The sequence below is a fragment of the Panthera uncia genome, chromosome F2 (assembly GCF_023721935.1).
Source record: "Panthera uncia isolate 11264 chromosome F2, Puncia_PCG_1.0, whole genome shotgun sequence".
NCBI classification, from domain to species: Eukaryota; Metazoa; Chordata; class Mammalia; order Carnivora; family Felidae; genus Panthera; species Panthera uncia.
The window spans coordinates 40,081,945-40,226,123 of NC_064812.1; the positions used below are offsets into that span (position 1 = coordinate 40,081,945).

Genomic DNA, 144,179 nt, shown 5'->3' on the forward strand with positions numbered 1-144,179 from the left:
ACTCAGGACCGAGGCTGTGGCCAGCAGGTGACTGCCAGAACACACCTTTGTCGTAGTGCCAAAACATATCGTGTCCGCTTAAAGGAGCCACACACAGCTAAACACCAGTCAGCCACCCATGGCCAAGCTTCTTACCTATTGCTTCTCCACTCACTTCCCCTGAGTCTGTTCTGCCTCCTTGTGTTTTCTGTTCAGCTAATGGCATCACCATCTACTTAAGAATCATCCTGGGCACCTCCAATATCATCTCCCAAATTTTAATCACCAAATCAGAAAACTTCTCCCAACTTGACTCCATCCCCAACTGCCTTGGTTCCAGCCCTCATCATCTCTCTGTGGGACCACTGATGCAGCCCACACAGCAAGAGGCTCCTTGCTGGTCTTCCTGCTCACAGTATCCCCCTCTCCACTCCTGCCTCTCTCCAGTGCACATTAAAGCCCTTTAGAGGCTCCGCATTGACCTTACTAGACCAAATTCCAGTGCATGGTGTATTAGCGTGGTTTTGTCACAAGTGACAGGAACTTAAGTAGGACTATATTGGGTGAAAAGGGGAAATTTATTTGCTTACATTGCTGAATTATAGGAAATACAAGGGTTGTGCCCCAGAAATTCGAATCAAGGGCTCAAATGCCATTGGGATTTTTTCTCTTTTTCTGTGTATAGTCAAAAACTATCTTTTCGCCCTTCTCCACAAGTCTGGACCATGACCCATGGTCACTTGGAGCTCTTATCTACTTAGTTGCACCACTGGAGTAGGACAGGCTCCTTTTTTTTTTTTTTCAATTCCAGTTAAAATTCCTTGGGAAGACCTCCTATTGGCCTGGCTGGAATAATGAGCCCATCCCTGGTCTAATGAATATGGCTGGGATAGAGAAGGGAAAATATGATTACTGTATATGCCCCTGATCAGAGGCCAAGAGCATGATGCACCATCCATATGGACAAAAATGGCTGTCCTTTGGTAATCTAGCCAAGTTTTTTTTTTTTAATGCTTATTTATTTTTGAGAGTGTGTGTGTGCACACAGGCGGGGGAAGGGCAGAGAGAGAGGGAGATAGAAGATCTGAAGTGGGCTCTGTGCTGAAGGCAGAGAGCCCAAAGTGGAGCTCGAATTCATGAACCATGAGATCATGACCTGAGCTGAAGCTGGATGCTTAACTGACTGAACCATGCAGGTGCTCCAATCTAGCCAAGTTCTGGCCATGAGAACATGGCCCAGATAATTCCCTCTCTAGCCAGCTAACCCCTAGCAACATGACACAGGAGTTAAGCCCTTGGGCTTTGGAGCCAGAGAGATGTAGGTTCAAATCCTGGCTCTCCCGATTACATTAGCTATGTAGCCTTGGGCAATGGGCATAACACAGTGAGCCTCAGTTTCCACATCTGTAAAACAGGGAGGGAAGTTAAATAATACCGATGTGAAAATTTAAGGAGACAGGCTTCAAGAGTACTTAGAACCAAGCCTGGCCCATGGTGTGCGCTCAGTCAGCTCTTCCTGTTCCCAGTACCCCTGGCATAAGTGGACAGCCTTTGGAAGGCAGCAGGGCCTCAGGCCACACTGCCTGCTGCCAACAGAATGAGATCAGGGTTAATAGAGGAACAGAATGACCTGATTCACAGCACTCCAGTGAAGTGACCCATCTGACACCCCAGAGAAGACCGTGCCAGGAAGATGAGTTGCTTGGCAAATGATATTCTCCAAAAGCAATGATGAGGGGTCCTTTCAAAGCACTTTGTCTCCCTGCTGGAGGAGGACAGCATCTGGGAGAAGGTGCTTCTCCAGCTCTAAGGTTATAATGCTGCCAGCCTTGTGGGTCACAACCTGGAATCATCTCTCTATTAAATAATAATTAAGAAGCCCCTGTAAAGGGAATCTGGGTATAATTACCTGACTCATGAAGCTGCCCAGGTAAAACTGGGAGGATGTTTTACTCCTGTGTCCACACTCTTAAGCAGTTTTCATGGTTCTGAAAGCAGCAAGTGGGGTCTCACTTTTGTGGGGAGCTCAGACTCAAAGTCGTGTGTTTAAGTATACACACTCCTCAGGAAGCCTCTAGCCAAGACTCTGATTCAAATGGTGAGTCCTCCCCTTTCCTGCCCAGCAAGATTGGGCTTGGACTGTTCCAAGGAAAGGCTGAGGGACCAGCTGGGCAAGGAGTCAGCTCGTTAGTAGCCTCCACGGAGGTATTGAAATGAAGCAAGTTAAAAGCATATTAGTTTAAATGAGATTTTTCATCAGTGAGGGGTGGTGTTTAGATAGGAAGCAAATGCAATCATTTTTTGATGGTACATAATTTAATAATTAATGGGAAAGTTGTCGGCATAATCCTGACGGGAGTCCCAGGAAATGAAGAAATCTGTCTTTATTAAGGAGAACTCAGGAGAATGTTATTGGAATGCAGATAACTAACGAGCAAGGTCCTAGTAGCAAGTCCTTGTTAGATGCATGAATTGAGACAGTCTTTCTGTCCTGTCTGTGTTTCATCTTGATTTGCCCAGACCCACTACCTCTTTGAATGGAAATACAGAGAACAGAGGACATTGCAGGGGGTTGTGAATCGAGCAGGGGTTTTCTTTCTGCTTCTCAGAAGGGCTGGCCAGTGCCTCTGCCAGGCTGCTCAGGAACAGCAGGGAAAGACAAGCCTAACTGGCTCCCTGATGGCTCACTCATGTCTCTGTTGCCCTAAGACCCGCCAGGGCTGTGCAGACTCCCAGTGGGCCAGAAAAGGAATCCTTGGGAAAAATCCTACAAAGGCACCCATAGCACAGTGGTTAAGGCAGGGCTCTGGAGCCAGAACACCCGGGTTCAGCTTTCCACTTGGAGACCCACTGGTGTGTGACCTCAGGCAAGCTACTCAAGCTTTCTGACCTTCAGTTGTCTCCTGTGTAACAGGGACAATAGTTGTGCCAATCTCACTGGGCCATTAGGAGGATTAAATGAGTCATTCTATGTGAAGGATTCACAGTAGCGATAGGCACTTAAAGTCAGCTCAACCAGTATTCCATTATTATTATTCTATTATCTAGAACTTGGCTGTCCAGTACAGTAACCACCAAGCACATGTGGCTATGGAGAACTAGAAACGTGTCCAGTCTGGGTTGATAGGTGCTATAGGTATTAAATACATAGATTTCAAGGACTTTGTGCAAGAAAAAGAATATACAATATCTCATTGATAGTTGTTGCGTTGATTATATGTTGCAGTGATAGCATTTTAGATATGTTAGGTTAAATAAATATGTAGTATTAAAACTCATTTCACCTGTCCCTTTTTTTTTTTTAATTTCTAAAAAACACATAACACAAATTTCTCACTTTAACCATGTTTAAGTGTATGGTTCAGTACTGTTAAGTATATTCAATTTGTGTGATACAGATCTCAAGAACTTTCCATCTTACAAATCTGCAACTTTGGACCCATTAAATAACAACTCCCGTTCTCCTCCTCCCCCCAAATGCTGGGCAATGACCATTCTATTTTCTGTTTTTAAGAATTTGACTACTTTAGCTATTTCATATAATTGGAATCATGCAGTATTAGTCTTTTTGTGTCTGGCTTATTTTACTTAGCATAATGTCCTCAAGGTTCATCCATGCTGTAGCATGTGACAGGATTCTTTTCCTTTTTAAGACTGCATGATAATACTCTATCCTTTTAATTTTTCTAAGGTGGCTATTAGAAGCCTGGAAGTTTTATTTGTAGCTTGCATTATATTTCTATAGGATGGTGCTAGTCTAGAATCAGTGGTTCTCAACTCCATTAGTCTCAACCCTCCCTTATAACAATCAACTTGTAACACCTCCTTCACTCTCCTGAAATGAAAGTTACATATAATTCACCTACATGCATAATTAAAAAAATCGATATAATGGCCTAACTATAATATGAAGGATAAATGAAAGAAAAGGAATCCATAGGAGAAAATGTATTTCAGCTGATGGTTAGGCATGAGTACTTGAAGACAAAATAATCACAGTTGCGCACATACGCAGAATCATCATTAGTGGGAGAGCTATTTATGAAGAGTAATAATTCAAATTCTAGGAATGACATTGCCATCAGAGGCATGATTTTCTGAAATGTAACAGCTCAAATTCCAACAAATCGAAGTACAGTTTTTTATTTTTATGATTACATCCTTACAAAACAGAGTATAAATTTAAGTGAAGCAAGATATATATGTATACATGGAAATTTCGATTTTAGGCCCAGAGACTTATAAATAGAGCTTTCACCTAAGTGAATGTCCAATGGGATATTTAGAAATCAAGAGGATCCCAGAGTGATTCTGCGTTGGGCAGAGCTGTCCCGTGCATCATGGGACATCTTGTATCCCTGTATACCCTGTAGGTCTGTTGAAGACCAAGGGCATCCAATCACTGGGACAACCAAAAGCAAGCCCTCCATTTCCCAGGGTTCCACACCAGAGGCAGCAGAGTCTCCTCTGAGAAACAGAGATACTGTATCATGAGAATCACAGTATGGTGGTCCCAAAGGTTCAGTGTTCAGTGAGCTGCTCTGTTTCCTTGTCTGGTGTCCCATTAGTGTCCTCTGGTCCAGCACTGACTGCTCTCCAGCACAGACCAGAAACCTACACTGAAGTTCTTCCAGAACCTCAAATACAACAGATTCAGCATCTTTCTCTTCAAACCCATGCCCTCCCTTGACACCCAGGTTCCAATGTTTTCTCAGTCACCAATGTTACCAATGTTTTCTCATGACCAGAAACTGCTTTTCCTCTCCCTCCAAACCCACTCCCGACCCTCAAATGTGGTAGTCACTAATATGCCCTGTTTCTAGCTCACTGCTACTTCCTTTTATCCCTGGGTTTCTCAATGGCTCCTCATTGCGCTTCCTAACTTTGATCTTCACCCAACCGCCCCTCTCCCCTGTGGCGAATCTATCCTAACCCTACATTGGGTTTGTATCCAAGCTTCACTTATTAGCTGCCCATGGGCAAGTGTGTTAGCCTCTACGTGTCTCCTTCTTCATCTGTCAAATGGGATCACAACGCCTGCCTTGTAGTGCTGTTATAGAGAACGAACAATAACATGCTTGTATGACATCAAGCACTAGGCTGGAACATAGGAGAAAATAAACGATGCTGGTTCCTTAGACCTTATTTTCTCTTATTCATTTTTATTCCTTGTCTCTATGCACTGAGCCAAATATTTGCCCATTTTTCACATCTTCCCAAGTAGGCAGTTGTCCAAGAATAGTCCATAAGGGTTTAGACCATAAGGGTGCTAAAGCATCATTAGAAATGGTACAAGGTGAAGAAATCTGTATTTACTAGAACAAAGGGAGAGCACTTTCAATGGGCTCTAAGATTCCTTACGGGCATGAAAAGTCACAACTGATGGTCACCGAATAGGCCAGTTGCTGACTGCCTGGCTTGGGTTTGCTGGGTGGGGTGGACGGGTTTGGGTAGAGTGGAATTGTAGAGGTGATAGAGACCGTGAGTCCTGCCACCTTCAGTCCTGCGTGCCTTACACATTCAGTCCTCAGTTTCTCTTCTGGCAAATATCAAGCAAATATTTTTAGCACATCAATTTGAAGGAGTGTCCAAATGATGCCAGCCCAGGGTGCTTTCATCTTCATCTGGATACAGTCAGATCAATACTCAGGCTGTTATTCCCAGACCCCAGGGTCCATGTGCCCTGGGAAGCTTTTTATGCTCTGTCTGTCCTTGACCGTCCTTCCCTTCTTGGAAGTCCTGGAATATCCACCAAGTACACGCCTGATAAACTCACTTGGATTACTTTGTGTCCTAGTGAAATGATGAGCCTCTCAGGGGTAGGGATAGTGCCTTCTACTTCTTTCCTTCCCTCACAGCCCCAGGACAGCTATGCTAAGAGATGCACAATAAAATTTGACATGAATGAAGCATAAAGATAAGTGTTAGCAAAGTAAGAAAAAATGTCAGAGTGGGAGAAGAGAGAGGTTATGAGTTCATACTCTCTGAGATGGCTTGGGCATGATCCCGATCGAAGGGGAAGGGAGGTGGTCCTGCCCTATGGTTTCATGGCACCTCTTTTATCCCAGAGCTTTGTTCTTTCTAACACACATCTTGGGAATCTCGAAGGATGCATCTTGCATTGGGCAGATTTTGCCACAAATTATCAGATAGAGATCAAAATTAGGTGTGGTTTCTTCTAACTAAAAAGTTGAAGACCACCTAGGGTTGCCTTAATGAGATGGACTTTATCTATCTAATGGTGCCTACCAACAACAGCTGAAGAGCAAATTGTTTTGGCCTGAAAATCCAAGCACCCATCTGGAGGCCCCTCCTAAAAAGAATTTAAAAGGAAAAGAGCTCATTCCTAAAGTGGTTTCTTCTGAATATAGAACCTCCTTGAAACAAAGTTTAACCTTTCTGGCGTTCAAGTTCATTTACTCTTTCCATATAACAATTTCAGCAGCTTCTTTATTTCCAAGAACAAAGCCTTGTTAAAAAGAAAAAAAAAAGTCTCTAAAGTCTCCTTGGACATCAAATAGCTCTTCAGAGGAAGTGCTTTGATGAGTTAAGTGTAAATGAGTAAGAAACATATGGATTAGATTTCTCATATAATACACATGGATTTAAGAATTAACAGGGAAAATCTTTTTGGAAAATATGGTTTGGATTTGGGTTCTGCCTACTCCACAAACACTGATTAAGTTAAAGAATATGGATTTTCCTCGTGGCTCGCTCTGCACCTTCAGCCTCGGGCATTTGCCATCATTCTTTCCAAAGAGCAATGTCAGATCAGGAAGGCCAGGGAGGATTTTTAAACAGAGAATTTACAGATTGCTAATGTTCAAGATCCAAATAGTTTTTGTAACAGATTTCTCTCCCCATCAGACTGGTTTTAAAGCATTTTTTAGAAACATCTCTCTGTTGGCCAATGCGACTAACCAGAAGGAACGCTGAGCCCTGTGTTTTGGTGAACTGAAAACACTATTCTCTGGAAAGCACACTCTGTGGCTGGTAATCCCATTTCAAGGAGGCCTCCTCCTACCCTGGGGTAGAAGAGTTTACCAGTTGTGGCCTTGACGTGACATTATGCATACACCACAAGTTGAACCCAACTGAGACAGTTTCTTTGAGTCAGCACATGCTTTCATACAGTGTCGATAAAGGATTATACGGGATTAGGGATGTGAGAGCAGTTGACACTGTATGTGGCACATGAAAGGTGCTCATTATATGTTGGTTCTGTTAGAAAACTCTGAAAATAGACTGCTATTACTTCTGAGGATGGGGACTGCTCATCCCACACAGACCTACTAAGGGGCGGCCTGGTTAGGCAAACATGTCTCCATCCAGGGGGCTTGAAACTGGTCTACAGAGATTTCTTTTCTTTTCTTCTCTTTTTTTTTTTTAAGTTTATTTATTTATTTTGAGAGAGAGAAAGCACATGTGAGATTGTAAGTGGGGAGGGGGTTGAGAAAAAGAGGGAGAGAGAATCCTCAGCAGGCTCTGTGCTGTCAGCGCAGAGCCCAATGTGGGGCTTGAACTCATGAACAGTGAGATCGTGATCTGAGCTGAAATCAAGAGTCAGATGCTTAACAGACTGAGCCACCCAGGTACCGCTACAGAGATTTCTATCGTACGAGCAGGAGCACGGGGGCTGGATGCAGTGTAGAGTAGATCCTAGGACAGCCTCTTTTCTCCTGTGCACAGAGAAAGCCCAGCCACAGAGCGGAAGGGGAATGAAACGGAAGCACAGAGAGGGAAGAGACGACAGGTACACACTCCTCCTCCAAACCAACAGCTTGTCCTGTCAGTCCTGCTCCAGGTGTGGTCTTTTTTTCAACAGTGTTACTGAGAAATAATTCACATACCATACAATTCACCCATTTGAAGTATACCATCCAATGGTTTCAGTATATTCACCAGTATGGGCAACCATCATCCCAGCCAATTTTGATTTTCATCACCTCAAAAATAAATCCCCCTACCCTTTAGCTGTCATCTTCCCTCCCACCAGTCCCACCCCTTTGTCCTAGGCAACCACTAATCTACCTTCTGTCTCTTATGATTTCTCTCTTCTGGACTTCCAGAAGAATGAGATTAAAAAAAAAATATGAGGCTTGAGTGACTGGCTTGTTTCGATTAGCACAATTTTTAAAGGCTTATCCACAATGGACCATGTATCAGTCCTTCATTCCTTTTTATGGGTGAATACTATTCTACTGTATGGATATACCACAATTTGTTTATCCACTCATCTGTTGATAAGCATGTGCGGTTTTCACTTTTTGCCTATCATGAATAAAGCTGCTAGGAACACTGAGGTACCCCCAAGTATGTTCTGACTATTCCCCCTTCTCTCCACCTCCCTGGTGGAGGCCTAAGCCACTGTCTATGACATTCCCACTCCTGCTCCCTCTCTCGCCCTTTCCCCTTCTCAATCCACTCTCCACCTGACTTCCAAAAGGATCTTCTAGAGACAGAAATCAGATATTGTTACTCCTCAGGTTATAACTTGTCAATGGATTTCCATTGCACTAGAAAAGAAATTCATTCCATAGTCAACAAGGCTCTGAATGATCTGGTGTCTGCCATTACACTCCTTTCCTTTCCATCTGCTATACCATGCCTCGCCCACCTTGCTCCAGGCTCATGGCTTTCTCTCACTTCCTTAATGTAACATCTCCTCTGCCTGGCATATGGCTTTCACCTCCTCATCCTTGCGCTTGAAGCCTCAGTGTATCTCCTCAGAGCAGCAATCAATGATCTGCTAGGTCCCTCTGCCACCTTCACCTCCCTGATATTCTTTCTCACAGCTTTTCTCTTCATTCAATTTACAGAATTTGGAATTTCTTGTTTATTTAGTTGCTTATTACTCACCTTCCAAGGGTAAAGTCGGTTTTATTTACAGTTGCATCCTCAAAGCCTAGAACAGCAATGTCTGCAATTGAAAGAACAAAGGTAGGTTCTATAAGATGAAGAGAGGAACTTGGTTTTAAACTCAAGTTTCTGGATCCAGTCCTTCCCTCGCCCCACTTTGGGTGCCGTGAGACACCCCTGTGTTCAGATAAGCACTTCTCTTGAGCTAGTATGAGCGGGTTCTGTTCCTTACAACTCAATAATCCATGACTAATGACTTTTTTTGGCCAACTGTTCACTGGTATTCTTTCAAAATTGCCATTTTGGGCATGGATTGCTTTTCTGAGTTTTTTCTTTGTCTCTACAAATTTGTTTCCCTAAATCTCCCCTCCCACTTTTCCAAAATCTTAACTTCTCTATATCTTTAAAAGCATTTCTAGGGACACCTGGAGGGCTCAGTCGGTTGGGCATCTGACTTTAGCTCAGGTCATGATCTCACAGTTTGTGAGTTCAAGCCCTGCATCGGGTTTGCTGCTGCTTTCAGTGCAGAGCCCACTTCAGATCCTCTGTCCAGCTCTCTCTCTGCCCCTCCTCACTTGTGCTCTCTCTCTCTCTCAAAAATAAATAAACATTTTTTAAAAAGCATTTCTTTTTTTAATGTATATTTTTTTTAATGTTTGTTTATTTTCAGGAGAGAGACACACACACACAAAAAGCAAGCAGGGGAGGGGCAGAGAGAGGGAGATACAGAATTGGAAGAAGGCTCCAGGCTCTGAGCTGTCAGCACAGAGCCCAATGCAGGGCTCAAACTCAGGAGCTACAAGATCATGACCTGAACCTAAGTCGGATGCTTAACCGACTGAGCCACCTATGTGCCCCCCACCCCAAAAGCACTTCTGTATTTGCACAGCTATGCTCATGGCATTATTCACAATAGCCAAGAGGTGGAAGCCATCCAAGTGATCAATGGATGAATGGATAGATGAAATGTGATCTATCTATCTATCATCTATCTATCTCTATATCTTCAATGGAGTATTATTTACCCTTAAAAAGGAAGGAAGTCCTGTCACATGGACTTCCATGGATGAACTTTGAGGACATTATGCTAATTGAAACAAGCCAGTCACAAAAAGACAAATAATAGGTCCATTTACACAAGGTATCTAAAGTAGTTAAATTAACAGAAACAGAAAATAGAGTGGTGGTTGCCAGGAGGTGGAGGGAGGGGTAAATGGAGAATTGTTTAATGAACGTTTTAGTTTTACAAGATGAAAAAGTTTTAGAGACCTGTTGCACAGCAATGTGAATATACTTAACATTACAAAATTATACATTTAAAAATGGTCAGGATGGTAAATTTTATATGTTTTTTTAATTGCAATCATTTTTTAAAAAGGATCTCTCCTTCATTCTCCTTCCCTTCCTTCCTCCTTCCTCCCTGTCTCCCTTCCTGGTCAAATATCTCTAGGTCTAGGCCATGGCCCACGCTGGACTAGGCACTAACCAAGGTACAGACTCTGTCAGCAGATGCTCACAGGCCCCCCCAGCACATGCCCACAAACAATCCCCCTTCTGCAGAGGACAACAACAAAAGGCAGGGCCACAGCTAAGGCTAGCTTAGTCTCCAGCATGGACTGACTGCATGCCGGGTGTTCCCCCAAGACGATGTTTCAGACCAGCTCTGGCCTTGTCATCGATTTTCTGGCCAAGGCTAAATTGTCCCCACTTCAGTGTTTCCACTTTTGCTTTTTTTCCAGTTGATACGTCTTTGTCCCCATCGTTAATGCTATGGGAACCAGGGTAATAGACTTAAGTAGGCTTTGGGGCATGATAACCGAGAACACTCTTTAGGACAAAATATTAGGTACTGGGGAGATGGTACAGGAAGAACCAATTCATCCCTAAGACTCTTACTGTGCAGTCAGAAAACTTATACATAAGTAGTAAACAGATTTAAGTTCACTGACAACAACTACAAAGATAATAATATCTAACATTGATTGTAAACTTACTATTTTTCTAAGGACTTAAATATTCTATTCATTTTATCTCATAAAGCTGTTATTGCTATCTCTATCTTACAGATGGGGAAATGGAAGCCCAGAGAGCAATTTGCCAAAGGTCACATGGCCAAGATGTAGAGTCAAGATTTGAACACATGAACATTTATTAAGTGCCCATTGAGAACAAATCCCTGAACTAGGCTGTAATGGAGTGCCGAAATAGGAGAGAAAGCCCCCATTTACATAGGAAATGGCCCAAGAACAATTTGAAGTATGCCTAAGTATCTCTTCAATATATATGAATGTGGAGGTTGAATATATATGAGTTGACCACATATGGAAGAGAACGATACAGTCTAGCTTTATCTATGAATCATGGAATCTCAGAATTGGAAGAGATCTGGGAGTCATCTAATCGCACCTCTTACTAAAGCAGGGATCTCTTCTAACAATCTGCAGAAGTTCCACTGTCAACTTAAAGGCAACTAAGTCAGTTCCTTTGTTTTCCAGGTTTTAGTTACTACAAAGTTCCTATTTTTCATCAGCCAAATGTACCTCCCTTAGAGGAATTCTCCTACTGGTCCCAGTTTCCCCCCTTGGATCTACATCAAATGAATCACCTTTCTGATTGCTATGACTGCCCTTTGTATGGACAAAGGAAAGAGAAGCTCATTTTGACCACCTATTCTGCTTCAGGACATCGCAATAACCCCACTAAATAGGGATGATGACTTCTTATCTAAGGGCTTAGAAGATAAGAGATGTTAAGAAACCTGTCCAAGAACACACAGCCTAGAAGTACTAGAGCAGAGATTGGAGCACAAACTCACTTCATTTCTACTCGACTACACTGCCCCCCAAAGTCAGTTATCAACATGTTCCTTAATCTCTCTTCTACAGACCACCTAAATGTCCCTGGTTTCTTCACTTTCCTCCTTACAGCACATGTTCTCCAGAACTTTCCTGATGGTGGCCATTCTTTAGACATGTTCCAATTTGTCAATGTCACTCTCAAAATGCAACATAAGACTGGAATACCATCCCTAGAGTGGCCAGACCATCTTGCCTCCCGTGCTTGCCTTGCGAGCCATTTTACCTGCCAGGATGGCTTCACTGATGTCAGAAGCATGGTAGCCCTATCACACATTGGCCTGATACAGCTACAACCCCATGTCTTTTTCATATGAGCTAGTTCAAAGTCAGAGGTAATCTATCCTTTACTTTCACTATTGATTCGAACAAATTTTTAATGGAACTCTGTTGGATTCCTCTCTTGGTTTGAGACAGTATTTCAATGTGTTATATAGCATATTAGCTTCTCACACTTTAGGACACCTGAAAATTTTTAAATTAGGTTTGGTTTTCAATGTTGTGAGACAAGTCACTGTAAGAATGCTGAACATGCCAGGACCAAGGGCAAAGCCTCAAGACATACTATTAGAGACCTCCCACAGAGCAGCTACTAATGACTAATCAATGTTTTTAGTACAGTTGTCTATCCAGTTGTGATTCCAATGGGCTATTTTAACCCCTTTATTTTTTCATTTCCTTCACAGTTTATACAATAAAAGACTGAAAAACTCCTCGCTGAAATTTTCCCAATCCATCCTTTCTCCAAGGGTGTTCTGTGGAACCTTTGCTCAGCTGAATAATATTAAACAGGTTTCTTTGATGCTGGACTTCTCAGAACCTTTAATGTGCTATATGCACTGTGACTCTCTAGGAGGAGGTATAATAGCATACTGGATTTCTCAAAGTTGAGATGGGTTTTTTTTTTTAATATTTTAAAATTATTTTTTAGCTTAGATGGGATTTGTACTCTGAGATTTGAGATTTGATCTCCCAGTCTGGTAATCCTATGAAAAAAGGACACATTAGCTTTGCATGGTTTGTTCTTAGTGAACCTCTGCTAATGCTCAGTGATTAATGCTTTCTTCTGTAAGGATGGTCACAGACCACTTTTTGTAACTGGTTCTAGAATTTTACTGTGAATTAATATCAAGCTTGTTGATCTGTAGTTTTCAAAATCTACCTCTTTCCTCCTCTGTTCTAATGACACTTTCTTGTGTCTCAGGGTTTAACCAACAACAGCTCTAAAATTCAGCACTATGTTTATATAATATTTACCTGGAGCTGACATTTTTAACACAGGTACTATCTTGGATTCCAATTCTCTTCTACGAAATGCATGTTCTGCCTTTTTCTGGGTTGTATCATACTGTTACATCATACTTTAATCATACTGTTGATGGGGAACACATAAAGGAAATCAAAATAACTCACTCATGGTCAAGGCAGAGTCCATGAGGACTGGACTCTGCCTCAGACTTCCTTGCTTCTCCCACTGCTCCCCATGGACTTCCTGCCTCCTCTTTGCTAATTCATATTCATCTCCTTCTAGAACCAGCTGGATGATCTCTCACTTCATTTAAGTCTTTCCTGACTAATCACATCTCTCCCTTCCTATATTCCTTTGTCATGCATGTATTGTTTCCTTTGCTCTATCAACTATTCATTCAAGAATTCATTCACCCAACAAATGTTTACTAAGTACTTATTGTGTTGGGTGTTGGGTATCTGAGAGCCCACAAGCCAAAAACAGTCTTAGAGTTAATAATCTGGCAGGAAAGACAGGTGTTGTACAGGAACTAAGAGTTACAAGAGGAGAAGGATGGTACTCTGGGGGTGGTAAGCTAGTATGGGCCTCGAGGAGGGTCTTCCTACAAAAGCAATGTTCTGACTGAGAATGAAAGGATATGGATGAGTTAACTAGGGAGATGGTGGGTGGGGGGCAGGATGTGATGGGAAAGACGCTAGTCAGTATTCAATAAAAACAGGCCAGAATGGCTGGAGCACAAAGAGTGGGAGATGGAACACAGAGGGGCCAGAACTTGACTTAACAAGCCATAGTAAGGAGCAAAGAGAAATCACAGAAGATCTGCAGCATGGAAATAACAAATAATAAAACATAATAAGATTGAACTGTTTCTTGTTTTTTTCAAATAGGGGACACCAATCTTTTGTTTTGCTTTCTTGTCCTATAGGTGACTTTCAAAATCTCTCCCTACCTCCTTTTAAAAAATTATCCTTAGCACTTTCCAAATAGCTCAGATCAACCCAGGCTTTGGCCACTTATGTTACTCTTTTACACAGGTTTGTCCTTTTATAAGCAAGATGGGCTATGAGCACTATGGTTTTATATATGCCTTTTAAAATTCTGAACTTGTTAGTGATAGAAGGCTTCTGAGGCTGGAGCAGGCTCTGGATATGACAAATACACGGTTATAGGAAAGGAAAAAAGAAATTTGGTTGAAAGGACAAATACCTTAAACACATGCACCCTCCGTGGCTGCTTAACCAACACACAGCTCATTGGCGTCCATAACTTGCAGGAGGTTGCGGCAGGCGTGCGCGGGAGGTCGTGGTGGGCGAGGGCGGGACGACGTGGCGGACGTGGGCGGGAGGACGTGGTGGGTGTGGGTGGGAGGTCCTGTTGGGCGGGCGTGGGCGGGAGGACAGGGCGGGCGAGGGCGGGAACGCTGGTGCATAGATCCGGGGGCAACCAAAAGCCTAGCCCTGGGGTAGCCAGCTGTGTGACTCTGGGCCAAGTTACTTGACTACTCTGGGCCTTTGTGTCTTTTTTTTCTTCCAATTTTTTTGTAATTGTAAAATACACATAAAAACTTGCCATTTTAACCATTTTAAGTGTACCATTAAGTGGTTTTAAATATACTCATAATGTGCTACCATCATCACCATCCATTTCCAGGACTCTTTTCACCTTATAAAACCGAAACTCTGTACCCATTAAATGACAACTGTTCATTTCTACCCTCCCCTCAGCCTCTGGCCACCACCATTACACTTTCCATCTTTGTGATTCTGACCACTCTGAGAGCCTCATATCCGTGGAATCTCACAGAATTCGTCCTTCCTTGACTGGCATATTTCACTCAGCATAATGTCCTCAAGGTTCTTCCATATTGCAGCATACTGCAGAATTTCCTTCCTGCTCCATTCGTCTATCAATAGACACTTGGGTAGTTTCCACATTTCAGCTATTGGGAATAAGGCTGCCGTGAACATGGGTGTGCAAATCTCTCTTCAACACTCTGCTTTTAATTCTTTTGGACATATACTCAGAAGTAGAATTGCTGGATCATATGGTAGCTCTATTTTTAACTTTTTGAAGAACCACCATACTTGTTCTCCATATACGTTACACCATTTTACATTCCCACCAGCGTGGCACAAAGGTTCCAATTTCTCCACATCCTCACCAACACTTGCTCTTTTGTTCGTTGTTTTGGAAAGCAGCCATCCCAGTGGGTGTGAGGGGCATCTTGATGTTTTGACCTGTGAACTGTAGGGGTTTAGCCACAGGCTGAGCCTGAGCCCCTTCCTCCCAATGTCTCCTGGTTTCCACCATCTGCATGTGTGCGTGTTACAACATGAAGGTTAGGTCACGCAGGCTCTTTGCCATCCACAACCTCCTTCTTGAACAGTTTGCGAGTCAGAAGTTGGACTGCAGAAACAGCATCTGGGAGCAACTCTCTTTGCTTTGGAAAAGAGGTGAAAATGTGCTATTCTGTGTCATTTCCTCAGCTATCTTTTAATACAGCCCAGTCTTCTGGCTTCAATCAGCAGAAGGGATCGGTAGGCTGATTACGGATTGTAATCTTGCAGAATGGCAGGTCAGCCTCTCCTTGCAGCCAAGGGAGTGATTTATTTTTGGCTCAGTTAACCCCAGAGAGAAGTCAGATTCACACAGACACTTGCTCGGAAGGGGGGGGATGTTGCACATGGCTTTCTTGAGGAAACACATAAGTGCTTTATCCAGGGGATATAACATTTTACTCGATGGTCTGTCATTGCCTGTTTGGAAAGCTGGTGGTGAGCAGATGCGAGAGGAAAGAACATTTGCCTTCAAAAGCAAAAATAATTCCCCGAACCAAACCGGTCACAGCAGGATAAAGTTAGCAGGATGAAAGATAATTATTTCAGTTTGGGGAGAACCACCAATAAGAAGTGCCTTTTCTTTGGGACCCTTTTCTCACTGAAGCAGTAATCAGGCCTTACAAGGTATGGAACGAACATCTTCCCTAGACGCCCAGCAGACACAGCCCCTGGCAGCCCAGCCCCTGTGGCTCCGTAAAGAACCCTCAAGAACACTGCTGTCACCACCTGAAAAACGGAAGGGCTGTGGGTCTCGTCAGGAAGGAAACAGCTTACATAGGAGCAGGAGCTCCTCGGTCAGGTCCGATGAAACAGACCCAGCCAGCTCCTCACAGGGGAACAACCATAACACTGCGAAACAGAACTTTTTAGTTTGTAACCTGGCACCCACTTGCTGTATGCACCACAAGCAAGCTGTTCCAGGCTTGCGGAGAGAACAGAGCTGCCAAGAGGCCAAAGGGCACGAGAGGAGCTGAGAACTTAACTCTCCCCTTTTGGGGTGGTGCTTATGGGAATCTCCTGGATGGATTAGCTGGTCCCAGGCAGCGATGGATACTGAGGCCCCAAAGGAAGACTGACCCTGAAGGAAGGCGGCACCTGGCTGGTGAACCGGGCTCCAATTCGACTTTCTCATTTCCTTTCATAAGTTTAACTTACAAACCTCAGTCTAAACACAAGGCTGACTGTATTAAAGGCTGTCCAGAGAAACAGAACCAAATAGGAGATATGTATATAAATATCCTACATACGAATTGGCTCAGGAGGGTATGGAGGCCGAGGAGTCCCATGACCTGCTGTCCACAAGCTAGAGAACCAGGAAAGCTGGTGGATGGTGTAACCCAGTCTGAGTCTAAAGGCCTGAGAATTATGCATGTGGTGTGGGGGAGTGGCTAAGCCATGGTCTGAGTTTGAAAGCCCAAGAACCAGGAGCAATAATGTCCGAGAAGAAGATGGATGTCTCAGCTCAAGCAGGGAGAGCAAATTCACCCTTCCTTCACCTTTTTGTTCTATTTAGGCCTTCATGGATTGGAGGATGCCCACCCACGTTAGTGAGGGCCATCTGCTTTACTCAGTGTACTGATTCAAATGCTAATCTCTTCCACAGACCCCCTCACTGCCACACCCAGAAAGAACGTTTTACTAGCTGTCTGGTGCCTCCCTCAGCCCAGTCAGGTCGACACGTAAAATTAACCACCCTTCCGACAGACATTTTCTTTGCCCGCCACTGCTCGGTTTATCTTCACTTTCTGCTGAAATCACTCAGATGCACATGAACAGAAATTTCTGGCAGAGACACAATACGGAGGCCTGCAGCGGAGGTTACCTTGGGGACCAAAATGTGCATTTCCGCGTGGACGTCTTTGAGAACCTTGGCCCTCTCCTCCAGATCCTATGCCCTATGTGTGGTCTGGCTCGTCCCACACTCGAGCTGAGCCTGGCAATTTGTGAATCAGATGTGGTCCAAAGAAAATGACAGGAAGACATGAAGGGCCAGTGTGGGGGTGAACAGGTGCTTGTGAGGTTACGTGTCTCTGTGGGTGGAAATGACTGTGATTATAAGCGCCATATTCTCACACTCACGGCTCTGCTGTCAGCACACTTACTGACCGCACACAGACCACAATCCTATCGACTTTTGGGCTGTTAGAACAATGGCTTGGGAACTCTGCGGCTCTGGGTGTTTTTTCAGCTTTTGCCCCTCCTTGTGAACTGGGATGAGGTCGGGTTTAAGGGGAAAAGTGCTCAACGCCGGCACAGCAATCCCAGGCGTTGTGTTCTGCAGTGTGAGACCCACAACAGAAACTCACACGGTGACCAGGTGGTTCCTTCTTGCCTCAGCAGAGCCGGGGTGGGGGGTGGGGGGGTGGTGCTTCTTCTGCCCAGCTTGTGAAATCTAAGCTGGAGGTGACCCCACCCCTGGAATGAAAATTCCAACCCACTGCCACTGTGTGGTCTTCAGTATGACTTTGTCACTGTCCTCACTGCTCGTGACAGCAGTTAAGAAGTTACCTGTTGGGATGAGCACTGGGTGTTGTATGGAAACCAATTTGACAATAAATTATATATATAATTAATTAATTAATTAATTAATTAAAAAAAAAAAGTCTGTTCCCGGTTAGAGCGCAGAACCTTGACTGATAAGACGGGAAGAGAATTTCACAAATCTCACAGGAAAACCTCCTCCTAGAGAGTTAAAATTGGGGTGGGAGGGGGCTTGCTAAGTGAGAACACCGGGGGTTGGTCTGGAGTGGCACCAGGTCAGTGGGAAGAGTGTGGCTATGTGACAGTCACCTATTACCCTATGCTGTGAAGGGTAGCTTCCAAAGTATTTGGCTGGTGAGTCATCAGAAAAATGTTATCTCTTTATTCAAATCTCAGCAAGATATTTTACTGCTATCTGTTCTCCCTGGAAATATGGTGGTGGTTGGGGGAGTGGGGAACCCAGCCCCTTAGAAATTAAAGCCATATGCATACCATATCAAAAAAAAGAAAATAACCCAACCCAGGCCATTCCATTATTGCTGACCATAGGAATTCAGTATTTATAATTTACATTCTTTCCCATACTTCGCTGTTTTTCAGAAGTGAAGAGCAGAGGTTTATGGCCTCACCAGATCATAAATCAGATTCCTGAAGGTAGAGGGAGCTGCCGTCGGCTGAGGAACTGCCTTCTGACAGTTTGCAGAATGCGTCAAAACATCAGGAAAAGTACCCAAATGGAGACGGGACCTGCTTCAAGGAATGACAGCTTGACTCATTTGAAGCCACAGAAACAGGACTGATGAGGCCACAGTCCATGCACTCATAAACACTAGTTATTGTTCCATCCAGCACACGACCAGCCAAAATCACATGGGGAGCCAATGTCTGGGGAGAGGCTTGGAGGTTTGGCCTTCCCTCACAAAGTGAGCACCTGAGAGCTGACTCACACCAAGCCTCCTTCCAGGGGGAGGAGGGGAGACAAAGGCCTGGGCGCCTCTATCGGAACAGGCTTCTCACTGTCCACGTGTCGGCCACTGATGCTGGCTGGAAGCAAGGTGGGGGCGGGTACATGAAGGCTCTAGTTTGGCAATGAGGCATAAGATCTGTGTACAAGAATCAAGTCAAGGAGCCTCAAGTGGAAGAAAGAGCATTAGGCTCTGGTTGATACGACAGCCTCTAATGGCTATGTGCTCTTGGGTCAAGGACTTCTCCTCCCTAAGCTTCATGACCCCGGAAAATGGGGATCACACCACCAAACTCACAGGATTCAAAAAGCACACACACACACACACACACACACACACAGTGCTGGACCCATGGAGCAGGGGAAGGGTGGTTTCAGGGACACCCTTTTCCCCTGGAACTGAAAATGCCATCCTGGTTCTTGGCTCACTAGCAAAACCAGCTGAGTGTTACTGTCACCCTGGGAAGATTCATGGGAGCAAGGGGGTCCCCAGAGCCCCACCCAGAGGTCTTTCCAAGGTTCTAAGTCCTCTGAAAGCCTGTCTGGAAGATAGGTTAGCAGTGGCCCATTAAACACATGCCCCCGCTCCTGGTCTGGATTTTGTCCACTCCAAGAGAAGGCATAGGATTCTAAACATTTTGAAAGCTGGAGATCTTTCTTAAGTCTTTTCTGGGTTGCACCCGTAAAATACCTAATCAGTCCATGACGTCTGCAGTCAGACTGATGAGAACGAGCCAAAGCAGCACTTTGTCAGGCAAGAGGGAATAGTTAAGGTTTACAGTCAAGATTTTCCAGTATGGATTATTACATAAACCCTGCCTGCAATTTGACACCATAATTAAGGCTATTGTATGTATACTTCAGACATGAAAATGCAGGATTTTGGTTCTTTAGTCTCAGATTTTTCTACTTTTCTTTTAAAAGCAACCAGTTCTTATTTCCTGTGGTTTGTAAAACCACAGTTAGTTACCTTTTCTGAGCATCCAGAACGGGAACACAGCCTGTGTAGAAACACCAGTATCTGAGGCCCTGGGGAGACTGTGTGGGGAGTGGGGGGCAGGAGGCCAGGCAGATGGAAGAAAACCTTCAAGACATTGTGGGACATTATCGGCACCCACAACTTGCAGGCCCTTGGAGCATGTTTCCAGAGCCTTCCAATAACAAAGAAAATATAATTAATACCCGGGGCACAAGAGGTTCAAGTGTGAGCCCAGAATGGCTAAGGAGGCTGGTGGCTGGCTGCATCAGCTGTGAAAGCAAACCTCTTGGACAAATTCTCTTTTCTGAATGATGTTCTTGTCCTCACTGGGTTTATAATGGATTTGCCAATACGCTTCTCCTTGCTCCAACAGGACAGGAAGGCTGGGGACCAGGAGTCCCTTTTGCCAGCACTGCAGGCAGGAAGCTTGCCTGTCACCCACCCCTCTGGCCAGCCATGTGTGCTGTCTTCAGTCAGAGTATCATGATGTATAATAAAAACCGAGCTTCGCCATGGGAGACCTTGGAGCTACTTGGACCTATTACAAATCCTTACCAGTGTGAAACAACAAATATTTTCTTATCGGGCAGATAGCTTCAAAATCTACCCAAAAAAGCTGCAAGAAAGGGAATGTCAAGATAGACAAAGTCACAGATGAATTTCTGAAATGGATTAAAGGTACTCTTTAGTAAACATAGGAGACAAGGAAGATTTTTACAATTCGGCATTCCAACAAACTAAAAAACCAAAAAATCAACGTGCAACTATTTTTCCCATTCTTTGGTAGACATTAATAAAATAATTCCTCTAAATTCATAGAAGATAGCAAAAGTTAAAAAAAAAAAAGCTGTTAAGTATTTATTGCATCAAAGATAAAAAAAAGTTCCAATTAAAAATTTTTGTGACTTTCGCTTATGATAGTCTATGCATCAGGTTTAGAATAAAATGTGATCAAGGGAAATGTAAAAATCGAATTATGGGCTAGCAGTGAGACTCTACAGCCCATCGGTCTTAGCCGGTACTAATGCTGACCCTTGCAAAGAACCAAATCTCAAAATATAACCCTTGCAAAAGCACACACATGTATGAAGGAGAGATGCCTCTATGATGAAACACTGATGGACAGAAGTCTTGGCTCTCCTTACGTCTTGAATTCAATCCTGTAAGTGGGAATATATTGAGGATCACAACAGCTTGACTGTGGGATTTCTAGTTTCTCTAACAACAAGTAACCTGGTGAACACTGTGGCGGGCCCAGGAATTCTGCAGGAGTCGCTGAGCATAATTCAGAGCATGTAAGTCAAATCCCCTGTGTTTAAAGTGCTCACTTCAGTCTGGTTTTCAATGGGTAACAGGTAGTTCTGTTCCACCCTGCATTTAGCCTCCCCCCCACCCCATAAGGGCCTGACCAAGTGCACGCTTATAGACGAATGAAACAATCCAGTATCCAAAGAGAGCTCTGACAAAAAGAGATGCCACTTAGAGATGCAGCTTCATGGGGAAGACCAACAGGGCTGAACCTGATGTGTTTGGTAAAGAATTTTATTTTATTTCTCCTGGGTGAGTACTTTATACACAAGTTCACTATAGAAGTTCTAGTGAAAATAAGGCTGGCATTTATGGGATATCTTTTATCATCAAAATGCTTAACGGGTCAATGAAATGTCCTAGCATTGCTGTGGGAGCAGTTTGGTCAAGTCTTTTACAAATGGTTAAAACAGACACAAGAAAAGTGGGGAAGGGCCATGGAAAGCCCAAGAATGACAAAAAGGGAAAAGTAGCTAATACTCAGTACAATGTTACTTATGGAGAAAAACACATAAGACATTCTTTGAGCATTATGTCCAAAAACAATGGTGGCTTTTAAGAGGGCAGTTTGCAAATCGCCAACGTGAGATGATTTGCAAGAGAATCATTTCTGATATTAAATGATGCCTCTGATCTATTTCCATCAACGTGAGGTCCATTTCCATAGAAACGAGTGAAAAAGTAGGCCAAACCCAGCAGTATGGTGTCCAGGAGGAATGGCAGCCGAGGTTCTGGCCGGTCACAGAAAGCATTGGTTTTGTACCTACTGTGCCCAGAACTTTTACTGAAAGGGAAAAGAGAAAGTGTAAACTCAAAGAACAGGCACAGACAGCATCGGAGGGCTTTGTTGGGATTTCACACAAAGCCGTGGAGGAAAAATGGTCTCGTGTGCACTTTGCTTTTCAAATATCCCACAGGAAAGTCAGCCACCGGGTGCTAAACAGGTACCTCCCTCTGTGCCGGCCTCGGAGAAAGGAAACACGTTGCATCAGTCTGACCCGACGAGGAGTTAGAGGAGCGTTCAAGTGCCAGACCAGGCTCTCCCGGATAACAAACTTGGAAACGCTCAGTGACGTGGGCCAGGTACAGGAAGGAGAGTTGAGGCGGACCATGTATATGATATTATGGTGTACTCAGGAGCTCAGTGCTCAGGAAAGCAGAATGCATGAGGAAACAAGATGAACCCGCCTACTTGCAAAGAGAGTTTATGGTGTACCGATGTTTTAAAAAGGCCCTTAGATGGGCTACGGAAGTGTAAGTGGGTTTATGAAAGGGGACCTCGGCTCTCTCAGTCCTTGCTGGGAAGGACGGGGCTGCAGTTTGGACCGCACGTGAAGGCGCACAGCCGCGGCCCCTCACAGCCAGCTCCCCACCCCGGCCACCGTGCCAGCTGAACGAATACAGGCAGTCCTCCACTGGCAAGACGCCTGGCTGCCACGGCAAGTCTGTGTGAGGCTCTCGACCAAGTGATCACCAGAGGCCCGGAGCACAGGATGTGACCCCGGCTTTGCATGATTCATTTAACCCCTTCACCCCAGAATTCCTTTGCAGAAAAAGAAAAACATGACACTTCTGTGGTGAAAGATTTCCTTAAAGGGGGAGAAGACATGAAAAACTCTGCTCTGTAAATGAGGAACAGAACGATTTCCCTGGGCAAGTTTAGATCTATAAGCCAATCGGCTGAGCGCCGATCACTTGGTAGAGAGAAAAATCCAACTTGGTTGATGTAACCATTGCCATGTGAAAACACAATGACTATCTTGTTCATTTCCCATTGATTACTTTGGGAGCTTAGGAAATGTAACATGTATCTGTAAGTCCTCTACAATACATATTTTTCTTCTTTTTTCTTCTCACTATATAAAAACACACATACACATTCATATTATCCTTAAAGTCACTTGAAAAACACAGCAATTGCTTACAAGTGGTGAAAAATACCAATAGGATGCAAAGAAACGAGCATTTTTAGAGACTAATCTTTGATGGGCTTTAACGTGTATTATTTTATTTAAAACAGAGATCCATCAGAGGTGGTGAACTACCAGGGTAAATGTTCTAGAGCATGGCACACAGATGAAAGGTAATACTCACCAGCACCTCACATGGGACTAAAAGACAAGGTCAGCAACACACCATGGAAGGAAAACAAATAAAATGTAAAAGGCACCTGGCTGGGAGAGAAGCTGCGATGTGCACCGCCTCTCAAGCAGGCTCACTTCTGTGCACTGTGGATAACTCTGGACAAATGACATTCAGAACAAACAAAAAAGGTTCTGATCTGAAGCCCAGGATCCTATGTAGGTAGCCAGTCTTTCCTCAGACTGGTTTACACCACTGTGTGGTTTCAGGTCCTAAAAGGGGGATGAGTTTGCCAGACAGTAACACAAATGCTCTCCCCATTTTCTTCTTTAGGAGAGAGAAGAGCTTTCCCCCAACTCAATTTCAGCAGTGGCTTCTGAAGGCTTTTAAGCATCCTAACTTAACAACAAATAAGATACCAACAATAAAAGACAGAAGAGTGGCCTGAACTTAAACCAATCAGTCAAATGGGAAAGGCAGATTTATAAAAATAAAAACTGGTCACCAGTGTTAACGTACCGTTAATGCCCTGTCTGAATGAAGGTGTTTCAACTAACTGCAACCACAGTACACACAAGCGGTGCTGCTCCGGGCAGCTGTGAGTGAGAGGCCGCCCTTCCTGCAGATGCTCCGTACGGCTACCAGTGACCGCACGCCAAGTGCTGAAGTTGGAGGAGACCCCGAACTGGCGAAGGATCCCAGGCACTGACCTGCCTCGCGTGGCTGGGTCTGTGGGAAACAAGACTCACGCGCTCTCAAATAATGACCCCCAAGTCCCCTCTCCTCGTCCCAATGGCACCGCATGTTTGCCCTCCCGACAGGGAGGTCCAAGCCTTTCTGTCTCCCTCTCGGTTCTAGGCACTCTCTGGGACGTCTGCGATTAACCGGGCTCCTTCATTTCTTTCCAACTCCGTTGGTGACTTTTGACTTGGAATGTCGATTCCTTCTTCTGGAAGAGTGGCTTTCGTTGTTGCCCGGGTGCTTGGGTGGGCTGTCTTCAGAACCTGGCGAAAGGAATGAGAACACGCTGTCACCCTGAGCGTGGCGTTTGCGGGCTCGCTCCTCAGATGGGCAGCTCGTCCCGTTCAGGCCGCCCTCTTCTGATACATGTGCTCCACCTAGTGGCCTCATGGATACACGAAGGCAAGGCCCTGAAACCCCAGCCCGGAGCTAGTGCAGCAGCCGAGCCTGAGTATGCAAGGGGATGGCCCCACAGAGCTGGGGGCGTGGGGAGCAAGGGCATCCCGAAGAGTGTTTACACTCTCACTGTGTAAGGCGGATTATGCTCATGGGAATGGGGTCTAGAAGTGAGCGTAAAAATGAAACCAAAGAACAAGGAGGAACAATTAAACCACATGGGTGTCGGGTCTACCCTCACAACCAAAGGATGCATCCCTTAGGTTTCCGCCCCTTGACCTGTTATACACCGGAGTTTCTACATCCCTAAATGAGAAAGAATTCCTAACTTTATGAAAGTAAAGACATTACGACCTCTCTCATTTGATCCAGAGAACACCTTTAAAACCTAGGCCGCTTCTGCTCATGACGGCTCTGGAGCCTCCCACAGAAGATGGCACACACCCTCAAGACTCTCACAGTTGGCAGTATTTGTCACACCATTATTTGTTTGCGACCTCAGAGAAAAACTTCTGTGTCAACCGGACGCTGAGCCACCAGCAGGCATCAGGCAAGGTGGAGGGTAGAAGTGGGGGAGCAGGGAGAGGGTGGGCCTTCCGGGTAACCGTGTGTAAGGAAGGCCTGGGAGGTGAGCAAAACTTCCTGGCATTGGACTGGCTGTGCCCAAAGACTAAGCGTGTGGCCAACCTCTGGCCCAGCAGTCAAGCCAGAGAGTTCTCTGCTCCAGGGCTCAGATCCAGCCCCAGAGGAAATCTCCATCCAAGACGGCCATTAAAAAAACAAACAAACAAACAAACAAACAGAGAAAAAACTTCTCAGAATTTGGTCTTCATTGCAAAGGCCATTTGGCTTTGTCCAAGAGATTCTTTTACTGCTCTGAAGATTCTCTTTTTTAGTTTACTCTTTGTCTACTTTTCATTTATATCTCTACCACTGCTTGCTTCGTGCAGTCTTTTCAATGGAAAAGGGCCTGCAAGTGCCAAGAACGGATTTGTGAGGGGATGGTTCTGAAGGGCGGAACCCCAGGGAACCCCTCCGTCCACTTCTAGCAGCGTTCCAACATAGGGCGCCTATCGACTCCTTGATTCAGGAGTCTCAAAAAGGGTGACTGGCAACTCAGCAGAGAGCATGCTAGCATTTTCCCCAGAAAGAGCTCGAAAAAGCTCGACCCCAGAAGAGCTCAAGAAAGCAACCGCAACAGTAGTGCTTTCCTCTCCCTGGGCCCACAGTTTCTCCGGGCAATTCTGTGAGCTAAATTTCACCATCTCCAGTGTTCATAACTCTCTCCCCTCAGGCAGCCTTCCAATGGGCTCATGAGCATTGCCCAGAGATTACTGGCCAGTGGAGCCTCCTTGGTATCATTCCACAAGCCTTAATTCTTTAAAATACCCAGGTAGCCCCAAATCTTTCCAAAAGGCTCCTTGGAGAGGCCAACGGGAGATCCCCGGCTATACTACCAGAATTTTATTCTGGCCTGCCTCCTGAATAAATATGATGAAATCAACCCACCTCTTCTGAAAGCTCCTCCTCCCAGTGCACAATTCTTCCTAACCCTTTTCACTCAGGATGAAAGCCAAGAGGAAGAACATTCCCAATAGGGTGCTTGGGACGGTACGGGCCTCGCCTCGTTATGTTTTCCTGTGTCAGAAGAGGCAGAACCACATGGTGCCTCTTCTTTAGAAGCAAGTTTCTTGGGCAGATCCTGACAGCACTTTGCAGTTTTCATTAATAAGTAACAGACGACATGGGATAAGTAGACATGAGACCCTTCAGGGCATACACTTATCACCATTCTGAGGATAAATCTTGATTCCAAATCTGCTCACTGGGCCTTGGGAGGAAGAAAACCCAGGAAAGTTGTTTGTTTAGTGTTTGTTTGTTTTTGAGTGAGTGAGAGAGAGAGAGAGAGAGAGAGAGAGAAAAGAGAGAGCGGGGGAGGAGCAGAGAGACTAAAGCAGGCTCCAGGCTCTGAGCTGTCAGCACAGAGCCCGATGTGGGGCTCGAATCCATGAACCGCAAGTATATGACCTGAGCCGAAGTCAGACACTCAACTGACTGAGCCACCCAGGTGCCCAAGAACCCAGTCAAGTTTTAAGCAGTGAGGAAGAAATACCTTTTGTACCTTTCCCATGAGACCAGGAGATATCTGGACTGTAGGTGCCATCTTCACACTCGGAGTACGTCTAGAGAGAGAAGCAGACTTAGTGATGGAGTTTCAAGGACTCCCTGGGGCTGCAGGACAAGCGAGGGAGGTCACTCCGCCCCTATACCACCGGCAAGTGACAGAACCTCCCCATTCGTAGGTTCCTTGGCTATAAAGCCATGACTGTCTTCCAGGTGGTACAGAATCAACTGTCTAGAAAGAACCTTTAGTTCCTCAGACTTAATACGAATTAAGTATGAATCGAGTATGAAAGCTATTATTTTACTTAAAAAGATATTATACTTTGCAAGACTGCTGTAGCATTTTAAGCTCACTCACATCCATTTTCTGCTTTAATCCTTGTGTCCACTACACGGTGGGCAGGGCGGGCCATTTACAATGGGGGAGAGCCCCAGGCTGGGTCACAAAGAGGCCTACGCAAAGTACAAGAGCCGGGAATAAAACCCAGCCTTTCAAAACCCAGTCCGGGGCTCTCCCCGCAATATTATTTTTAAGCAGACGCATAATTAGGTTTTAAGCCCCTTTATAAAAGGGAGGATAAAAACACTGACCTACTGAACAGGGCGCTCACAAGCAAGGACAGCAACCGATAGGGAACGGGTCCTGAACCGGTTACGTTTCTACAGCAGCAGGACTGAACCTGCGTGCTCACACAGTTGGCTACACCACATTCTCACAGGAATGTGCTTCCCTGCTAAAGCTCCAAGCAGGATGTGATTATTTTACAGAGACCATCTCTGCCCTTCCTTCCATACCTTTTCTCGGTGACCATAGTGCTCTGCGTACCAAACCATGCCGTACAGACACAGGAAGGTGGTGAAGGCCTGGCAGAGAAAACCAAGCATATTTCATAAAACAATGTTGCACCAAAAAAAAAAAAAAAAGAAATCCCATTTCCCAGACTTTCAGGGTCTCAACAGTAATGCACAGAGGACGGCTTGATGTGGTTCTACTGTCTCTCTGAGGACACTGGTTACAAAATGGCAGAGCTAGTAGGGCTGGGGAGAGCGTCCCCCCACAGCTTTTGACAAGAGTGATGACCAGACCGTAGTTACTACTTACGACGCTAATAATCAGAACGCAAGATCATTTTTAGATGTAGGATAAGGTGGGATGTATTTTCTGCACAGTTTTGCAGGTCTTCCTAGAGAGGATACATAGGATTGTATATGCTTTATTTCTGGTTCTCACGGCCCATCCTCTGCCCCCATCACTGGAAAGTTACAAGGACTCTCAGTTTGTGAGCTTCCGTGGGGAAGACGAGTTCTGAATGAAAAAGGAGCTTCATTCAGTCTGGGAGCACAGTGGCGCTGGAGGGCATTTAGGACCGAGGCCCACTGTGTCTGAGTGGGTGGCTCTGCACTGCTCTCTCACTGCTGTTTTGTCTCTGTGGCCCCACCCCAACCCCAGTTCTGGTTGCTTTTGTTTTTCTTCTGTAAGTACATAGGAAGTCAGAGAAAACAAAACCGCTCTGTAAACCCCTGAGTGAAATGAGAGGGGCATGGCCTGTGGGTACCCAGAGGCAGGGATAACCTCTACTTCCCCGAGACTCCCCACCCACCTTGCACCACACCCTAAATTATACTCCAATTTAAGCAAAGAATAGCATCTACAAGAGTCCGAAGTTTTAACATGTGCCAAAACACTGAAAATCCGGGAGAAGTTTCTGGGTGCCTTGCCAGAGCACTAAAGGAGAGAGGGAGGGTGTGCCTCAGCATTGTTAAGGACAGATGAACCTCCGCCAGGCCCTCCGGCCAGGCCTGACTTTCCCAACCATAAATGAATCACCAAAACAAAACAAAATGACTGTCTGTCCCTCCTGTCTTTAGAATTCCTTGCCTTAGGAACTCACTGACACCAAAGCACTCTCCCTATCTGGTCTCTGGTTCTTCTCCTGCATTTCCTGTTGAGGCTGTCACCTTGAACCAACTATGTGAACAGTCGTGAAATCATGGTAGAACCTTCTCTTCTGGAATAATTTTAATTCTCTCCGAGAATCTTAACTTTTTAATTTTTAAAAGTTTGTATTAATTTTGAGAGAGAGAGAGAGAGAGAGAGAGACAGAGAGAGAGAGAGAGAGAGAGAGAGAGAGAGACAGAATATCCCAAGCAGGTTCCATGCTCAGCACAGAACCTGATGTGGGGCTCAATCCACAACCATGAGATCATGACCTGAGCCAAAATCAAGAGTCAGATACTTAACTGACTGAGCCACTCAGGTACCCCAAAACTAATTCCAGATCCAAAAGATATCATTCATTTCAACTCCTCTCATTTCACAGAAGGGGAATGAATGTTTGGAGAGGTGTCTATTCAAAGGCACACATTTAGTATGTGGCAAAACTGGAGCCTGAACACAGGTCTCTTGATTTTCCTGGATCCAAGTTTTAGGGATGGCTGTAGAGATAAACAAATACTGGTTTTATGTCTACACATCTTTATATCTCTTTCCATCCATCCATCCATCCATCCACTCACCCACCTCCGGAGAAAGAAAAGCATGCCGGGAATAGCCAGGACCAGCAGCATCCCTGTGCACAGCCCCCAGATGCAAGGGTGGAGCCGAGACTGCAGGCAAGGCAGGGCTGTGAACTCTCATCACTGCAGCGTGCAGTCTAGCTCTGGCCCCGTTCCTGTCAGTCAACATTTGTTAAGCGTCTGTTGGGTGTGCAGTGTCATCTTAAGTGCAGAAAGACAGGAGTATGAGTGCTCTGGCGGGCCTTCTCCTTCTAGGTCAGTGAAGTGGGAATGCCGGCATGGTGGAGACAGAACATGAAATATAAGGCCCACTGCTTCATTTTATTTTAAATCCATATGCAAGTGGACATACATACGCAGATGAGGGATTTAAAGAAAAGGAAGCTCATATCCTCCCCCATCAAAAAATTAGGCAGCGGTAAAGCATAAGAGACTCTTAAAAACTGAGACCAAACTGAGGGTTGATAGGGGGTGGGAGGGAGGGGAGGGTGGGTGATGGGTATTGAGGAGGGCACCTTTTGGGATGAGCACTGGGTGTTGTATGGAAACCAATTTGACAATAGATTTCATATATTGAAAAAAAAAATTAGGCAGCGGGGCGCCTGGGTGGCTCAGTCGGTTGAGTGTCTGACTTTGGCTCAGGTCATGATCTCACAGTTCATGGGTCCGAGCCCCACATCGAACTCTGTGCTGACAGCTCAGAGCCTGGAGCCTGCTTCGGATTCTGTGCTTCCCTCTCTCTCTGCCCCTCCCCTGCTTGTGCTCTCTCTCTCAAAAGGAAATAAACACTTAAAAAATTTTTTTCTTAATTAGGCAATGAAAGAATACATTAAGATTATAAAGTGAAAGTAACTTCTACCCTTTAACATATTGTAGTACTTGCTCAGATTTCTAACATACACCACCATTAAATGTACCATCTTCATGGCATGGAAAGAGTGGGGAAGACTAGAGCATTTGCAGTGTGTAAGCTTATGTATGTGTTTGCTCCTTTACGAAGGGCAAAACAGACTGTCCTAGGTTTGAGGGAGTGGAGCGTGGGAGGCAGGTCCCATGTCCCCAGACCAGTCATTGCGACCAGTCATCGCGGTGCGATGGAGGTGGGGAGGCTGGCAGGCAGCTGCTACTCCACAGGATGAAGGGGCGGTGAGCGCAGGGCTGCCCGTCATTGCGGATTCTGCCCACTGGAGGGCAGGAGTGCGGAGCTCTGCTTTCTCTAGCCCTGTCTCTGCAAGGACAGAATGGGCTTTGCAGCTTGCAGGCAGGCAAACACTGGCAGGTCAGGAGCGACAGGTGCTTATCATCACAATCGCCACACAAAGGGGCCGCTGTGGTTGCCAAATTTACCACTTCACCTGGGTACTTAGAGGCCCAGGTCACACTTGTCCCAGGAGACAAAAGCTTGTAATTTATGGGTTCGCAAGCACACCTGTGAAAACCTAGGCACACATCCACTTAAAATGTCAGGGCCTGGATTTAAAACAGCAATTGCACAGATTTTGTTTAAAGAAAGAGAAGGAAAAGAAAAGAGAAAGAAGAAAAATATGTGGGATGAGAGCCAAGGCAGCACACGACAGCGTCATGTGTGGTGGCAATGAGGGCAGAAGATCTCCCCTGGCTTCCAGTCAAAGTAATGAGCATGCAAATTGCCGATGACTGATCACACAACCGCTGAGGAGAAACTTAACTAACCGGCATGCGGGAATCTCTGCTTCTGCATTAATCTCGAGGCCTGGAGATATTCTCTTACCAAGCAAGGGAAATAATTAGGGGCTTTGTTTCTCTGAGGAGTAAGGGAGGCATGGTCAAACCTAACTCTCCTACTGAATAATGTTCACCTCACTCCAATCTTGATGTTTAGTAAAGGCCATGAATATGGGCAGTGGAGACATCTAATTATCCCGGCCAATGGTCTCCTTTTGGGCCAGGTCCCCCTCCATGGCACTGATAATGCTCATTAGGGGATTCTGCTTCTTCAAAGGCCTGCTCTCCTGGGTCTGTTTCTCAGGCCTGGCCTCTTAAGTGTGGCTGCTCCACAGACCATCCTCAGCCAGCTTCTCCTGCCCACGAGGTGTTCCCCTACCCGAATCCAGCGGCTCCCACCATGCCCTGTGCACCAGTGGCCCTCAACTCTTTCACCTCTATTGCTGACCAAGTCTTTCCAGTGTTACTGGACAGACTGGCATTTCCCACGATACGGGATACCTTCAGCTATTAGTTCTAAGGGTCCCTCAAATCCCAGCGCTCTAACCCAATTCATCTCCTTTCACTCAACGGGCCTCTGTGATATCCCCCAATCTGTTACTACCACCAACACTGCCACCCAGTGGCACAAACTAGAAACCGTGGAGTCACTCACACTATCACAAGGGGTTGGCGTCCTGTTGAGCTGACCCTCTTGAACAGCTCTCAAATCCAGCCCTCTCTCTGCATCTTCCACGCCACCACCCTTGGGTAAGCCTCAGTTATTTCTTTCTGGGATCCTCAACCCCCTCAGACAGCACCTCTCCTCCCTCGGGACTCTCCCACCCATGCAGCCTTCCTCTGCGAACAGGTGTCTTCCCACTGAATTATTGTCTCTGGATCTCCAACTACAGACACATAGGGTCTTTCCTGAGCAGATGTCCCATGTCCCCTCCCCCCCTCACTCTCCTCACTCTCGTTCCCCAAACAGCTTGCCGTCTTCCTGAGAAGCTGGGCATGGGCACAGCTGCATGTTTTCATACATGCCTGTCTCTCAGCCTGCCTGTACGTCTGTCTCCTGGTCTCTGCCTCTTGAACTCATTCCTTTATTCTCCATGCATTTGCCGAGTGAGTCCTATGCATCAGGGAACGCACTAGAATCAGTGGGGACAAAAAGACAACAAAAACTTAGTCTTTGTGAGCAAGAAGTACAATGCTGGGGAGACAGATGTAAACACTGCAAGTTACATTACACTGAGGTTAGAACTCAATGAAATATGTACCAAGTGTGACTGGTCCCCCAAGGGGAGTTATCCAGGCCGCTTGGCAGATCAGGGTGCACTTCATGGAGGGTGTGAATTTAGTTTGATCTTGGCATAAGAGTCACTAGGTAGAAAAAGAAGGGAAAAGCACTCAGCCCAGGCAAAGAAGATGCCCTGGGTGAGGACAAGAGAAGTCTGGAAGGATGATTTGTTGAGGTGGCTATGTCCAGTTTGGGGTGGCCCAAGAAGAAAGTACAAGAGGGCGGGTATGATGAATGCTCCAGATAATGACCGTCCTAAACACACAAGCAACATATTTCAGCTGGCAGGACGTGTGGTAGGGATCCTTCTTCCTTCTTGATGTTTCTTTCTACACAGAGTTTTGCTGGTATAATACCCCTGCTCCTTTCCACCCCAGGGACAACGAGTTCTCTCTTAACCAACTGACGAATCTGAGATAAGGAAGCTGGACATTTCCTGTCTTCCTTGGGTGCAAGGCCACTTACACAACACAGGGTGGCCTGCTTCCTGGGGTGGGAGAGTGTCTCATTCGAGGGTTCACTGTTCACAAACCCCTTGTTGCCATGCATCTAAAGCTGAGATTGAAAAATGTGTATCCTCAGTGATAAAGATGCTATTCTGATCTCTACATCCTTCTTTCACCCTATCTTTTAACTATTCTGAACTGAAAAGTGTTGTATTATTGACTCCTCTACACCCCCGACGGCAGGGAATGGTTCTGAGCAGGGAAAGAGATTCAGATATGAGTTCTAGAAGACAGCCGGGCAGCAGCGTAGAGAGTGGGTCTGAAGGGCAGAATGGGGAGGAACACGTATGTCCAGACAGTGGGAACGGAGAGGAGGGGACGGAGATGGGCTCCATAGTTGGTTGGGATGGACAGAACCTGGCGACCTGCTGATTTCAAGAGTGACAGAGGAGAGGAAGCAGCCTGTAAGGTTTTCAGCTGGGAGAGCATCCGTGGCAACCCTTCAAAATCCTGCTCACATGTTACATCCAGGGAGCCCTCAGCAGCTCCCCAGCTCGTCTGGTGCTCTCTAGTGCCCGTTTAGCACTACGTTCACACCCTTCACAATGGTTATCACACATGAACATGATGAGATTGCGTGGACAATTCCCGTCTGGACTTGGACAGCCTTGGAAGGGGACACCTTTTGCAGGGGGGTGGGTGGGAGAACACAAACTCTTGTCAGACTATTTGGATGTAGGCCCTGGCTCTGCCACCTACTACCTGTGTGACCTTGAAGCCAGTTAGTGAACCTCTCTTTGCCTTTATTTCATCTATAAAAGAGGGCTAATAAAGTATCTGCCCTCAAAGCAACAATCAAACATGTAATTCATGAGAACTGCTTAGAAGAGAGCCTGGCACGTAGTGACCATTAATAAATCTTATCTTGACCATCATCTATCTGCGTGGGTCCAGCATCAGGTGCAGTTTTGATGAACACTCAGTAAACGTTCTGTGAACAAATGACAGACTTACAGGGACCATGCCAGGGGAAGGAGAGACCAATAAGGAGACAAGAAGTGATTCGTGTCCTCAATGAAGTGACAATTACACAGGCACCAAGGCAAACCAAAAGTCACCAACATAAGGGAGCGTATGCTAAGTGTCAAATAAGTAAAATGGAGAAAAGTCTCGAGAACTGAGAGACTAAAGGAGCCCCTGCAGGGCAGGTGACCAGACAGGGCTTCTTGGACATGGCCTTGAGAAGACCCTTCTGGCCACGGACACCCTAGGGTGGGGTTGTATGCGGGTGTTGTGAGAACAGCTGCTGCCCATGTCCCAGGAGTCCCACCTGCCTCAGCCTCTCTGTGGTCCCCATGGCTCCGGAACCAGGAGAGGGCCACACCCACCTCTACCTGCCCTCCACACTCGGTCACAATACTATTCATACACCTGAGGTGCATGTGCCAGAGAAAAGTGGGAAAGCACACAGTTAAAATCTCCAGGCACATGTAAACACACTCCCCTAACCAATTCTTACATCTAGTTTCACTGGGCTGGAAAAAAAACCACTCGAACGTTAATTCTGGACTGTAGGTACAAAGGAAATCATTATTCCCTTTTGCTGTTCAAGACAAAATGGGACAGAACAGGCTCAAGGTTCTCTGGTGCAGTTAAGATTTCTAACAAGTAACCCTAAAAATAGATGCCGTGAAAGGCAATAAAAAACACCTTAAAAACACAAAGTCTTGCCAAAAAAAAAAGTAGACCTGAATCTGATTAAGCCTCTAGATTCAGCTACTAATTTGCAGAAAATACAAAGGACAAAGAAATCTGTTAAATTACAGTACACTACAAAATCAGTAAAATCCAGACTGTGGGAAAATCTATGGGACAAAGAGCTGGATCCTTCAACAAATAAATCATGAAGGAGAGAGAGCCAGAGACAGAGGGAAAACTATACATTGAGAGACTTAAAGGGCACGCCAACCAATTGCAACAAATGGATGTTGATTCAAATAGACTGTTCAAAAATTACATAATTTTAAAAAATATTAAAAGTCTGAACACTGATTAGATATTTAATAGTATTATGAAATTATTCTCTTTCAGATGTGATAACGGTATGGTGGTTGCATTAAACAAGAAAGCATCCTTACCTTCTTTTAGAGATACATCCTGAAATATTAAAGGTGGATCTGTTCCAAAATAATTCAGCATGGGGATAGAGAGTAGGGAATACAAGGAAACAAGACTGTGCACAAGGTGAGCACTGTTGAAACTGGAGGATGGAGGGGCACCTGGGTGGCTCAGTCAGTTTAGTGTCCGACTTCGGCTCAGGTCATGATCTCGCGGTTTGTGAGTTCAAGCCCCGCGTCGGGCTCTGTGCTGACAGCTCGGAGCCTGGAGCCTGCTTTGGATTCTGTGTCTCCCCCTATCTCTGCCCCTCCCCTGCTCATGCTCTGTCTCTCAATAATAAATAAACATTAAAAAAAAAAAAAGAAACTGGAAGATAGATGGGTACATGAGGGGTCATCTACTCTACTTCCACATATGTTTGAAATTTTCTGTGATTACCAAGAAAACCCAAACTAATTTTCTGGACCAACCAAGTAAAAGTGAAGAATCCTAAGCTTAACATAAGACTTCTGTCCAAAATAATAAAAAAAAATTAAGAAGGGCAGACACAGAATGCTTAAGGTAGGTTAAGATCTTACTTAATTTTATTTTTTTTAAGATTATTTAGTTTAGAGAGAGAAAGGGAGAGAGAGAGAGAGAGAGAGAGAGAGAGAGAGAGAGAGAAGCCCAAGCAGGTTCTGCACTGTCAGTGCAGAGCCTGACTCAGGGCTCTATCTCATGAACCACGAGATCATGACCTGAGCTGAAAACATGAGTCAGACACCCAACCAACTGAGCCAGGATTGAGCCCTACATCGGTGCAGAGCCTAATTGGTATTCTCTGTCTCCCTCTCTCTGCCCCTCCCCTGCTCGTTCTCTCTCTCTCTCTCAAAATAAATAAATAGACATGAAAAAAATAAAGAAAGATGGGGCTCCTGGGTGGCTCAGTCGGTTAAGTGTCCGACTTCAGCTCAGGTCATGATCTCGCAGTCCATGAGTTCGAGCCCCATGTCGGGTTCTGTGCTGACAGCTCAGAGCCTGGAGCCTGTTTCAGATTCTGTGTCTCCCTCTCTCTCTGACCTTCCCCCGTTCATGCTCTGTCTCTCTCTGTCTCAAAAATAAACAAACGTTAAAAAAAATTTTTTTAATTAAAAAAAAAAAAAAAAGAAAGAAAGATTACAGAAAAGTCCCAGGACAGTGGAGCCAGAGGCTCCCAAGGGCTCTTCCCTTCAGACAGGAAGGTCAGCTCATAGGGTTTGGCCCCTTAAGTCAGCCTGTGGGGCAGAAACTGCATGGTCTGATTACCTTCAAGAACATCTCTCAAGACCTATAAACCACAGTCCATCACTTTGTCCATAAACACTTGTACAGCAATATGTAACACTGTAACACCCTTGCTCCTTCATGGAGGCCTGCATGTAGGTGAATTCTCACAAGTGAAATTTATGCATGTATGGTGTACCTGCTGAGGGCATTTGACCAGAACTTACCAAGGTGACCCGCTTTGGATGCTGGGTGGTCCCATGTATTTAATCTTGACCTTCAGACTAGTGGCCAATTTTGGGTGATTACAAGCAGAAGGTCCGGTCTATGAATTTCTAAAAAAACTAGGTGCACAAGAATTTTTGCTGTTGTTGTTGGTTTTTTTAAAGAGACACCATGAGGAGTTTCACTAACACTTTTGGGTAAAAAAGTGATCTTTTTTAAAAAAAAATAAACTTACCACACAAAGAAGCCAAAGCACAACATAGAGTATTTGGGTCTTAGAGAAGAGATCTTGTCCAAATTTTATGCACACGATAGCTTCCAGGAAACCAATGACCCTAGTTAGAACAAGAGGTTAAATATTAATTCGTCTTATCAGAGCATATACATCCTACATAAATATGCCTTATGCCATCATGACACACTGAGAGCGGGTTCCCCACAAAGTGACACTTGTTCTCTTCCATTGCAATTTCTTCAGAAATAACATATATATTTATATTTAGTACTTAGCTTATTTTACTGTTACTCACTTCTTCCCTCTTCCCAGAACAGAACCTCCACTCACACATTTTAATAGCTGCAAGCATCCAGATGAGTGCCTATCACGTTCGAGATGAACTGTCACCATCTCTGCTGGCACCCTCTCAAGTGACAGAGAACCTACTACCTTGGCAGGTGGGCTTATTCCGCCACTCAATCTCTCTAGCTGTGGGGAAGTTCTCCTTGTCTCAGGTTGGTATCTGCCTCCGCCTGCCCATGGGTCCTAACTCTGCCCTCCTGTCCTACAGGGTGAGTCTGAGCCTTCCAAGCCAAGTTTTTCAGTAATTTGAAGGCAGCAGTCACATTCCCTCCCAGACTTCCAAGCATTTCCAGGTTCAATATTCCCCATTCTGGATGACAATAAAGTAAGCCTTTATCCTCTAAAAATAAAAATGTTAAAAAACTACAACAACAACAACAACTTTGCTTTACTTTTTAATTAAAAGAGCAAAGAAAAACACCACTTTTATGTTCTGCACCTTCATTTATGAATATAAAAATCAAACCTTAAAATTAAAAACTCAGAAAACAACAGATGTTGGTGAGAATGTGGAGAAAGAGGAACCCTTTTGCACTGCTGGTGGGAATGCAAACTGGCACAGCTACTCTGGAGAACAGTATGGAGGTTCCTCAAAAAATTAAAAACAGGGGCGCCTGGGTGGCTCCGTCAGTTAAGTGTCCGACTTCAGCTCAGGTCATGATCTCACGGTTTGTGAGTTTGAGCCCCGCGTAGGGCTCTGTGCTGACAGCTCAGAGCCTGGAGCCTGCTTCGGATTCTGTGTCTCCCTCTCTCTCTGCCCCCCACCCCCACTCATGCTCTATCTCTCTCTGTCTCTCAATAATAAATAAATGTTAAAAAAAAATTTTTTTAATTAAAAACAGAGCTACCCTATGACCCAGAAATTGTACTACTAGGTATTTATCCAAAGGATACAAAAATGCTGGTTCAAAGAGGCATGTACACCCCAATGTTTACAGCAGCACTATCAACAATAGCCAAATTATGGAAAGAACCCAAATGTCCATGGATTGATGAATGGATAGATACGATATATATACACACAATGGAATACTACTTGGTAATCAAAAAGAATGAAATCTTGTCATTTGCAACAACATGGATGGAACTAGAATATATTATGCTAAGCAAAGTAAGTCAGTCAGAGAAAGACAAATATGATTTCACTCATATGTAGAATTTAAGAAACAAGACAGGTGAACATAGGAGAAGGGGAGGAAAAATAAGATAAAAACAGAGAGGGAGGCAAACCATGAGAGACTTAAATACAGAGAACAAACTGAGGGCAAATTGCTGGAGGGTAGGTGGGGGGGGGGGGCTAAACGGGGGATGGACATTAAGGAGGTCACTTGTTGGGATGAGCACTGAGTGTTATATGTAAGTGATGAGTCACTAAATTCTACTCCTGAAACCATTATTACATTATATGTTAACTAACTTGGATTTAAATAAAATTTTTAAAAAGTTTAAAAAGATCAGGCCTTTACTAAGGTTCCAAGCTCACAGTTAAGAACGGATGAGGTGAGTATGAGCTGACCACGTGATCCCAAAGATGACCCAAGAATATTGATTTCAGACAACTCCACTTCAGGGGTTCCTTAACTCCAGATGGAATCTGGTCAATCAGGGTTGGTGTAGTCGCACAGATATTCTCTCAAAAGGCAAGAAGGGGCCCAGAAGGTCCTTGGTCCCCCTACCCATGGGAAGACCCAAAGATCACTCCCAGCATCAAATGTACAGATGACTCTAAACAACTGAACACCCCAAATCTGAACCAAAGCAGAAAATCTCCTTAATTTATCTTTCGAGAGTTTGGGACTCTTTTCCCCTAGCCCCAACCAAACAATGTTTAGGAGTGGCTGGCCTGAATCTTTAAAGACCATCCCCAACCCACGCACCGCCCCCCCCGCCCCCCAACAAAGTACATGTGTGAGAAAGCATCATTCTAGCTGCAATACACTACAGGCTTTTAAGTGTAGGGCTGAGTGTCGCTAGAATCCTCAAGTCCGGGCTGTGAGCCCACACTAGATGGCAGCACAGAGCAAAGTGGTGCCTGTGGAGCAGACTCAGAAAGAATATTTAGTTTAACTTTTGGCTGGGACTTCTTGAAGAACAGCAAATGCTCAGCCCAGAAAGTCAGTGTGCTTATCTGCTCTTAAGCCAGACTGAAATGTCACAGAGTTTCCTGTGAGAATTTGGGGTATCCAACTTGATCAACTCACCTTTCAAAAACACAGTAACTAGGGCCATGATTCTCAAACTTTTATGATCTGAGACCCACAGCAAGAAACACATTTTTTGTGAGCTAGTAGACACACACACACACACACACACACACACACACACACCTGAAACAAAAGTTTTGCAAAACAATCTGTTCCTTTACTTTGACATTTTTTTGTATTCTATTTCACGTTAAGAAAATGCTGGCAGGACCTACTCAACTGACTTCACAATGACCTGAAGTTAAAGACCACAGAGCATTTCAGTCAGCAACTTTAGGGTTAGGATTTGCTCATCTGTGCTGAGGAAATCTTACGTAAGCTGCTGTCCATGTGCGTGGACTTCTCAGTGAGAACGTGACCACTGAGCAAAGCAGGGTGGGGGGACGTGAGGGGAAGGGGCATTAGTTGAGTCACAGGGCAACGCAGGTCATGAGGGCCACACTAGGGCTTGGCTTTTAGTCTGAGGGAGGGTTTTGAGCAAAAGGTTTTTTCACATGATTCAATTTACATTTTAATTTGCTCATTCGGGCGGGCGGCAGGAACAGGGAGCCTTCTAATCTAGGGAGGGGACCCAGGGAGTAGCTGCAGAGTTGTGAGAAGCGGTGGGAACTGGGATACATTAAACCCAGCAATCACATGGACCCTTTCGCCACCAGTCATTGCCCCTCCACCATTATCCTTGGCCCCTGGAGGGAATCCCAATAAATAAAGTCCTTAAGGAAGGCTAACATCGCTTTTGTATAAGACCCAATGGCTGCCCCTTTAGGGCTGAGTCCAAAGGCTCAGGAGCACTGGGAGCCCATATTATTGAGCCTGTCACCTGCAAAAGCACAACCTCCTCACCAAGGGGGTGGGGAGTGCAAATTTAAATCTAGTTCAGATCTTTACCAGACTGAACTAGGTGGCCAAACTGTGGTTTGGTGGAATTCAGTCGGGGCTGCTACTTCCTTAGATGCCTCCGCCCATCCTTATCTTTAATTAGCAAGGTTACAAGGCAGACAAGCACGCTGGGGCATCCTGAGGCACTCCTGCCTGGGGACGAGGCTGGTCAGCTGATTGGGACCTTCTCAGCTTCCCAGCCCTGCGGAGCCTGCTCTTTCCAGACATGGTAGAAATAAAGATGACAGGAACGTGGGGTCCAGGGTAAGGAGCTTTTCAGTGAATGGGATAAGAATGTAAGCAGAGTCACTGCAGAAACTTGGGGCACAAAAGCACTAGGCTCCGCATGTATAAACTGGGTGCCCGAGCCAACCCTGACAAGTGGAAAAAGTTTTCAGTTCGCCAACAAGACCTGCTTTTGGATTCTGAGGATGCCACGGCCTCCGTGCACCTTGCATATACTGCATATACTGCCCCATGGCTGTGCCAGAATACACTGCTGGGATGGCTCAGGGGGTGGGTGAGCCGCTCTGTCTGGCCAGCCAGGAGCTGACCCTCCAGCAGTGGAAACCAGACGTGCAAATCTGTGACACACCTACCGCACAGTCACACAGGCAGCCAGGAACTGCTCCTGCGGTTCAGGAGTCAGGCTCCGGTTCAGATTAGGGGGAGTAGACGCACCTTTGTAGAGACAGTCAAAGATGGGCTAGGCTTTACCAGCTAGAAAAAAAAAGGTTCAACCGTGTTCCATGGAACTTTCTGACTTGCCAAGAACCCCAGGGGCAGGGTGGGGTGGGTGGGGACAGGGGCAAAAGGGTCCTCACCTTGACAATTCTGCTCAACTGTTTCTTTTTTTTAAAGTTTATTTATTTATTTTGAGGGGAGGGAGGGGACAGAGAGTGAGAACGTGAGCGAGGGAAGGGGAGAGAGAGAGGGGTGGAGAGAGAATCCCAAGCAGGCTCTGCACCATCAGTGCAGAGAGCCTGAGGTGGGACTCAAACCCACCAACCATGAGATCACGACCTGAGCCGAAATCAACAGTCAGACACTCAACTGACTAAGCCACCCAGGCTTAGTCAATTGTTTTGCTCTCTGTTAGGATTTGGGGCAAGATGTCATTTGGGGAAAGGGATTCAACTGTTAAAAAAAACTTCTGTGCCTACCACCGAGGTTTGGGGCTAAGACTGGAGGGGTTTTTGAGGAAGGAAGCATGGGTGGCGGGATAAAGGAAGGACGGAGTATCGATCGTGAGGAGGACAGGATGAAGGGGAAGACACAGGAAAAGGGAAACTAGAATGCTACCCCAGCAGTGTGAGCACGGAGGGCACGACACAGAGGTGGGCAGATGGGGAGAGAAGGTGAGGAGGGCAGGAGGCTGTGAACAAAGGTCAACAGCAGGAAGGTGAGGGCTGTGCCCTCCTCCTGGAAGGACTCTGCCTCACAGCTGTTGTCTATCCTTCCGGGGGTAGGGGAGCACAGGGGGAAAAGCCTGGAAGAACAAGTACCATTGCAAGAAACTGTGGAAACGAGTGACGTGGAATGGACAGCCCGCAGAGGAAACCGAGAAGGAACAGTTTCAAGATGGCAGATGCCGCGGGGAAGACAGGGGAGATGCGGGTGGAGGAAGGGCCTGCTGACTTGGGACTGACCTTGGCGAGAACAGTGCAGCAGAGCACCGGAGACGTGAGGCTTATCGTCAGAGGGGCACCAGTTGGGTTAGGACAACATGGAGCAAAGGACAGTTCTGAGAGTGAGGCGGACGTGGTCCTGGAGCCCCTGGGGAACAGTGGACTCTTACCCAACCCAGCCCCTGACGGCCCCACCCAAGTACTTCCAGGGGAAGGAAAAGTGATTACTCACTCCTGCTATGGCCAAAGCGTGGACACCTTCCTTCAGGGCCATGCGGTCAAAATCCTTTCTTTATAAATCAGGCTACTTCCCTCTTGTTCAGAAACAGTTATGATGAGGGCAGAGTGGGGAGAAAGACGAAGATAAATATGGTATAAAGTGCTCCCCTGGGGAATCTGTTCATATCGGTCTGGGCCTAACACCCCCACAGAGCTGGAGTAGTGTAATGGGACTTTCTAAAGACAGAAGAGGCCAGCTCTTACACACTACTGCTTTCTCCTTGGTGGGGTTCCCATCCCCTAGCTGGATGGAGTCCCATCTCTCCGCTGGGCACGGCAGGTTTGAGTATAAAAAGCTTAAAAGCTCAGTTTTATGGTACAACTGTGGGAGACCACATTGTGAGTCCGTATTTAGTTACACTGCGAGTAATTAATACAAACCCTTTCAGGGTATAACATTTACAGAAGAGAAAAGTGCTCTCTTCAGGAGAAAAAGATGGAATGGTGGGTCAGACACCTCAGGGGGTCCTGTTTGCCCTTTCCCTTCCCCCGCCCACCTCCGCAAAGGCAAAAATTTGACTGTGGCTATGTGGGGCGCTCCTATTCCCCCCCTCTCCACACCTTGCTAAATGAAGCCTGAAATTACTCTAAAACTAGTGAAAAGGAGCTATAAAACAGCTACTAGGAGATGGGAAAAAGACAAAATGAGGGCAACAGGGACGGGGCAGAAGAGGGAAGGTGGTGGCCTCCAAGGGGCAAACCTGCAGAGAGAAGACAGCTCGGGCCCCGTGTTTCCCTGCCGCTGGCTGACGAGAGGTGGCTCTTGAGTGTGCTCACACCCCCAGGCGGATGGCTGTGTGAGGTTTATGGAGAGGAATGTTCTTTCCGGCATGGCCCGCTAGTTCTCAAGGTGCGTGTCCTGATACCACCATTCTGGGAGCTTGCGATTCTCGGAGAGCATACTCAATAAGCCAAAAGATGCCTCCTTTGCATTTTACTTTACTTGAGCCCTTTTCAACAACGTGTGACTTTCTGCAGCAGCGTTTTGTGCCGCTCCAGCCCCGTTTACCTTTGCCATTTCTCCCACCGCTAGGGATTGTATTTTTCGGCTGCCAGATTAGAAACCAACTTTGCTGCCACACTGCCACTTTCTCTGATCAGCATCTCCTTTTCCTCAACAGGTAAAACAGAGACAAGTCATGTGGAGCATACGTGCACTCACAGCAGAATAAGGCTTTGGCAAGGACTTCTGAGTCTGAAGAGGAAACTAAGTGTGGAAAGAAGGCATAGGCAGTGGAGGAGGGCTCAGACGCTCTGTGGACGAGGTGCGAGAACAACGCTTCCTGTCCTCCTTGGATGGGGCAGTAAGGAGAGCCCGTCTACCTCCTTTTTGTGACTACAACAGTGCGGTCGCATGGCCTTTGCTCTGTATATCGGAAATCTGGTAAACGTGTAAATTCTCTCTCCTGCTAGATTACTAAACAATGGAAAGCCAACCCACGTTATCACCCCATAAGCTACTCTGGGTATGAAAATCAGCTTACATCACAGAATGTATGAGAAATAAGGACAATGGCCCTTTGTGTTTTAGGTGGGAGGGGGAAGCCTGCCTACATCTTTAACTTGAGCAAGCCCTCAGAATCTGAAATGAGAGCTGACACACACCCACACAGGAAAATGTTTAGAAAGAGTAACATAGAAAGGTTAAGGGCAGTGATCCCTGATGGGCTAACTTCTTTGGATGATCTTTAGTTTCTTCTTTTGCCACTTTTTCTAATCTAAACATATGAATTACCTTCTCACTGGGGAAAAAAAAAAAGTTACTCTGCTTAAAAATCTGCTGAAAGTAGTAACTTCTTGCTTACTATGGGTATTCATTTTTATGTTGTCACACTCAATTTAGAACCTAAATTAGGTCTTGAGTCTAAGCTACCTCAGGGACTTAACTTCACACAGATGTGCTACACAACTACAGAACCTCGGCTGCTAAATGGACTGGTAAATTGTTGGCCAAATTTAAGCAAAAGAACCACTTACCTGAGACACTGAAGATGGCCTCACATTTAACACTGCAGGGTTAAACTAGTTAGCCTATGGTCTCTTTCAAATCATTTAAATAATAATACTTTAAGATAGCATTTGTATCTGTAACAAGACAATAAGTTGTGACTGTGTGGCTGTATGTTAGTTCTCCTTGGAACAATAAAATTATACCTTGGTAGGCAGCAAGCAGCTGGTTTGAGCAGGCTTTTTGATGTAAAAGTAACATAAAGCATCACTAAGCCTATCATGAAATGATGTCCCAAATTGTCATCAAATTTAGAGGGAATTCGATCCGTTGTCTATCTAATTTATTTCATAAAATAAGGTCTCTGAGTTCCATGCAGCAAATATCTTTTGATTGCCTTTTTTTGTAAAAAAAAAGCAAAAAAAAGATAAAAAAAGTTTGTATGTCTTCTTTCTATAATTTGCCAATTAACTACAATATTCTAAACTTAAATCAGAAAAGAGAATGTTAAAAATGAAAAGACAGATAACAAAACAATAGCAAGCCTTCATAGGAAGATTGTACTGAAAGGCACTCAATACAGGGTCAAGAAATAACCAAGGAAATTTAGAGGCTTAAGTGGTTTTTAAGCCTCCACAATAATAGGTTACTCACCCAAACACCCAGCACTGTGTTCCTACGCGTTTGCACTGTGTGTCAGTGAGGTAAGCATAGTACTGCCTGAAAGAACAAAGATGGAATTCAATGAAAGCTTCTGGAAGATCAATGGGTCAGCATAAAATTAAATCACTTTGACAGGATAAATATAAAAGATGTTCCGCCTTGTTCTACATACTCCGGCTAAGTGGTCTACTTCTAGTCAAGGGAATGAGAAGCCAGTGGCTGCTGGAACATTCCTATAAAAGGTGAAGAGTTCGGGCTGGGTTGGAGTGGAGAGAGCATGGCTTAAAGAGCTGAGTATTCACAAAGGCAGTTTTGATTCAGGGACAGAATGGGTGCTTCAGTCTCTCTGCAGGGAAGTGATTCCAGAGGGTCACCTACACTGTCATGAATTGTCTCCTCTGGCACTCTCCAGGACAAAGGTTGCCGATTGTAACCGGGCAGGGCAGACACACACTTTTGGCTCTCAGAAACTGGAATGGGATCCCGCATGCGGGTCACCGTTCACTCAATACCAATGACTTTGAATGTTACTGACGAGCTCAGAAAAATGAGGCAATGACATGGAGCTGAAAAGCTTAGAGCAGCACTGTCCTATGTAAATATAATACAAGCCACAAATGCAGTTTCAAATCTTCCGGCCGCCATGTTAAAGCAAAAAGAAACAAGATAATAGATGTTTTAGTAACATGTTATTTAACCCAGTGTATTGAAAACAACTATAATGAAGTATTTTACAAGGTTTCTGCACTAAGTTTTTGCACAAAATCCGGTGTGTATTTTACATGTACAACATTTCAACACAGACTGGCCACACTTCCTGTGCTCAGCCACCACATATGGTAGGGTAAGTGGCTGCTGTTAGGACAGTGCACGTTTAGACCCTCATGACCACCCCCAAAACCCAATTCGTCCCTTCAGAAGTAGCATCTGAAGCAGGAGCTCATCATCTTTTTGGAGGTCACAGACTTTTTTGAGGATTTAATGAAACCTGTAATAAGGGGCACGAACACACAAAATGTTGCATTAAGTTGCAGGGGGCTCATGGATACCTGAAGATCATCCACAAACTATCATCTCTTCACTCCAAAGGCCTGAGTGAAGAATTCTAGTCATGAAGAATTCAGGTCTACCTCTCACTTCACATTTTCATGGCCTAGTATGTTTCTACCACTTCAGCTTCTCTCCCCTCCAACTGTAGCCATCCCTTTACACTGTACTTGATATTATCAGAGTAAGACAAGGTTCAGTCAAACTTCTTCGCAAAGCAGGAGAGTTGAATCAAAAGGGAAGGAAATGGAGATGTGGTCCGTATGATTTATTTATCCGAAAGCCTGTAAGCTTTCTCTCCTTTTAGGGACTGCCATTTGCTACCTGGGGTGGCTGTGTTAGAACCCATTAGAACATTTCCATCTTCCCAAGTAGCTTGCCAAAGCATCTTCTTACATAGGAAATGCCTCAAGTTGGTATGAGAGCACAGAAAAGGGGCTGACTTTTAAACAAAAAAGAAATCATGTAGAAATCCACAGTGTTGGGCAGAAATTTTAAGGAGCTCTCAAAAACTTAAAACACTGGACATGTAGCCTCTGGTTTTTGTTTTGAAATGTTTAGCAATATTGAAATTTCATGATAAATCAGATGTGATTTGTGATTCTGTTTTATATATAAGCGATTTCTTTCCCCACTTACTGACTTTGTTGATCACTCCTAAATTAATGAAAAAGCTGCTGCTAATCTTTCTTGAAAATAACTGTGAGCCTCAAATTAAATTAAATTTTAAATGAGAAAGGGAGGCTCCAATCCACCAAGGGAAAATAGCATTTACGAGAAAACCACTTCAACAGACCATTGGTCTGTAACATGTCAAAACTCTGCCTGCCTACCAACTAGTGGGTCTCCTGTTTGGTCCTTAAAGAAAACAAGAGATGGAATTTTAGGTCTTAACTTCCCAGGACTCAGCTCTATCTTATTGGGTTTGTTCAATCCGGGACCTGCACCACAGGAGGAGGGAGGCAAGGGGAGGAGATATATATAGATACAGATGGTTATCTATATCTATCTGTTTCCTCTTTGTAATAATTAATGAAGACAGAAGAGGTTTGACCAAGGAGAATACCGACTCTTCTTGGCAAGTGAGGCCCTCTGCTTGTGTGGTTTGCATGCACATTGAAACTGATGAATTAAGTTATTCTACAGCTACAGCTTCTGAAGCTAACTCTTGTAGCTGCTTAGTATCTATCTGTATCTTCCTAACTTTGCAGATACCTCTGGTGTTGTTAGTGAATCAATGGCGGTGCTTCACATGAATTGTCAAACCCCAATGCTGTTAGTTCTAGACAGGAGGAATGAAACAAATGACTGTTTGCCTCTGATGTGCACTGGAATCAGTCTGCATGAGCGACAGTCACCAAATCACACCTCACCTCTGGGGCCCTACCCAGGTCAGAAGCATAACAGCATGAATATCTAAGCTTATCTCACTTGTCCTGGAAGATGACAGGAAGGATGCTGATAAAAGGAAAGTAACTGGCTCTAAAATAGCATCATTTATGACTTCAGATCCAACATTAAAACTTTTGTATTTTTCGATCACCTCATTAAAAACAAAAAAAAGTCAGCACCACTGCTACTCATTTTTTTTTTAAAGGATGTTAAAGGGGGGAAAAAGAACAGCAGTGAAAGATTATTAAAAAGGTTTGAAGATAATGGTGTGTGTGGTGTTCTCACTTCATGGTACTGAGGTCTGAGAGCAAAACATTTTCTTCATATTCAGATGTATAATTCTTTAATATTTTCATGGAAAATCTAACATATGTGACTTTCCTTATGCTGAACAGGAGAATGCACAGCAAGTTAATGCGCTCAAATGACAGTCAGGCTTGTATAGAATTACCTCACTGTGGGAGCCGTGATGCCACCAATAAAGAGAATTCTACACCAACTTAATGGATGACTGGCTTGGAACACAAAGATATGTTTCAAGAAGAAGGTATTCAACTCAGTTAGCTGAAAAAGAAGGATGCATTAGTCAACCTGATACTGCATGCTAAGTCATAACAACATATTCCTTGTTATGGACATTCTAAAAAATAATTAGTATGTTTAAAGCATTTTCAGAAAATTTATGGGGTCCTCCAAGTTGCTACTGGAACGGCTGTATTTAAATTAAGTAACAGCCAGTACAATATGGGCACCAACCAGCTGGGGGATCATGGGTGCTGGCGTTGGGAAGGGGTATATGGTGGAATCAGCTATTTGTCAGGCTTCCTGGTGCGTGGCTCTCATTTGGGTCACCCATGTGATCTGCTGGGATAGTTGGGAGACAGATGTTCTGAGAACAGCAGAAATCATGAAAACAAATATACACCATGGAACACCTCTGCAGCCTTACAGAAATCAGGCCAGATCTAAAAGAAGTCTCACTGTAGGAAAGTGAGCTCTTTGATAACCAAAAGAAGCTTGAGATACGTCAACGAGAAATGACTGGGAACCTATCTAGCACATGCCTTGACCAAAGGCAGCTCTTAAAAGTGGGTGCGAAGGGTCAGTTCAAGTTTCACCTATGGCCAGTGGTACTTTCCCTGAGGTTAGCATCCTGGTGCAGCTCATCACACGAAGAACCCGTGGCAGCACAAGAGAGACCAGGCAGGATGTGGTCTGTGCTGAGCCCATCTCCTGCATTTCCCCTCCAGATTCAGCAAGGAGCAGAGATTAGGAAAGGAGAACACACGGACCAGCAGGTTCATTTCAGTGACGTGAGACATGTGTCTTTTCCCACAGCATTGATTTCAAGGATATAAAATTTAAAAAATGGTCCACTAATTAATGCCACACATGGAAAGCTGGTCCCAGCTCAGTGAGTGTGAGAAGGGTGCTCCGTGTAATGCTGCCATTCTAGGAGCACACCCGGTCTCTCCTGGACCAATCCAACCTCCTCCTCAGTTCGCATACTAATGGAACACCTACACCTTCCCAGACATCGCTCTGATAAGGAAAAACTTAGTCCCTACCCATTTAAACTCCCATTTTCATCAGACTGACTTCCCCAAACCATGGTGACTACTTATTCACATCCACTTCTGAATCCGTGAACTCCACCTGCTGAGATGAGCAATATTATTCTCCACATGTGGACAAGGATAATTGTCTTAAAGGTGACTCACGCTCATTTTTTATGTTGGGAGCACTTCGTGCCTGTGTTCAAAATATAATTTCTCATGATTCCGAAACACCCGTCAAGCAAAAGCTGGTCTCCCAAAGTTGTAAAATGATTAACTTGGGCACAGGAGGATCAACACAAAAGGCTATCTCTAGAAAACAGAGATGTTTAGTAATCCTCTTCCAAGGCCCGTGGCTGCCTGAATCACGTAGTGGGCTGCTTGGAAGGAGACCTTCTCTCCACTGACAACACCTTCTTGGAGGACCCAGGGCCCCACACATAGTAGAGCCTTCTTTACTAAGCTCTCTACAAATTACCTGAGATGGTAACAGCTGAGGCCCAATTTTAAAAAGTAAACGTTAAACTTAGAATATAAGAAAAACCCTTGGCATTTGTTCCTTTGGTCCTGAAAATGATCCCTCTGAAAATCTATCCGATGCCTAACAACTTGGGTGACAGATGCTGTGACCAAAAGCTTCTTTTGGGGAACTGTAAGCATTTTCTAACTTCCAACTCCAAGAAAGATATTTGAAAATGTCTTTATGATGAAGCAAGGCCTTGGGCATAATAACACTGCTCTGTTTAATTATTTTTTGTATGTAAGCTGCAGGATTTTCTATCTTCCAAACCACCCAGCTGGTAAGCAGCGTCAACTAATGTTAACTCTAAATTCCTGAATGGTTTTTATTTTGCTTTTGCTTTTCTTTTGTCCCCCCCCACCCCCCACCCCCATTTCTGGGCATCTGAAAAAATACCTGCCAGATGATCATGAAAAGGTATATTCCAGCCACTCTCTGAAATGAAGATTTGGGGTCAAACCATCGAACGTAGGTCCAACTAGCAGGAGTAAACTGGAGCACGGCTCTTTTGATTTTACCAGTGGTGGTGTGGATGTCTCTGTAAGAAGAGAATGGCTCCAGTGAAAATCCAAAGAGATAAGGAAGGGGAAGAAGAAAAACAAACCAAAAAAAACTGCACTGACAATTTTACAACAAATGCTCAAGACAAAAAGATTCCTTTCTGGGTGAACCATCTCCCCAACAATGATCTCTCTATTTATATGAAGTGCGGAGAGCTGTATCCTCAATAGGAAATTTCAGTGATGACAGGCACAGGGCAGGGGTCAGGTCACTAAAGAGCCAGGAGAGGCCTTAACTTGTGAACAGGTGACAAAAGAAGCTGAGGCATAATAACAGCCCCCTGGAACCAGGCCAGTGAGAATGAGGACGCCCACAAGGACATGATCCCACCCACTCTGTATTTCCCAAGGCAGGGCATTTTTTTGTTTTGTTTTGTTTTTTTAACGTTTATTTATTTTTTGAGAGAGAGAGAGAGAGAGAGAGAGAGAGAGAGACAGAGCACAAACAGGAGAGGAGCAGAAGGAGAGGGAGACACAGAGGGAGGCTCCAGGCTCTGAGCTATCAGCACAGAGACCAACACAGGGCTTGAACCCATGAACTGTGAGCTGAAGTCGGATGCTTTACAGACTGAGCCACCCAGGGACCCTCCCAAGCCAGGGCATTTTAGTTAAACAGAGAGGTCACCCACACCATTTCTTCATCCTATTTCTTCCTAAGATAAATGAACAGTTTGGGATGACAAACAGCAATTTCTAAGCCTCCTTCATTTTAATCCCACAAAATCACTCAGTTAAAAACTTCACACTCCCATGACAGGAACGAAGATTCCTACGTGTTACACGTAAGAACAGTCAGGCTCAGGGCACCTGCCAGAGGAAAGCTCCCGTCATGAGCACCACAGTTGGCTGTGTATTCTAGCTTCTCCTGCTAGACCAGGAGCCGAAATCCAAGGTAAATAGCATTTAGTAACTGGTAAAGATTCTTTATTTCGACAAAGATTTTTATCAAGTGCCTTTAGGTCTTGGACATTGTGCTAAGTGCTGAAGGCACAAGAGCGAACAAGTCAGGTCTTTTATTTTTGCGGCAGAGGAGGATCCACTCGCCTACCCATCAACAGGCACGTACTGAGAAAATCTTGCAGCAAAAAGACATGAGGCACAAGAGCAACAAAAAATAGAGATTCTCCAAAAATAAACAAGAACTATGAAGGACCTGTATTTAAAAGAAAACAATAGCAAACTATATGGTAAGAGGTAGAGGAATATGGGAATAAATAGGAGGACAGAGCGTGATCAAGTATTGGCATACTTACTACAGATCTCCGTTACCTTGTGATGGGTTTCGCCCGGACAAGCCCATCATAAATTGGAAATATCATAAGATGAAAATGTATTTAATACACCTAACCTACCAAACACTATAGCTTAGTGTAGCCCACCTTACGCTTGTTCTGAACACTTACCTTTGTCTACAGGTGGGCAAAATCCTCTAACACACAGCCTATTTTATAATAGAGTGTTGACTACCTCATGTAATTTGTGGAATACAGTACTGAAAGTGAAAAACAGTGGGTGTCTGGGTGCAGAATGGCTGTGAGTGCATCAGTGGTTGACCCTCACCATCGCCTGGCTGACTGGGAGCCGCGGCTGTCCCCTGCCCAGCATCACAAGAGAGGATCCTACCCTACACACGTCACCAGCCCAAGAAAAGATCCAAATTCAAGACCCAAAGTATGATTTCTGATGAATGTGTACCACTTTCATACCATTGTAAAGTCAAAAAATCATTAAGTCAAACCACTGTAAGTCAGAATTGTCTGTACAGCCAACAGGTTAATTCAGCTTTATATTCATTTGTATATTTGACGTCACTTAAAAGAAAAAAGCACCAATGGGATTTCTGCTTTTTAGTTGGGCTTGTGTGTTGGGAACCTGACAAAACAACTCTCAAGTTGAGTCTAAAGCATAAATGTATGAAAATAGGGAAGCATTATGGCAGTGTGTAAAGAGCCAGACAACCAGAGATAAATTCACACTCAGCAGCTTGCTAGCTGTGTGTCCTTAGGCAAGTACTGAACCTAGTTCTTACTGTCACCATCCCTAGAATGAAGAGAAAAGGAGTGTCAACCCCTAGGACTGATGTAAGGCTCAAATGAGATACTGCTTATAAAGTTGACTTACAGCAACATCTAGCACAGCTCCAGTTTTTGTTCCATTATCTACTGTCTTAAATATATTAAAAGTGTGCTTTCAAGTCAGCACCCAGAGAAAGGATGATTTAAAGAGGAATAGGGAACATGGCTTAATCAATTGCAAGAAACATTTTGAAATCTCTCCCTCATACCATCTAGCACATTAAATGTGAGATAGACTAAATAAGTTACTCATAATAAAAGACCAAACCATTGAAGAACCGGAAGAAAATACAGGTTAACATTTACCTACACAAAAAGATGAAAAGCTTTTAAAGTTTAAATGGAGTACCTACCATAAAGAAAATTACAAGTGGATGACAAAACAGAAAATAAAGTCACATTTATGACAAAGTGTTAATGTCCTTAACCTATAAAAAGCACTAATAAGAAGAGGGAAAATATAATAGAAATGGACTAGAAATTCAGTATCACATAATTATATGTGATAACATTAAAAAAGGCTTAAAAGTAAAATTCAAAGAAATAGTGAAATAAACACATATATACATTAGTGAATGAGGGTGAGAATATAAATTAGAGTACTACACTTTTAGGAATTTATTTATAGGGGCACCCTGGTGGTTCAGTGGGTTAAACATCCAACTCTTGATTTCAGCTCCGGTCTCAGGTCATGATCTGATGGTTTGTGAGATTGAGCCTCAGCTCTGCGCTGAGACATTTTCTTTGTGACTTATACTCATTTTCCCTTATTTGTTTTTTTTAAATTTTTTAATGTTTACTTATTTTTGAGAGGGGGGGGGAAGGAGGGAGAGCATGAGACGGGGTGGGCAGAGAGAGAGGGAGACAGAATCCGAAGCAGGCTCCAGGCTCTGAGCTGTCAGCACAGAGCCCAACATGGGGCTCTAACTCACCAACTGTTGAGATCATGACCTGAGCTTAAGTTAGATGCTTAACCAACTGAGCCACCCAAGTGCCCCTCATTTAACAAAAAAAAGTTATTTATAGAGAAAAAAAAGATCTACAAAGATACATGTTCAAGAATGTTCACTCTAGCTTCCTTCATAAAACTGAAAACTCTGAAACACATCTAAATGACCACAAAAGGGAGTTGGTTAAATACCTCATGATTTATCCATATGTTGGGATATAAAGAAGCCCTTTGAAATCATGTTTTAGAATATTTAATGATGTGGGAAAATGTTCATATTTTGTTTGATAAATAAATGAAGGTGTAAACACAATAAAGACAGCTACTTTCATAATCCCACTGCTGTTCTTTTCCTCCTTTTCAATGGCACAGTTCCTGTGACAGTCAAATTGAGGAGAGCTCAGGGAGGCAGGACAAGGAATGACAGAAGTGGGTGCTGTCCCCCCTGGAGGCACAGAGGAGGGACGCGCAACTTGCATCAGAAAGTCAGAGACAGCTACCTGAAGAGGTGTCAAGGTAGTCGAGGTAGGAAAGGAGAGGACCTGTCAGCCTGGCACACGGGGACATGGGTCAAACCCAGGTATAGAGGAGCATATGCTCAGAACCTTGGGAGCCCCAAGGGGCATGGAGGGAATGACTGGACCTGCCCAGCCCACAATGTGCACTTTGTCCCAAAGACCAGGAGGAGCCATCACAGGGGAATGACATGATGAATCTGACATGCTTAAAAAGATCCCTCAAGCAGTGGGGTGAGATGGTTTGCAGGGGGTAACCAGGGAACAGGGGACTAACTAATCCAGTGAGGGCAGTATAAATGCAGGCTGAGGCAGGAGAATGAAAACAAAATGGATGTGAGAGAAATGAAATCATAAATGGTTTAGCATCATCTGGGTGAATGCCTGCAACACGGTCTATAATCATTCCTGCAACACGGTCTATAATCATTCATGCGTTTCAACTACTAATGTGTCATTTACTTCTTATCGTCAAAGACCATACTGAAGGTGCTTGCTACTAAAGCAGCTCAGTCCTCGTTGTGCGAGGCTGTGACTAATGTCCAGAGGGGAGGCGACTCACTTGAAGCTGGCCCAGTGGTAGGTCCTCATCTCTAAAAAGCGGCAAACGACCATGCCCAACCAGATGCCACCGCCGTTGCACAGCAGGATGTCCAGGATGACTTGGTCCCACCAGCACTCAGCGAAATTGGGCAGAAGGTGCATGAAGAAGAGCTGAGACACATGAGACCACGGTTTTAAAAACAAAACTGCAGAAAGATATACTTCCTTTTAATACATTCTTTTAGGAGAAGTCGTTGACGTTACAGGTTTTCCCAATGTATGAAACACATAAATCAAAACAAGGCCTGTAATCGGGTTTGTTTTTTATGCTGTGGGTAAGTTTACACATTTTATGAATCCAAACAGCTCTTTTCCTGACATACGGCTTTAAAGACAAGGTAACCCCTCCTGAAAAATACTGCTGATGAATTACCTTGGCTAACGACAGCGAGACAAGGATCTAAGAAAGGAAAGGGAGAAAAGTCTTCATACCTGCCAACAGATCACTGGCATAGTCCTCAAAATTAGCAGCTTGAGAGTTCAAGCTGTGTGTTTTAGAACTATCCCACAGATATCTAGGTAAAACAGCAAGGAAGCTGCAAAGGAGAAAGGTTAGGTTTTGATGACATGAGGTGGGAAACAGATAGCTTAACAGGAAACCCTATGACAACTGGTTCACAATCGTCATCTTATTAAGTGCTTATGATGTGCAAGGGGTGAGGCAAAATAAAGTCACGGTTCTCGATCCCAAGGGCAGGACGGAGTCAGATGTTTATGCAGAACCACAAAATAAGGTAGGCTGTGGCAAATGTTACCATGGCGACATAAATGGAGCACGGTGAGGACAAAAGAGAGATTCATTCTGACAGACGGCAACTGGGGCAAGACCTATTGGGACAGAGGTCGTTAAGGACAGGGATGACTGGTTTCAAGACGGAGATGAAGACTGAGGGCATTCCAGAAACAGCAGGATCAAGGGTGGAATAAAAATCTCATGGAAATCCTTTCGTCCAAAACAAACAGCCTATCAGCTGTCTCCAGAGCAGCACATGTTGCTGTGTGAAGGCCCATTTCTAGAAGGTCTGAAATGACAAAGACGGTACCTGGAAATCCTTTGGAAGGAGGCAACCCCATAATCACAAACCTGTGAAGTAACACAATAAATACTACAAAATAAAACTGTTCACAAAAGCATTTTGTAGACTGTAAGACAAGGCACATATATGGAGTTGGCCTTCTTAATGTGCCTGCTGCCAAGAAGACCCAGCACAGCTACTGCATGTGAAGGCTTGCAGTTGCGTTCCTCCCTCAGGTGAGCCAGGTGCGACCCGACCCCTGAAGTGTATTCTCTGGTCCCCAGCCGTGAGATGCGGCATTAACTGTGGTGTGCACAAGGGGAAGAGAGAAACTTCAACAGAAGTTGATAACACATATTTGCTGAAACAAGACTATACAGGGAGGTGGGGTGTGGAGGACATGAAGAGCTTTCCTGGAAAGGACCAGATTCTGGGGGTGAGATGGGCCGTCCAGATGAATGCCTGGAACTCACAGAGGGGAACGTGGTAGGGCAGCAAGAACATGGGCTGCACATCTTAGCAGGAGCACATCTGGAACCCAATCCTGGCTCACCTAACGAAGCAAGGTGCTGGGCTCCGGTTCCCTCATCTGTCCAGAACTGAGCAGGAGGAACTGGAGAGGGCTGGACTCATTCACTCATGAGTAATTTGGGGAGAACCTACCACTTGTGGGGCAGAGTATCTGGGACTATGCAGATATGGGCCCTGCCCTCTTGAGGCTGAACACTTAGCAGAAAAGAGACACTATAAGTACCTATAATATGATGGGCATTTCAAAGGAGAAGGCCCAGGTACTCTCTTTCCAGGTGTACAAACATGGAGCACAGCGGGAGGAGGGAGAAAAGGGACTAGCCTGCCGGTGGGCTCTGGGATAGAAAAGACACGGGCTCTTTGACAAGAAGAAAGCAAAGATGGCTGGAGCAAGATGGCAGGGTGGAGAGGGTCGCAAGCAGGTGGGCTGGGGCCAGTTAACATCACGCCTCAAAGGCTGGTCTAGAAGTTTGGATTTTGTCTTAAAAGCAATGGACAAAACTATAGTTTTAAGCTGGGGAAGGACACAACTGGATCGAGGTGTGAAAAAGATCACTTTGGCAAAAGACAGTGAAGGGAGGAAGCGAGTAGTTCACACAAGAGAGGACAGGAGGTTAGATGTGAGCAGAGCAGGGTTGTGAAAGACTTAGACGGAGCAGAGGTGCTTGCAAGAGTCTAGAGGACACAGAGGAACAGGGAAGGAAGGCCCAGAGGCCATCTGTAGTATGAGGGGAGAGAAGCAGGCAGGCTGAGAAAAGCCCAGGGCCTTGCACAGGGTCACACGGCAGTACAGTCAGGAAGATGCCTGGAACTCGGAGGAACGTGGAATGAGAGCAGGAACGTGGGCTGTGCACCTGGAGTCCAGCACATGTGGAATCCTACTGGCTCACCTCAGGAGGCAAGACTCTAGGCTCTGGTCCCTTCATCTGTCCACCGGGAATATGTTTATGGTGAGGATTTAGGAGACAATACATGTACAGTGTTGGGTACCACTGTGGGTTGAATCATGTCCCCTCAAAATCCTCCTGCCGAACCCCTAACATCCAGTTCCTCATGACATGAACTTATTTGGAAAGAGAGTTGTTGCAGATGTAATTAGTAAAGATGAGGTCATCCTGGAATAGTGTGGGCCTCTAATCCAGTGTGACTGGTGTCCTTATAAAAAGAACACCACATGAATGCACACAAGGAGAACCCGGCTCGAAGACGAAGGCAGAAATTGGGGTGATGCATCTACAAGCCAAGAAACACCAATGATGGCCAGCAACCCATAAGAAGCTAAGAGACGCCTATGCCAGATTCTCCCTCGCAGCCCTCAAAGGGCACCAATCAACATCTTGAACTGAGACTTCTGGCCTCCTGGGCTGTGAGAGGCACATTAACGGAAGCTAGATCTGGCTGGCGTGGTTCCCTAAGTTGGGGTCAAGACAATAGTTGGCATCAAGAAATATACTGCACACATGGCCAAATTTTGTTCCCTGGGACTGAGGAAGAATGATATCATAACTGAACAATAAATAAGTTCCCCCAAAATCATTTTCCTAATAGTTTTAAAAGACTATATCTCTTTCATTCATGAAATGAGACAAACTTGACTCCTGAGACAACAGAGCTATATCAGGAATCCATTTTTCACCTACAAAATATCCTGGGTGCCCTTGTAATTCATAAACACAATTCTATTTGTCCCAAACCAGAAACTAGCTAGAGGGTAACCCACCTATTTACCCCTAAGCAGATGTCCTCAATACTATGTACCTATCTCAGTCTCACTGAGGATTTTATTATCATTCTTTTTTGTTTCATTTCATTGGTTTCTCTTTAAGACTTGTGAGACAAGAGACACATTTTAAGTTAATAAGGAATCACACCCCACCCCCAACTGCCACAAAGGCATCAAATATTTCTAGGGGATGGTTTAAACATAGTTTGTACCACAGGGGCTGGAGAATGGATTAACTGACTGTTAATGGACAGACAACCTTCCTCCTACATGTAAACTATCTGATCGCTGCCCATGGCCCCTTCTTACCTCAGTTAGCTCCCAGGTAATACTGATTGTCCAGCAGAGGCCATAACTACGGATCAACAAGGCTTTCATAGCCCAGCCCCAGAAATGTCCAAATGCAAATATATCAAAATGGCTGATAATCCTCTCCCAGGTGATAACATGGCAGTTCACAGCATACTCCTATTCAAAGTAAACAGGGAAATAATTAATGGATATTCTCAAAATCAACTTACTTCTAGGATGCTGACAACAAATGAAAAGAACGACCTTGATATGACAACTGACACCTGTCCTGCCCACCTGCCCCCGAAAGTTTTAATAATTGAAGATCCTTTAGGAAAAACAGACAAATATTAAAGTTGGTGACTCAGAATTGCTTTGCTCTGAATTGCAAAAGTTTGATTAAAATAGGAAGCAGGACGCCTGGGTGGCTCAGTTGGTTAAGCATCCCACTTCAGCTCAGGTCATGATCTCGCGGTTTGTGAGTTTGATCCAGCCCCTCTGGGGTTTCCAGCACCAGAGAAACCAACATCAGACTCTGTGCTGACAGCTAGGAGCCTGGAGCCTGCTTCAGACTCTGTGTCTCCCTCTCTTTGTCTGCCCCTCCCCAACCCGCGCTCTGTCTCTCTCTCTCTCTCAAAAATAAACATTAAAACAATTTTTTTTAAATGGGAAGCAAAATAATTTTACACAAGTTGAGCATGTCTTAAAGAAGTGGAATCACACAGCTCAGGTCACCTGACCACAGGACAACTATGTTAAAGCCAGCGATAAAAACATAAATAGAATCTCAATTAACAAAAAAATAAGTAGAATCCCAATAGGTTTGGAAATTTGAAAACACATCTAAATATCATGGTGTAAAAAAGGAATCACAATAGAAATGTAAACTATATTCAGTATTAATGGTAATGAAAACACTGTGTGTCAGAATGATGGGATGAAGGTAAGTAGAATTTACAGAGATCCAAAGCCTGAAAAATTTGTTAGCAGAGAGGAAAAGCTGAAGCATCCAATTTCAGAAATTAGAAGGAAACGGAATCAACCTCCCATCCCAAAGTTAACATTTTCAGATGCTACGTAATTTAAGTATTTAAAAATTACAAAGCTTTGGAGACTTTTGGTTTTGTTTCTACTATCTTTTTGTTTTCATTAGGACATATGAGTTTGCCTTTTTTAAAATTTATTTATTTAATTTTGAGAGAGGCAGAGCATGAGTGGGGGAAGGGCAGAGAGAGAGGGAGACACGGAATCCAAAACAGGCTCCAGGCTCGAGCTGTCAGCACAGAGCCCAACATGGGGCTCAAACTCCCTAACAGTGAGATCATGACCTGAGCTGAAGCTGGGCACTTAACCGACTGAGCCACCCAGGTGCCCCTAACTGGCACATTTTAAAGATATTTTAAGTCAACATCCTTCTGTTTCTGTATATATTAGTAAAGTAGTTATCATATAACAATATAAGATTTCTCAGGAATTTCTACATTTGAATTCTTCCTTCCCAAAAGTAATCTGATAGGATGAAATAAGATTCAGAAAATAGCCACCTATTAACAGCCAGCTGAAGAAATTCCTGGAACAAGGTATTAATATTTTCAAATTCTAGAAATGATGCCTCCTAAGGGAGCAAAAGAACAATTTGATTCTCCTCTATCTCTTCCAAACCCCACCACATCAGATTCCTCAAGCCTTTCTCAGATCTATTCAGTGCATTTCAATTTGCAAAGCTGATTTTTTTAAAAAAACTGCATTTTGGGGCACCTGGGTGACTCAGTCGGTTAAGTGTCTGACTCTTGGTTTCAGCTCAGGTCATGATCTCACGGTTTCAGGAGTTTGAGCGCCAACTTGGGCTCTCTGCTGTCAGTGCAGAGCCTGCTTTGAATCCTCTCTCTGCCCCTCTCCCCGCAAAATAAGTAAACATTTTAAAATATTGCATTTTTCCAGAAACATTGTGATGTGATATTACAATGTATAAGTGGGAAATCTGGAGAAAACAGGGAAAGATTCAATAGGGAGAAGTCAAAACAAGACTTAAAAAACAACAACACCAACCAACGGCAGTAAGATGAAAATTCTCATCCTGATTCTGGAACAACATGTGCCTGTCACAGGAATCACAGACTGGTGGAGAGAAATACCCTGGAGCCAGAGCAGGTCCCGGTTGGGTTAAGGAGAGCTGCAAAGCCCCGTCAGCCCCAAATTCCTCCACCACCCCCTCCTCTTATTTACCCTGGACACACTGCATAGGGTGATGTAAGAGAGGGCCAAGTTCTGTTCCCAGAAGGCTACTCTTCAAGTGATCATGGGTTAAAGATGACTTTGGAGGCCTTTTTACTCTCCGTGAGGATATTTTTGTGCTTCAACAGATGGAAAGTCACTTTGAAAATCATAAAGAGCCAAATGTAACTATTAGCATTATAGTTACTGGTTTTTTTCTTAAGATTTTTTTATTTGTAAGTAATCTCTACACCCAATGTGGGGCTTGAACTCACAACCCCAAGACCAAGAGTCCCATGCTCCACCGACTGAGCCAGCCAGGCGCCCCTAGCATTGTAATTATTAATGAGCAGATTTGCCAATGATCACATCAGGAAGATCTTGAGGTCCTGGTTGTGGGAGGGATGCAGGACATGATGCTTAAGGGCTGCCAGGGAGCCAGATGCAGCACAACCCTGGGAAGCAGGGGGAAGAGGCATTAAATGAGGACATCCCGGAGCCAGGGAGTCCAGAAAGGGGAGGTGTGTGCACACGAGTAAATGGTAGGTAAAGACAGACTGGGCCCACCTCCCAACTGCTCGCAGGGCTGATCTTGGTGCTCCATCCTCTCCCCCGATTGCCTAACGCTTCACCAAATACCAAGTCTTATCCATTTTGCAGGTCAGTTTACTTTGTGATATAACCAATCTTGCTCAAAAACCCAAGAAAATTCTCAGGGGAAAATATCGTATCTGGAATACGTTCCTCCCAATCTCTGTTTCATGAGGCTCCAGTGAGTGTCAAAGCACTGTCATTATTATAACTACATACTTAAGGCATAGAGCAAAGGAAAAGTATAGGTTCTGAAGTCAGAGAGATCTTACCAGCTTCTGCTCTGAATGAGATATTTATCCTGTTTAAGTTTCCATTTCCTCCTTGATAAAATGGGGATATTAATGCCTAGCATGCATGTGGGAGGCTTACCTAGATTATATGTTAAATGTCTGCCAGAATAGATAGCCCATAGTTGGTAACTGCCACCACCCTCTCCATCAGCAGAAGCTTGAAGTCACCCATGCCATTCTCTTCCATAAACTAAGAAACCCCCCAAACATACTTTTCTTCCTGAGACTTTTAAATAATTTTTGGCATTCTTACTTCTGCCTTTAGCATGTCCTTTATAAGAATTAAAGAGAAAATCTTAATACACCATTTAAGAAGGGTCTGACCTATCTCAGCTCCAATAGAATGATCACTTCTTGGACCGTTTATTAAGTCCATTTGTCTTGTTTCTTAAACAAGGACCCGCCTATAGCCCAAATGCCTGCTCTCCTTTTCTGAGCATCACTAGGTTTTTCCTTCAGTCTACAAAATGTTATGTATTATTTAAAAATAAATTAATAAAAATTTTCAAAAAAGGAATGGCCTTGGAGTATAAAATGGTCTCTTCACTAAAAGCCAAAATACAGAGTAGCTTTTGCCAAGAATAAAATTATTTTTGTGGGTTTAAAAAAATAGTGACCGAAATGGCCTAGTTCATTACAATTGGCCCCTTCATGGTGAGCAGGTGGGACGTTCATGGCGTCAGGGCCAGAGTGGGGAGCAGAGTTGCTGAGGGTGACACTGATAAGAGCAGCCACCACCACCATCACTGAGGACCTGGTGTGTGCAAGGCACCATGCTGGGCCTCATAGATAGTGCTACTTTGTTGAGTTCACAATAAAATCCCCAAATAAGTACTATTATTTCACTTTACAAAGAAATGATCAGGCTAGCAAGTACAATGCCCAAAATCCTACAGCTAACAAGTGACAGGGGCAGAATTTACACCCAAGGCTGTCTGACGATAACAGTCACACTCTTCCTACCATCCCCCTTTGCTCCAAGAGAAAATACCATTTCCCTAGACTGTTATCACTCGTGGAAACCACACGCCTCACCTTCCCAGAGGCCTGGCTTTTGGATATCTACACAGGAGATATGGAGAAGGAACAACTTAGAACGTGAAGTTAACTATCTCCTATACCCAACAGTCTACCAATTTCTCTAAGAGAGGACTGACAAGTACCTACCATGACATCTGCTTCCCTCGTGGCATACCGGAGATTTGGATCTAGCCAGTACATTAGGGATTTAACCTGATCAAAGTTCAGGAAGAGGAGGAATACCAGGAACAGGAAGTAGAGCACACTGAGTCCTAAGGGAAACAAAAATATTCTTATGTTTAGGAAAGATCTGGGGGTCAGATGCACGACACACATTAGACTCAAGTCACTTATGGCCAAAGCAGACAGTGAAATTGTGATGTAGCGTCTGGAGATCCTCACTACAATCCAGTATTTCCTTTGATGAGTGAGTCTGATACACAGTCTTAATTCAGGCTGAGAGGCTCGGTAATATTCTCAGAAAATGATGCTCAGGTTGAGTCTTGAAGGACCAAGGACCGGCAATATTCAGGCAGAGAAAAGGCATCCAGGCAGGCCCACGGAAGGAGAACCATTCAGGGGCCAGCCTGTGGCTGGGGTGCTGGCAAACACGAGAGAGCAAGGCGGCACTGAAGTGAGGGGGCTTGGGGGCCGCGGCAAGGATTTCAGATTCTACCTTCAGTGAAACTAGGAACACATGACAGGTTTTACATGGGGGCAAGAACGGGCTGCTGTGTGCAGAGTGCGTGCAGGTGGGCAAGGCTGGGTGTGGACAGCCCAGCCAAGGGGCAACATCAGTAGAGACAAGTGGGACATGCCAAGAGGTGGCCCGTGGCCACACATCCACAGTTTAGACCCCATGTGGGCCCTTCCGGGGTTCCCGTCACATCATAACTGGTACCCTAATAACCGCCCCATATTACAATAACCTACTTTTAAAACAGCAAAAGCCTTTTAGAAAGATCTGAAAAACCCCACCACCAGTGGCTTTATCACTTCTTTCTCCTGAACCTGTTGGAACTGAAATATTTGTGTAGGACACCCAGACACGGTGATACAAACGACCTTGGATCATGTGAACTTGGCTCAGCGCTAATCTCCAATGAGCTGTTCCAGAGGAGACAGTGTCCAGGGCTGGAATGAAGTACCCTGGAACATCTACTCACCGGGTCCTCCTACAGGGCCTCTCTCAACCCTCAGGGAGTTCAGGGGACTTGAGCAGAGCGAGGCTGACCTGGTTGCACATCCCAGGGCCCCAGGGGCACACCCGTTAGGCATGTTAGTATGAGGATCTCCTCAGGTTTATCACCAGCTGTTTTTAAAATTGTTCACCTCAAATGCCCCCCACTATACCCTTTTGTAATAATCCTTTCAAAACAATTATTCTAAGACAGAAAAAAAACATCTGGGTAGAGCAGGGCTTCTTAAACTGGAATTCATGGTTGAGCTTCAAGGTCCATGAAGCCCCAGATGTAGTGTGTGTGTGTGTGTGTGTGTGTGTGTGTGTGCGCGCGCGCGCACATGCTGGGAAAGGGTCTATAGTCCTCATCAGATTATCAAAGGGCTCCATGATCCCAAAAAGATCTCAGGTAAGAATTATACTGCTAATTACCTATAATGGATCATTTGAAGTAGAAAAAATTCAAATGTAACCAGCCAGCTGAAAACTTATAATTTCAAACAGCAATATTAAGCTCATAAGATGTAAATATGATGCAACCAGAATAATCTATTCAAAAATGTAAATGGGGGCACCTGGGTGGCTCAGTCGGTTAAGCGTCTGACTTGGGCTCAGGCCATGATCTCACAGTTCGTGGGTTCGAGCCCCGCATCGAGCTCTGTGCTGACAGCTTAGAGCCTGAAGCCTGTTTTGGATTCTGTCTCCCTCTCTCTCTGCCCCTCCCCTGCTTGCACTGTCTGTCTGTCTGTCTCTCTCTCTCTCAAAAATAAATAAACATTTTTTAATGTAAATGGTCACTTTTCTGCAAAAAATCCTCCTAGAACTTCCCACTGCCCTTCCTATCTGCACTGTTTACTGGCCCACGAGCCCTCAGGATTCCATCCATGCCCAGCTCTGGCCTCTTACTACAGCCCTAGGGTCTGCTCTGCTCCAGCCACAGTGCCCTGGAACACACCATACTTTTTCTGGCTGGGGACCATTTCAGTAGCCTTTCCCTTGGCCGGGCTTCCCCTGACCTCAATCCTTGCATGCTAGATCCTTCTTGGCATTCAGGTTTCCACTAAGCATCCCTCCTTCAAGGCCTCCTTGCACATTCAAGTGAAACCAGCCACTGAGTCATCGTCACCTCACATGGTTTTAATTAACTTCCTAACACTTAGTGGCATCTGATATTTTTTGGTTGTTGATTTGTTTAATAGTTTGCGACAGCTGTCCTCCCTCCTTGTGACAGGAAGGGCCGCTCCTGAGGGGAGTCCCCTGTCTGTGTGGCCCTCCCCTTCAGCCTCAGGACCACAGCATCCCTGCCACACAGAATAAACACCTACTGTGGTTATGAATAACGCCCCGCTCCACACACAGACTTACTTATGATGTCTGAAAGTTCAAAGAAAAATAGGTGACCTTGAGCAAAATATCCATTTTTAGGGTCCTTTTTGTAACACTACATTTTCTGAACCTAAAATAATTTATTTGATGTCTTATTTAGGCAGGACGAAGCCAAGAGCCAACATTTGAAAGACGTGTTTTAAGTCCATTTAGGGGATCTATTTGTGGACTAGAAATCAAGTAAAAATAAGACACCCAATATTTACAGACGTTTATCACTAATCCTCATTTCAAATCAGGACTCTCTGTCTAGAAACTTCTCCCTCTCTAGGATCTTTCCCATTTTCAGTACCTCCTGGCTGCTGACAGGACAAATGGGCTCACAGCACACACTGGAGCTTGTACCAGCCAAGAGCAACGTAAAGGTGCATAAAGAAAAACAAGCTGCATCCCCTTACGTCAGACCTGTGCACAGTAAGACACGACAGCATGCGCGGGGGGGCGAGGAGATCTGAGACAGTTGACACGTATGAGAATCTGAAATTACCACCAGCACGTCTGCTTTATGGCAAGGAATTTTCATAAAAACTTATATTAAAAACACCAAAAAGTAAAAGGTCATAAAGTTCTACTGTACAGCAGTAAGTAAAACTGCTATAATGATACACAGAAAAAGGATTTTAAGTAGGATATACCTCTAAATCTACCAGTGGGTAACTCACCGAAAACCATTCGCCATAAGGCTGGATGAGGTCGAGTAAATGGACCTGTAGACGGAAAAACATTGGGTTAGAGCGAACTGGTTTTAAACAAAAACTAAAAGCAAAGTGGTCTCTACAGAGATTTAAAAAAAAAAAAAAGGCTCTCTACTGTTAATTTTTTTTTTCCACATAAATACTTTTAGGTTGAAGTCTAGGTTGAAATGTTTTTATTCGCATTGTAGCAACTGTCACTACAACTGTTAACAGGTACCAGTCTCCACAACAGAGGTTTCTGTTTTTAAAGCTTTGTCTTTAGAACTCAGACCATAATTTCCCACGGAAACAATGTTACCACAGTGAGCAGGTTACCAGGATGCCCTGTAAGGGTTTGGAAAATACTACGGTTTCACAAGCGAAATCTCCTGCGCGCCCGTGTGTGTAGTCTGACACAGGGCAGGGGGTAGGTTCTGAAAATTAAACAGGAGAAACACTGCTTTGAAAACAAGTGAGGTGGGGTTTGAAATAGAAAACAAATCCTTGGAGCACTGGAACACACTAGTACAGTGGCTTCTGATCATGAGCCATGGTAACAAAATACTTTGGACACGGCAACCCAGTTCAGACACACAGATGCAACTTTGGCACCACGAAAACAAGTTTTACAGGATGAAACTTACTCTTACTACAAGTGGCACACCAATACTTTCTCTTCTACTTTATTCCTTCAATTAAAAAAGAAAAGAAAAGAAAAGAAAAGAAAAGAAAAGAAAAGAAAAGGAGAAGCAAGCAAGTTGGGCCTTGATCCACTAAACTGAGTTACCATCCACTGAAAGGTTACATAGTTCGCAAATGCTGAAAACACTGCTCTCATGGGCACCTGACCTACTTGGGGCTGCCCACCCCGTTGGAACGGCCTTCCTACAGACTCTGGGCGCACTTCCAATGTTATGAATCCCACATCTCCCAGGGAGATGCCAGAACTCGCTGCCCTGCCCTCTTCATAACTGGGGCTTAGTTTTTCAGTTGCCCCTGAGCCACACTTGATCTCAGGAGCTGGTGATACAGATGTTAAGTATGCTGAGCTCTCTCCCCAACCTGTCCCTCTGCCGGGGCTGGCATGGGCAGCAGTGGAGAGGTGACACTCATGATGGTGGCAAATCACTGCAGAGTGCACACTGGGTTTCCTCATGAGACCAGCTCTGGGTGATGTGCCAGTTTCTAGGAGCTTAGCCTGGGACCCAGCCTCCTAGCCCTCCCAGGAATCCTCCAGCCAACATCCTAGAAGTCTTTTTAATCAGCAGTCAGCTTCTGTTGCTGGCAACCTGGAATCCTGTCTGAAGGAAACATGACATTGTAATTTTTATTCTGGAACTCATCCTGAATTATCCACCTCATTTTTAAAAGATGGCTTTGAAACATATCGTAACTGCTTTCTTTTGATGGATCAAGTTCATATTAGGAAAAGCAGTGAGTTACAAGGATCCCCTGCCATCCAAATCTAGTCAGTTCTGGAGCTTACACAGTGGCAGCTCAGAAGGTGAGTTAGGTTCGTGTGGGACCCTTCTTCATCCAGAAATATGATGTCTGAGTTTCAGATGGCAAGTAGTGAGGGCTCAGAGTGAGGGATGTAAATAAGATGTCTCAAAATCTGATCCATTTCTGAGTTCTTATAGCAAAGGCTCAGACAGCAAGGAACACCTGCATTCTTTTTAATTGGCCACTTTCTTCTCAGAAAGGCACAGTGAGGCACAGAAACCAGGATCCCTTTCCAGGTAACTTAACATGGCTACCCTTCTTCAAGTTACTGGAAAACTGATGGCTAAAATGGTCATCATTTAAGTAATTTTCTCTTCCAAATTCTCTTCTTCACTGCTGTTAGGTGACAGCTCAACTTGTCACCATGAATGACTTTTGTATTATGGTGGCTGTCTGCTTTGCAAGTATTACTTCATCCAAACCACTGAATTAACCTTTTAGACATAACATGGGATCCCAGCTTTCTCTACAGTTTCCTCTTGCAAGGTGAAAGTCAAAAATGGTATGATTATTTGGCTTGCAAACAGAATTCCATGCCCAATCAACACTCAAAATCATAAAAGAAGGGTTACTCTCAAGAGCATTCATAATAGTACTTTGCTGAGCACATAATGGGGAGCAGTTTGGAGGGTAAGAGACCCCCCACCCCACCCCGCCATTGTCTCTCAGTTGTCCCCTCAGTTGACAACTGGCTGATGAGAGCGTACGGTCACTCCCACTTTACAGATGAGGACACTGAGGCATAGGCACTTTCCCAAGGTCACACCGCTCACAGGACTCCACTTTTGGCCTGAGAGCACTTCTGTGCTTTCTGATCAGCTCTGTCAGTCTGGGCCAGCTGAAGAGGACAGAGTGGGGGTGGTGAGTTGGGGGCATTGAAGGTTTGAAGCAGGACTGTCTCAAGGCCAGGAGAGTGAGGGGAGAGAAGCAAGCTAGTGAGTGCTGTTTGGAGGTGCTGCTACGTGGAACTGATAAGCAAGGTCAGGAAACACAAGGTCAGGAAGGACAAGGGACAGGATGGGGAACTGATGTAAGTTCCCTCATAAGTCCATCCAAGGTCATCTTCAGCCCATGATCACTTGAAGAGTAGTCTTCTGAAAACAGAACTTGGCCCTCTCTTACCTCACCCTATGCAGTGTGTCCAGGGTAAATAAGAGGAGGGGGTGGTGGAGGAATTTGGGGTTGACGGGGCTTTGCAGCTCTCCTTAACCCAACCGGGACCTGCTCTGGCTCCAGGGTATTTCTCTCCACCAGTCTGTGATTCCTGTGACAGGCACATGTTGTTCCAGAATCAGGATGAGAATTTTCATCTTACTGCAATTGGTTGGTGTTGTTGTTGTTTTTGGGTTTTTTTGTGTTTTTTTTAAGTCTTGTCTTGACTCCTCCCTATTGAATCTTTCCCTGTTTTCTCCAGATTTCCCACTTACACATTGTAATATCACATCACAATATTTCCGGAAAAAAATGCTAATTTTTAAAATGCCCTTTCAGTTTTGCAAATCGAAATGCACTGAAGGGATCTGAGAAAGGCTTAAGAAATCTGGTGTGGTAGATTTCAGAAAAGATGTTGCTCTGCCCTGAACCAAGTAGGTGGGGAGTAGTGGTATATTTTGCCTCCAAAAGGTGAGATGTGGCCCGGGAAAGTAAGGTGACACCTTCAGCAGCTAACTGCAAAACCAAATCCAGGCTTTATTTCAATGATCAAATCTGCCCACTTCTTTCTGAGAAGACACTCTCAATATTTTGATGTCATATTTTAAGAAGTACACTAGGAGCATTACCAAGATTACCAACTTTATCATCAAGGATGTTAATATTGCTGAAAACATTATTTTGCTTTTTTAAAAATGGAGGATAAGGCTGGTGTCTTTCTATATTTTATTATAAACCCTGACACTTATGCTCACCAGATTACTCACATTTGGCTAATCCAGTCAGGTCACCTTTAAAGCCACGCTTCTCACAGTGTTCATCTGCCCAGACATGTTAACACTGCCTACAGCCTTCCCGCAACATTCACTTTATCTCCATCTTCTTTCCCGACAGACTGTTTTCTCAGTGGGCATGTACAGGCAGGGTCCCCCGTGTTCCTCTGCATGGTCAAGAAGTTAGGGGCGCTCCATATCCTGGTGTGTGTATCTATCTATACTTCATTTCGGATTTGACAAAAGCCGCCTGCAAGAGTTACTCTTCTTGATTATGTGGGAGAAACGGGGAAGGCTTGGCCAGGTCGCGAGGGAAAAAGAAGTGCTGTTTTGTTTTGGACTGTGTTCTTACGGGGTGCATTTAAACATGGCATGGTTTCTTCTCTTTTATCAGTCCCTCCATCTAGAACATGTGAATTTTCAATCAGATATTAGGAGTTTGATTTCAAAAGAAACAGAAATCAAATGTCTTTGTCATGAGAAGAGCTAACATTGAAAAGATCCGACCTCAGAAATTAGAAAATTAGAGGGCTGCCTGGGTGGCTCAGTAGGTTGAGCGTCCGAATTCAGCTCAGGTCATGATCTCACGGTTCGTGAGTTCAGGCCCCGCATCGGGTTCCATGCTGACAGCTCAGAGCCTGGAGCCTGCTTCCGATTCTGTGTCTCCCTCTCTCTCTGCCCTTCAGACACGTGCTCTGTCTCTCTCTGCCTCTCAAAAATAAAGAAAACTAATTAAAAAATTAAAAAAAAAAAGAAATTAGAAATCAGAAAATCACACACACGAAAAAAAAAAGAAAAGAAACAAAGATCACAGTTTGACTTGCCAGCAGCCTGTTAGTCCCAGGGAAAAACTAGGTTTAAGGGACCGAACCTCAGGGAAGAATAATTCCTTTAATCAAATTCAGGAGCTGCCTCTCCAAAATCTGTACATCTGTGTCCTTGGGCCTCTTCAACCACATCTTCTCTTCATTACCACTGTTTTTCAGCTTTAATGAGGTATAACTGACAAGGAGTATTACTTGAAAAGTTTAAATCCCTCTAAGAAAAACCTAGAAAAGGTGAATAAAATTATCTTTAAGCAAATTTCAAACCTAAGCATTTTTTAAAGCAGAAGTCGTGGAGCAGGGAACAGAATGGTGGGAGGAGGGGGGGGGGAAGACTAGGCTTTTGTTTTAAATTTAGGGGACAGGGAGCCTTCTGGATCCCCTTCAAACCTCAAGGAGATGTGGTTAACACCATCTGAGCTCAGAGAAGTCGAATGAGGCCAAAGGACAGACAAAAGGATAAACTCAGGAAAATCAAGACATACTAGTATTTCACTCTTCTCAAAATACCTTAAAGAAGTGCTGAATGGCATTCCTCTTGCAGACAAGGAATGGGGAAGACAGGGCTGATTCTGTGAGCTTTCTTCCCAGCAGACTCATGACTTAATCCCACATTTACCTACTGAGAGGCCCCTGTGGGCCAGGAGCTGTGGGTGAGGATAAGGCTTGCGCACTTTGGGTAGGGTGGCGGTGGGGGTGCAAGGGGGAGAAACGGTTCAAGGAAGCCCTCAGACACTGGAAAAGTACCCCTGAAGGTCACCTGTTGAAAGAAACCTCACAGCCAAACAGGTTTCTAGATTTCACTGCACTGACAGAGTGATACAGTTATAATCACGCTCTAATGATACAGGGGTGGAGTTAAAAGCTCACTTCTACCTGAGTGTCAGTCGCTATAATGAGATGAAAGCAGCATTTAAGAAACTTTTTTTTTTTTTGAAGGGAACTGAAAGAGAACAAGAGAGAAGATGGCAGGAAAGCAGCAGCATGAAGTCAATATCAGATCCTCCTTCCCTGGCCTCGCCTCAGGGTCTTTCCCTCCACATCTGTTCCCAGGCCTGAAGGAAGGAACTCGAGAACCCACCCCAGCCACTCACCCTGTTTGACACCAAGTGAAATTCTGTTTTGAGTGTCCACGCCTCTCCCAGATAACTCAGTGGTAAAGTCTAAGCCGATGGAAGTAATCCTGTTTCCCTTTTATTCTTTTGGTCACCGAAGATCTATCAGTGCCTACTCCTTTGGACAATACGAATTCCTGTCCTGAGGTCTGCTTGGGGAAGAGGCACAGGGCTCAATTCTAGTCAAAGAGAAGTGAGGACTAGTGTGCTGGAGAGTTTCTAGAAAAGGTTTCTTTACTCTTAAAAAGATCTACAGGTGGGGTGCCTGGGTGGCTCAGTCAGTTAAGCGTCTGACTTCAGCTCAGGTCATGATCTCACGGTCCGTGAGTTCGAGCCCCGCGTCGGGCTCTGTGCGGACGGCTCAGAGCCTGGAGCCTGCTTCGGATTCTGTGTCTCACTCTCTCTCTGACCCTCCCCCGTTCATGCTCTGTCTCTCTCCATCTCAAAAATAAATAAACATTAAAAAAAATTAAAAAAAAAAAGATCTATAGAAGAGGTGCCCTCCTCTTCCTTTGGATGTTGACTGTGACCATATGTTCAGCACTCAACAGCTATCTCAGGATCATTAGCACAGCAGAGAGCAGCACCAACATGAAGACAGGGGAGCAGAAGAAGGCAGAGAGCCTGGGTCTTCACGTGCCGCCGAGCAGCTGAATTAGTCAACCCTGGAACCATTCTATCTCACAACTTCCAGTAAACATTCTCTTTATTCTTCAAGCTATTTTGAAATGGGCTTCCTATTACTTGGTGGCCCAAAGCATCCTGTTATAGAACCCTATGGAGAAAGTCAAGGGCTTTCTTTCTTATTGAGACTCTACAAAAAGAATCACGGGGCCCCCCTTCCTGAAGGAGCTGCCTGATGCTACCACACAGGTAGTACAGATGGACTCACACAAATGAGACATATGGATAGCATCAAACTCAGGCCTGCAGTCAAACACGCAGGGCAGCCTCTGCTAGGTCAAGGATAAATGCATTTGAAGTTGCCAAAACAGAGTCATTCTGGGAATGCCATCCACTGCAGGCACTGCCCCAAAACTGCCTTTCAAGGAGAAGGCTAACGTTGGGCGCTGTTTCTCCCATTCATTTTCATTACTTAATCTAACAACTTGTGCCAAGGGGGAGGAGAACGGAAAATAAGGTGACTGGACTGGAGCAAGAGGGGGCGTGCACACTCCGCTCAGGAAGCGGTCACCCGGCATCGAGGCTCCCAGGAAGGCCTGAGGTCTAAGTGACCACACAGCCCAGACCACCCTTTCCCAATGGCCTTGTAGTTCCCCCACCAACAACACCAGCACCCCCTAAAGCCAGCCCGCACTTGTTGTTGTTGTTCAACAACAACATTCTTCAACGTGGAAAACTTCTAGTTTCACTAACCTTTGGAAAGTGTGGATAAGTGGATCTTTAGAAAACAAGGCAGACACGTGTTTGCTATGCACACAGGGCTTCAAGAGAATCCCTCTAAAAACATGCTACACTAGCGTCCTAATCCTTCTTACATAGAAGATTAAACTGCCCTTGCCCCTTTCTGTATCCATCTAAAACCTTCTCTTTTGGCATGCTCTGCCTACATGTTCTGCAGGCACACACAGACATGGAAGGGGAAGGACAAGGCAGGAAGTGATGAGAAAAAGAAAAAGAAGGAAGGTTCCGACTGATCTGCTAACTCCGGCTGGTCACAGATGACATCTGGGCAACACAGGAACGTGGACACCACCACCAACCAACTTCCGCAGGATCCAAAGCCACTGCGTACAGACCAACTAAGACCCTAAGACCGACTAAGTACAGACCAATTAATACCTTAAGACCCTTTTACCTGGGCAAAAGAAAAGCTAGACACTAACAGAGAGGAACAGAAGAAAAAGAAGACAAAACCACATAGGAAGACAGAGATAAAAACACACGCCAGTGGATCTAATAGGGAGAAATGACAAGGACAACAGAGACTAAAGGAAAACACAGGAGCCAAGGCCCTACCAGCAAGCTGACATCAAATGGCTGGGTGACCTTTCATGGATGAACACGTTTCAGCTTTCACAGCTGTAAACTGAGCAGGCTGAATGAGATGAGCCTTATGGGTCCTCCCCACAAAGTCCACAAGCCAGGATAAGAAAAGCATAAAACAAACTTCACTTTTATCTTCCCAGAAGGAAAACAATAGCACAGTCCCACAATGAGACTGAGTAGGTGGACTCTGAAGATTAGAGGACTTCATTAGGAACAGAAGAAAAAAAGAGCAGAAATCATATAAAATGTTCCTTGCAATAGACTTAATCCCCCAGTCCTCAGGGCCTTTGGTACCTGAAGAAAACCATCTGCTAATGAAGCCCCAAATTCAGCTCTTGCTGAAGCCTCATTGAAGGGATGGCTATAAAATCATGGTTATTGAGAGACTAATCTTTGAGAATCCTCAGACTTCTAAAATGACACTGGACTCAGAAAAAGTAAGTGTAAAAGAAAAAAAAAAAAACAAAAAAAACCAAAGGCAGAAAAGAAACCATCAAAGCCATGAAGAAGTTACTGTTGAGAACTAAGCAACAATTAGCACCCAGCCAAGAAAAGCTGAAGACTTGAAGAACAGACCTGACACCTTTGATCAGTTCTCTGAGCACCTATCATGCCTTGACTGATATTTAAAAAGTAGGACAGGGAAAGACTAGAAAAGAAAGAAATAAGAACAAAGGGTACACAGCAATAATGGTCATGGCACTGACTAATGACGTAGAAGTAAGCAGTGGGCCCTCATGGGACAGGAGAGGTAGAATGGCTAAGGGGAGGAATGGCAGTCACCCCACCTGAACTGTCACCTATATACCCTCCTTTGGGGCTCACCATCTCCCTGCTTTGGGCTGTGTTCTCATGTCACCTTTGCACGAAAAGGCCAGGTTTCAGAGCTCAAGGAGACCAACCACAGACTTAGGTGGTTCATGTATGTAAAATGCTTCATGTTGCAAGTGATCACTTAGCTATCCTACAACATAGGACCCCTGAAAGAGGGGATGGGTTGCATAATGTCCAAGCTCACCTCTAAACCAAAAATTCTGAGGTTTTGTGTGTTTGAAGAGGAAGGGAAAAGAAAGTTGGCAAATAGCCAAAACGCTGTTTGACAACGGGGACTTTTCCCAGCCAATGTCATGGACATCTTATTGTCGTACTCCAATAATTGTGCATTACCAGAACTCTCAATCATCATGGAAAGGCCAAACTACGTCTGTCATATCTGCATAGGGTGTGCAGGTGTTACAGACTCTCGGCAAAATGCATTATGTTATAATCCTAACCCCTAAAGTGAAGATTTCTGTTGGACTCTTGTACTCGTGGGACTCTTGGACCCTACAGGACCAGACCATAGAGCTACTTGTCTGTGAACATTTGCTATTTTTTAAGATACAGGAGGAAGGACCTCAAAGGTAATTGGGAGATTATCTGGGCTGTCACTTCCACCACAGGCCTCAGAGTACATGGGCCACTGGGTGGGGGGGCCGGGGGCGGGGGGAGGGGAAGCTCCACCTTGGTTTCTAAAGGCAAGATAAACACCCAGCAGACCCACGGGGGCAGGCTAGACCTGGGCAGAGCTATGGAAGCAGACTATTATTACCCCAGTAGGTCTGGAAGGCAGAGCACTGATCCAAAAAGGATTGACTCTTCTTCTTCTTCTTCTTCTTCTTCTTCTTTTTTTTTTTTTTTTTTAAGAAAACTCTACTCCCAACATGGGACTAGAACTCACAACACCAAGATCAAGAGTCACACGCTCCACCAACCTGAACCAGTCAGGTGCTCCCAGGATTGATGATTCTTGAGCTTTAAAATCTCACAGAGTTTGCCTTCCTGATTTTGAACTTGCTTGGGACTTGTCACCCCTCATTCCTTCCTATTTCTCCCTTTTGGAAGAAAAGAGCTTGTCCCACTGCTATATTTTGTAAGCATGTGCTTGGTTTCACAGGTTTACAGCTGGAGGGGAATTCTGCCACAAGATGAATCTTGTGTTGTTTAAGCCATCCAGTCTAGGGCATTCTGTTATAGCAGCCTACACTGACTGAGACAGCAGGCTTTCATATCTTGAAAGGTTTCCACTAAAAATAAAATTTAATCTAGAAGCGTGAGTGGTTGGAGAGTTAAACTCAGCTGTCAAATAACTTAGTTATCTAAAACAACTCATTCTCTTAAGAATTCAGTCATGGTTTTACTGGTTGGATTATGTTATCAGCAAAAACCACGTAGTGTTACATAAGATTAAGCAAACATACAGAACGAAACACCATTGCCACAATCTTGAAAAGACTGAAGGCCTTGCCATGTGTGATACTGTGATTTATAAGAAATATATATTTGGTCTTTGTGTCCTTTTCTGGCACAGATCTCCTAAAACCCTTGGTATCTTCTAAGTGATGAGGGTAATGAATGTTTTTTGCTGTGTTAATGAGAACTCAAAAGCACCTAAAGATGGGGCTGGTTGCCAGTAGAGCCAACCATGTGATTAGAGGGTTGGAACTTTCAGTCCCACCCCCAGACCTCCAGGGAAGGGTGAGAGGCTAGAGATTGAGTTGGATCCCCAATGGCCAATGATTGGATCAATTATGCCTATGTAAATTAGGCCTCCATAAAAATCCAAAAGGAGGGGCGCCTGGGTGGCTCAGTCGGTTAAGCGGCCGACTTCAGCTCAGGTCACGATCTCACGGTCCGTGAGTTCGAGCCCCGCGTCGGGCTCTGGGCTGATGGCTCAGAGCCTGGAGCCTGCTTCTGATTCTGTGTCTCCCTCTCTCTCTGCCCCTCCCCCGTTCATGCTCTGTCTCTCTCTGTCTCAAAAACAAATAAAATGTTAAAAAAAAAAAAAAAATTAAAAAAAAAAAAAAAATCCAAAAGGATGGGGTCTGGGGAGCTTCTGGGTTGGTGAACACTTTTCTGATCCCAGAAAAGTGGCACACAGAGAGAGGGCATGGAAGCTCCTTGCCCCTTCCCCCATGTCTTATCCTATGCATCTCTTTATTTGGCTGTTGATAAATATCCTTTGTAATAAACTGGTACTGTAATCTAGCGAGTAAACTTATTTCTTGAATCCTGTGAGCCACTCTAGCAAATTAATTGAACCCAAGGAGGGGTCATGGGAACCTCTGATTTATAACCATTCGGTCAGAAGCACAGGTGACACTCTGGACTTGCAATTGGCATCTGACATGGGGACAGTCTTAAGCTTGAGCCCTTAACCTGTGGGATCTGATGCTAACTCTGGGTAGACAGTGTCAGAATTGAGTTGAACTGTAGGGCAACCAGCTGGTGTCTGAAAATTGCTTACTGATGGGGGAACACCTCCCCCCGCCCCAGGCCTGCTACTATCCCCCAACACACATATTTTGGAATTGGCATTAGAACGTAATTACCATGGTACATTTCCAAGCAGCAATGAGTAACATTCACAATGAGCTTCTTATATTATACATTACATCTACTGAAGAGACAGGAGGATAGAGAAGAAACACACCCTAAAGTATGATGTTTGAGTACAGCCCATGGAGCATAATTCATAGGTAAGACTGAACAATTTCAAAATATCTAAAGTGTAAAAGAAATAGGCTACAAAAAGGAAGCATTTATAAGTGGTTACAGAAAATAAGTAAGCATATTCCAGGGAGAAGGTACAAAAGAGAAGTAAGAAAAAGTAAAGCAAGGGACAATTCAGAGGAAAGGGATGAATCCTGAGTATGGCAGATTTTTTTTTTTTTTAACAGACTTTGCCTCACTCTATAATCATGATGGGAGATAAAATTCACTGTAATAATGGTCTTTTTTTTTAATCCGGTGATGAAAATTCATATCCCAAATGCATGATCAGCAAAGTTTACTGTGATAAAAAGATCATCTGGAACAACATGTTATTTAAATAATACTCATCACAGCACTGACCCTGTCATTAGCAAAAAGGACTAAATAATAATTGTGTATTTTTATGACTCAGCTGATACAGCAAAAATAGCAACACGAACAACAGCGGACACTTATTAAGAGCTTACGATTGGTCAGTCACTACTCAGAGAATATAACATGCATTAGTTTATTTAACCCTTTCAACAGTACCTACCTGTTATTTCCAACGTACAAAAGAGAAACTCAAGCACGGTGAAAATGCTAGGGGACTTCCCCAGGACCACTTCTAGCAACTGGCAGAAGGGGCAGTTTGCCTCCAGGGCCTGTGCCCTAACCACCACAGATTAAGTTTTTACTCCACTTTCTAGTTTCACCTTTTAGGTGGCATGCATCTCAAAAACACCAAAAGGATACCATGCACAGGAGAAATACGTCACTTACCATTGGGAAAAGCTAACACACTGATGATAAGAAAGAAGAAAACAACAGAAAGGATACCCCTCCAGATGTTGTCTTCTGGGACAGAGTCATCCCTGAAAGCAGAAAAGAAAACACTGAGTATTCATTTTCAGATCTAAACAGACGACATGATTGGGATTGTTAACTTCATTTTGCTGAGCAAAGTCATTACAAATACTACTTATCATTCACTATCAATTCCTAAAATAGTACCATCTTATAATAAAGTCCAGTTCTTACAAAAAATGCCATTGGCAACCTTGCACACCAACATACATTCTCTTCAGACAAACATTTGAGAATCAATGTTCTTTTTTTTTTTTTAATGCCCAGGATGTCAAAAGGTAAATGCTTTTTGATTTCAAGAATCACTAAAGATGACCTTTATGATATAGACTGTGCAAAGATATCTTTTAGAAGTCAGAAAGAAAGCATAATATTATAAAGAAGAAGAACATAATGCAATGAGATTATGTATCAATTCTTAAAAACAGGCAGTTGACTACCTAAGGGATGAACAAAAAGGGCGAAAATGTTGGGCAATAAGAAAACACCAGAAAATAATACTTATTAAAAGAAAAATCATTAAAAACAGAATATAAGACTTAAAGTCAGACCAGAAGCAAAAGAACTATGAAGAAAGGGAATGAGTTTCTTCCCTCTGTGCTTGGTCATTTCTAATCTATTGCTGTGTTTATCTCCTCCATAACCCTAGTAACTGAAATGATTCCACTTGTTGGTTGATATGCTGTCTGTCTTCAATATAGAAAGTAAACTCCTGAAAGCAGGGGATTATTCTCTCATTGTATCCTCAAAAGCTGGCACATGGTAAACCTTTAATAGATATTTGTGGACTGATTATTTATTAGGAAGAAAATCTATTGAATAAAACCAAGTAAAATTCCCTTTGGGAAATCTGATGGCAGAAAAAAATTAAGGTTCTCACTGTTTACATTTAAAAAAAAAAAAAGGAGAGTCTAGTAACATATTTGGGGTTCAAGAGAAACCAACAAAAGAGGGAAAACAGAAGTATAAGACAGCAAGATTTTGTGAATTGTTGATCATTATTAAGAAGCTTGAGAGAGGAAAGTCCAGGGTTTCAGTTTAAAAGGATGCAGGATGAGTAGACAGAAAATAAGAAAACAGAACAGAAGGAGATACTTAGACATAATAAGACTACAAGCAATAAATTTAAAACTGATTTTTGAAGGCTGAGTTTATCAGTGGAAGGACTACAGTGAAAGAGCTTTCAAAAGACAAAGATTAAACATTACTGAAAAAAGAAGACAAAAACTTTATAAGAAAATCAAGTTAACATACAAAAAAAAATCTGGAGCATCGGGATACATGAGAGGTATGGAATAAAACAATAATGAATTACTATGAACTTCTGTTCAGGCACCCAGTTAAGTGATTTCCAGATTCATGAGAGGACTGAACATAAGGCTCTGAGGTAAGAGATCATACAGATTCCATTTCTTAAACCATCATCTGGCCAAACAGCACTCATGTTAATGTTGGACAAACAATGCTTCACTGTTAACTTCACAAATCTGCTTATAAAACCAAACTACACAATCAGACAGATTTTCTCTTGCAGCAAGGCGCAATCTTATTTTAAGGTACACCCTAACAATTTAACATCTGCCCAGAAGTTATGAGTATGGCCTTAAAAAATGCTAGCCCGATTATTACTAGGGTATTTGCAATACCTTTTGGCCTAGGCAGGGAAGCCCCATATCCAATTTCCAGGAACACCAGCTTGTACCCAAGAATGAATACATACAGGGATTGGGGGGGACACAATGTTTTCATTCAGACCAACATCACACTACTGATATTGGCAACAATAACGACCATAATAACAGCTCCTGTTTATCAAGTATTTACTGTGTGCCAGGCACTGAACAGGCAGTTTCTAAACATTATTGCTAAGTGTCACCCCCCCCACCCCATCTGCAAAATGGAGTACTATCAACCATATTTTACAAATGACGTAACAAAGGCTCAGAAAGGTTATGTAATTTTAATTTGCCCAAGGCTACACAGATAAGAAGATACAGAGTTTGCATGTGAAACCAGGTCTTTTAGACGCTGAAGACGATGCCAAATTGCCTCCTAAAAAAATTATCTGTCATCCTAAATCAATCTGATTCATGTTCGATGTACCGGATGGTAGAAGAGAGTTTGACAGCACATACGTTTGTAAGTTCCAGATAAAATAAAAGCAAGGCTGAAATAAATAACTGTTGCTTGGGAAAAGGCGAATTGTAACTCATACTTTATACCAAAATATACTCTGGACATTCATAGAATAAAAAAACTAAAAACAAACAAGAATGGAAAAAAGTTCTGGAAGAAACAATGGGCAAATTAAAAAAACCAAAACCAAAACACAACCATCTCAGAGCAGGGAAGACCTTTCTGAAATATGACACAACCCAGAAATCATAAAGGAAAAAAACTGGTCAATCTGCACGACAAAGAATCAACAAAGGAAAAATGATAAACTTAGGACTTCTATCAAGGCAAAGAGTTAACTTCCCTAATACACAAAGCACTCCTCCCCAAATCAATTAACAGAAAGAACAACAAATGGACAAAGAAAAACAAATAGAAAAATGGGCAAAGGATATGAAGAGACAGTTCAGAATGAGAAATCCAGTGGCTCTCAGGCAAGTGAAAAGATGCTGAGTCTCACTCATGGTTAAGAGGTGGACAAACTAAAACAACCCTGAGAGACCGTTCTCTATGAACCTATGGACAAAGGTAAAAATTAAATGACTGAGCTGGAGAGGATAAACAGGAAGTCTCTCTCACATTGCCAGTAGTAGTATAGATTGAAACCACTTTAAAGTAGGGCAATTTGGCAACATATTAACTTTATAAATGCATATACCCTGTGACTCAGCAACTCCATGAATGAGAATTTATCCCACAGCTATACCTTCATTTATGCAAAAATGACATATGTACAAGGTTGTTCACTGTGGCATTATTTGCATTAGCAAAAGAATGGAAACAAGCTAAATAAGTGTCCACTGAAAGGGAACTGATAAAATCAATTATGGTCCCATCTCATAATGAAATACTGGGCAACCAAAAAAAGACTGAAGAAACTTCCTGTAAGTTAACTACTACAGAATAAGAGACATCATGAGATAAATAAAGCAAGTTGTAGAACAGTGAGTTTAGGAAGCAAATATTCTCTGTTCAAAAAAGGGGGCACGTGTATGTGCATGTAACTTGCAACTTGTACAGATAGCTGCAGGTCTCAGAAATCTACCCAAAAAATGGCAACACTGTTTCCTCCAAGAAGAAAAAAGGAGGGAGGGAGACTTTTCTCCACATACTCTTTGGTTAATGGATTTCAAGCAATGTGTATCCATTATTCTTTACCAAAAAAAAGGTAATTAAAATTTTACCTAAACAAATGGCTACAGCAAACCAGAAAATCAGTCTCTACTTGAAATTACTTGCTAGTCAGAATGCTTGAAAATATACATCAACATGAAATTCATAAAAACTTAAAATCAGTAATAACTAAGGATATAAAACCAGGGCGCCCACCTGGCTCAGTAGGTTAAGAGTCTGACTTGGTTTCAGCTCAGGTCATGATCTCATGGTTGGTGAGTTCAAGCCCTGCATCAGGCTCTGCGCTGACAGTACAGAGCCTGCTTGGGATTCTCTTTCTCTGCTCCTCCTGCGCTCGCTCTCTCTCTCTCTCTCTCTCTCTCTCTGTCTCTCTCAAAGTAAATAAATAAACACTTATAAAATGAAACTGCAATTTTGTAAATTTTGAGCAGCTATATTAGAAAGGATCAAAGGGATGGCTTAGTTGTTTCAGGAGGAAAAAAAAGGCTGATTAAATCTGAAAAAAAGTAGCAGTGGGGTCTGAAAGTTGGCAGCCTTATATCTAATGAGGGGGGAAAAAGCATAGCAAAGATAGACAGCAGGGTTGTTAGATAAACTGAAAATGTACAGTACAGGAAGATCAGACTTCTGTGACCAATGATTGGAGCGTAAGCAGGTGATCTTCATTAGGAATGTGAGCCCCATCTGAGCTCAGCCTCACAAGCAGCTTCTGGAGAGTGGAGAGGGTGTTCCCACCACACCTAGAACAGCCCCTTACAAGAGGTGGGTGCACAGAAAGAACTGAATGCATGAATGAAGGGGTTGCCCAGCACCCCCAACCCGTGCCCCGTCAACTCTCCCTGCCCTGACAACCTTGACCACAGCCCTGACTTCTTCCCAAGGTCTACTGCAGCCATCAACGACAAATGTCTCAATCTCTGGTGCTCTGAACTTTCCAAAGAACTTCCTCAGCTGGCATTTTCTTTTAACTGCTTCACAGTTTTGTGGGGAAGTATTATCTTTACTCAAAGGATGAAGAAGATAAAGCTCTTTCTTTATCTTGCCCACAGTTACACACAAATAGGAGGCAGAGTGGAAGTAGGAGCCAGGGCTTCTGGAATGCTGGCTCTAGTTCAAGATTGCTACATTTACCAAAATGATACAAACAGACAAGCTGGGGAGGGGGGACAAAGTCCTTTTCTCTCTACCAAATTTAGGAGGTGCTCCAGAAGTGGGGGGGGGGGTAGCCCCAACCACATACAGTAAAACTACTGAATGGGCAGATTATAATAAAATTGTAATTTAAGCGCCAGTGGGCACAGGTCCCATCTCATTCCTCTGAGGTACCTCCCATGCCCAGCACAATGCTTTAGCACACGGAAGGCATTCTCAATATGGTGGGTGCCAGAATGAAAGAGACGCTATGGCTGAGTGGGCCCAGCGACTCAAGTCACGAAGGAGTGAAGCACAGCCTGAGGCCATAGAGTCCACTAACAGTGACTTTACTGTCCCAGTGCTGAATGGCCAAATATTCAAACACCTCAACTCCTTCTGCAGAATGCTGTTTCTACCGAGAGGAGAGAATGTCCTAAAAGCAGGAAAGGTTTAAGACAAGCCCTGAACTTAAAAAAAGTTTGCACTCAGAAAAGTTTTGGACTCAGATTGTGTCAGTTTAACGTCTGACCATAGGCAGTGGGCAAGGAAGACTTCAGGAAAGCGAAACAAACTCCACGTACTCACAGACCATCTAGACAAGGCTTCCTCCCCGGGGCCAGGCAGACAGGAACCCTTTATCATGACTCCTAAGGCTGCTAAGTGGGTTGTCCTCCCTCCCCACATCTTCTCCTTCCCTTCCTTCTAATAGGAGTCCTTGAAATTGAGACACACAGGTAGGGTCATGTTTATAAGGTTGGTCACTGTTAAGGATCCTCTCTCCCGATGGAGAACTTAGTCCTCGGTTACATGGTGGATCGAGGTTAACTAGCTTTGGTATTACCTTTAAAGACTATATTCATTTCATTTTACAGTAAGTTACAGTCCTTGTCAAGAATTATAACTTAGATAACAACTAAAGAAGAGTGATTTTTAAGTTCTTATTGGATAAATGACTTCTTGCATTTTTATTCATTTAGCATTTTCCAGGTGTGTATCTTGGGGTGATTAAGATATTTGGGCTCAAGATGGGGCGCCTGGGTGGCGCAGTCGGTTAAGCGTCCGACTTCAGCCAGTTCACGATCTCGCGGTCCGTGAGTTCGAGCCCCGCGTCAGGCTCTGGGCTGATGGCTCGGAGCCTGGAGCCTGTTTCCGATTCTGTGTCTCCCTCTCTCTCTGCCCCTCCCCCGTTCATGCTCTGTCTCTCTCTGTCCCAAAAATAAAATAAAAAACGAAAAAAAAAAAAGATATTTGGGCTCAAGAAACTGATGCAGTTAACAACTATTACAACACCAATAAGAGACACATAATAATAAAAGGTATTTGGAAGTATATAAACATGTCTTCCCTGTGCTTCCTGAAACAATCAAGAAAGGTGCTCAGGAAGGAGCTCAGGACACCATGGGCTCGTGGGCAGACAGGAGGTGCCGGGAGGCGCTCTCCCCTGGGAAAGAGCTGCCAGCCTGGCACTGGCTGTGGGGCCGGTGAGCCATCCGGGCCTGCCGTGTGCCCTGTGTGCAGGTGTTGTAGGGGAGGCAAGGCTGGAGAGGCAGGGATACTTCGTGATGGAAGGCCTGAGTCCAGCCAGCATTTCCTACAGGTGATGGGGACGTAGTGACAGACAGTAAGCAGGGGACAGATCGGGTCTCCCCTTTGTCTTAGAAGGTCATGAAGGCAGCAGTGTGGAGGCTGAGTGGGAGGGAGATGAAGTAAAGGTCTGGGAGCATACTATCCCGAAGGATAAGAGGATTGCCGAGCCACGGCCTGGGCCTGGGAGGGAACACAGCTCTGAAAGGCGTGAAGGCCCTGTGAGACCTGGTGAAGATAAACTAGGTGTACTCCAGGTGAGCGGAGACCTGGACTACTGAATTGTTGAACTGAATTAAACAGGATGCCAGGGCCAAAGGCTCAGGAAGCAGTCCTGGCTGACTGGACAATGTCTGGTTTCTGAATTCAGGGAGGCTGAAAACCTGCTAACTTCACTAGAGAAATCTGAGGCTACAGGGATTATATCACAAGACCAACTGTATTACACTTGGTAACAGAATTACAGCTCAAATGCTAAACACCACGTAGCAATCCCTAGGCATGGAATCTCTGAGGTAAGGCAGCATCAAAACCAAATGAACATCTGAAGTCACCCAGGAACTTATTTCCTACAGAAGACCCCCAAAGAAATATAGGATACATTTTCCCCTCCAAGGACCTTGTAATCTTATTGGGGACCTAAAACACTAGACATAAATATAAGAAAGGATATAGAAGATGCTTACTTAAATCCATCACAAAATAAAATCCAAATAGGAAGTGGAAAAGAGAAATATTAAGATCACTGTTAAGTGAACCTCTTCAGAGCACACCACCCAACAGTGGTTGGTGACCCCAGGGTTGGTTGAACCCCAGCACACAGCCCTGTGGACCATCACTTCATAGAGCTGGTGTCAGGGAACAAGGACATCCAGGCCTTCCATTAATGGGAGAAAAGAACATGATGTACATAAAGGAAACAGAACTAAGACAACTGAGTCAGCAGTATCAGGAGATGTTTTCTAATGGGATTTATATGGTCTAAAAGGGAAAGAACAGGGAAGGCTGGCAGATATCCATGAGGGAAGCTGACAAAGAAGGCAGAAGTATAGTTCGTCCAAATCCACCGAAGGGAAATAAGGTAAAAACCATTATTAACAAGCAAATAAGAATAAATAAATCAAACGTCTGTCCACTTCCCTGCCCTCACCTGCGTCCTCAGCCTCCTATCAAGGAGAAAGCTAGCACAGACGGACAACAAAGCGCTTAGATACAGCAAGCTGTAGGAGGGCAATCTCCTCTGCATAAGGGACGACCGGCATGGTTGTCGGACGAGCGCTCCTGGACAGGTGGATGCCACTGTTTCATTGCCAAGTGCCTCTTAAGGAGGGGGTGGGCTGCTATGAACGTGTTAGTGGACTTGGGCGTTTTCAAATCTAACGTTTGAGTTTTTGAACCTAAAGCCATTCACTATTTCCAAGTTCGCCAATCTCTGAAAGCAGAGTAAATATGAGGCACCTTAGCAATTATACTCTGAGCTCAAGGCTAAGGTTCTCCTGACCCCATTGTGGCTGAACAAACTTCCAAAATACGTGCCAAAGCATTTATCTTATAAAAATACTTATCCTAAAATGTGGCAAAATGAGGTTAGGGAGAATGATTCAATGGTACCGGGCTTCATTTTTAATGACAGTGAAAGAGACAGGAGATTTAAACAATACGATTTAAGAGTGAGTTGACCTAGTTGCTATTTAACAAAAGAACTACTTGACAAATCCAACCCTGTCTCCGACTTCTGTGCATGGTATCTAATTCTTCACGACCCTAAATTCTTGCTGTGTCTCTACAGCATGTGACGTGATCCAGTACTGTTTCTTGCCAACTGCTGCTATGGCACCCTGAAAGTATTCTAGATCACTAGTCTTTGAAAAACAAACGTTAAGGCATATTTTGAAAGTTTTACTGAAAGAATTGCAGTGAACAGTCATCCAACTAAAATCCTGTTGTAAAATAAGTACAAGGTACTGGAGACAATCATTACAAAAGAGCACAGAATGAATAATTTTCATTTAAGTCATTACTTTCAATCTTTACGGAGAAAGAGCCATCACTGTAAGGTCCCACTTTAAAGGATCACAAATCATACAAAAAATGAATAAGAGATAATAAGTACCAACTACATTAATGGTGCTTATGATTTTATATAAGGTGAAACTGGTTATTAATGAGTTCTTCAATATACGACTTCTCTTTATGAAATTATTCAAAGAAATAAAATGATGAGGATTTTTAGAAAAGACCATAGCCTGAGGTTTAGATTATGCCTTTTCCATTACTTTTGACAAGCTGTCGAAATTCATATTCTGTGCTGCAATTTATCGACTGCTTTGGCAGAATATGCTGTAAAGGGGAAGTTACAGAAGACTGCGACTTTCTGTATTAGAAAAAAGGAAGAGAGATCTATTCTTAGGGGGCCTAGAGTAACATTAAAGATAAAAGGTGGAAACAAACTGCTCATTCTTGCTTCTCATTTAGAATAAAATACCGTAACTACTTTTCTTATTTCCAAAGAAACTCCCGCACTAATTACATCATTGCCAATCCACACAGGAGATGAGTTAAACCAAAGCTAATACTAAACAGGCATGTATGTTATCCAAGCAAAGCAACGTCCACTATTCCAATGCCTTCATCCCTTTTGTCAATAATAGAGCATACTTCATTCTCATTCAATGAGAAATATAATCTAGAAGGCATTAGCATACAATGAAATGATGTAATAGTAATAGATAATGTTTACTAAGCACTTACTATTTGTCATGAACTGAGCTAAACACAGATTACCTAAAAAAATGAATTAAACCCTCATGCTAGACAATCCTATGGAGTACTATTAGATATTTTCATTTTACATATAAATAAGTAAACTATGGCTTAGCAAAACTAAGTGGCCACATTACTATTAAGTGGTAAATCAGATGACATGACGAATGAAGTATTTGAAGGGAACCATAATTAGGGACAAGAATGACTATTCTCCAAGGCTAGAAATAAGTTCTTGGTTGGATACTATGGAAATATCTGGTCTTAACACACTGCATAGCTCGGGGCGCCTGGGTGGCTCAGTCGGTTAGGCATCCGACTTCAGCTCAGGTCACGATCTCACGTTCCGTGAGTTCGAGCCCCGCATCGGGCTCTGGGCTGATGGGTCGGAGCCTGGAGCCTGCTTCCAATTCTGTGTCTCCCTCTCTCTCTGCCCTTCCCCCGTTCATGCTCTGTCTCTCTCTGTCTCAAAAATAAACGTTAAAAAAAAAAAAAATTAAAAAAAAAAAAACACACTGCATAGCATTAGCAGACGACTTTACAATAATAGTAACTGTATCCCTCAATCATTAAGAGTAATCATTAAGAGTAATTATTGTTACGTATTCCTTATTGCTTTAGGTAGCTTTATGCAAATAGATAAACACATAATAGGAATGAAGAGTCAACTGGATTCTGGAGGTAAGAAACAAGTGTGATGTGGAAGAATATTATTAGTTTTATGAAAATGCAAAAAATTTCAGTGATTCTTAACGGAGGCACCACTGGCACTTAACATGTGTGCATGTGTGTTTATCTTGTATGTGTACATGCACACACATGCATTTATATAGGGGACAATTCATTCTTTGCTTCACAGTGCTGTCCCATGCGCCATAACACATCTAGCATCCTTAATCCCCACCCACAAAACACCAGAAGTTCAAATGCTTGTGACCACTCAATATACCTCTGCACATTATCTGCTGACTTGGACTGAGAACCATTGATTGTCAGACAAAAATACTAAGAGAAGTAATTGACATTAATTGTGCATCGTGTAGGAGATACTCTTAAGTGCATTCACACATTCACTTAATACTCATAAACCTGTATGAGGTAAGTACATATTTTTATCCCCATTTTACAAATGTGGATCAGAGAAAGGTTAAGTAACTCAACTAAGGATACACAGACACTTCTGAAGCCAACAATCTGGCTCAAAAACTACACTTCCCTGGGTTGATCTTTTAAAACATAGCAGCGTGATAGGCATGCCTTTCCTTTCTTTAAAGAGGTTCATTCAGAAAATACAAGTCCTTGTAAGTAGGACCCACGGTGCGCATGTCATTATGAACAAGGGATAGAATGGTTCCCTTGCTTGGGGGTGAGGGGCCATATGTTCAGTTGAGGGACAGTTATATGATGTAGGTATCAAGAGGTGGGCTGGGTCGTTCCTATGCACAAGTATGTATCAGAAGAGCTTTGACCGTATGGGTGTGTGTGTGTGTGTGTGTGTGTGTTTAGGGAGAAAGGAGAGTTGTGCTATATTGAGGTTTATGTGTTTTACGTATCACTTCCACAGTATTTACTATGCACCAGACACTGCTACAATTGCTTGACGATATCTCATTTCAGCATACGTGTTAGATGATGAACCAGGCAGAGTGTGCACTGTGTGATACGCAGTGGGCTGGTGTTTGAATAGCAATGTGCATAAGAGGTGACAGGTACTGGCTGCGCTGGAAGGGGAAAGGTCAGCTTTGATAGGTGTCTACATCATTTGTGTTGTGGTATATAGACAGTCCTGTTTCAGGCTGGGGGAAGGGTTATGCTAGATGGTCTGTGTGCCACACTTACAGGAGGTGCTGCATGGGAAAGGCTGTGTAGTGCAACTCACATGTGCATTTTGTGCATGGCCCGTAGTGCTGACAACTGGAGGCGATCCAAGGGAAGGGATTCAGGTTGTGCCCTGGGCCCGTGTATGGTACGTGGAGACGCTGTGGACCGGTGTGCTTTCAGCCATGTAGCGGTATGTGCTGAAAGTGGTGCATAGGAGATGATTCATGCGGTGTGCTGGGTAGGGACGGGGGCTGGAGAGGAAGGGGCCGTGTCGTGATGTGTGAGGGGGGGATGCTCGGTGCGATAGGAGAGATGGGGATCGCTCTAGGTGACTCGCGAGTACGCCTGATATGGCCCAAAGCGCTGTACAGGAGGAGGTGGTATAGGGTGGGGGGTGAGGGTGGGGGTTGGAGGGTAGGGCCAACGCCAGTCCAGAAGAGCTGTAGGGCAGAACTAGCTGCGTGTGCAGTGAGACACCGGGCCGGTGGAGGAACTGACGGGTGGAGGGTCTGCGAGGGTGTACGTGGAACAGCCAGCCGGATTCCTCACGCAGAGCTACACTGGCCCATGCTCCTCACCACCGCCTCCCGCCGGCCCCTTCCCTTCGCCCAAGGGCGCTCCCTCCGCGCGGTTCGGCCCGCCTCACCGGGTGAAGGCGAAGTACATGAGGCTGACGATGGTGAAGCTGAGCAGGGTGATGGTGTGAGGCCGGTAGAAGAAGTCGATGGTGATGTCCTCCACTTGCTGCTCGTTGATCATCCGGAAATGCATCTTGTAGTTCACATCATCTTTGCTCAGGGTCCGGCTCCCCACGCAGGACGCCATGGCCCGCCTCCCCGTCCTGCGGCGGCGGCGACGGCCCCGGCCCGTGAAGGCTGGGACCCGGGAGGTGGCGAGCCGCAGAGAGCGGGCAGCCGGACGGCGGGGCCGAGTCTGGCGCGGAGCACAAGCTGGGAGCCGAGGGAAGGACAGGCGCGGGAGGGCGGGGTCGAGGCGCCGCCAACGCGGACTCGGGCGGGGGGCGGCGCCGGCCGTGCCCGCGCTGGCGTTCCAGCAGAAGCATCTCTACGGACTCGTGGTATTTCAGATGCCCAGTGGCCATGGCCTAAGGGAAGTGGCGTGCGAGAGAAGAGAAGCTGTGGCCCCTGGCCGGCTCTTTTCCCACCGCCTGCCGCCGGCTCTCCCCCCGCGCAGCCTCGCAGATAGTCTCGCCCACTCCGGCCGCAGTCCACGTGGGCGAGGGTGCGCCGCGGCGGTGGCCGGCAGGGGTGGCGGGGCTGGCTGACCGGCTGGCGTGGGGTACTGCGGGACGGTCCGCCGGGCCAGCCTGGAGGCCACCCCAAAATAAACCGCGAGCTTGGGCCTCGCCACAGGTAAAGCGGGAGCCGCCGGAGCGCGAGGGGCGCGCTCCTGGTGGGGTTCGGGTCCGGATCTGCCCACGTCCAGGCCGCACCCGGGGCCTCAGGGCTCTCGGGTCTCCGCGACCCTATCGGGGGCAATTAGTCTTGTTTTGTTTTGTTTTTTTCCCTGGTCGACGAGGCGAAATCTCAACCATGCTTGTCTATTAGCGTGTTTTGCGGAAGGAAGCCTAGCTTGTCAGCTGGCTTCCTGCGGAAGTTCGCTATGGAGGCTTGTTAGGAGAGGCCCCTTATAACGAAGCCTTACTCCCATTCACCCCTTTTTCACCTCCTGATTTCGCTAATTAGCCTTACAGAGGTAGAAATCTTGAACGCTGGAAAAACAGTACTTCAGTCCCAATTACTATTCCTAGCGAGGAACTAGAGCAAGAAGTAGTGTGTGATATTTTAATGGACTTTACAGAATTCTTTAAGGCTTTTTTCTGTGATCTTCCTGAAGTTGTGTTATATTTACTGTTACCAGTACGCTGGATTTTATGCACGTCTGCAAGCGCCTTACCCTCTTTTGAATACCGAGCTAGACAAATGAGTTAGCCTTAGTTGGAACTGATTCACTTCCATCCAACACACATTGGAGCAGTGCAAGGCTCTGGGCTAATGGGAGGGTGGGTCGAGAGAGGGGACCCATCCCAGCTCCCATGACCGAATAATTCATCAATTGTTAAAAGGTATCTACAGCAATGAAATGTTGAGGAAGAGAGGTTAGTGCACTTGTTAATACAAATGGGATAAACATTAGTTGTACGCAAAAGGTCTTTTAATGAATATGGGTGGAATTCAAAAGCTCATCTGCGCGATATGTGAGGCTGGGAAGTCTTTACAGTCAATGTGGGATTTAAGGAGTTTGCTTTGAAATCAAAGTAGTATGAAATGCTTCGACAAACTTAGAAGTCAAAAAACATTTTAGAGCTGCTAGGGACTTTAAGAATCATCTTACTGTACCTATAACCTTTAAAAAAATGTTATTTAAAGAATAGTTATTGAACCCCCTTCATGGGCCAATTTGCTCAGCACCACAAGAAATAGTCTTGTCAACTAGCACAACTGAGGCCTTCTGGCTTCCAGTTTAGTTCCCTTATGACTTTGTGCAGAGAATCAATGTTGTAGGTTTTAGTGGAAACTTGACAGATTCGCAGGATCATTTCCTACCAGAATTTAACAAAAAGCACCAATCCCGCAAGGTTGTTGTGCATACTTATTTCCTTTCTAAAATCACTTCAGAATGACAGACTTTGACATTTGTAAATCTCTTTCGGGAAATTTCCCTAAACTACAAATCTCCAGAAGGAGGCTAGACCTTCAATATCTGCTCTAATTCAGATCATAAAACAAGCTGAATTCCGATATGTAGAAAACCAAGAAATTGTATGCTGCAATTAATTCAGAATTCATTTCTGTTTGGATGTGAAATCAATAATAGTGATAATGGCTAACATTTGTTGAGCATTTTCCACATGCTGGACTCCAGGCTGTGTTTTATGTGGATTATCTTATTTAACATAAAATTATATGCAGCAAGTCTACTCTTCTGATGAAGCTGGATGTAGACAAGATTTCTTCATAATTTCCTTATAAAAATCTTTTTTAAAAACCACTGCTTTTTCAGTGAAAATATTCATGTATGCATTGCTGGTTGCGTATGTATTTCTGTCACTTCATTTTGCTTGCTAGTTTTGACCTTTTGTTTTTCAAAGCTTTTCTTTTTCTTTTTCTACAGCCAAAAACAAAATTTGACAAAACTGGTTTTGTTCAATTCCCTTTTGAGGAACAGCTTTATCTTAACAGTGTTCAGCCCTGAGAATAAAGCAAGAAACAATCTTCTAGATAACAGTGATAATATTTTGATAATTCATTTAGGACAAGGTAGATTTTTTTATTGTTTTTTATTTTGTGACTAATGTACATACATAAAATGCATTTGAATAAGTCAGTGTTTTGATTAACAATCTGCTTCTTAAATGTCTTTCAAACTAAATTTCAAGAACACTTAATATCACCTTATTTCCTCTAAATATTAAACAGATTATTGGGTTCAGCTGTAATTTAAACATTTACAGATTTTTGTTTTAAGTGTTTTTATTATACCAATGATTTTTTTTTTTTAATTGTAAAGCAATCTTTATTTTTCCAGTTCAGAAGTTCCTGTTTTTTGGTTTATACCTGGGACTGCTTTGCTTATGGCTTTTCTTGTGCTTAGGAAACATCTGACTAATCATCTAGATTTATTAAACATCTTTCAGTTAGAAAAAAGATTCTCCAGTTTATCATTTTGTTGTTTGAATACTGTTTTAAACATTTAAGTAAAGTAAGTTTCTCTCTTTTGACTGTTATATATTTCCTTTGTAGCCTACTTTAAGAAAGATGGCTTTGTCAGCCCAGCAGATACCCAGATGGTTCAATTCAGTTAAGTTGAGTAGCTTCATTACAGCTACACAACTCGGAAAACAGTTTCAGAGACGAGGAAAAACATTGTCGCATGGCTTTTCTGCTCAGCCACAGATGTCCTCTGACAATTGCTTTCTCCCGTGGGGATTTAAGACTTATAGGACTTCCTCCTTGTGGAATAGTTCCCAGTCTACGAACTCAAGTAGGCAAGAGATTAGTTCTGCCCAGAGTGCTCTGCTTCCTTCCGTCAATGAGCAGACACAGAAGACACAAAAGATACCCAGGTTTGATTCTGAGCTGTCTCTAGAAGGTAATTCTGAACTTCCAGAAAAGTCCCCTTTGCCCCACTTTGTTAGTTTGAACAAGTTAACTGTTTATAGTCTGTTAGCCCATTTCAAGTTACAACTTTGTACCACACAAGGAAAAGAACAATGCTGGTTCTGTTCATTTATTTCTATTATATCTTTATTTGACTAAAAAAACAAGTTCATAAATTTGTGTATATATACACATATATATGCATATATATCATTATAGCTAGCTATATGTATAACAGTTGCTTTCTAAAAACTTTATTATTTAGAATCTTTATAAAAAATTTTTCAGGTGGTAATTAGGTTTATTAGGGAATAATTTATCCTAATTTTATATGCCTGATTAGGATATAGTTTTATCCAAGTAAAATTCAGTGCTTTTGAATATACAGTTTTACGAATTTTGACATACACATTTAGTTATATAATAGCTCCCATAATCAACAAACCAAAAAGAGCACAAATGGGACACCCCTGAAAGCACTGTTGTGTCATTTTTTAGTCAGTCCTCTCCCTTCTATGTTTTCTATTTTAGGAATATTTCTGTAAAAGGAATATTTCACCACAATGAGGTAATATTAGGTTAAGCAGAATATGAAAGAAAGATAGTTGGGTTGAGGAGGGCAGGGAGGAAAGACTGGCTATAAGAAATAAAGGGTAGTGTTATGAAGCAAAAAATAGAACAAAAAAATCATAGTCTTGATTCTTTAGCTTAAGGTTGGTGACAGTTCCCAGTGTCTTCCATACCTTGTTTGGTTTAAAGAAAATATCAGAATCAAGACTATACCAGAGAGGGTCATGTCCTTAGGGAAGGACTACAAGTGATAGGAACAGAGTCACAGAAGTCCTTTAAATTTTTTTTTTAATGTTTATTTATTTTTGAGAGACAGAGCATGAGCAGGGGAAAGGCAGAGAGAGGAGACACAGAATCCGAAGCAGGCTCCAGGCTCTGAGCTGTCTCGGCACAGAGCCCGACACAGGACTCGAATTCACGAGCCGTGAGGTCATGACCTAAGCTGAAGTCAGACACTTAACCAACATACTTGAGAATAACTTGGAGGAAAGGGGATTGCATCAAAAGACATTTCAGGGGGCACCTGGGTGGCTCAGTTGGTTAGGCATCTGACTCTTGATTTCGGCTCAGGTTATGATCTCATGGTTCATGAGATCGAGCCCCGTGTTGGGTTCTGCACTGACAGTGTAGAGTCTGCTTGGGATTCGTGCGCTCGCTCTCTCTCTCTCTCTCTCTCTCTCTCTCTTTCTCTCTCTCTCTTTCTCTCCCCCTCTTGCTCTCTCTCAAAATAAATAAATAAACATTAAAAAAAAAAAGATATTTCAGGAGATAATGATTTTAACTCATACAAATCAGGCTGGTAGAATATGTTGTATTTTGGTCCAGTTTAACAAGCTATGGTAGAATCTATCTCAAAATGTACTTGAAGGTCAGTTGATCTTTAGCATTCTTACCTGTTGATTAAAAGTAAAACAAAGGAAAGGAATTTTGTATAGGACCTCTTTATGAATAGAAACTTACCAACAGATTTCTTATCTTGGAGGAACAGCAGTTGATTTCTCTATAAATAGTCTTAACCTTACCTCTCTGAAGGTGGAAAATATTTGAACTCAGATCTTTAATTCTGAAATGGTTCCAAGATTTAAAAAGAAGGGGTTTAGCTTTAGCTGTACAGACTGGATAGCTAACTGCTTCTTTCTTTCTACATGGCTGGCTTCAAAGCACTGGACGATTTGCCTCCATTGTCTCCGTTGCAGCCAGTTTCCGAGGAGGAGGCCATTCAGATTATTGCAGACCCTCCATTGCCCCCAGATACATTCACACTTCGAGACTATGTGGATCATTCTGAGACTCTGCAGAAATTAGTGCTTCTAGGTAAGTCTGAATAACCTACAAGTACTTCTTGGTGTAGTCTTCATTTGTGTTATTTTGCCTTACTTTGTTCAAATCAGCATTCTTAATCTTTATCAAGATGAACAAAAGCCAAATAGTGTGAAAAGCCCTCTAGTGAAAACCCATATTCTCTGCTTCATCCTTCCTGACCTTCATGCCTTTCCCCAGAGGTATCCACTCAAGTTTTACAGCTTTGTTTGCAGTTAACCTTTGTTTATATAATTGTTTATACTGTTATTTCTTGGTTCATCAGCTTTAGACATTAGTTGATCTCTTGTATGTACACACATACCTTTCCCCTACTCAATTTGCCCAGTATGTTTATGGTAACAAATTTTAGATGAATCATCAGTCATCAATTAACATTATGACTATCAATATTGCTTGCTGTCCTGGGATTGTTTTCCTTCCTGTACAACTTTTCATTTTTCCATAGTTAATGATAATTTTTGTTTTTCCTTTGATTCCTTTTCTTTATTTCTAGAGCCAGATTTTCCCATACCTTCCAATAGCCTCTCAGGACAGTTTTTCCTACAGTAAACCCTATCAGGTGAGGAATTACTTCCATCCCCCCCCCCCCCCCCCACAGCCTTCCTCCTGAAGCCCACTGCCCCCCTAATTTCGATGGTTTCTCTCTAGGCCTACTCCAGAGTATTTCAGCTTGTTGGTTGGGAGGACATACTTGGGCCTGGAGAGTTGAAGGCAGCCAAGGGACCCCACCACAGGCTTTTTTACTTGGTCCTCTCATTTTCAGTCCAGCATCTTATTTCAGCCTTCTGCTTTTCTCATTATCTCTGGGTCTGGCACTTCTCAGGCTTCGTTTTCCCATATGACAAACCTTTCTCCTAGGGGATTGAGAGGAGCAGGGTAGGTGAGGGATTCTCTGTCAAATCCATGTGCTACTCTCATTCTCCAGTCGCTGCCATAGTTTAGATCCTTATTTTTCACTAGAAAATGAGGAGTTTTCTAACTTGATATTCGTCTTATCAGCACCATTACCCCGATGATCCCTGATATCAGTTCTCTTTCTAAAATGCAGATCTGACTACATCAGTGAGCTACTTGAAGTCCTTCAAGCCTTCCCAAGATATCAGAGCTCTGTCTGGTCTGGCCCCTGCTTACCTTTGCAGCTTCACTGCTTGCCCCTTCCATCCTTTTGGTTGGCCAGCTCTGACAACTGGAAAACTCAATTCAAGTTCAAGTAACTTCTAAAATGTCTTCAGTGACCCTCCACTAGCTGGGCGTTCCTATCACCCGCAGCTTACTGCCTTTCTTGTGCTAATAACAGTATTACAGTTGCTTACTTACCTGTTCCTATGCAAGTTACCCAAATATACAGGGAATGGCCTTTGTTCTTACGAAGCTTCAAGTCTTTAGAAGCATCTAAATATACATCTATAAGAATAACCAGCCTACAAGGATGAAAGGTAAAGTGGTAAGTGCCACAGAAGACATATGAATAAAGTGTTTCGTGGGGTCAAAGGGGAGAGAAAGATGACATCTACTGCAAACAGAAGAGTCAGCCCCCTTCCTTTTGGAACAGCTTCCTCCAACCTTATGAGAAGTACTATGGGTAACACAAGATAAACAGAAGACGTGGCCCTGCCTTTAAATAATTTACAGCATACTTAACAGTTTTAGAATATGTTTCAGCTGTTCATCTGTATGTTGATTTGTGGACAGCACATCTTGGAAGTAATTTAAATGACAGAACAGAGGACCCATGATTACATGGTCAAACAGTATTTTTAAGGACCCTAGTGTCCTGGTGCCTCTCTGCTTCTCAGATCTATTTTCTGCCTTTCTCTGTCCATTCTGTCTGTATCCTAGGAGGCTATCCTCTGTGCACTAGAGCTCCTTTGCCAGCTGGCTTCTGGGCAGCTTTAGCCAGTGGGAGGCACTTGCAGGAGGAGAGGGAGGGCAGGTGGGAGTACTGTCTTCCCTGTTCCCTCCCAGCTTTGGGTCCTATAACTGCCTCGCTCCATGACAACAGCTCCAACTGAGCAGCCCTTTCTCAACAGCTTGCAGCTCCCTGTGGGTTTGGGTAATACTTTTTGTTGCCTGTCTCGGTAGCACTAGGGGTGCCCTTGTCGGTTCCCTCAACTCTGTGACACCACACTGTACAGTCTCTTCATTAAAGTTCTTTTTGTTTGCACTTTCTAGGGCAATCCTGCCAGACCTTGATGGATACACTAAATATGTATAACCATAACTGAATACAGTGGTAATATTTTTAGTTACTGAACAGATAAAACCAACTTAGACTCTGGTCACTTAGATGTTAGCGTCGTGTATTATTCATTTTTTATATCCCCAGAGCCTAACAGGAGTGCCTGGTCCATAGTACGCATTCAGTGATTATTTTTTCAAGTTAATGAAATCTTGAGTAAGCCCAAGTGATTTGTGCTGACAGCAGCGTGCTCTCCTATTGCTGTTAAAAAGCATGAGATTCTGCTCTCCTATTGCTGTTAAAAAGCAGCTTTTCAGGATTTCTGTTTCAGCACAGTCAGGGTGTGACGGCTCACGCTGAGCAAGGCACTTCAGCACATGTCAGCTGTAATATTAAATTAAATTTGAAGTCTGAACCCTTTATGTTATTTTTAAAGCACCTCTTCCCACATTTATCACAGATTTTTAGAACTAGTTTCTGTCTTATCTTTTCATCTAACAATTTTAATTTATTTTTCTACTAATGTTATTTTTAAATTATAAAATAATTACATCTAGTTGTTAATAATGCAAGTATCATAAGAGAAAGAACTCTCACCTTCTCTGCATATCCATTCCCACTTTCCAAAGGTAACCCTATCACCAATTTGTTAATAGCTTTCCCCACCTTTTTCTCTGCAATTTATTACAGAAAACCATACAAGGGTTTTATATTTTTATGTAGTCAAGCTTAATATTTTTATAACTCTGTGTTCTTCTAGTAGTTGTAGAGTTAGTACACATTTAGATTCTTAATCTTTCTGAAATTTTATATCAGATGTACAAGGAACTTTTTAAATTTAAGTATAATTGACATACGTTATGTAGTTCACATATACAACATAGTGATTCAACAGTTCTGTACATTATATCATGTTCACCATGATAAGTGTAGTTATGAAAACAATTACTTTTCAAATGTATAGCTGGTGATCCCATTATATTTTAATGAATTGTCCATCTTTTCATCATTAATTTGAAATGTCATTATTTATGCTAATTTTTTATTTATTTAGCTCATCCTGGATCTGTTTCTGGTTTTCGTTCTGTGTGTGTGTTTGTGTAATCTGTTTTTCTGTTCATGATCATCTTATATCAATGCCTGTTTAATATCAATAAATATGGGTTTACAAATATGTTTGGATATAATAATTTATTTTTCTGGTTGTGTATACCATTAAAGAAAGAATGTTTTTATTTCTTTGCTTTTATATTTAAGATTATACAGTTGCTTCTGGAAATCAGTTTTTAGAGTATTTTTAACCTGAAGAAATATTTTTAAGAATATAAAATTTAAGTCTAACCTTGAAATTTTACATTATCTTCAAAGGTTTATTCTAAAGGTAAGAAATAGGCCTTTCCTATTCATGTTTTTTTTTTTTTTAACCAGATAAAAGGAAAAAAATGAGAGAATAAAACACTCAGTTTTAATGAAAATTTTGAATTACAGGTTACTTTGATTCCCTGCCTAATTCATGTTGACATCTAATTATATCCATAACCAGAGAATACTTTAAAATAACAACTTGCTTTCTCCTTCTTCCTTTCTCCTGTCCCTTGTCTCATTTTCTTAGACTACCTAAGATTATAAGGATATGTGAGGGTTACAGGTTGTATACTTCCTGCTGTGTTGCATATTTGAGGGCTGTATATGCTCACCTGTTCTCACACAGATATTTCTTGAGCTCCTTCAAGGTACTTGTCTTTATGCTGAAGACCTGGAGATTACAATGAGTAAGACATCAGGTTATTTTTATTTCCCCTCTGGAGGGGATCATAAGTATATTTATTTTTTTAAGTTTATTTATTTATTTTGAGAGAGAGAGAGGGGGAGACAGGATCCTAAATAGGCGCCATGCTGCCAGTGTAAAACCTGATGCAGGGTGTGAACTCATGAATCTAGAGATCATGACCCAGGCCAAAATCAAGAGTTAGACACTAGGGACACCTGGGTGGCTCAGTAGGTTAGGTGTCTGACTTTGACTTAGGTCAACATCTCATGGCTCGTGGGCTCAAGCCCCGCATCAGGCTCTGTGCTGACAGCTCAGAGCCTAGAACCTGCCTCAAATTCTGTGTCTCCCTCTCTCTCTGTCCCTCCCCTGCTTGTTCTCTGTCTGTGTCTCTCAAAAATAAATGAATGTTAAAAAAAAATTAAAGATTTGGACACTTAACCAGCTGAGCCACCCAAATGCCCCATCATAAGTATATTTTTAAAATAATGCTTATAACTAAGAAAATGACAAACTTTGAAGAAAGTAACAATCATTTATAGGGTTTGTTACACTGCAGAATTACCAGTTAAGCAGTTACTGTGGAGATCACCAGGGATTGATAAGCATCCTTCAAACAATATTCAAGAAAGCATAGATAAAGGTGATGATCCTAGCTAGGTCAGTATGACTTGGTAAATTTGTTTTGGGTAGAAATTTAGCCCCAAATGCACTGTTTTCCTCTATAGATGACTTTGAAATAAGTACTATATTTCATTTTAATTTATTTTTATTTCTGCAACCAGATTAGTTTAAATATATTTAGAAATTGCTATTGGCCTATCTCAGTTCTCCTTTGGACAGGTTGTTGGTCTTCATCAGTAATTTTTTGTGTTTTTGTGTATGAAGTTTAATGACCTACCTAAACTGTTTTCCTCAAACAGTATTTGCAATTTATTATAGGAGTGGATCTCTCAAAGATAGAAAAACATCCAGATGCAGCCAACCTCCTTCTGAGACTGGATTTTGAAAAAGACATTAAGCAAATACTCGTGTTTCTTAAAGATTTGGGTATAGAGGATAACCAACTGGGAACATACCTGACTAAAAACTATGCTATTTTCTCTGAAGACCTTGAAAATCTTAAGACCAGGTAGGGCTGTTACAATGATTTTCACATAACCCAAGAAGTGGTTATGGTTATGAAGGAAATGTATATGTAAGTTATTTTTAAGTCTCAGCTGCATAAGGATTGACTGATAATGAACATGAATGTTATTTTGTTGTTGTTATAGATTTTCTTTGATCAAGATTAAGTATCTAAGACAGTTTACTATTCAACTTCATACTTTTATGTGTTTAGCTTATTGCTGAGTCAATACTTAACTGTATCTCTTTGGAGACTAGAATAAAAAAAAAATTTTAATCCATTAGCAGATGGCTGAATTATCTGAGAGTGCACTTAAATTATGAAAGCCTGAACTTTTTTGTGTTTTTTTTTTTATTTTCTGGCCAATTTTTGATGGTAGACATTTGGCATCCTCTTGGCACATTATTGTATAATTCGCTTAATCATTTCCGTAAATTGGCTATTTTGGTTGTTCTTTTTTTTCTTCTTTAAAAAGCATTTCTATAAACATCTTTGTACTTCATTCAACATTCAAAGAAAAATCTGTGAGAATCAATACAGTGAAATGAGACAGTATTGATCTGTGAGATAAGAATCCTGCTAGGCATTGGGAACACCACAGAGAATAAGACAGAGCCCCTGTCCCTAAATTCATGTTTTGAATTTATCATCATCCCCACTTCTTACCCAAGAGTCAGTTCTTCCCTGTATTCCCAGATAAAGCACTGCTCACCTTGTTGCCCAAATTAGAAATATTGGTATTGACTTTGACTTTTCTTCTTTTAGTATCCACATCTAATAAATCACCTATGAATTCCATTTTTATCTCTCTCAAATCAGTCAACACATTTCTCTTAATCTTTACTGTGAAATCACCTATGAATTCCATTCGTATCTCTCTCAAATCAGTCAACACATTTCTCTTAATCTTCACTGTGAAGGTTACCTCGGGTCCCCATCATTTCACATGAAGATTACTGCAGTAGTCTCCTAACTGGTCCGCCTCTAGTCTTCACCTCCAGATTATTCTTACACTGATGATTTCAGAGAACTGTGCAGTTCCTTGAAGCTTCAGAGTCCAATGTCTTGTCTCTGGAATAGGAAAAATCTAAACAAAAAACTGGATTCCTTACATTGAACAATTTGAGCGGTTAGATATGTAAGGCACCTAGCTAGACTTGAACCACAAAAGATAGACATGCACACTCTCTCTTCATGGGACTTACAGTCTGGTATAATATAAATAGGCTATTAGAATACAGGGAAGAGAACGAAGGAAACACAGTCTGATGTATCCAGCTCTGCTTCTGATTCTGGAACACTGATCTCTCCCCATTCCAACACCAGTTTGCCCTATTGTTCAAGATGTATTCAAAAGAAGTGTGTATACTAGGAGGTGGGGATTGGGAGCCATTTCAGATGCTGCCTACTGCACTGATATTATTTTTTTTAATTGAAGTATAGTTGATGTGCAATGCTACGTTAGTTCCAGGTGTACAACAGAGTAACTCAACAAGTCTGTATAAGGCTGTCTGTTATGCTGTGCTCCCCACAAGTGTAGCTACCATCCATCACCATACGACACTATTTCAGTACCATTAACTATTGCACCATATTACTAACAACCCCATTTTACAGAGAAGGCACAGAGAGGTTTAATGATTTGCCCAAGATTACGCAGGTAGTATAAGTGGCAGAGCTGGGATTCAGGCCCACTTAGTCTAACTGCAGAGTCCTGGCTACTGCACCATGTTGTCTCCCCACTCCTAATTCTGTGAAGGAAACCGAAGTTTAAAAGAAGCGGACGTTACTTGCTGTAGATCATGCATGCTCCTAACAACTAAGGGATATTCTCCCGTAGACAGCATGGTCTAATGATCCCTAAACCTAGCTGACTCAAAACTCTGGAGCATTTGTTTTAATTACTTGGAATTTTTTAATAGGTAGTTTATCCACATACGACAACAAATAAGCTTCTGCTGTAAGAGTCGAGAGTAAGATAATCTTTATTTAATTGAACTTACTAGCTTTTGTCTCTGATATGTACAGCAGTCTTATTTTCTAGGATTTCTGTAATAGCATTGGTTTCATATACTTTTTGTCTTTTGAATGCGGAAAATTTCAAATGTATAAAAAAGTTATTTGATTCTTCATAAGAATTTTCAAGTGAATAATCTGCATTTAAATCATTTAAAAAAATTTTTTGGCTGGGCCTTATATCTTAATTTTTTATTAGAAAAATTATCACCATGTAGACAAAGGTTTTGATAATGTTTTAGTCAGATACTGATTTTTGCTATGACCAAAAAAAATGGGGGGGGGGGCATGGAAGTAACCCTACTTTCCACCCACTTATTTCCTATCCCTCATCAACCTTCTGAGATCTATCTGTGGAGGCAGTACTATTACCAATTTTGTGTTCAACGTGCTAAGAATGTTTTATCATATGCAAGCATATGTGTAGATCTGTGTGTACAAATATACATGATTCCCCATACATACAATTGACAGCATTTTTATGCATACTATTCTGCACCCCACTTTCTTACCTTAACTATATGTTAGAGATAGTTTTGTATTGGCACTTCCTATTCTTTTTAATGCTAGTATAGTTCATACTGAGGATCATCTAGTCCCTTATGATAAACATGGCGGTTGTTTCCAATCTCTACTAGTAATCACAAGGCTGCAGTGACTCTCGTTATCATATGTATCATTTCACACATAGTGGTATATATCTGTACGACAGATTTCTAGAAGGGAATTGCTAGGTCAAAGGGTATGTGCATTTATAATTTTAATAGGTATTGACAGGTGGTCCTTTGTCAGGTTGTTTTCCAGTTTATACTTCCACCAACATCTTACAGAAGTGCCAGTTTCTCTAGTACCCTCACTAATACTGTGACATCTAACTTTATGGTTTCAGTTCATTTTGTACATAAAAACTGCCTCAGTGTTGTTCCAGAAATGTTTGGAGTATCTTTTCATATGCTAAATTTCCATTTCCATTTCCTTTTTCATAAATCACATACGTCCTTTGCCATTTTAAAATTAGGACTTGTTCTGTCTTTTGTAAGCATTCTTCTATATTTTAATAAAATTAGTTGTTTCTCTATGACATATTGTAAATATTTGTCATTTGACTTTGTCGATGGTGGTTTTGTTGTTGTTGTTTTTTGCCTTGCATTTAAAATATTTATACACTTAAATTTTTTGGTCTTTTTTCTCATGAACTCTAAGGAGTCCTTTAAAGGAGTAGTAGTCACTTTAAAATATAAGCTCTGGTGGCATACGGTATAGAATATACCATGCCATATGGTGGCATTCAATGTAGGCATGCCCAAGTTCAAATCTCAGCTTGGTCATTAATTAGTTTGTGGTCTAAAGAAGGTATGTATTTAACTTCTCTGAATCTGTGTTTCTTCAAATGCAATGTGGAAAACTTACCTGGTTCACATGTTTTTTGTTTTTTGTTTTTTCTGGTGAGAATTAAACATGCCCTCCTATATTTTAGGCATTTAATAAAACTGCTTCTTACTGTGCTTATAAGTGTTTAAAATCAATAATGTTATTTCATAGTCATATTTTCTATATTTTACTACCTTATTTTTGTTCCCAGAAACTGAACAAGAATTTCTCAGTTGTTAACAAAATGCACAATGGAAACTATGGTAAAAATTATTTATGAAAATAAATACTCAGGAAATTGACTAACTGAAACAACTCCCGATTTTAGCCATGCTTGAGGGTCTTTACAAAAAGAGTTTGGAATCTCTTAGTTTCTTAATTTATGGATTTTCTGTTCTTAAACAGAAACTATTTGATTTTCTTCTATCAAGTAATAAAATAAGTCAGATTAACTGAAAAGAGAATCAGTCTGTTAGATTTCAGAATTATTTGGTTTCTAAGTATAAATGGGAACCATTCTAGAGTTGGATGGATGCTTGTTTTGCTTTAACCATATTTGGGCCATTACTATAGAATGTTTTTACTTATTCCTTTTCTGGTTTGTTACTTTGGGAAGTAGCATGACATTAGTAAATGTTGATCATGTGTACGTGTGTTTTTTGTTTGTTTCTCTAGAGTGGCTTATCTACAGTCAAAAAATTTCAGCAAGGCACATATTGCACAGATGGTCAGAAATGCACCATTTTTGCTGAGTTTTTCAGTGGAAAGATTGGATAACAGATTGGGATTTTTTCAGAAAGAACTTGAACTTAGCGTGAAGAAGGTAAGGGGAGAATTTGTATACTTCCGTGTCAGCTTCATTTAGTAACTTAAATCTCTCATGTTTCTAACAGATACCTAGCCCATATGAATTCTATAAATGCCTGGTATTTTTGTACCAGAATGAATTACCCTGCTATGTTAAATATATAGCCATATCATTTTATAATATTCCATCAAGGTGGTGCCTTAAGTTTGGTTTCAGTGTTTGTTTTCTCCTCAAACAGTATTAAGTTTATGTGTTTTCAGGCTTCCTAGCATTTTTCTTAATGGGTCATATTTTAAAATTAGCTTTGTGTTCCTTCCTAGTTCCTAGTAATGCCTTGTTTTTCCAAACTAGTTAAATATGCATACATAGTAATAATAGATTGTTTTACAACTATAGACTAGAGATCTGATAGTTCGTCTCCCAAGGCTACTAACTGGAAGTCTGGAACCTGTGAAAGAAAACATGAAGGTAGGATGACTTTAAGCTTTTCAGAAATCAGCTTTGTTGCTTAAGAGGATAGATTTTGTACTGTCATTTTAAAAGAAAACTAGATTGTGAAAGGAGTTATTTCTGAAAAGATGGATATAGGAAATGATACAATAAGTATCTAGCAAGCAGTTTATTTTAGTTAATAACATGTTCACATGTTTACCAGGTGTTATGGGAGTGAATCCCCTTGTAGACATTGAAACGTAACCCTGGAGTAATGAATTAGGTACCTGGGTGATGCCTGGAAACTGCATCTGTTGCCCAGTGTGAGACTTGAGGGCATCTGTTGCCCACATTTATGTCATCTCGGTGGGGGATGAGTTTTGGAGGCTGGATCCAAAAGACTTCTGTGAAGAAACTAGTAGCCAGCACATTGCTCTCCTTAGAACTGTGCCAATTGCCAGTTCTATCACAGAACATACCAGACACTCTTTACTCTCCTTCCTTCAAGAGGATAGTATAAAGCCAAAGGCAGCTGACAAGTAAGCAAAGCTATAGTAGTATTTGAAATTATGATATAAGGCCTATTTTTCTGAGGTGCTAAAAGTGTTTCATGTCCAGTTGTTGAGGAAACTTTTATTGAGCACCTGCCTTTGCACTGTGCTAGGGAGATAGTTCCTGCTCACATGGAGCTTATAGTCTAGTGGGGGCATAGCAAACAGAGTAATAAGAGCAGTCAATTGGTGGGGGAGCATAGGATACTATAAGTGCGTACAATAACCTGCATTTGGGTATTTAGTTTGATCATCTCTGTCTGGAATTTTGAGATGTAGGTTTTCCAGATAACATGTATATGAGTGTGTTTGGGAGCAGAGGCTCAAAAAACACTTTGTAAATTTTAACTGCTGGTCTGTGATATAGGACCCATCCAGATAGCCTGACCAGGCCTTCCACATCCAACCAGTATTCTATTTCATAGCTATGACAGTTATACCATAGTTATGATCTTCATGATGATCACCATGGCATGAGCAGTTTGTCCTCAGGAGAGGGGCTTGAAATTCAGGTGACCCCAGAAGCAGGAAGTTATGAACCCTTGAGGGCATTGGCATAGCCGTCTCCAGATTCTAAGGTCCTCATTTCAAATTTTGAAGGAATCCGGGTATCCTCTGGCCTATTACCAAAACAACTATTTCCATTCATGATTCATAGCAACTCTATTTTCTTTTAGGTTTATCGTCTTGAACTAGGTTTTAAACATAATGAAATTCAACATATGATCACCCAAGTCCCAAAGATGTTAACTGCAAATAAAAGGAAACTTACAGAGATTTTCGACTATGTGCACAATGTGATGAGCATTCCCCACCACCTCATTGTCAGGTTCCCACAGGTAACAAGCGCACAGCTCGAAGAGCTGTCCTTGCCCTTCATCCAGAACTGCTGTCTGTGTGCATAGTGCTGTTCCACTGCAAAAATGACTTGCTGTTTGGAAAGGAATCGGACCAAATATAGTCTGCTTCTGAGACTGACCATTGTAGTAAGATCATATTTCTTTTGCCCATCTTTTTAATCAAGAACACATCTAGCAAACAAAGTTGAGGGGTCATTTGTGAAAAGTTAACAATGCTGGGACACCTGGGTGGCTCAGTTGGTTAAGTGGCCAACTCCTGATTTCAGCTCAGGTCATGATCTCATGGTTCATGGGTTTGAGCCTCTCATCAGGCTCTGCACTCATAGTGTGCAGCTTGCTTCGGATTCTGTGTCTCCCTCTCTCTGCCCTTCCCCCCCCCCCCCAAAAAAAAATAAATGAATGTTAAAAACAAAAATGCTTACAACTTCTGGAGCACACATGGACATCTCCAGAGGAGACACAAATGATGAATCTATTTCCCTATAGTTTTTATATATTGGTCATTCTGCCTGTTGGAATCTAAGGTATTCCCTATTGTGTTTTTCTCCATTTAAATCTGAAATAGATTACTTCCCTTAAAGGTCCTTTCAATTCTATGTATACTTTTATTTCACAATCTATCTAAATCCACTAGCTAAGCCGTATTGTAATGATCACCTCCCAAAGCATAAAACAGTTCTAGTTTGCCATTGTGCCAAAGCCGTATTTCTATTTTCTAATCTAATCAGACTTCCTGGTCTTTAGTAAGTGACATTATCTGCTTGTTCACAAAAATGTTAACTTTTTGAAAGTAGAGATCCTGTCTGATTTATATACTACTGGATTCCCAGTGCCTGGAACTACACCAGGACATTTAGTAGGCACTAGATAAATATTTGCTGAACAAATGAATGATTGAATTTCATTAAAGTGATCCCCGTACCCTATTTGCTATATATGTTCTTGATACAAAGATAGGCAAAAGAAACATGACTTTAATACAGTTCAGAACTAGATTGCATTTGGTACAATTCCTTCACAAATAGCAATGTTTATTTACCTATCATATTTCACTATGAATGGGCCTTTAATAGAGAATTTTTCTGTTTCATCAAATGCGTATCTATTCATTATTAAAAGTGTCAGAAGCCTGCAGTGGTGTTACAAATTTGGCTCATTGGAACAATTATAAAGTAAGTGATCTTCAACTAAAAAGCAATGACAATTAGTTTTCCCCTGAGTGGTTAAATAATTCAGTGATAGAGCATGATAAAATAATCTGATTTGGGGATACAAAAATCAATCAGACATGGTCTGTAGTCTTGTGGAATTTGTAATCTAGTGTGGAAGACAAGCTTCTAAAATGTAATTAATTTACATAATGTTAGAGTCTTAACCAGATACCTTGTAGAGCTATTAATTTAATTTAGAAGAGGTAGGAAAATCATAGAAATAATGATAGCTACTAAGTGCTCACTGTGTGCCAGCTCTGTCTTTACTGTTTTACTTGTATTGATTCATTTAGCCCTCACAGCAACCATATGAGATGGGTACTGTTATCCCCATTTTACAAGTGGAAAAAGTAAGCATAAAAGAATTGTCCAAAGGCTACCTAGGTAACAAGGGACAGAGCCAAGATTACAACTCTGGCAGTCGAGTTTAAAAACCCATCCTCTTAACTAGGATATGCTATCACTCTAAGAACTGACACTGTCAGTAGAATGAGTGGGGTCTCAAAGATGGACAGAAGCTTTCTGAGGAAACTATAAACTTGACCAGATGCATCAGAATCACTTATTTAAAAACAGACTTTTAGGCATGCTGACCCCTAACTTCTGGGAAGCCCAGTTATAAAACTGTGACTTCCTTCTTGGGATTCTCAGAGTCCTAGGGGTCTGGCTAATATTGTTTAAAAATAATAATAATAATGGAAAAATACATTAACTGACAGGGCTGTGAGGGAACTGATACAGACCTTAAAGTTTTGGCTGGTGCTTTAAAACCAGTGGTGTGAAGCAAATTTTCTCTGGCAAAAAACAGTTCTGGTTGGTCTATTTCTGACTCCCTTTTAAAGTTGCTGCCACTTATGCTACTTCTTAGGAGTTTTAACCCAAGATGGGTAAGACATGCTTTCCCAAGTTGCTCTCCTAGAGGCCAGGTTCATTTCATTCTGATGCTAATCAGAGAGAGGGAGCAAGCAGGAATTTTACAAGAATAATAAGGAAGCTTCACAGATTGTGAAATCTTACAAATTTTTTGGTACCACTGACCTTGATTTCTAACCTCGGTTCTCAAACTTGGCAGTCATCAGACTCACCTGGAGAACCTGTGAACCCCATTCAAAGTTTCTGATTAAGTACTTTTAGGGCAAGGCCTGAGGATTTGCTGTTTTAACAACATGTCTGCTATCTGGATTAGTCAGTGTTCTTTGCCTACAATATAGCCCTTAATTACTTTATAGTTGTTCTGTTTATTAGTTTTGAGTCCCTTTTTAATCATAATTTCTTAGCAGAAGCTGTATGGTTTAAACCCTGTGGCATTTATCATAGTTATTGAGTATGTAGTCAGTACTTTATAGTTGTTAGCCTAATTAAAGTTTTTAGTGAAGGTGTGTCTGGGTGGCTCAGTCGGTTAAGCATCCGACTTCGGCTCAGGTCATGATCTCACGGTTTGTGGGTTCGAGCCCCATGTCGGGCTCTGTGCTGACAGCTCAGAGCCTGGAGCCTGCTTCTGATTCTGTGTCTCCTCTCTCTGCCTCTCCCCTGTTCACGCTCTGCCTCTCTCTTAAAAATAAAATAAACATTAAAAAATTTTTAATTTTTAGTGAAATAGACATTTTTAATAGTTCATCTTTCAGTGCACAATGTTTTTTTTAACACTTTTTTTTTCTTTTCTAGGTATTTAATACAAGGTTGTTTAAAATCAAGGAAAGGCATTTGTTTCTTACGTATTTAGGAAGAGCACAGTATGATCCAACAAAACTTAACTACATTTCTTTGGACAAATTAGTGTCTGTGCCTGATGAAATATTTTGTGAAGAGATTGCCAAAGCCTCAGTACAGGACTTTGAAAAATTCTTAAAAACTCTCTAGTGTGTGATGAATGTTAAGATGTAATAATGTAAAATGAATGTGTATATGAATGGATGATACATATTTAGTTTTAAATAAATGCCCAGCCCTCAATCGATACTGGTGCAATTTCTTGATATTGTGAATTTGGGTACACTTACAGTACATCTTTCTTACAAGTTCCTAGTGACATAATTTTTCTTTAACTCAACCATTTCCTTCCTTCTCAGGGAGGACAGAACTTAAAATACAGCAAGCTTCGAGAGAGAGAGAGTCACTTTACTGTAGGCTGGCACATTGTCATTCTGGTGAAGATGAGAACAGAGGTTTTCCTCTGATGTTTACGGGTCTTTTAAAGTGGTTTTGTGATAAGACATCTTTATTTTCTTTGAAATATAATGAGTTTCTGGAGCATGCTATATTATTATTCACCTAATACCTATTATTCATTTAGATAATGCTACAAGACACATTCTATTTTGGATTATCTGCACTGTTATCTTCCTGAGCATAGATATTCAAAGTTGCCCACAATTGGCTACTGAGAATCAGGAAAGGAAAAAGCGGAAAGTAGTTTGAAGGGAAGTGGAAGGCAATGAGACATAGTAAAAGGCTATAACAAACCTTTGACATCTGGCCAGTATGCAAAGATTTACAGCATGAGCGGATACTTTTTTCCCCCATTTGTCATTTAGACATGTAATCCTGGGCCAATAATTTAACCTCTGGGTCTAGTTCTTATTTGTAAAAAACAAGGTGTTGTGACTTTAGCTATCTGCTTTGGGATCACAGGCTAGGTAACACTGGTGGTTCCCAGTGAACCACCCTGGTATTTGCACTCCTTGTCCCCTTCCACACTGACCCTGGGCCAATGAGATTTGGTCCCTGAGGCATTCTCAAGCAGAAGCTAGACAAGTATTTGCACATTGGGGCTTGTCCTCTTGGAACCCTGAGCCACTATGGAAAGAGGTCGGGTGACCCTATTAGAGAAAGGTGGTGGAGAGAAACGTGCCTGGCCAAACCTCAGCTGTTCCAGCCATGCCAACAGAGCACCACACGTTTGAGGGATGAAGCTATCTCTGATATTTCACCTCAGCAGATACCACATGGAGCAAAACTACCCAGCTGAATTCAAAATTTGAAGAAATAATAAAGTGTTTTAAACCACTAACTTTGGGGGTAGTTTGTTGTGCTCCAGGGTTCTGTGATGTGCTGTATGTATGTCCAGCAACCTCATGAGCAACTAGATTTGTAATTGATCAGGGCTAAGTATAGTAGCCTTCCTGTTAGGTATTTTATTCATTTGCCCAACAGATTTTTGAGTTCATAAAATACAGTGGTGAGTGTGGCATAGATATGTGCCTTCATGGAATTCTCTAATGAATGAGATCAATACAAAGAAAACAAGAAGGTTCAGCTAAACGACAACTGGTCTGTGGCTCAGAACCTCATTTTGCCCTTATTAAAAAACCACTCATATCAGTCAGAATAGGCTCTCATGAATAGTCCTAAAGCCTTAAATGATTTAAAACCACAGAAATTTTTATCTCCTACGTGTCCAACTTGGGACCAAAAGAGCTGCGCTCCATATCATCTTTAGCAATAGAAGTTGATGGAACCTCCACTGTGTCTTAACTATAGCCCAATCCATGAAAGGGGAAAGGAATGTGAATTGTTCTTAAAAACTTCTCACATTTTTCTTGGCCAAAGTGTCACATGGCCATGCCTACCTTTAAGGGAGGAGAGAAGTGCAATCCTACCCATGTTCCTGGAGGAAATCAAACATATTTTTTGAATCAATACTAATGACTGCCAGCAAACATCCAGGATCTCTAGGCTCAATACCTTTAGGAGCTGGATTTTGCAACAGTCTTGGATATCTGACCTCTTGACAAGGTCTTCCTTCTCTTACTGCCTTCACCTTATAACCAGCAATCTGAAACCTCGGGGTAATGAGGAAGGAAAAAGAGTTTAGTAGAGCACTTGTAAAGTAATGTGCCAGTGTAAAATGTATTGCATTTCTTCACATCTTTCAGACTTCACTTTGGCTAGTGTAGTCCGGGAGCAGCCCTCGTCAGTTTTTAGTGCTGCATAAGGACTGAGTAGTGTTCAGAATCTGGTGGCACAAAAGAAAAAAGGGGAAGGCAGTAAAATTTTAGGACTGGAATGTGACCAAGACCATTAAACCTAACCTTTTGAATTTACAATGAGATGGCATTCTATATGGTTCCAGTTCTCAGCTTAAGCCTGAAGAAAACAAAAGTAGATATTTGTGGGTACTTGCTATGGATTGAATTGTCTCCCCAGAATTCATATGTTGAAACCCTAACTCCCAAGGTGATGGCATTTGGAGATAGAGCTTTTGGAAGATAATTAAGTTTAGATGAAGTAATATGGGTGGGGCCTTCATAATGGGATTTAGTGCCCTTATAATGCACAAAAGAGCTTGCTTTCTCTCTGCCATGTGAGGACACAGTGAGACTGCAGTCCTGCACGACCCACAGGAAGACCATTCAACTGAAACTGTGCTGCCACCTTGATCTTGGGCTTCTAGCCTTCATAACTGTGAGAAATACTTTTGTTTTTTAAGCTATCCAGTCTCTGGTGTTTTGTTACAGCAGTTCGAGCTGACCATGACAGTAATGCTGCTAGAGGTTCACTAGTAACTGAATAAGTCAGCCACACTAATTCTAATTGCTTTCTGTCCCAAGATTTTTTTTTTTTTTTTAATTTATTTTTGGGACAGAGAGAGACAGAGCATGAATGGGGGAGGGGCAGAGAGAGAGGGAGACACAGAATCGGAAACAGGCTCCAGGCTCCGAGCCATCAGCCCAGAGCCTGACGCGGGGCTCGAACTCACAGACCGTGAGATCGTGACCTGGCTGAAGTCGGACGCTTAACCGACTGCGCCACCCAGGCGCCCCTGTCCCAAGATTTTAATGCCTTAGACTTAACATGTTGGGGCTGAGATCTTACGAGTATATTTCTATCTTAAAATTGTACACAAACTCTGCTAGATCTCTTAGTTTTAGCATCAATTTTTTTGTTGTTGTTCTTATCTAACCTTCCCTTCCACTAAAATGGCTTGGTGTAGATCTTAAACTGGAGAAACGGAAGTCCAGAGAAGGTTAGGGTGCCTGGATTAGTAGTGTAGTTAAGTACATGGTCCTAGAGTTAAGGAATCCCAAAGTTTTACCTAGATACTCTGATACCAGAAGATGATCTGGATTCTTTCTAGCTCTGTGGTCTTGGACAATTTATCCAACTTTTCTGAACCTGTTTCCTCTCTACAATAGGGAAAATGACAGTACCTGCCTTAGATTTACAACTAAATGAAAGAAAATGAGAATATGAAGGTAAAAGGCTTAGCGCATTACTATGTAGCAAGGGCTCAATACTCCGTAAATTCTCACAGCTTGTCCATTATAGAATCCAGGCTAAAGCCCCAGTGTCCTTATTCCTTGCCTAATGTTCTTCCCACCTGGTCACATGAAATGTTTAATGGAACAGGGTGCGCAAAACGCCCGGCTTACTACAGCGGCCTGATCCAAGGGGAAGAGCGCCGCCAGCAGGCACTCAAGTCGGCACCAAAACTGGGCCTGCGCGGGCGTCCTTCCTCGCCTGGTGACGCGACAGGAGGCGCCTGCGCATTGGGCCCAGCGCGTCCTTCAGGACTTACCCAGCAGGCAACGCTCCAGTATCGGGTCAAAATGGCGAGCCGGCCTGCGGGTAAGTTATTGGCGACCACCCTGCCAGGCATCGCCACACTCAACCTTTTATTCTTGCAGCAGTTTGCTCCGCTTCCTCTGCTCTAAGGGGCCAGGTGGGAGGCGATGAGAAGGTGGCGGCTCCGCTCTAGCCTAAAGGACGCCTTTTCCCTCATCCCCTTGCTGTCCCCGGGCTCACCTGGAGGGTCGGGAGGTGGATCTGCTGCTGGTGAAGGTGCCCGCGGTGGCTCCACAGCCCTGCCATTCCAGCTGCCCGTGCTCGGCAGTCCTTTCGCTCGACCTTAAAAAAGTTCAAGGGCACAAGGAGATAATTAGTGCAGGATTTTCAACCAGAATGAACCGAGTGCTTGCCGTGAGTCAAGCCCTATCATGTGTGATAAATTCTCCTGCCAGTGAGACGTGAGAGATTAGTACTAGTTTCCCTTTTCTGCAGATCAGGTAACCAAGGCAGAGTGGCCGGAGGAAATAGGTCTGCAAACTCGGTTCCCAACCTCACGCTTCTCAAACGGAAATTAGGGGCAGCTGAGCTAAGTAAGGTTGCAGCCAAACTTCAGATTAACCTTGGTTTATTTGGGACGGCAGCTCGATCTGTAGGTTTGGATAAATTTGTATTTACTGTAGGCACTGGCGCAAACATACCTAATGGAATAGAATACAGAAATTACCGGAGTATTTAAAACAGATCGTGAAGACCAAGTAGGATTTTCCCTCCCCAGCACCATTTTTTGCCAGTCTCTGCCCTCTGGAGGTATACATTGGAGTAGCTTTTAAAAACTATTGATCCCTTTCTCCTCGCCCCCAGCAATGGTGAAGCTGTTAGGAAACATCAGGTTGCCCGAAAAATCCATTAATTTAAATGACACTGAACTTTTTCGTGGCGGGGAGACATTTAAGAACTCATTGTTTCATAGTTTGACAAACGTAGAAAGCACTCCACTCTATCCTGTGTTTGAGAACTAGATAGACCTACAGGTGTGTTGTAAATAAACGGAGCTAATGTGGGTAAAGCAGATAGGATAGTGCCTAGCATGCAAGTGTTCAATGGATATTAATCATTACCACCATCAATAGTAAATATGTTTACAGATAATTGGTCCTCTACAAGTATGTTTGTAGATTGTTGACTTTTTGGCACTTGTTTTTCTAGAAGCAATTTTATACATGGTGCTTAATTTTCAAGGAGACTTAACCAAAGTTGTGTAATCTGTGATATACTAAGGAGTAGGGATAAGGAGGGATTGAAATAAAAGGGAAGTTTGCTTTCGTCCCTTAGTGAGGGGCTAGCCGCAGACAAAACTTTAAAAGAAAATTTAGGGGCGCCTGGGTGGCGCAGTCGGTTAAGCGTCCGACTTCAGCTCAGGTCACGATCTCGCGGTCCGTGAGTTCGAGTCCCGCGTCAGGCTCTGGGCTGATGGCTCAGAGCCTGGAGCCTGCTTCCGATTCTGTGTCTCCTTCTCTCTCTGCCCCTCCCCCCTTCATGCTCTGTCTCTCTCTGTCTCAAAAATAAATAAACGTCAAAAAAAAAAAAATTAAAAAGAAAATTTAAACATGCTCTTCCTCCCCTTCTTACCACCTCTCTCCTACAAATACGTCAGGCACTATCATGTTGCCCTTAGCCCCTACTGGGTTATCCCATCAGGCTCAGTCCTGCTAGGCTTTAACACTACCTGTTTCTTCTCATCCATTTCCTTGTTGGAAAATTAGCTACTTGGGAGGAGGAAAGTGGGCTGCTTCTACCATAATCTATATTAAATGACTGGCTAATGGTATCAAAATCCTCCCAGAAATATATATATATATATATATATATATATATATATATATATATTCAGGAGATATAGATATAGATATATAGATATATAGATATACAGAGAGAGAGGGTAGCCAAGTGAAGTAAAGGTAATGTAGAATAAAGATTTTGGAGGAAGAGGGTCAATGAGACCTGCCAGCCTATCCTGAAGTCTTATCTTCTTTTCATATAACTCCAACTCCTTTGAAAAGTTTACACTTCCTTCCTGTAATTTCTGAAACTACAAAAGGTGGAGGAGTTCCAAGTACCATTCCCACATCCTACCCCTTCAGTTCTGATGGTAACAGGTACATAAAAGGATGGGACACTTGACATGGAGAGGCTGGAGTGGTAATAAGTACCTCTATATAGATCTTTTGTACATCAGATACTTGAGTTTACCCTTTTTCCCATGACTTGCTGCCCACCTTTTTTTTAACCTGTGATCACTTTTGCTCATAGATACAATAAGCAGTTTTTATCTATATAGGATATGCAATTTTAAAAGGAAATTGCTCCCAATGTTTGCATTCTCTAACAAGGTAATAAAAGTACTGGTTGCTTGCCTGTCTACATGTTCATATAGTATAATAAGTGAATCATAGCAACTAACAGTGTGACAATATCAGTTGCAGCATCAAGTCGGTGGCTGGAGGGTATTCGAAAATGGTATTACAATGCTGCAGGGTTCAATAAACTGGGTGAGTATCTGAGTTTTCTTCTTCGGTTTTCTTGTTTTGCTTTATCTGAGAGTAGTGCTTTTGCAAGAGTTAAGATTCCCAAAAACAGTTTAACTGTACCTGTGTACATTAGAGAATTTTAAAATTAGGCCACATTTTATTGTTAAGTCATTTCCTTTTTATTATTTTGAGAAGAGAGTAATAGAATCATCTCAGATGTTTGAGATGGAAATAAATTATGTTCTTGAAATATGGTAACAGTACATTTTCCTTATACACTCCCTCTCCCAACTCCTCCACTTAGCATTTGAAAATTTAAGTTATAGGAACTTCGAAAGTAAGCGATTTTTCAAATGTTAAAATTGTCTGGCATTTTTACAATCATCTGATACCTGAACCTTTTAAAAATTGTATAATTTGCCATGAACTTCATCATTTTATTAATTGAAGCTTGATGGAAGTGTCATTAAATGTTACTGGTTCTTTAGTACACTGTCATCTTAAGATTCTTTAATACCTTGATCTCAGATGTAAAGTATAAGAAAAGAGACATGTGGTTTATTGATGTGAGTTTAAAAATAAAGTAGATATTTTAGATATTTTTAAAATTGTTTCAGAGAAAATGAGTTTTGTGGCAGTGTATTTTAAAAGGCTCTTATTTTGTTTCTATAGTACTGTTTAAGAAATAACCCATTATTATGTATGAAATACATACATATTTCACCTGAGTCTTAAGTTATAAGTCAAACATATTTACCCGTTTTTTTTTTTTTTAATGTCTGATTTTTGAGATGTGTGTTCAATCTGACTCTCTTGTTTTTTATCATAGGACTAATGCGAGATGATACAATATATGAGAATGATGATGTGAAAGAGGCCATAAGAAGGCTTCCTGAGAACCTTTACAATGACAGGATGTTTCGCATTAAGAGAGCACTGGACCTGACCATGAGGCACCAGATCTTGCCTAAAGAGCAGTGGACAAAATATGAGGAGGTAGCACAGCTTTTACATATCTGACAATGGTGGCCTCCAAGGATTGAGCATTAGAAACAGAGAAACACATTCATTTGTACAGTTAGGGTTCTTAAGGTTATGTCAAAGAAATATCCTCATGGCAGTCCAGTGAGGTTAGTAGGGCAAATGTTAGCTCCATTTTAGAGGTAAACACTTTGAGACTTAGAGGTGACGTGACTGTTCCAAAATCACTAAGCAAGTCTCTAATGTAGAGATCCAGGGCTGGAATCCAGATCGTGTCTCTTCCAGCCCATTGTTCTCCCTCGACACTCTGCTTTCTGCTCAGATGAAAAAATTGGTGATATGCATGTGATCAGCCCATGGAGTGGCCCTCTAGCTCCCAGGAAGGACTCCGAAGTAAACCCTCCTCTTGAACTGCATTGAAACTAGGCAAAGGCTTGTACTCTCATCTCTTCTCTGGCAGACTTTCCTCTCATAACCTATCAAAGCAACTTATTACAGTATCTTTGTGGGCTTTTACATGTTAGAAAAGCAGACAGTTTTTAGCCTGCTTCAATATATATATTTTTTAAGTTAGAAATAAAAATTAATTTTGATGGATTTCTTTTGTCGAAGACCTGTTGAGTGTTAGAGATATATCAGTGTGTGATATTGGCATATAATATTTTTCTTTTATTCATTCTTTAGGATAAATTCTACCTTGAACCATATCTGAAAGAAGTTATTCGGGAAAGAAAAGAAAGAGAAGAATGGGCAAAGAAATAATCATGGAGTTGAAATCTGTGATTGCAGCTGCCCTCAGATATTTTTAAGAGATTGGGTAAACCCAAAATATACAATTTGGAACTATTTGAGCTGCAAATGTATTAACTTTAAATAAATGTCTATTGTAATTATTGTTGGGATGTTTGAATTCTAAACCCTATTCTGAGCAACTACTGAATTTACTTCCCTGTTACAATTCTAAGATACTTTTTAGTTAGCATTTTACTCCTTCCTGGAGCTTAAAAAAGCTACTTTAATCAGTTTTCCTCACTGAGTGGATAACTTCTTAATGTACTGAAGGATATAACATTCTTCCAAGTAGAATAGTCACCTTTATATTGCCTTTGTAGATTAGCAGTATACTTAGAAGCCCCCTCAGGGCCCAACTCACAGCGATGGTATAGAGCAATTTGCCTAGATCCTCCTTTGATCATGGATTTGGTCATGGCAAAGCAGTTCTCCTTTAACATACTTAATATTTTGTAAGATTTATGATTTGATTTTGCAATCCATTTGAGTTCTGTTATTGGTACAGTATCACAGATCACAGAGAAATGGTTGAGGATGTTGATAGATGCTAGTATTGGGGCGTGGTTTAGTGAAGGACTATATGAGATGAGTAAAGATTTTTGTGTCAAGGTGCTTCCCTATCAGGCCCAATGAGGCAACTAAGACAAATTCTCACAACCAAGGACCATTGTTTTCAGTGATTCAGTTTCGTTCCTCTCACACCTTTGCAAATTAATTTGAATCTCATACATTGCTGATGGGTGTTCTATGGATATAACCCATTTGGATAACATTTTGGCAATATGTATCAAGAACCACAAACTCTTTCTAAATAATTCCAGTAGTGGCCACCATTATATTGAGTGATTGTGATTATTTTACATTAGACACTGTGCACTTTGTGATTGTTAATCTTACCGCAATGCAGTGAGATAGGATTATTACTCCTTTACAAATTGAGAAAGGCTTACAGAGATCAAGCAACTTGTCCAAGGTCACGCATCCACAGAAATAGTGTAGGACTCCAAAACCGTGATGGAATGATACTTTATGAAAAGGATGTTTTTGCAGCACTGCTTATCAGAGTGAAAAACTGAGCAATGAAAGTTTTCAATAATAGGACATGACTAAGCTGTGCTAAGTGGAAAAAGTATATTAAGAGAGTTTTAAAATTTAGAAACTTCTGGGTACCTGGGTGGCTCAGTCGGTTAAGCGTCTGACGTCAGCTCAGGTCATGATCTCACAGTTCCTGGGTTCAAGCCCCGTGTCGGGCTCTATGCTGACAGCCTAGAGCCTAGAGCCTGCTTCAGATTCTGTGTCTCCCTGTCTGTGCCCCTCCCACACTCGTGTTCTCTCTCTCCAAAATAAACATTAAAAAAAAAAAAAAAGTAAAAACTTGGAAACTTCTTATGATATTAAATGAAGAAAGATGTAACCAGGTGAAACAAAATCCCTGACCCTTGGTTAAGGAAAGACTGGGGAAACACTGAGATGGCAACAGTGGTTATCTTTTACTGAATAAAGGTAGTATTTATATTTTTCCTTTTCTCTAATAGTCAATTTTTTATAACTGAACAGTCACTTTTACAGTAGAAAAGGAAATCGCAGATATTTGTGTTCTTGGCACAAAAGCTGTAGGTCATAGGATCTCTTGACTTGCTTGAGCCCCCTGCCCCAGGGGCTCTTATGGGTGAAATGGTAGCTAACAATAAGACTGAACAATTTTTCTAAAACATGTTCAGGCTGAATAGGGAAGACTGGACTGGAACAGCAGGCAGGTTGTGCCCTTGTATTCCTTTGTCACCGGTGAATTCCTAGTACAAGCGAGGATTGAAAACCACCCAGGCAAGATCAAGATTCCCTGGGGGCTTTTAAAGATCAGGCCACACTTGGAGGAGGTTTCAACATAGTCCTGGTTCACAGAAAAAGACTAAGAAAACAGACTGTCCTGAACCCCTGTTTTTAAAACCATTTGGATTTTCCTTGACTAGGACTCTCCAGAGGCTCCTTTAAGTTAAAGATCACTTTTGCAGGAGTCTATATATAATTATTCAACTAGGCAGCCAATGTGTACCTTTGCAAGGAGACCAGAGCTGAAGCACCTCAAACTGGACCCCTACAATGGTATATGGGGAGAAGGATGGAGTGGAGGGAGGCTGAGGTACTAAGCTTAGGAACTATGTTTGTAAATGCTGTTGATATTTAAAGCAAGCCTAAAGGCTCCCCTGAAAGATGGGGGCAAACAATTGGCCAAGGTTAAGGTGTTAACAAACAGCTGGGTCATCCACCTGATCAAGGTAGAAAATGAGGCATGACAGTAGGGTGATCTGTGACTTTGTGAGAGCTCTTTCTATAGCCAAACTGTAAGGCTTTTCTATGTCAATTACCTGATTCTTCTAAATAGAAAAGGTATGCAAAAGTTCTTAGAAAACCATGAACGCTGTATCAAAGTTTTTACTGTTAATTATAATTATTAGTATTGTTCTGCTTGTTATGAGGAATAAGACAGAAAGTAGAAGGAGTATTTGGCCATTGAAAGAATAGTTGAAGGGGTGAGAATTCTGTTAATTGGTCAATGAAATCCTTTCATTTGAAGAGAGGGCCTTTTTGTTACCAAAAGCTGTAGTGTTTGAAAAATCAGCATGGGCATATCTGAAATACAGAGGCTTATCATCCTATAGACAGAATAGAGTGATTCAGAGATGATTGTGGGTTAGACTGCCCAGAGATGAGTCCATGACTCATTGTGTAACTTCAGGAATATGATTTAACCTCCCTGTGCCTCAGTTTCCTCAACTCTACAATGAGGCTAATGATGGAACCTACTTTACAAGGATATTGTGAAAATTACCTGACTTGCTTACATGTCAAGCACTTAGACTAGTTCCTGGCACATGGCTAGCACTAGGAGGCTTAGCTTCTGTGCTCCTTTAGGTGAATAGAAAGAATAAATATTCTGGGGAGATGCACTCAGCCATCAAGTCTGGTTAGCTGACTTGAGGTCCAGGTCCTGGGCACGTCTCCTCAATCTCCCCTGTGGCACTCTCATTTCTGGTCCATCTGCCTCCTTTGGCTGTCTGACCTTGAATGAAGGTACCCATTAGCCGAGATGAGGACAGATGGAATTGGTCCTGTATGACAGCTTCCCTGGGATGCAGCCCAGCCAAGACTTTGCTGTCTCCTTGTTTTGCCTTTTGAGTTGAGTTTGTTTTTTTTAAACTTTCAAAATTTCACATCCTGCTAGTTTATGTTGTACAGCGTAAAATGTTTGGTATCTTTTATCGTTCAAAGTTTGAGGTTGATTTAAGTTTTGAATGTATAATTTCCTAGACCTTGAAGAAAGATTCCTTACTCTGAAGTGGTTTACTTTATCTTTCTGTTCTTTGCAATTCCATCCAACACCTGGCTTATGTTCACTGTTGTAGTACATCAGTCAACCTTCATGTTGCTGAGGTGTAGGAAGCAGAGTAAGGAATGGTGGGGCCTCAGGTCCCCAAATACGGACTGTGATTCGAATCCCAAACTGCACAGCAATGTTTGGTAACGTTCCCAAATGGCGTTCTCATGGCCTGAACATCTATGTGATGCTCTGTGAATGGTACCAACATGTTTTTTTTTCTCGTTGTATTTTTTTTATGTTTATTTATTTATTTTGGGAGAGAGAAGGGGGCACACGCACAGGGAAGAGGAGAGGCAGAGAGAGAAGGAGAGAGAATCCCAAGCAGGCTCTGCACTGTCAGGGCAGAGCCTGAGATGGGGCTCCATCTCAAGAGCCATGAGATCATGACCTAGGCCGAAATCAAGAGTCCCACACTTAACCAACTGAGCCACCCAGGCGTTCCAGAACCAACATGTTAGTGAAGGAATGTTCACAGGAAGCACCATTGCTATTTTAAAATTCTAGAATCTTAATAAAGTCCCAAGTGTAGATTTTGATAATGATTTCTTATTTACTTCAGGGGCTCCCTTTTAAGGCATTAATTCTGCACTAATTCTGACTTTCTAAAAGATTCATTAATAAAAATAAAAACTGGGCCAAAGCCCAAAGTTCCTATAGCCATAATAATCCTTCTATATTCACAAACATGATGGGGTTTTGTTAATATAGACATCCTGTGTGTGGCGTTGAAAATACCCAAAGTACTTGGAATTTTTAAGTTAGGTGAACATAAAAACTGTACTAAGCAAAGCCGTGACAACCTGATGGATGAAGGGAATTGAGTTTACACTGAACGAGTGACATGAATTTTAGGAACTACCGGTATCAGAGATGAACACAGTTGAAGGGTGAATGAAACACAGAACTCCAGAAAATACAGGGAAAGGGTCCCTTGTTGGAATAGGTACTAAATTCTGCCACTAGGTGGCGATACACTACAACTTTACAACTTCAAGGTCCACGACACCAGTGCAATTGAAGATTTATCCATTCTGTGCCCCAACTCCCTCCCCTTCATTTTTCAGGATGACAACACCTTAGAGGTTTATGACCATCAGGAGAATTTACAACTAAGCTATATACTGATGTAATGAAATCTAATATATGCTGTGCAATGAATTATGAGATGTTATTTAGTTTCAGGATTTTATTACTTCAATCAGTTATGACCATATTTCCTTTTATATGATTGCTCACTCTTTAAACATACCAGATGACTGTATAAGGAACACCTAATAAAGTCTATAGATGTTAAAATATGAATGTTTTAATTTATTTGCCATAATTTGTTTAAATTCTGGTTATACTGTTCATATTAAAAGTCATAACGTGTTAGAATCTGAGATCTCAGATTGGATGGTGCCTCCGAATTATATTTTGCTAAGAAATGTCATTGTATGTATTAGCAATTGAGCAGGGAAGAAGAATGGAATCGTTACAAGGCAGTTAATTTTTAGCATAGATTCCAGAAAGTCTGTTAATATTTGAGGGGCTTATGTATTATGACAAACTATTTAAATTGTTATTCTGGATTCTGACTATATCTCTCCTATAGTCAAAAGAATGTATTATTTGTTTTACTTTGTATTTTAATACATTTGACTATTTTTGCATAAATGCCAAAAATGTAATTTCAAAATAAATCCCTGTGAAACTTCTGGTAACACTATTCAATTGAGTCATTGCTCTGTTAATATTCTAGCTATTTTAAAGAAAATTTTATACATACATGTGAAAATTATATTTACAAGCCACCCCCCACCAAGAAAGGTAATTTCTCTGGTTTACAGAAGAGTCAGTTTATAATTCCTTTCTTATGCATGCATTTAAAATGTGGTTTGCCACTAAACTGGAAACTCAGATCTGATGCCAACAATTTAGGCAAGTCATTAGCCTATATAGATTGGGGTTTCCCAGCTATAAAATGAAGGGGCTTAACTGCAAAGGCTTTAAGACTCATTTCGGCACCAAAACAATCTGGGTCTGTGATTTAACTTATGCACGTTATAGTTAAGAAAAAGTACTCTTGATGGAGCATCAGCTTTGTACCAGGCATTGTTCATACTTGTCTCTTTGAATCCTCTCTGCAACCCTTTGACATAGATATTATTACATCTACTGTATAGATAAAGAAATTGGGCTTGAAAAGTCATTTTACTATTGTTCATTATATAGTTAAATTTTTTTTTAATGTTTATTCATTTTTGAGAGAGAGACAGAGCACGAGCAGGGGAAGGGCAGAGAGAGAAGGAGACACAGAATCTGAAGCAGGCTCCAGGCTCTGAGCTGTCAGCACAGAGCCTGACATGGGGCTTGAACCCACGAACTGCGAGATCATGACCTGAGCCAAAGTCAGATGCCCAACCTACTGAGCCACCCAGGTGCCCCTAAAAATTTTTTTTTAGTGTGTGCTTTTTATGTGCTTTATACTAGGTGGGAGCTAGGGATAGGACAGGGTTTCTCAAAATTAGTACTATTGACATTTGGGATTTAATAGTTCCTTGCTGTGTGGGCTTTCCTATACATTTTAGGACGTTTAGTAGCATCCCTGTTCCCCCATCCCCCCAGTTGTGGCTACCAAAAATGTCTCCAGAACTTGCCAAATATCCCCTGGGAGACAGAAGTGCCCCCAGTTGAAAACCATCAGTATAGGGATACAAAGAGAGAAACCAAAATGGTGGAGACTGATATGTAAATAGATGTATAAATATGTAAATAGACATGTAAATGTGTAAATGATCAGCAAAAATATATGTATCAGGTATTATGGAAACATGGAAGAGGGGAAACTTACTTAACCAGGAGGGGAATCAGGGAAGACCCTCTGACAGCTTAGCTGGTTCCAGAAGAGTAAGCACAGCCAGGCAGGCCAAGAAGGTGGTGGAGACTTTCCAAGCAGAGGGAAATAAAAAGGACATGCTCAGAGACACTGAAGTGCAAGGTGTATGTCTAGGGAAGAACAGGCAGTTTTGCATTAATGAAGTGGCAAATGTCAGCTGGAAGAGGTGAGATGAAACTTGGAAGGAAATTCCCTATCGACATGCTTGGACTTTGTGAGCAGGAAAGTATTCGAAAAAATTCTGAGAAGTGAAAATTCCCAGAATTTTCAAGTTGGGTCAAGAGGGATGAATTTTAAAGTTTCTCAGTATTGAACTGCCAATTTGCTTTTTGAAACTTTGTAATGATTTATACTTCTCTAAGCAATCCATTAGCACCCCTGCTCGCACTGAATGCTCCCCTTAAGAACAATCTTTGTGAACTTGGTTGGAGAGTTTCTTGTTTAAATTTGCATTTCTTGGATTGAGTAGTTAAACATTTTTCCATATGCTGTTATCAAGTTGTTTTTCCTCCTTAATCAATCTTGTTCATGTCCTTTGCCTATGCCTCTATTTTTATTTTTATAGCTTTTTCCTTATTTGTTTAGTTTTCTTCTTTGTTCCCCCCCCACCCCCCAATTTGGGTCAGTTCTTATCTATTTGTGTGAGACCTTTATGTATTTATACAGTACTCCTTTTACTTAAGTTTGTTGAGATGATGTTTTCTTATTTCATTGTTTGAATTTTGTTTGGGTTATTTTTGATGCTGTTTCAACTTTGTTCATGGTGGTTTTTGTCAAATGGAAGTTTCCAATTTTTATGTAGTACAATCTATCAGTCTTCTCCTCTGTGGTTTTGCCTTTGAGGTCATACTTTGAGAAGTCCTCCCTTTACTCCAAGGTTATATAAATATCTAGTGAGGTTTTCATCCAGTGCTTTTAGCTGTTAGAAGTACAACCATAAATCTTTAATCTCTAAGGAATTTAGGTATATGGTATGAGCAGAGCATATTTTTGAGAGATACTAGGAGGTCCAACTGGCAAGACTGGATGATCAATTACATGTGCAGAGGGTGAAGGTAGGAGGTAGAGAGGGAGGGGATCCACTGAAGGGAATGCTCTAGGGGGAATGCAGGCTGGTAATCAGCCCATTCTGTGAGCTTGTCATTCTGTAAGACTGTTTGCTGTGCTGGATATTCCAGATCTACTCTCTGTACTTCTCCATCTTGTTTTGCACTTGGGAGGCTGACCTATATGGACTGCATCAATAGACACCCTTGCCCTCCGGCTTAAGGTTGGCCAATGGAAAGTCACCTGCAGGAGAGGGCAGATAAGAGACACTGGGGTTTACTTACCTGGCCCACGACCTGCTGGGCCAGGTTTGTCAGTCCCTCTCAGGATTCCTACAGCTCTCTGCCTCCCCACTCCTGTCCTTTGTTGGTTCCCCTTAACCCTGCCTGCCCTTTGTTAGTAGTCTCTTCACCGAATAGTCCTTGGTTGCAGGAATTTGACTGGGAACCGAGGACCCTGACTCAGAGCTGGGCTCCTCTCAAGAATGGTTGGGTTTTCCCGTGGGAGCACCGAGTGCCACCACTGGAACTGGGTTGTGGTCCGTCCTCGGAAAAGTTTACAAGCTTGCTTCTTTGAGGTTGGCCAACTCATGGCCCAGCATCAGCCTCTAAGAGACCACACAAGTTCCTGTCGAAGGGAATGACCTTCCAAAGCCTGTCTCCTACTACTCCCACCTCTCTGCCTCTATGCCTGATGGATCTGCTTCCAATCAGAGACTTACTCTTCTACACAATTTAATTCAGGGAAATGCCAGTGCTAAAAAGATGCTGTATGACAGAAAACAGAAGGTTCACCCATCCTGACATACTGCTGCACTGTCTTTCTGGGCAAGCTCTTCTTGTTTAACTCCCTCTTCCCCAAACACACTGCAAAATTCTATCTCTAGTCTTTGTCTCCCCTGCTCCCTGTCTCTTGGGATGCCACTCACAAACCTCACCATCCCCTCTGCCCAAGTTCTAGCTTTACTTTCAGACAAAAATTAAATTCTACCTACTCAAAGTAGCCCTCCCAGATCCCAAAACACCTGACATTTCTATTTTCTTAGAATTTCTGAAGCACTGACTGCTTCAACCAATCATTTGTTATTTAAAATTTGGGGCGCCTGGGTGGCTCAATCTGTTAAGTGCCTGACTCTTGGTTTTGGCTCAGGTCCTGATCTCAGGGTTCATGGGTTTGGGCCCCACTTTGGGTTCTGCACTGATAGTGCGGAGTCTGCTTGAGATTCTCTCTCTCCCTCTCTCTCTCCCCCTCCCTTACTCATTCTCTCTCTCTCTCTCAAAATAAATAAACATGAAAAAATATTTTAAAAATAAAATTAGCTAAAACCATTTACCTAGTGTTCAGTATGTGCTATTAGCAGTCTTGCGATTCCTTAAAAAACTCTTCTTTTAATGTTTGTTTCCTTTGAGAGAGAGAAAGAGAGGGAGACAGAGAATCTGAGAAGTTGGCCGCTTCACCTACGGAGCCACCCAGGTGCCCCTCCTTAAAAAACTCTTTAAGCTTTTCATATGTACCCCGAGATGTTAGGTAACTGTACAAGATCACAAGTGAGCAAACTGAAGTTTAAATTCTGTCTGCCTTGAAATTGCCCTGCTGTCTTTTCCATATATGCCATCTCGTATTTATCATTTTTACATTTACAAATTCAATTCCATTTCATACTCATCCTTTGCCTATATTTTTCTTTTTAAATTCTATCAGCCGAATGATGGAACTTTAGTTTTAATTTTTTTTTTAACGTTTATTTATTTTCGAGACAGAGAGAGACAGAGCATGAATGGGGGAGGGTCAGAGAGAGAGGGAGACACAGAATCTGGAACAGGCTCCAGGCTCTGAGCGGTCAGCACAGAGCCCGACGCAGGGCTCGAACTCACGGACCTCGAGATCGTGACCTGAGCCGAAGTCGGCTGCTTAACCGGCTGAGCCACCCAGGCGCCCCTAGAACTTTAGTTTTAAAAGTAGTGTAATCATGCCTTCTCTGGGGAGGTGACATTTGAACTACACCCTAAATATCAGAGATGAACCACCCTGTGAAGCCACCCTGATTCTCAAGTTGAACTGCGCAGAGAATCACCAGGGAAGTTTAAAAGCAAACAAGTAACCCAAACCAAAACTACCCAATGCCTGGGAACCACCTTGGAGATTCTGACTGACCAGATTTGGATGCAGCCTGTAATGCAGGTGGTTTTAATAAGTAACTATGGCTGAGAAACACTGGTTTAGCAAAGAACATTCCCAGCAGCGAAAACGGCAAGTACAAAGGACCTGTGGTGGTAGCTAGCTGGGGGCAACTGAGGGGAAGCTGATGGAGGCCATTGTGCTGAATCTGAGCAGAGGAGGAGACAGTGCAAACCTGAAGTCAGAGGGGCAGGCACAGCCATCCGGTGGAGGACATTTTAGACCAGGGGAAAGAGTTTGAATTTTGTGTAAATGCAACTGGAGGCCCTGGGGGGTTTTAAGCAGAGCAGTGAACTATGATTTTAAAGCAAGTGGTATGTATAAAACAACCTCATTCTTTTTAAGGAAAGCAGAGCTCTCCAGGTTATGGGTGTCCAATAATTTATTCAACCACTTTCTCATTGATTGACATTTGGGTTGCTTCCAATGGAATGCTATTACAAATAGAGCCTCAGTGAATATCCTTCCGCACTTGTGCCTTTTTGCATTTTTATAGGATAGGGTCCAAAGGCTTAAAAAATTTAGACAGGGGACATGTTTGGTGAGAAGGGGAGAAAATCCTTTAAAACTCCCTGTCATGCAAGCAAGAGAGATCTTTTAAGCCCAAGTGTCTCAAATGCGTGTTCCACACCAGCCAGGATATAGCCAGGTTTAGCAGACCATCAAGATTTTGCAACTAGCCGCTGGAGTGTCCTACAATAACACCGAAGTGTGAGAAACAAGGACACACCCAGCGTTACTGAAACGGACATTTCATTTCCCCTTAGGTTTTAATAATATCATAAATTGATTACATTTGCTCTGCTTTCAGTTCTATCCAAGTGATTTAGCTAACATATTGTATGTTTAGTATTTTATGTTCACATAAAAGTCAGCTTTTTAAAATCCTGTCGTAAATCAGGACAGAATTTTCCTTTTTGGTAGATAAGTATACTAGTTTTTAGATTTCCCATTGTCTAAAGAAAAGGTGCCTAAGGTGAGTGTTTCTCCATCCATTCAGAAAACAATTTTTTTTTATTACTTAAGGCATTTCCACCTTTTGTGTACACGTCTGTGTACAAATAAGTTTTAATGTGTTCCTTTAACTAATATTTACTCCTTACATCGTGCTGGCTGCTGGGGTCCAAAGATGAACCACACTGAATCCTTGTCCTCATTGTGTCTGAAGTCTGGAGGGGACATAGCCCGGTACAGGAACAGTCACAACTTTGGGTGAGTAGGGCTTCTCTGGGGAAAGCAGGGGATGGGGAGGGGGCATGGAGGATAGGACCCACCCAACCCTGGGGGAGCTGCAGGTGGGTGACATTTGGTTGGTAATAAGCAATGGGATAGATTGTGGTTAAATTAAGCAGACATTTGTATTGGGAGAATATCATGGAATCAGTGGAAGTTGTTTTAATGTCCCATTGCTGCTGTAACAAATCACCATAGACTTAGCATAAAACCACACAAATGTACTGTCTGACAGTTCTGGAGGTCAGAAGCCCATAATAAGTCTCATGAAACTAAAATCAAGGTGTCCTCAGGGCCGGTCCCTTCTGGAGGCTCCGGGGGAGAATCTGTCCTTTGCTCTTCCAGCTTCTAGAGGCTGCCAGCATTGCCTGGCTCATGGCCACATCACTTCGATTTACGATGCTATTAGCACATGGCTTTCTGCTCTCTTTGACCTCCCTGCTTCTCTCTCGTAAGAACCCTTGTGAGTACATTGGACCCACCTGGGTGATCCAGGATACTCTCTCCAACTCAAGATTCTTAACTAAGTCACATCTGCAAAGTCCCTTTTGCTAGATAAGGTAACGTACTCACAGGTGCCAAGGATTAAAGCAAGGACCTCTTTGGGGATAGAGGTCGTTATTCAGCCTACCACAGAAGGCAAGAGAGAAGCCTCCAGAAAGAGTGGATGGACTCAAGCACAGCCAAGTTCCTGTCCCAGGACAGACTGAAGCTCTGTACTGGCCACTGCAGCTGCTGGCCCCTGGGCTGCTGGCCTGCATAATTTCTCAGCTATCTCCACATCTGTGTTGCTCCCACAAGACAGTATCGTGAGGTGGAACATTCCAGGTGGTGGAGCCTGGCTCAGGCACCCCATGCTGACTGTGGGGAGAAGGCGTATTGCTCCTGAAGCTCTGGTAACCTGAGGCCTGGGTTTGCCTTCCAGGACTCATACTAGAGCGTTCCTTCCCACAGCCTGCCAGGAGCACGTCCAGATGCTAGTGGCTGTGGTGTGGACACACTAACACATCTATACCCCAGGAAGGAACCAATCACCAGGTGTGACTTCCTGAGGGAGATGCGTGGGCTGCTGGCCCGAAGAAGGCTATTAGAGTAACTCCGGTGAGTTCTTCTGTCCTTCTTCAGGTGGCTCATTTAAGGACACTTGGGCCCTTTATCAGGTTGTCATTTTCCCAAAGAAAAGGGGCTAATACTAATAAAGGGGATCTGAAAAGAAATCAGACATAATATGTTCTAAAAGCATACAGATAAAACACTAGAGTCCCTCGCTTTAATACATTCCTAGTGGGTGTGCAGTTGATAAGATCTTTCTCAAAAGAAATAGACGCCAAGAGCCTTTAAAAGGACATAACATGTAGAGGTGCTTGGGCGGTTCAGTTAAGGGTCCGACTCTTGATTTCAGCTCAGGTCATAATCTCACAATTCATGAGATCAAGCCCCACGTCAGGCTCTGTGCTGACAGGGCAGACCCTGCTTGGGATTCTCTCTCTCCCTCTTTCTCTGCACCTCCCCTGCTCATGCTCTGTCTCTCTCTCTCAAAAATAAGTAAACATTAATTTTTTTAATGCAGAGATTTATGTCCATGGATGTTTATTCCAGCATTGTTTATTGTGGCACACACTGATGATATTACTGTCAAGAAGGGGGAGCTGGGAGTTGGAATATTATTCACCCTTTAAAAGTGGTATTCTGAAAGTGTACTTAAGGCTATGGGGATATTAAGGATGTGTCTTGTTAACTAAAAAAAAAGCAGTTTCAAAACAAAACGTGTGATGTTAATATTATAAAAGCCATATATATGCTTGGGTAAGAAAAAGAAAATAGTAATTTTCTGTAAGTTTTCAGAAGTTTAGGCCATGGGCCCTCTGAAATCCATCCAGAGTTCCAGATTTAGACAACCTGGACTAAAAAAGATATGTCTGGCTAATCAGTTTAGAGATGATTTTAGCCTTTTTATATGTACTTTTTCATGTTTTCCAGATTTTCAATGAAATGTTTCATAATTTGAATATTAAAAAATAACAGCATTGGAAAAATTAAACTGTGATGTTAGGAGAAAATAAAGAAGGAAAAATATATTTGCAGCACACATTTTCTTGGCCACGGTATACGTTAGAACCACCTGAGCGGGGCCTTTTCCACAATGTACTCCCACCCAGAGATCCTGATTCAGTATGCAGAAAAAAACAAAACAAAACAACAACAACCAAAAAACATCAGAATCATCTGGGTGCCCCTGGTTAAGGATTACTAATTCCAAACATGTATATACTTCTCATATGGAAAAACAAACTCTAACCTCCCTGGACGCTAATGCCTTATCTCTCTTCATTTCTTCCTGATATATCTGCTCGTCCTTTACCCTCTTTCTTGTCACTTCTTTACCCCTCTTTCTCTTCTTAATAGCATGCATCTGCCAGAAAGCACTCTTCTAACCTATACCTTGGAAATCTCCTGCCCTTTAATGAGTCTTGTGTCACTGTGATCACATATAAAGTGTTGTGGATTGAACTTGCTGGCAGAGTCCTCCAATATAGCAAGCCACTGCTGTTTTGCCACCATTCATTTATTTACTTTTATTGTAATGTTTATTTATTCTTGAGAGAGAGAGAGCATGAGTGGCAGAGGGGCAGAGAGAGAAGGAGACACAAAATCTGAGCTGTCAGCACAGAGCCCAGCACAGGGCTGGAACTCACAAGTCATGAGATCATGACCTGAGCCCGAGTTGGACGCTCAACCGACTGAGCCACCCAGGCACACCTGCCACCATTTAAATTATGTTAAATACCCAACTACCAGCCCATCCTTGGAAGTCTGGCAGTAGTTTGTGGACGGCAGAAAGAATAAGTCCTATACTGCCTTCCACAGCAAGGGTCAAATCATAATGTCCTTAATTGGAAAATTGCAAGGCTCACTTAACTCAGTGAGCAAAACTTTATATAAAAGCAACAGTCACATGCCCTTTTTTTTTTTTTTTTCAGGGATGAGCTTCCTACTGGAAACTGAATGAGAAGGCAAAGAACATGCTGAACCATTTGCTGGAATTTGTCCCTGGGGATTAGAGAAAGTGCCCGATATCTTTACCTTCCTCAAATATTTACAGCACAAATGGGTGAGGCGAAAGAAGGAACAGACATTTTGGGGCAGTAGTTCATTTTTCTTTTTTCTCCCCAAATTGCTTTTCTTTCCAATCCACACTGAAATTTTGGTATAAGATGTTATAAGTTAACTAACTTGAGTATTGAGAACTAAAAACATAGCTTAGCTCACTAACCCACATTACAATCTTTTAACTGTTGAGACTGTTATCTGAAGATCAGGAAAAAGTAAGAAAACTGATTTGCTGATGAACAACTGTTTCAAATTATGACTTTGACTTTAAAAAGCAAAATATCAACATTAGACCTTAACACTCCAACTTGGAATTTGGTCTTGGGGCTTGACTGATTTTATAACCTCAATTCCACAACTTCGTCATTCCTGGGAGAAAAGGGTCTGGGGACTTTGGTTCAGAGATTTAAGATAAGGGTCTGAGAGTGTAGGGATGGATGAAGGCAGCTGTTGGAACGTTTGAAGAGAATCTGTCACTGGACAAACAAGATTATTTTTTTAAATATAGGGGTTGTGCCAGTGTTAAACAAAAATAGAGGTCTAGCGCATTTAGGTTTCTCTCTGATAGGTTGGGAAATCTTTGAATTAATCTTGACCCAGAATTACCTTTACTCTAAAAACCTTTACTTTCTTTTAATTATGAAAATATTGGCCATGACTACAAACTGTGTCCGTCTCTGCTGTGAGTCAACAGAGGTAGATTAGTCTCGTCAGAATCTAGAGACACTGTATGAGGTTTGGACACACTGGAGGCTTTGGGAAGAAGATACAAAGGTACAGAAAGACAGACTATGATATCATGGAGGAATGGAAAAATCCGAGTAACTGAATTCAATGATTCAGTTCCTGAGTTCCAGGCCATGAACTTGGGTGTACATGGTGAACAAAACAGATAAGCTGTCTGCCTTAGTGACACAGTGACATTAAGTAAGCCATTTGGGAACAATGGGGTAATTGAATCTCTGAGCTTGGTCTGGGCTTGCATAGTTTCTGTGTGTGTGTGTGTGTGTGTGTGTGTGTGTGTGTAATTTTTTGTGGTGCCTGTGAAGTTATAGAAACTGAATATTTGTGTCCCTCCAAATTCATATGTTGAAACCCTAGTGTAATGGTATTTGGAGATGGAGCTGTAGGAAGGTAATTGTGTAATGAGGGTGGAGCCATCACGGTGGGTTTGGGACCTTGTAAGAAAATACAGGAGAGAGCTTGCTTCCTCTTTCTCTGCTCAGGATATGAGAAAACAACTGCCCATCAACCAGGAAGTCATCCCTCATCAAACACCATCCTGCCGGCCCCTTGATCTTGGACATCCCATCCTTTAGAACTGAGGGAAATACATGTTTGTTGTTTAAGGCACAGAGTCTGTGTTATGGTATTCTGTGATAGTCACCCAAAGTGACTAAGGTAACAGCTAAGAGATCTTTTGGTTGTATTATGATCATCAAGGTGTTTATTTTCTGGGCCACAAACTGAACCCAAGTTTCATGTCACTGAATGACTAATACAATATAATATAGTATAATATAGTATAATATAATATAATATAATATAATATAATATGATATGATATAATATAATAATACGTGTGTGTGTGTGTGTACATATAAAATGCCCAGCACTGGCCCTTCAATATCATCCACATTTGAGGCCAGTGTGCTAGCTTTGTTTTCTGTCGCGTCAGGGTGGGCACCCACCAACAACAATGCAGTGTGAAAGCACCTCTTAGTCCTCTTATAATAGGAAAAGATAGGATGAAATAGGCAGAGAGGGAAAGGTTAGGACCTGAAATCCCTGGGTGCGGAAAAAAAACAAGTATTTTGGAACAATGCTGGGAGTGTCTGACCACAGCAAACCCCCTCAGGAATAAGATTCCTCATGAGAATGTAACAGACCCCACCTACTTCCCCTCAGGTTTCCCTCAGGAATTTCACAAAAGGCCTGACTAAAATTAGTAGTAGACCATAAAACCTTATGACCCACAAGGAACGGTGTGGCCACAGACCCTCGTACAATGGAAACGAACCAGTCAGGAATGGACAACCCAGCACCTAGAGTTATCCAGCCAATAAGGGTAGAACATGAGAAGGAACCAGGGGAAAGGGCGGGGGGTGGGCAACCAGAACTTTATAAAACAAGGACCCTTGCCTATAGTCCTCAGACATTCACTTTCGAACGCCCCCTCTCTGCAAAGAGATCTTTCCTACTACTCTTACTTTCTAATCTTCTACTCTAATTAACTAATGCCTGCCGCTCATTTTGTGTCCACCTCTCCATTCTTTGAAGCAACAAGACCATGAATCCTAGGTATTGAGGTTAAAAAATCCTGCAACACTCTCTGCTTGGTAGGTTGGCACGCTGGCACATAGGAGCCCCATGCCAGGCTCAGCACAGTGAGATCTGTACTCTTAGCAGGACCTGGTCCAAGGAGTCACCAATGCAGCTGCCCTCTCCTTCTCTCTGCCCTTCCCAGCTGCCTTCATTTGCTGCCCTTTACCCATGGAAATAAATGCAGGAGAGAAGTGTTGTCTGCCCACTTGGCCATTGGTCACATACCCTTACTTAGGGGACAGGTCAGGTCTGTGTGGGGGTGGGGTGGGGTGGGGGTTAAGAGCAAGGGCTCTGAAGTCAGACTGCCTGGGTTCAAATCCCAGCTGTGGGACCTTAGGCCAGTTACTTAGTCTCTCTGTGCCTCTGTCTCCTCATCTGTAAAAAAACGGGATGATGATATTACTCATCTCATAAGATTGCTTGATTAAGTAGGTAAGCACGAAGAACAGTGCCTGGCACTTAGTAAGCACTCAGTACCTGTTGCCCATTAGGATTTCATAGGTTTGAACAAAACTCAACGTTCACCTTGGTGTTCCTATTTCCTGCACTAGAACAGATTCAGGTTTAGACTCTGTTTTTAAGGGAGAGATGCTGACAGGGCAGGAATTTAAAAAGGGCTTATTTAACTGACCTGGAGGAAAGCTGCTCTGGGTACACATAACCTGGAGGGAAATGCCAGGGAAGCAGATCTGGGTCCTAGAAATCAGCATCACTTCTTGCAGATTGACCATCTGGTCTGTCAATACCCAGGCCCCTGCTCCCTCCCATCTACCCTCAATGTCTTGCCCTTTTTGGGGTGTGATTGCCTATGAGTAGCTGAGGACAAGGAAAACGGGGGAAGAGGCACAGGCCTTGGCCTATCTGTGAATTCCACGTGTTCCCTCCATCTGAACATCCACCCTGCCTCCTCCTCCCCGACCCGGCAACTAGCACTGAACTATCAACAAAGGGTTGCTTGTATGTTGGGTCTTTGAGAGGGAAAAGTCCCAGATTCATACATTTGTAAAGAAAAAAATTATCTGGCCCATATCTTTGCCTGCCCTTGTCAAAACAGCAGATCAGCGGCTTCCAAAGTTTCCCCGACCACAGAAAGCTGAACTCCCCAGCTCGAGCTTTCCGAGTAAGGTGAGACTGACCTCAGAGTTCTGTATTTATCAGTGAATTTTGCCAGACAAACCAGCTTAACGAAAAACATGGAATTGAGACCGTCTTTACGGGGCCAAAACCCGAACAGTAACAAGAACAGAAACTTGGCGTTTGGGTCTCCATTTGTTTCTGAAATGCTTCCCTTGTCCTCTCCCTTCCTTCCCCCAGGAGTGTTTAAACAGTGGAATAAAGATTTCATTCAAAGACAACTGATTGGCTCTCCCACAAATGGGGTAGAGGATGCGTCACCGCGCGTCAGCAGCCTCGTGGAGGGAGGAAGGAGCTACTGCTGGCACCTTTTGTGTCGGGAGATCAGCTTTCTCTTTTGGCTGGAAGTGTTCTGTTATTAGAGTCTGTTTAAAACTGGAACCCTTGGGGTCCTTTTTTGAATAGCACCATCAGCATGTTTCTAAACAGCGAAGATGTTGCTTTCCCTACCTCAGCTCTGGCCTTAAAAAACCAGACCGTGGCCACTGGCTTGTTTTGGTCTTGCAGACAATGGAGTTTTCAGACATCTTGAAGTCTTAGAAATTTTACCTTAAAAATAATGAGAACCTTGATTTTAAAGTATGTGTTAAAGATGTGAGGCAGATGTTAAAGTACAAAGCCCTACCCTTTGTAGGTGACAATTGGTGTTAAGGGGGACCCGAAGGATGGTAACTTAGTAAAATATTAAAGTGGCGACTTTGAAGGTGAAGGTTCGGGCTCGACCCAACAAACCTTTATTGCGATCATATTGCTATGAGCTTGCCTAGCAAATGGTAAGTGAGTGGGGTCACGGGCAGAAAGGTAACAGGGAATCGTGGGGATGAGAGAGGGAGACAGGAAACAGGCATGACTTGAGTTGTAAATTTTAGCAGGTGGTGAGATGGCGAGGTCTTTAACTGAAAAAGGAGTCGATTTAGGGATAGAAGATGGTAATAATATTTTGGATGTGTTGAGTTTATGGGTCTGCATGACATCCTCCACCCAGCCATAAACCCCAGGAAGACAGCAAGACCTACTGTGTGTTTGTATCTAGAACACTTACTACCAGTAACTGTCTGTAAATGAATCAATGAACCAATGAATCAATGGCAGCATGTGGAGATGTCCACCATACTGTTGGGAAAGTAGATCCGGTGTTCCAGAGGAGGCCAGGATCTAACGGTCCCAGGAAAACCTGCAGAGATTATAATTAAAGCCCTGGGAGTGGATACATTGGAGAGTATGAGTGAGAAGAGAAGGTACCAAACACACATTTGTGTCATCCCCTAGGCGTCTCCCAGCCTTCCAGACCCCCAGGGCACCTGTTGGCCTTTCACAAATGCCAGGCTGGTTGGAAGAGAAATCTGAGGATTTAGACATACATGAGAAATATATGGTCTCTCCTACAAAATGTCTCCATCAGGAGGTATGTTGCAATGGAAAAAGCAAGTCTTGGAGGAATTAGACCACACACATTTATCAGCAGGCGCAGCGAAAGACATTCATCCAACCTTTTCTTTCAGGTTTGGTGAAGTCCTAGCTCTCCAATGATACTTTGCATGTAATGTTCTCTTTTTAGAAAAAAAATTTTTTTATTTAAGTATAGTTGACATACAATATGGTATTAGTTTCAGGTATACAACATCGTGATTGGAGCTACTGTCTGTCACCTGCAATGCTATTACAATTATCACTGACTATATTCTTTATGCTGTGCCTTTTACTCCCATGACTTATTCATTTCATAACTAGAAGCCTGTACTGCCCATTGATCTTCACCCATTTTGTCTATTTCCCACCCTCGCCCCCCACTCTGGCAACCATCGGTTTGTTGTCTGTATTTATAGGTCTGATTCTGCAGCAGATGTGAGAACGGTGGTGGGATCATCTTTTCTTCTAGGCTGATGGGATGAATCCTCCCTGAAGTAAGGACACATACCACCAAGTGGAGCTTGAAAGCCAAGGGCCATGTGGACTAACATCAAGGCCCAATAGTTTATGCTGCCTTGACATCTTGTAAAATCAGGAAGGCCACAAATGGCCTAGCCACAAATTCCACTCCCCACTCTACTCCTGCAGATAAGGTCCTCTGGCCAAAGAAACCTTATCACAAGGACCAGGCACTGTTCCTGCCTCCCAGTAGCAGTCTTCTGTTCCCTGCCAGTCCATGGAATTATTCAAACAAGCCAAGCACATCCTGTCAAAAGAGCCAAGGGCGGGATGCCTGGATGGGTCAGTTGGTTAAGCATCTGACTTCGGCTCAGGTCATGCTCTCATGGCTCGTGAGTTTGAGCCCCATACAGGGCTCTGTGCTGACAGCTCAGAGCCTGGAGCCTGCTTCGGATTCTGTGTCCCTCTGTCGCTCTGCTCCTCTCTCTCTCTCTCTCTCTCTCTCTCTCTCTCTCTTTCAAGAATAAATAAACATTAAAAAAAAAAAAAGAGCCATGGGCCACTTCCCCCTCTTGTTACTACAAAGCCTGCCTCCTACAGTCCCTGGTTGTCTACTCTGTTCCGGAATACAACCCCTGTGGGACATTCTGTGTCCTCCTTCCTGAGGCTATGAGTGTACATGACTTATAAAATGTTGTCCAGTGTCGAGTATCACACACTTGGTCATCTCCATAACCCTAGGACAGGGATGCCTCCTTCACTAATGGGGTGAATAGGAGGTGATTAAAATAATCCCCTCCAAAGGCATTAAGTGTTGGATTCACCAGATCTGATATCCTCTTCATGCAAAATGCCTCTACAATGTTTCTAGCCAATCCCCATATCTTCAGCACCACTCATTTCCACTGTAAGATATTTTTATAACATTCTTAATGCTAGTTTACAGAACCAATTGTAACATTAAAACTCTTGTAGTAGCTGTTTGTAGAGTGTGGATGCCTAATGGGGTCTTCCAATGGTAACTGTATTTCTGATAGGATATTCCTAGGGTGTAGATTACATACATATCACTCTTTCTATGCTGCAGTATTCTAAATTACATTACAGACAATCTGTGAATGATTGTTTCCTTTAATGTTGAAATCAATTGGCTTGAACATTTTTTTTCCTATAAGCTGGGTACCCAATATACCTTTTCGAGATCTGAGGGGCTCTCTGGGCTTATATCTGTCCTTCTGTCTCTGAATTTAGTTTCTTGTGAGTGTTCTCCTTTCCTCAAACTCTTTCTTCTTTAGAACACTCCCTTGGTTCCCTTATTCCCCAAATTATGACTGGTTGGGAGTAGCAGACTTTACTGAAGGTTCAGGGCAAGGAGAATCCATTCCCCTGAACTGAATACCAGCAGGGTTGCTAGATTTAGCAAGTAGAAGACTCTCAATTAAATTTGAATTTCAAATAAACAATGAGGAATTTTTAGTATAAGTATGTCCCAACTAGTGCACAATAATGTGTATTTTATCTGGCAACCCTACATACTAAGCCCTAAACAGACATCTCTGTTCTTACACCAACCACCAAAAACTACCCTCCGACCTCCTTTTCCCCTTTGCCAAGCCAAGAGCATCACAGGTGTTAGAGATAAACATATGGTGTGGAGTGAAACCCAAAGGCGTGGGGGATGGTGTGCAATGGAGAGCGAAGAGATGATGAAGATTGGGAAGAAGCCACAGGCCTGGGGTTTGTGACTTCTGGATAAGTGGTACTGATGGACACTGGGAGGAGAATGATGATTTCAAGCAATGAAAGAAGACCAAAAGAAGCTCTATTGAGTTTGGAAGCAAAGGGAAGGAGAGGGCATACTCACTGAAGGGGATGGAAACAGATGAATTGTTTTTCATTGGGTATATTTATGTGTATTTGTGGGCTGAAGAGAAGGAGCCACTGAAGATAGAAAGATGAGGGGCACCTGGGTGGCTCAGTCAGTTGAGCTACCAACCTTGGCTCGGGTCATGATCTCACCATTCGTGGGTTCGAGCGCCACGTCCCTCTCTGTGCTGACAACTCAGTGCCTGGAGCCTGCTTTGGATTCTGTGTCTCCCTCTCTCTCTGCCCCTCCCCTGCTTGCGCTCCATCTCTCTCTGTCTTTCAAAACTAAACATCAAAAATTTTTCAAAAAAAATGATAGAAAGATGAACTATGAACCAAAGATTTAAGAATAGGGGTCCTCTCCTTCTTTTGTGTGACGCCCTGTGTTGAAGCCCTAATCCCTACTACCCCAGAACGTGACAGTGTGTGGAGACATGGGCTTTAAAGAGGCCAGTAAGGTAAGATGAGGTCATATGGGTGGGCCCTAATTCAACACGACTGGCGTCATGATAGGCAAAGGTTAGGACACAGGCCTGCACATAAGGAAGACCATGTGATAATGAGCAAGAAGACAGCCATCCACAAGACAAGGAGAGAGGCCCCAGAAGAAACCAACGCATCTGGCATCTAGCCTTCGGAAGTATGAAAAAACAAATTTCTATTGTTTAAGCCCCCAGTCAGTGGCACTTTGTTAGGACAGCTCTAGCTAATGAATACAACGGGTATTTGTAATCATTGTGTGTACAAGCTTTTGGGTCAGGCAATGTGGGTTTGAATCCTGGCTGGGCTTCTTCCTGGCTGTGTGATCTTGGGTGATTTAATAAACCTGGAAGCCTCAGTTTACCCCTCTGCAAAACAGGAATAACAGTTTTCACTCATGCTGTTGTAAGGATTAAAGTGAAGCAAGGCATATAAGACCCTCAGCACAGTGTCTAGCAAAGAGTTAAGTGCTCCAGTGCCTTTATTCCTTCAACAAATACTTACTGAAAGACTATGTGCTAGGCATTTTTCTAGGTGCTGGGGACGTATCAGTGAATTAGACAAAAAACCCTGCCCTCTGGTAGCTTTATTCTGGTGGGGGAAGACAGATAATAAGCAATTATATAAAATCTGTAATAAGATGAAATGGTAAAGTCTATAATATAAGTGCTAAGGAGAAAAGTAAAGCAAGGAAGGAATAAATGAAATGCTAGGGGGTATTGAAGTTTTAGATAAGGGGACCAGGGAAAACCTCACTGAGTAGGCAATTTTTGAGTTAAGACCTCAAGGAAGTGAAGGAGCCGGAATTCTAGCAGAGTAAACAGCAAATGCAAAGGCCCTGTGGCAGGAACGAGTTTGGTTTACATAAGGTACAGCAAGGAAGCCAGTGAGTATGAAGAGAACAAGGGTAAAAGGAGCAGGAGACAAGGCCAGAGAGGTGACAGGGACAGATCATGTAGGGGCCTTAGTGATTGAATTGTATCCCCTAATCCCTGGGACCTGTGAATGTTCTCTTACGTGGCAAGTGCCAAAAATATGGTTAAGGATCTTGAGAGGTGGGGTGGAGCTTATCTAGGATTCTCCAGGTGGTTTCTAAATGCAATCACACGTGTCCTTATAAGATAGACACATAGAGGGGCGCCTGGGTGGCTCAGTCGGTTGAACGTCTGACTTTGGCTCAGGTCATGATCTCGCAGTCCGTGAGTTCAAGCCCCGCGTCGGGCTCTGTGCTGACAGCTCGGAGCCTGGAGCCTGCTTCTGATTCTGTGTCTCCCTCTTTCTCTGCCCCTCCCCCACTCATGCTCTGTCTCATTCTCAAAAATGAATAAATGTTAAAAAAAAAAAATAGGATAGACACACAGAGAAGTAATGGGAAGACAGAGCAGAGAGATGTACCACAAGCCAAAGAGCGCCAACAGGCACCAGAAGCTGGAAGAAGCAAGGAACGCATTCTCTCCTAGAGCTTTGGAGGGAGAGCAGCCCTGTCAATACCCTCAGACTTCTGACCTCCAGAATGGCGAGAGAATATATTTCCGTTGTTTTCAGCCACTAAGATTGTGGTAATTTGTTACACAAGGCCTAAGAAAGGTCATACTGAAGCCTGGGAGGTCATCCTGAGAAATGTGACTTATCCTCTGAGTGATACAGGGACCATTGGAGGGTTTTGAGTCATGGAACAACATGATCTGAATTTTTTTTTTTTTAATCTGCTTGGGGACTATGTTAGGGTGTGGGACACAAGGGGCAGAAGCAGGGGCATCAGTTAGGAGACAATTGCTGGAGTCCAAGTGAGCAAAGATGGTGGCTAGGACCAGGTGGGCCAGCGAAGGTGGTGAGAAGGTCAGATTCTGAATACGTTAAGGTAAAGCCAGCAGGATCTAAGAGCAGAGTTGCCGCTGCTGAGATGGGGCACCTGGCTGTAGGACCTGGTGTTGGAGGGTGAGAGGAAGGGCCAGTTAAGTGCTCAGTTTGGCACATGCTACCTCTGAGACGCCTATTAGACACACAAGCGAAGGCACTGACTAGGGGCTGGTGCATGGGCACCGAGTCTGCCTGAGGGTTTAGGCTGGCACTGTAAATCTGGGCACCGACCGCACACAGGTTGTATTCAAAGCCAAGGCATGTTAGCTCTTAAAGTGGGAGCAAGCGTTCGTTCCATTTTGTGTTATTTTGTTGTAACTGACAGGACCGCCACACGGCAAAACCGTTCCTGAGCCGAATCAGCACAAACAGCTGCCTCTAGATGTCTGAACTCATCGCGGTTGGCTCTTGATGTGTCCTTAATTGACTCTGAGCGCATGGACCACAACCACCGGGATATCGGCGTCATTTGGCAAAGGTACTCACTTCAGACTTAGGAAAATGCAAAATATTTGAAAATCAGTAATTTTATAAAATCAGTCCAAGCTTCAGTTCTCTTGCAAAATACCCCCCATTCTCCACACCGTCCTCCCTGAACACAGTTTGAACAAACAGCTCTGTCAAGTGCTGTGTTCCCCCAGGAGGGCACATCTCAAACAGCACACCTGTAAGAAAAGGAAGTCTTTCACTGAGACCCAGGAAATGGGTAAATGTGCAAATCCCGTGGTTTTTTTAAATGCTAAATTTATGAATTTCTTTAGGTTGAATTGAAAGAGCTGCAAGAATGAGTTAATTCATTTTTCTGACAAAGATTTGCAAGGGGTAGCAAAGATTTTAGCCTCATAATTGTTGTGCTTTCTAAAACACTTTATATTCACACCCGGTTTCAATGACGGTTGTGTGTATTACCATTAACCACTTCCATTCTATTTCCTCTTGAAAGGGAGGATGAAAATAGCACTGGCCTAGGGGAAAAATAATTTTAAAATCACAGAAAGTAAACTAGATTACTTAGAAAAAAAAAAGATTTTTCTAAATTTTCTACTTTGATTTACTTCACTGATTACAGGACTTTACTGGATCCAAATACCCATTTGCTTAAATGTAGCTGGGGTCTCAGAAGAGGCAACAAGGAGGAGGAGGGAAGAAATCGCCGTTGGCGTGAGAACAAGATTCAAATCCCCATCTGACCTTCAGTAGCTATGACTTGGGACAGGTCACCTGAGCTCTCTGACACTGAGTCTCCCCTGAGATCTCTGACACTGAGTCTCCTCCCCTCTTAAGTGGGGTCATAGCAACTACCTCGCAAAGCTGTGCAGAGGAACCACAGCACATACTTGCTCCCACAGAGACCTGTCACGGGGGGGCGGAGGGGCACCCTGCAGCTGCTTTTCTGCACACACGTCTAATTTGCATCATAAATCAAGTAACAAGCTCATGTTTTGTCCTAGGCCCACCATGCCCAGATGCTGGAGGTTGAAGAATGACACAATCCTGGGGGCGCCTGGGTGGCTCAGTCGGTTAAGCGTCTGACTTTGGCTCAGGTCATGATCTCACTGATCCCGAGTTTGAGCCCTGCGTCGGGCTCTGTGCTGACAGCTCAGAGGCTGGAGCCTGTTTCAGATTCTGTGTCTCCCTCTGTCTCTCTCAACCAGCCCCCCCCCCCCCCCCCCCCGGCTTGCACTCTGTCTTCTCTCTCTCTCAAAAATAAATAAATATTTAAAAAAAAAAAAAAAAGAATGACACAATCCTGGCTCCTGAGGGGTCTCACAGTCCCTTAGGGAATTTAGTTATTCATTCAGCAGACAGTCCTGAAGGGCTTATTATGTTCCAGGCTCTGCTCTAAGAGAGAATAGACAAAGTCCCTGTCTTCAAGGAGCTTAGATTTTACTGTAGGCGACAGTAATCACACAAATGAAGAATAGATAATATCAGCCTGGTTGGGGTTGGACGTCTGAAGAAAGTGGGGCAGACAGTGACGGTAGGGTTGGTATTTTGGTAGCATGTTTGGGGGACAGTCTCTCTGAGGAGGTTTGAAAAGAAACCGGAAGGAAGCCAGGGAGCGAGCCATGTGTCTCTGGGGCGAGAGAGTTCCAGAGTTCAGAAAGTACTCAGTTCCAGTACTCAGAAAGTACAAAGCTCTGAGGGGGGAATGTGGGTGGTTGAGAAATGGGTGAGGGGCCAGTGTGGATGGAGCAGGACAAACAAGGGGAAGTGAGGGCGGAGAGGAGAGATAAGCAGGGGTCAGGTGGCAGGGAACAGAGAGCCATGCCACTCTGTAACACCACGTGCTCTGCTGGTGCATATGTGGTGGCCTGGGATGCAGAAGGCTCTGTTAATCCTGCTTGGGAACGAGAGACTGCACGGGGGGTTGGTGTGAGGGAAGGCTTCTCAGGGAGCTGGAAATGGAGCTGAGCCACTCAACACAGGCTTAGCTCTGCTAAATGCCGGGGGCAAAGACAACAAGACGAGGTATTTGTCCTTAAGGGGTTTACAGTCTACTGAGATTAGGAAGCAATATACTTGACTTGATGGGGACAGATGGTAGCTGGGCTTGTGGTGAGCACAGCATAAAGCATACGCTTGTCGAACCACTATGTTGTACGCCTGAAACTAATGTAACACTGTGTGTCAACTATACTGAAATAAAAACATGTAGACAGGAAAATACTTGACCTGATAAAGTCTGCACAGGGTGCAGTGGACCCCCACCGAAGAAGAGATCGGTGATGTGCAGTGAGTGTAAGGCATGAGGTCACCACACTGAGCGGACCCGTGGGAGCCAGGAAAGCTCTTGGAACAGTAATGTCATTGGACCTCATAGTCAGTGACGTTGAAGATGGAGAAAGGACATAGTGGAGTAAAAAATATAGGAATCTGCTGAAATTAATTCAAGGACACACTTCCTCTCCTCTGTCCGAAGGAGGTCTTTGCCAACATGACACATAAACACAGGGCATGTCTTGTCACAGGGGTGTGGCTGAGTGTAGCTGTTGGTGTCTTTCAGAAACACAGGGTTTACTCTTCTCTGATGCAGTTGTGTTCCCATGTGGTTTTGGCCTCCAGCTGGGAGGCTGGTCAGGAGGCCTCTGTCCACACCAAGAAGGATAAGGAAATATAAGGAAGGGACATCATTGTCTCGGGGGATGACCACATGTCCTCTTGCACCGGGCCATCCTGTTCAGATGGGACCTGGGGAGGAGGAAGGGCTCACTTAAATGGACCTCAGGAAAGTTGTGAAAAATGGAGCTTCAGGTATTGATGGCTCAAGATTAATCAGGAGGATCTAGGTCTGGTTTCCTGTTCCATCCTCAGAAACTACTTTGGGCCCGTTGCTAAACCTCTTTGGACTTTATTTGCTCATCTGTAAACTGGGCTATGATTGCATCAATTTCACACTCTTTTGGGGACAAAATGAGTTAATAGGCATTTAGCACAATGTCTGGCACATATGTTCCAATAAAGGTTAGCTATTTTTCTCATTGCAAAACATCTTATTAAAGGTAGAAATGAACTTAATACGACAGACACACGGGAGCCAGAAAAGCTGTTTGACCTGTAAAGTGATTGGATCTTTAAAGTGAGTGGCATTGAAAAAAAAAAATAAGGCAGCAAAGATAGGTTTCTGTTTCAAGACATTTGGTTGCAAAAGGAAGGAAAACTGGATAATAACTTGGGAATTTTTAGGATAGATTTTACGGAAGGGTGCAAATCTAGGCTGATGCAGCTGATATGACGTGTCCTACAAGGATGTCATTCACTCCCACAGAGGCGGGTTTGGTCCTTTACTCTGGCCAAGGGGTGGGTAAGGGAAAAGCATAAAGTCATGGCCATGCTGAGGTAGTACCAGAAGAGCGAAACAAGGACAGAACCCTTGCTCAGACCCTGTCAAGCACTGATGAAATTTGTCAACACCTATTGCCATGCAAACTGGTTTAGCATAGTCCCTAAGCATTTGACTTTTACCCTTTGGTTAGGGCATTCCCGCCACTGGGGGAAAAAAACCAACCAACCCCCTCACCATTCTTCACCACGCCTGGCACATAATACATAGCAAATAATTACTTCTTGGCTGCATAGATCAGTCTATGTTTTCCTCTAAGCAAACATTAAATCATAATCTGTTATCGGGTAAAACTCAAAGGCACCCTGCTGGCTAAGTCTGATGATGAGACTACTTGGCCAATGCATCGTCAATTCAATTTTATGGCCCTAAACTAGAAATACCTTGCAAAACACTACTAACGCTTTTCCAGGTCACATCCATTTTACTAGCCCCTGTGTGCTGGGAAAGTGACACAGGTGGGACAATAATTGAAGTCAGCCTTTTTAATTGGAAGCCATTACTCACGCTGGCAAAGGAATGGTAGGAAGACCGTGCAATCCTTTGCAGCTGAGAACCTGGTGGCATTAGGACGTCTCAGCTGAGCTTTACAGCTGGAAAGATGATGGCATGGCAAGGTTAAGTGGCTTGGTCACTGTGCCAGATTTAGGGACACGTATTGAGGGTTATTAGCGATAACTTTCCTACGAAATTCATCAACAGACGGCCGAGCAAAAATCATTCCATTGTTCTAACACGGAATTCACTAGAAGGGAGAGGTGGCATGAGGAAGATGATTAAGCAGTAAAACTCTTTTTAGAGGAAAGTGAAAATGTGTCCAAAGTATATAGACAAGGAGCAATATTCGAGTCAGCCAGAAGAGACCCAAGGAGCTACAACTGTTTAAATAAAATTGCCATTTTATATTCACAATGGGCCAGATTTTATCCCGGTATAGCTCTGCAGGAATTCTTTGGAAAGGTTCCTAACTCTAGAATTACTTGGTGAGAGCGAATTGGGGCCCTATGAAAATGATACTTGGTGATGATTTTATGCAACTGCTTTTTAACCACCTAATAGACACAGAATGACTTTCCTACTAGTCCCACATTGGCACAGCCTGGGATGAACATTCAGCAAGTCCCATCATAATGTGGATTCGACTTTTCTTTCAGTATGATAGCTTTTGTGGAAAGAAACTTCAACAAGTTGTGTATTTGTCCAACTAACTCAGCATAAATATCCATTTCCACTGAATGTGTGCACTATGCAAAGTTGGCCCTGCCATATAAGCTTATACAAGTCCAGCACGTACTGCAAGGATCGCTTACGTAGTGAGATTAGAAACCCCAGCAATGCCTATATACCTAGAGAATCAGGTTGCTTCTGCTGTTACCTGTTCCCTTGCTATGGGCAGCGAATACCAAGGAAATTCATTATGTTCTCCACTGCTTCTCCACTGTGTTGGCCCTATTATAATTATATCTTTTTCTACAATATTTTTAAATGTTTCATCCAACTTAGTCTTTCCTCAAGCTGTCCCCCAGTTTTGGGAACCACTACCTTCTTTCCTTACATTTCGCCATCCTAAACTCACCATCTATGGAAAACCTCTCTCTACCTCCTTTTTCCCTCTTTTCTAAGCTCCCATGGAAATGGTGACACAAAAATGAATAACACAATTTTTGTCCTTAAGAAACTTCCAGACCAGTGGGAGATGGAAATGTGGTGATCAGGAGACACATAGAATCTCCAAATAAAGATATATGTGCCAGCCTGGGAGGAAATCCCAGAAGACCTCCAAAAAAAAAGGTGGCATCTAAATTGAGTCATAAGATACAACTAGCAGTTGTAGGGCAGGTAGGCAGAGGGAGGAGTGGGGAGAAGGAATCCAGGGAAAATATGAGCAAAAGTAAAGAGGTACAAGATAGGATAATGGTGTTGTAGGGTTAGGGGGTGGAACGCTACAGGTCCTTTGGGGCACCTGAAATGGCAAAGTAGGTGGCAAGCAGTTGGGGAGATGGGGCTGGAGAGGTTGAAAAGGACCCAAAAGAAAATCTGCTTCCTTATAGTCATGGCTACATAACAATACATTGTTGGAGGACTGGAAGAATGAATCACTGAGCAATCATTTTCACAGTAAGACTCACAGAGTCATTAAACAATGGAAGTGAAGCTCCTGAACATGATTCAGAGCAAGGGTTTGGTTTTTGTGTAGATTAGTTTAGACTGACAATCAATTTACTTACTGATTTACTCAGTTTTTCTTATTA

At 43.0% G+C, this 144,179-nt stretch overlaps 3 protein-coding genes across 6 annotated transcripts; 2 read left to right on the plus strand and 1 right to left on the minus strand.

Moving 5' to 3' along the window:
* Positions 1-22,994: 22,994 nt before the first annotated feature.
* On the minus strand, positions 22,995-87,633 carry PTDSS1 (phosphatidylserine synthase 1). 2 transcript variants are annotated; one of them, XM_049633072.1, is made up of 13 exons: positions 87,222-87,633; positions 75,881-75,972; positions 64,196-64,240; positions 61,115-61,239; positions 56,868-57,026; positions 53,248-53,399; positions 48,983-49,124; positions 46,962-47,074; positions 44,063-44,128; positions 36,126-36,225; positions 27,152-27,220; positions 26,346-26,415; positions 22,995-24,099 (listed from the first exon to the last, which is right to left on the minus strand). In XM_049633072.1, exons 1-13 carry the CDS (start codon positions 87,398-87,400, stop codon positions 23,990-23,992), a joined length of 1,422 nt encoding a protein of 473 aa, XP_049489029.1. In that variant the 5' UTR covers positions 87,401-87,633; the 3' UTR covers positions 22,995-23,989. The 2 variants fall into 2 exon arrangements, with proteins under 2 accessions (XP_049489029.1, XP_049489030.1); XM_049633073.1 differs by lacking the exons at positions 22,995-24,099; positions 26,346-26,415; positions 27,152-27,220 and adding an exon at positions 27,233-31,710.
* Positions 87,634-87,834: 201 nt separating this feature from the next.
* Positions 87,835-106,867, plus strand: MTERF3 (mitochondrial transcription termination factor 3). 3 transcript variants are annotated; one of them, XM_049633074.1, is made up of 9 exons: positions 87,836-87,948; positions 89,711-89,856; positions 90,340-90,688; positions 92,428-92,580; positions 97,479-97,668; positions 101,728-101,875; positions 102,257-102,328; positions 103,521-103,682; positions 106,580-106,867. In XM_049633074.1, the coding sequence occupies exons 3-9, from the start codon at positions 90,355-90,357 to the stop codon at positions 106,772-106,774; spliced, it is 1,254 nt and encodes a 417-aa protein (XP_049489031.1). In that variant the 5' UTR covers positions 87,836-87,948; positions 89,711-89,856; positions 90,340-90,354; the 3' UTR covers positions 106,775-106,867. The 3 variants fall into 3 exon arrangements, with proteins under 3 accessions (XP_049489033.1, XP_049489031.1, XP_049489032.1); XM_049633076.1 differs by lacking the exon at positions 102,257-102,328 and having other exon boundaries at positions 87,835-87,948; XM_049633075.1 differs by lacking the exon at positions 89,711-89,856.
* Positions 106,868-110,387: 3,520 nt separating this feature from the next.
* On the plus strand, positions 110,388-114,826 carry LOC125924521 (cytochrome b-c1 complex subunit 7). The gene is made up of 4 exons (XM_049633078.1): positions 110,388-110,482; positions 112,900-112,971; positions 113,780-113,946; positions 114,616-114,826. Exons 1-4 carry the CDS (start codon positions 110,464-110,466, stop codon positions 114,691-114,693), a joined length of 336 nt encoding a protein of 111 aa, XP_049489035.1. The 5' UTR covers positions 110,388-110,463; the 3' UTR covers positions 114,694-114,826.
* Positions 114,827-144,179: the final 29,353 nt, after the last annotated feature.

What these genes read in the sequence shown, in the direction of transcription:
- PTDSS1 (XM_049633072.1), bottom strand. Translation starts at nt 87,400, where the DNA reads ATGGCGTCCTGCGTGGGGAGCCGGACCCTGAGCAAAGATGATGTGAAC. An exon ending in ATGTACTTCGCCTTCACCCG is followed by an intron (nt 75,973 to 87,221) that starts GTGAGGCGGGCC and finishes TTCTGCTTTCAG; the next exon opens with GGATGACTCTGTCCCAGAAG. An exon ending in TTACCTGGGAGCTAACTGAG is followed by an intron (nt 53,400 to 56,867) that starts GTAAGAAGGGGC and finishes CATGTGTCTCAG; the next exon opens with CTCTTCTTCATGCACCTTCT.
- MTERF3 (XM_049633074.1), top strand. Translation starts at nt 90,355, where the DNA reads ATGGCTTTGTCAGCCCAGCAGATACCCAGATGGTTCAATTCAGTTAAG. An exon ending in TTCTGAGCTGTCTCTAGAAG is followed by an intron (nt 90,689 to 92,427) that starts GTAATTCTGAAC and finishes CTGGCTTCAAAG; the next exon opens with CACTGGACGATTTGCCTCCA. An exon ending in CTTGAAAATCTTAAGACCAG is followed by an intron (nt 97,669 to 101,727) that starts GTAGGGCTGTTA and finishes TTGTTTCTCTAG; the next exon opens with AGTGGCTTATCTACAGTCAA.
- LOC125924521 (XM_049633078.1), top strand. An exon ending in TGCAGGGTTCAATAAACTGG is followed by an intron (nt 112,972 to 113,779) that starts GTGAGTATCTGA and finishes TTTTTATCATAG; the next exon opens with GACTAATGCGAGATGATACA. An exon ending in AGTGGACAAAATATGAGGAG is followed by an intron (nt 113,947 to 114,615) that starts GTAGCACAGCTT and finishes TTCATTCTTTAG; the next exon opens with GATAAATTCTACCTTGAACC.